Below are 144,179 nucleotides of genomic sequence, written 5' to 3'. Positions count from 1 at the left end.
GGATGGGTTTGGAGGCTGAAGTTTTGTGTTCAGAGTTTCTCCCAGATCCAGCCAAGGAAGGGAATGGAGGGACATGTTGAACATTTGTTGTCATTGTTTCCCCTGTAAGAAGTTTAACAACACCAGGTTAAAGTCCAACAAGTTTATTTGGTAGCAAAAGCCACACAAGCTTTCGGAGCCTGAAGCCCCTTCTTCAGGTGAGTGGGAATTCCCACTCACCTGAAGAAGGGGCTTGGGGCTCCGAAAGCTTGTGTGGCTTTTGCTACCAAATAAACCTGTTGGACTTTAACCTGGTGTTGTTAAACTTCTTACTGTGTTTACCCCAGTCCAACGCCGGCATCTCCACATCATTGTTTCCCCTGCCAGGGCTTGCCAGATTGAGAGGCTGACAGACTGTCAGGAGGAGGTAGAAGAGGAGATCAGCAGGGTTGGGATGCGGAAGAATGGAGGCCAGTGAGTGGGAGCAGAAATCAGCTTCTGGAGGTGAGGGTGGAGATTGGAAGGGTTGAGAGAAAAAATGGAGGCTGCAGCCAGGCCCAAAGAGGAGGAAGGGAAGTATTGGAAAGGCTGAAGTCTGGGGTGGGCCAGTGATGGGGTGGCAGGGAGCTGATTTGATTTGATTTATTATTGTCACTTGTATTAGTATACAATGAAAAGTATTGTTTCTTGCGCACTATACAGACAAAGCATGTTGTTCATAGAGAAGGAAATGAGAGAGTGCAGAATGTAGCATTACAGTCATAGCTAGGGTAGAGAAAGATCAACTTAACGCGAGGTAGGTCCATTCAAACGTCTGATGGCAGCAGGGAAGAAGCTGTTCTTGAGTCAGTTGGTACATGTCCTCAGGCTTTTGTAACTTTTTCCCGACGGAACGTGGAAGAGAGAATGTCCGGGGTGCATGGGGTCCTTAATTATGCTGGCTGCTTTTCCGAGGCAGCAGGAAGTGTAGACAGAGTCAGTGGATGGGAGGTTGGTTTGAGTGATGGATTGTGCTTTGTTCACGACCCTTTGTAGTTTCTTATGGCCTTGGATAGAGCAGGAGCCATACCAAGCTGTAATACAACAGAAAGAATGCTTTCTATACTGCATCTGTAAAAGTTGGTGAGAGTTGTAGTGGACATACCAAATTTCCTTAATCTTCTGAGAAAGTAGAGGCGTTGGTGGGCTTTCTTAAATATAGTGTCGGCATGGGGGGACCAGGACAGGTTGTTGGTGATTTGGACACCTAAAGATCTTGAAGCTCTCGACCATTTCTACTTCATCCCCATTGATGTAGACAGGGGCATGTCCTCCACTACACTTCCTGAAGTTGATGACTATCTCCTTCATTTTGTTGACATTGAAGGAGAGATTATTGTCAGTTTACCAGATTCTCTATCTCATTCCTGTACTCTGTCTCATCAGTGCTGTTTGAGATCAGAAAGGCTGAGGCTCAGGAAGATTGTGGTTCAAGGCTCATTGTAGCATGAGGGAAGAGATTGGATTAATTCATAAATTGCAGAATTAACTTTAATAATCTCTACCTCTTTATCTCTCTTCCTCCCCCTTGTTTAAGACATTCCTTTGGTTCTAACTGCTTGACCACGCTTTTGATCACTTGTCATAATATCTCATGTGGGTTGGTGTCACGTTTTGCTGCATAAATGCAAACTACTGTATGTTGCCTCACTGTAAAACAATTGGAGGTATCTCAGCTTAACAAAATAAGCAGCACCATTACACAAGGCCGAAAAGGTTGAGTAGCAGTGAAGCAATGCTCTCAATTGTTTAACGCTGTAAACAGGACATCTTCCACCGAAGTGCAAGGCGATGGCACAAGGGTGGGGATGATTTGTGGTGAGGTAAAATCAACCACTAATTCCGTTCCCATGCCTTGTGTAAACTTCTGCAAGTGTTAAAGAGGAACAAGCGTATTGCTGTAACGCGAAAGAAAAGAAAATCAATTTTGTACAGCAGCTCTGCAATCACACATAACATGGATAGATAGGGATTGGAATGAGTAGTAAAAAAAAACTGTTTCCTGACTAGTGACAGAAGACGTGAGTCATAGAGCTTGACAGTACAGAGGAAGCCATCAGTCCTCTGCCAGCTCCTTGCTAATCCGATTGCCCCATGTGTTCCTCTTGCAGCCTTGCATATTATTCTGCTTCAAATATTTATCCAATTTTCCCTTAACGGTAGCATCGGGACTTTGCCTCAAACATTCCAAAGCATCAAACAACCTTTGGTGCAAATAAATTTCTGCCAACCTCTTCCTCATGCTCAATGATAATTTGGTATTGGTGGCTGAGTTTCACTTTCAGCAACCCCACCCCTTCACTCTTCCCTATTCACTCCGATGAGGTGCTTCACAACTTCGAAAAAAAAGGCTTCTATTAAACCTTCCACCGTTCTGGTGAATCAAAGCTCATTCTGAGGGGAAAATCAGGTTGGACAATAATTTCAAGTCTCGTCAGTAATCCTAAAGGAGACATCATGGCCTGGACTTTTGAAATCCCATTTCCGGCATTACTGGTGCCCATAATTTTTGTGGGTGATGAGGGGTACATGTATCATGCCCACACCCTGCACTCCTAACTTGGCTGATTTAATTGTGGGGTAGACATCTCCGAGCACCCGCCACCCCCCCCCGCCCCTCAAATTTGGAGGAGTCAGGCCAGCTTCTCTTAGACACATGGTTTACAGATTCTCAGGGGGATCCATTTGAAAGGTAAATTCAAAGGTTCTTGCCAATTCCCGCTAAGTCCCCCAAGCCCCCACCCTTTCAATTCATTCCGACTCTTGCCCCCCCCATTCGCCCCACGGCCCCTTTTATCCTCCATGCCAACTAATGCCAACTTAAGGTCCCTCCACACCTACTCCCCTCATATACGCTATATACAAAACCAATGATCCATATAGTAATCATGGCGTGTGTGGAACTGCTCAGAAAAAAATACCCATTCATAAATCATTTGGAATAAAAACCTGCTGTTCCTACAGCCCTGTAAAAGTGTCAATCTGACAAAAGATTCAAGTATTAATGATAGAGGCTTCAAACATTTCGCTCATCTTAATCTCTCACAAATAAACTTTGAAACACAGACAAAATAGATCACAGAATAATGTGTTATAACTACTTAAAGAAATGAGTCAAAGCTGACAGTTCTCTCCAGCTATCAAAAAAGAACTGAGAAAATCTTTTTGTGTCTGTGCTCTCAGCCAAACACACATAATAAAAATAATAAAGATATGTGTAAACTCTTCCAGTCGAACTGATGGCCTGATGAAGAGTTGAGGGGTGTGAAGTGGTAGGGCTTGAGACCCTGACAACCTTTTATACAGCTGGGACAAAGTTCCAGAGAACTGCGGCAGGCATCCTAACTAGAACACTGCGGAACTTAGCCATCCCATGCCTGCATATGGTTTGCTTCCGGGTTGGGTGTGACTGACGTCCATCTCACACCCACTTCCCGGAGCAAAATTCATGACATTTGAGGGTTAGTTCCTGCCTCGAACTGCCTGCCTCAGTACCGAAAATCCAGGCCAGAGTCTTCAGAAAACAGATCTTCCGCACTTCACATAAGATAGGAAATAGCATATGTCCATTGTTCAACAAGTATAAAGCCTGGGAGACTATGTGGGTACACTGCCCCATTGAAAACAGGGTGAGCTGTTTGTTAGGATGATTTATACTTTGTCTAGGTCAGATTGCTCTGAAGTCTCGTGTAATTGAAGAATAATCACCAGAACGTTGCTATAGGCAGCCCAGTTGATAAATCACAGAGGCAATTAAAGTATTAGTTTTCATTTTCTATGAACACTTTTGTTTATTGGTTGAAAAAATCTTCCACATGGGAAAAGAGCTATTTGATTGATGGTCAAGAATCATCGAATTGGATAATGAAGGGATTATTTGCTTTCCAATTTGCATGGGAAGATGGTGCACTCTGAATATGAATATTTTTATACATTTTTACAGGGTGTGGGCATTGGTGGTTGGGCCAGCATTCATTGCCCATCCCTAACTGCCCTCTATTTCAAAGGGCATTTGCGAGTCAACCACATTGCTGTGGATCTGGAGTCACATGTAGGCCAGACCAAGTAAGGACAGCAGATTTCCTTCCCCAAAGGGCATTAGTGAATCAGGTGGGTTTTAATGATAATCGACCATCATTAGACTTCTAATTCCAGATTTTTATTGAATCCAAACTTTACCATCTGCTGTGGTGGGATTTGAACCCAGGTCTCCAGAGCATTACTCTGGGTCTTTGGATTGCTAGTCCAGTGACAATTCCACTGTGCCACAGCCTCCCATCAACTGTAGGATTGTGGGGATGGAGTAGTTGGAGTCAGGAGGTCATGTGATGACAGCTCCAGGAATGTGTCCAATGGGAGTTGGCAATCCTACATCTAGATGGCAAGTGATCAGAAGCAGTCTATAGTCCACTCAGGCGCTGTCCCAAGCTACAGTCCAAATCAAAACTGAGGAGGCATTGCCCAATTGCCGGGCCCACTCAGACAGGTTTGGGTCAGTCGACTGGTACAGCCTTGCCTCGTTGCACAATATGTGGAACATCATTGTTGTCAGTGCCCTGGGCTAAAGAATCACATGTTTCTCAGGAAAAGTTCCAGTTGGCAGGCCCCTGGAGTCACCATTCTGCTGCAGAAAAGACTGATGAATTATTTTCAAATGTTAGGTTTTATTACAAAATATGAAATTGACAGCTTTATAAGTGAAGGTTATAAGCTGCATGCAATTGGAGAATGTGTATGAAAACCAGACGTTAATATTTTTGCCCTGGGGAATTGAGAACAATAGGAGGGCTATTAGCTCACCCCTTCCACAGCTTCCAACAAACATTCACACACACCAACGAGGAGCTGGAATTTACCATCATGTTGAACTTTCCATGAAATGGGTTTCAAAGGGTGGGGTTTCATTCGCAGTTATTCTGACCAACTTTTTAAGCGATCATTCCTGAGATATGGAAATTGCTTACAATAGCCGAGTTGACCTTGGGAAGGTGGTGGTGAGTCTTTTTTCTGCAGCACTGCAGCCTATTTGGTGAAGGCACTTCCACAGTGCCATTATGTAGGGCAGTTCCTGTAAATTGAGTCAGCGGCAATGCTGGAACAGCAACATGTAGCCAAGTGGAGATGCTGAGCTGAATTTTATATGGGCTGCAGGGATCCCACTGCTTGGGGCAGTGAGACTTGGAGCCACATTTTGTTGATGGTATCCTTTTAAAGATGGCAGTCTGCCCCAAGGACTGCTGGCCCAATCAGAGAGCCAGCACCTCAGCAGCCTCAATGGTGCCACCATTAGAGGTGGCCACTATTAGAATTGCACCTGCAAGATGAGGGCTCAACCATGGTTGTCAGCCTTCAAAGTCAGACAAGTGCGATCTGTGTGGGGTGCCTGCGCCAGTGAGGAAGGCACCAGTGAGGAGGGGGATGGGTAGTTGTCTGTGAGGGCCTGGGGGCAGCCATTGTGCCAGATGTGCCCTCTGTGGGCCAAAGAGTGTCCAAAGAGGAGGGTGATTTGTGGAACTTGCCAGAAGACCGTCAGCATTTACCTGGGTGTTTCCCCATACGGTAGCAGGCCCCCAGATACTGGTAAAATACCAATGGAGACAGGAAGAGGTACTTAATTGGCCGCTGAAGTGACTCAATTAGGCTGCAGGCAGTTGGGCCATCTAGTACCTTTCCCATTGCTGGCAAGATATCATGGCGGCAGGAAGATGATAGGCAGATCACTCGTCACCTTTCTACATCAGTTTGCCAGCCTGCCTGCCTCCCAGTCTTTCCCAGAGCGCTGGTAAAATTCAGCTCACTTGCACATTCGATGGGAACTTGGAGGTGATGGTGCTCCAATGCATTTGCTACTCTGCCCTTCCGAATAGAGCTCATGGGTTTGGGGGTGGGGCTGAAGAGGTCTAGGTGACTTGACTTACTGCTGTGCACCTATAGAATGCTGCTAGAGGAAGTGGGTATATTTTGCTGGTGAATGAAGTTTCATTCAAGCAGGCTGGTACTGCCATTCCCCCATTCAGAGTACATTTTGTGCCATTGCTATCCTCAATGATTCAAGTCACGTTCAACATGGAGGGAGGGTGGTAGGTGGTACCAGCGAAATGTTTCTGTGTCCATATTCGATTTGAATCAATGAGAAACCATAGGGTCCGTATCAAACTTAAGAATTCTGGGAACCATTCCCAACCAACTGAATACCTCTGTGCCCCCATCTCTGGTGGGTTTGTCCTGCTGGTAGGACAGAACATACTCAGAAATGGCAATGAAAAGTCTGTGTGATGGGTGTGATTCAATTAGCATGACTATATCAAGCTTAACTAGTCTGAGGAACAGCTCTCATGTCTGGCACTGGCTCTCAAAGCTTAGTGAGGAGAGCTTTACAGGGTCAACTGAGCTAGTGGGTGTACATTTATTGCATCTGAAGTTGCTGCCAATGTCACAGCTGAGTGCTCTGTCTGGTTTTATTACTTGTGTTCTTCATGCTTGGTTGCTAGAGAACGAGCTGTATGTAGAATTCAGTTAAAAAGCTTAGAAAGCTGACTTAATGAACAATGTTCAGAATGTTGCAACATTACGGGTGGAATTCTCCCAAAAGTGTCATAAAGACGGGAATAATGGAATGATCCGTGCCAGTTTCTCAGACGCGCTCCGCAATCCTCCCACACTAGGTCACTTTTTGGGAGAATTAGGAGTTTCGCGTCAGTACTGGGGGGGTGGGGGGTCTAAACACGCTGGAGAACTTGGCTTCGGAGAGCTCAGGCGCCGTTTCGCAAGGGCACCCCAATCTCGCAGTGCACTGGGAGACTACCTCCTTTCCTCCATGGATATCAGGACCAACCCTCCTCATCAGTGGCAAGTTCCTCCACCCCCTCTCTGACACAAATCGCCGGCATCAGGGTCCGCCTAATGGGTCCCCCTTGCCTGACCCCCGACGTGCCCCCCCCTTCATGACCACAGACATGAACCACCCCTGCATGACCCCCCCCCCCCCCCCCCCCCAGCACTGCATAGCCCCACTGTCAGCGCTCCCATGCATGGCCCCACCCAGCAGCTCCCCCCCTCGCCAAAGCTTCCACTCGGGCCCCACCAACTTGGCACTGCCCTTGGCACACTGGCACTGCCCAGTTGGGCACCACCAGTGTGTCAGACAGGCACTGCCCAACGGGCACCACCCAGCCATGCCCCCGACCACTCAGGGGCTTCAATGGCCTCTGAGCCCCCCTGGCATGACCATCACACCAGGTCTCCGCTGGTGGAGACTGGCAGTGATTCGTGCCACACCCGAAGGCCGGAGACTTCCATGTGCTGGGATTTGAACGTACATATTTAAATGCTACTTTAAATATGCTAACCGGCCTCGTGCCCATCTGGTTTGTGCCATTAGAAAGGGGCTGGGAGACTCTCAAACTGTCTGGCATTGTGCGTGAAACCGATTTTTCAGCCCAAGCGCTATTCTCTGGGATCGGCGCGATCTGAGCCATGCACAGCGAGGTTGTAGAATCTCCCTTCCCCCATTTGTCTTGCATTTCTTTCTGCACACAGTGTGAAGTAACTGTGCAGCTGATACCTGGTGTTAATTACAATGGTGGCACAATGAGTTTCTCAGTGGGAATTCCCCAATATCCGATGAGGAAGGAAAGAGAGCTAACAGAAGTACACCAGGCAGCTCGGCTGCACGAGAGAGGTTTTTGTAGCCACAACATCTACCCCCAACTCATGTGACTACAGTTAAAGGAGTACTTCCTTCACATTGTCATAGGATTGGTATATTCAGAGGCTCCAATTCATAAAATAGAACCTGATAGCGAATCTGATGACACAAATAGAATATGTGAAGGTCTGATTCAACTTAACGCTGAATGTTTTTTTGGAAGCACTTTAATCACAATGTGTCATTCTTTCAGGAGCACTTTACTTTGAAAGAAGGTGTACCTGAGTGATCAACAGTCAACTGAACCTGATTGGTACACCCATATCTCTAACCCCTGGTATGCCTTCCCTCATAAAACTGCAAGGAATTAGTTTCATATCCTGCCATGAAGACACATGGAGCTGGAATTCTCCGACCTTGCCTGCAGCTGGGATTCTCCAGTCCTGCTGCAGCGGACAGAGATTTGGCTGAGTGCCAAATTCTCTGTTCTCGCTCGCAGAGACAGTGACGGTGGGGCGTGAATGGCCGGAGAATTCACTGAGCTGCTAGGACCAGTGAGAACATAGATCATAGAATCCCTACAGTGCAGAAGGAGGCCATTCGGCCCATCGAGTCTGCACCGACCACAATCCCACCCAGGCCCTACCCCCACATATTTTACCCGCTAATCCCTCTAACCTACGCATCCCAGGACTCTAAGGGGCAATTTTTAACCTGGCCAATCAACCTAACCCGCACATCTTTGGACTGTGGGAGGAAACCGGAGCACCCAGAGGAAACCCACGCAGACACGAGGAGAATGTGCAAACTCCACACAGACAGTGACCCGAGCCGGGAATCGAACCCGGGACCCTGGAGCTGTGAAGCAGCAGTGCTAACCACTGTGCTACCGTGCCGCCCCCACTGTGCTACCGTGCCGCCGTGCCGACAATGGTCAACTCCAGGATAAATGTGTCTCCATCTCTTTGTTGCAATGCGTGGGGATACTGTGATCCAGTAGCTAATGAACCCACCTCTGTGCACCCATCATATACAACACCACCTCTAATTTAGCCAGTGTCAAGCAGTGGGATGGGTGCTGGCATTCACTTTCCTGCTCATCATGGCTCCTACATTCCTTAAACTTCACTTTCGCATTTCCTCTTCAACTTTAGGGAAGGTTGTTACTGGTTAAATTGGCTTTTAAGACTTCCTAAATGTCTGTGGGAAATTTCTACACGTAACCTTGTTGAATTATCTTCAAGCAATTGGGGAGGTAGTGGCACAGTGGAATTATCATTGGACTAGCAATACGAAGACCCAAGGTAATGATCTGAGGACCTGGATTCAAATCCCACCGTGCAGATGGAGAAATTTGAATCCACTAAAAGTCTGGAATTAAGAATCTACTGATGACCATGAAGCCATTGTTGATTGTCATTAAAACCCATCTGGTTCACTAATGTCCTTTAGGGGAAGGAAATCTGCCGTCCTTACCCTGTCTGGTCTACATGTGACTCCAAATCCACAACAATGAGGTTGACTCTCAAATGTCCTTGGTGATGGGCAATAAATGCTGGCCCAGCCAGCGATACCCACAACCCATAAAAATGAATTTTAGGAAGTGTCTACTTCCCTTTCCTTTGGATCTGAATTATAAATTTGCTGGTCCAATACTAAGTTAAGTGCAACACCCAAGTTACGGCCTGAACTAGGAATAATTAAACAGATAAGCTGACCCAGGAGAATGATATTCACGCACTATGGGGGCACTTCTCCATAATTCCACCCAGTATCAGCAGCGAATGTTGGAAGATTCAGACAGTGTGGCCCACTGTCTTCTGTATAATTGGCAGGGGAGGGAACATAGTTGGAGCCTGTTGTCCTGGAGGATTTCCATATCTCTACTACACTTAGCACTGCTCCCTGAGGTTGCGATGTATATGGTGACCTAGGCCCCAGGAGTTGACGGTAGTAAATTTGAATATAGTCCTATAACAGGCCCCTCTCCCCCCAGAAGGCTGGAGATTAACTTGCTGAAGGCCCAAACTTTTAGTAGGAGTTCTCATTCTGACCTTTAGATCTTCTTTTCCTTTAAGTTCATCATTAAATTTTCAGGTTCGGCAGCAATTCCACTGAATTTTCCTTGCTGGCAGATCCTGTCGTAACAGCTTGAATCCCACCTTAATCCCACTCTGCATCGCTAATGAGCACTGACCCAGACAGACACGGCAGGGCAGCGGTAACGTTTCTACATTAACTCTGCCCTGAAGGACAAAATCCAAGCCCATACTTCTGACTAGACTTTCTCCTGTCCTGAACAATTTAAGGCTGCCCTCTGTCAGTGTGCAAAAATAATCTTCATAAAAAGTTGCCACACCATCCTGCCTCTGACCTTGCCCGTGGCTGGGGTTCTCCAGTCCCGCTGTAGTAAATGGAGATTTGGCTGAGCACCAAATTCTCCACTCTCGCTGGCAGCAGGAGTGGGGCATCCAAAATGGGAGAATCCCGGTCACTATTTATGGAGCTGTTTGGTTGAAGATCCATTCAGCTCAAAGCTCAAGGCAATGAAATGGAAAATCAGACTGGATGCATAATAGGCAATTTGATTTGATTTTGATTTGATTTAATTTGATTTGATTGGTCAGATACCATCAGCTTTAACACCCTCAGCAACTTGAAGGTTGGCTTTATTATCTTATAGACATTTAAACATTAAATTGCATTAATAAAATGTTTCATGTATAGAATTAGGGCTGTTTAGCCCCTTGGGACTCCTCTGTCATTCAATTAGATCATAGTTGATCTGAGCCTCAAACCATCTTTCCCTGTCTCTGCTCCAGATCCCATGTTGCCTTTATCCATCTCAGCTTTGAAAGGTCCAGTTGTTGGGGGGCAGTGGCTCAGCGGCATTGTCACTGGGCTAGTAATCTAGACACCCAGAGTAATACTCTGGGGACCCAGGTTCGAATCCTACCACAGCAGATGGTAAAATCTGAATTCAATAAAAATCTGGAATTAAAAGTCAAATGTTGGCCATGAAATCATTGTTGATCGTCATAAAAATCCATCTGGTTCACTAGTGTTCTCTTAAATGCCCTCAGAAGTGGCCTTGTAAGCCATTCAGTTCAGGGCAATTAGGGATGGACAATAAATGCAGACCCAGCCAGAGACACCCACATCCCAAGAGTGAATCATTTAAAAAGGCATGGCTGGGGGTGGGGGTCGGAGGGTGGATTTTCCACCCCTGTTTTCAGGAAGTGGAATCAGCAACAGGAGCAGGAAATCCAATGGGAGTTCCAAAACGCAGCTTCCTGTTCGATTGATACCTATTGTCCCCGCCAATAACATAAGGGATTCTCATTTAGAGTCATAGAGGTTTACAGCATGGAAACAGGCCCTTCGGCCCAACTTGTCCCTGCCGCCCTTATTGTTTTTTTAAAAACCCCTAAACTAATCCCAATTGCCCGCATTTGGCCCATATCCCTCTATACCCATCGTACCCATGTAACTGTCTAAATGCTTTTTAAAAGATAAAATTCTACCCGCCTCTACTACTACCTCTGGCAGCTTGTTCCAGACACTCACCACCCTCTGTATGAAAGAATTGCCCCTCTGGACACTTTTGTATCTCTCCCCTCTCACCTTAAACCTATGCCCTCTAGTTTTAGACTCCCCTACCTTTGAGCAAAGATATTGACTATCTACCTTGTCTATGCCCCTCATTATTTTATAGATCTCTATAAGGTCACCTCTCAGCCTCCTACGCTCCAGAGAACAAAGTCCCAGTCTGTTCAGCCTCTCCTTATAACTCAATCCATCAAGTCCCAGTAGCATCCTAATAAATCTTTTCTGCACTCTTTCTAGTTTAATAATATCCTTTCTATAATAGGGTGACCAGAATTGCACACAGTATTCCAAGTGTGGCCTTACCAATGTCTTGTACAACTTCAACAAGATGTCCCAACTCCTGTATTCAGTGTTCTGACCGATGAAACCAAGCATGCCGAATGCCTTCTTCACCACTCTGTCCACCTGTGACTCCACTTTCAAGGAGCTATGAACATGTACCCCTAGATCTCTTTGTTCTATAACTCTCCCCAATGCCCTACCATTAACTGAGTAGGTCCTGCCCTGGTTCAATCCACCAAAATGCATCACCTCGCATTTGTCTAAATTAAACTTGAAATTATATTTGAATGCATTTAAATATAATTATGAGGCCTTTACACCTGATAGTCCCTCCCACCTGGTCAGTGGCGGATTAACTACCACCCAGACCCCGAGGCTGAGCTTTAGTAAGGCCCCCTGACCTTGCCCCCTGCCCCACCCTTCGTTGAATAGAATTAAGTGACGTTAAGTGACATTAGATAACTTATATCGTTGTACTATGTATAATGTACTACATGTATAATATCATAAAGTTATATGAATCAATTACAACCCTTTTATTCATTTATCTTTCATTTTCTTTACATTTGTACTTTAAAAAGCTTCCGTGTTTTTTGGTTTACGAAAGTGTCGATAACAGCATGTAAATCAACAGATCGAAGCATGTCTGATTCAATGTGCATGAGTGCCAGATGACTAAGTTTCTCATCGCTCATTGTTGAGCACAAATAGATTTTGATCCTCTTCAGTGCCGAAAATGAACGCTCACCTGAACAGTTAGTGATTTATTTTGCTCTCGGGGGCCCCCCTCCCTTCCGGGCCCCTAGGCTTAAGCCTACTCAGCCTAATGGTTAATCCGCCATTGCACCTGGTTAGATTGTCCATTCACGTCGGTGTGAGAGCACACCAACGTGAATCACCACACGTTCCCCATGCACCTGGTGAGCAGAACCCGCCGGAGGTGGGCACAGCCCCCAGGGGGGAGAGGGTCATGCCTGGGCAGTGCCGGAGAGTGTTGCGTGGGTAGGTGTATGGTGGGGGAGGGGGTTCTGTGGAGAGTGGGTGTTCATTGGGGATTTTATTTTTAAATTTTGTATCGGGGCACGTTTCAAATCTTTTAAAAACTAACTGGCTGGTAGCGCGACGTCGTGGAACCCACCCCTTCATTTATTTTCAGCTATGTGTCAAACAATATGGCAGGGCAAGCCAAATTTGGGCTGGCACCTTCCTCGTTCTTTTTCCTGTCTATTGCGCCACTCTAACTGCTTTTGAGAAAATTATACCCATCGTCTTTTGATTGAGGGAGATCCAAATTTCCACTCCCCTTTGCTTGAGAAAATACCTCCTAAATGATGTAAGTCTAAGTTTAAGATTGTTTAAGATTCAGAGAGAAAGCTCAAAATTCGAGTTTTGCTACATGTTGTTATTTATTAGTGTCACAAGTAAGGCTGACAGGCTTACAGTTCGGGGAATTTCACAGTAACTTCATTTTGCAGTGTTAATGTAAGCCTTACTTGTGACTAATAAATAAACTTTAACTTTTAACTTATTCACACTGCGATGAAGTTACTATGAAAATCTCCTAGTCGCCACACTCCAGCACCTGTTCGGGTACACTGAGGGAGAATTGAGCATGGCCAATGCGCCTAACCAGCACATATTTCGGACTGTGGGAGGAAACCTACACAGACACGGGGAGAACATGCAAACTCCACACATTCAGCCACCCAAACCGGGAATCGAATCAGGGTCTCTGGCGCTGTGAGGCTACAGTGCTAACCACTGTGCCACCGTGCTATATGACTTGGGTAAAATCAGTTTATAAATGGCACACTTAGGACATGGGTATTACTGGCAACGCCAACATTTATTATCCATCCCTGGTTGCCTTTGCAAACAGTCTGGTTGGACCTGGGAGAGGATAATGAAGGTGATAGAATTAATGCTGAGGTTGCAGAGTTTCTGGTATGGGCCAGAGACAAAAGCTTCAGTCTCACCAGCATTTAGTTGGAGAAATTTACAACTCATTCAAGACAGATCTTTGGGGTATTCCAGAGACAGGAGGAGAAAGCTTTGCTGGAAATAACCAGGCTATGACTGGATAGGCATGAGTCGAATCAAATAAGGGTAGTTCCAATGAGCTGGATGATGGAGGAGAGTCATTGGAAGAGGATGGCATGATCACGTGTCAAAAATTGCAATGTAGTCAAGGAGATTTGGAAGGATAATGCACTATGAAGACAGTCACAGAGATGACTTAATGACTTTGTGTTTCAGCACTATGTGTGGGGCAGAAAACTGGGACAGATTCAAAGAGGGAGTGTAAGAATATTGGAATTAGGGAGGCAAGAGGGACATTGAGAGGAAAAGAAGATTGGATGTCAGCAAATAATTTGCAAGGATGGGGGAGATACAGTTGTGTATTTTGAGGGACAGGACGGTGTGGCAACTTTGAAAGCGACGGGGACTATACCTGAGGTAAGGGAACCATTTACAGTGCTCTAACAAAGGGTCATCCAAACTCGAAAAGTGTGGTGAACCATCGTTGGTTCCCACTGGATAGTGCTGAGCCAGGGACTGGCCAGGACTACAAGGATGTACATATGTTACTGTTGGATTGTGCTATTGTTGCTGTTGGGTTAGGGTGGGGTTGTTACACCTTTGTATGATAGTGTTGTGGCACATCCCAGTCGGGCTCCGCCTCCTGGGAGAGGTATAAGAGTCCCTGCTCTGGCCGGGACCCCTTCAGTCTGGGATAGTGTACATAAGTTCTGATAGCTTCATTAATAGTAAATAAAAGCCTTCATTTACTGAGCTTCGAGCCTCGTGTCTAAATTGATGTGCATCAAAAAGATAGCTCCATTTCCTCTCCACAGATGCTGTCAGACCTGCTGAGATTTCCCAGCATTTTCTGCTTTTGTTTCAGATTCCAGGGTCTGCAATATTTTGCTTTTAACCATTTACAGTGTTATCCAGATTGAGGGCCAGATTGAGGGCCAGAAACAGAAGTTGGCTGCTCAGCAGTTCAGCCATCAAGGGATATCCTCAAAGCATTTCTGAAGAGGCCAGACATGCCTCCTAACCCATGGGAGACCCTGGCTTGTGACTAGGCAAAATGGAGAAGGCTCGCATGGAAAGGCAGCAAACACATTGAGAGATTTCATCGGGAATGTGCAGAGGTGAAGTCAAAGTGCTGGACGGAGCACTGAAACCTCCAAACAATTCATAGATCCAAAGTCTGCAGATCCCACAGTGGACTCATCAACCATCTCAGAGCCCATTGAACCAGCCTGGAACAAATCATCCTTGATCCTCGGGCATTTCCCAAGAAGAAGAAGAGGAAGGTCTTGGGAGCAGGAAAATAGTCTCATAGGCCAGGATTTTAATGACCCTGCTCGGGCGAGGCTCGTAAAATCCTGCCCGAGGCCAATGGAGAATTCCACAAAATTCCGGCCCGAGTCTTGGAAAATGTGTAAAGGAGAAAAATCAGAAAGAGTATAGGGCTAGAACAGTGGGCTCTAATTGGGAAGTTTGTGAAAAAGCAATGGGGAGGAAAGCAGTTAAAGGATTTTATCAAAATTGGGTACAAATTTATCATTGAGCTCCTCACATCTGTTGTTGGAGTGAGGGAGGATGCAGGGTTTAAGAAGGTGTTTCACAGCAGGGAAAAGAAGGCGAGGATTATTTTCACTCTCTAGTGGTGGGTGGTGTTGGCAGAGGAGAGTGAGCCTTGATGGAGCTTGATGCAGTCCAGCTCGATCTAGTGATGGATGGTTCAACCAGTTGTGCATTAAATGCACTTAAATTTGCAACCTTTGGAGCTGAGAGAGTGAAGGTCGGGATGGGGTTACGGATCATACTGTAGGTATGAACAGAATGAGAGAGTAAGGATTTTGCTGCAAACCAGGACATCAAAACTCAGGGAACGGTTAACTTAATCAGCAGCTGTGAAAGAATGATGATGAGTGGGGGACCAGGTAGTTGGGAGTTGAATAGAAAATCTATTGTGAAAATGAATTGGCAGCCCCTATAGCTTTGAATAGGGCATCAGGCACAATCTGGTGCTCTGAAAGTCACTTTTCTTGAGTGCAACTCTAGCAGAATTGTGTTTCATCAAAGAGGATTTTTTAGGTTCAATGCCATCAGAATATGACAGCGTGAGAAACAGTGGGGTTATTAGAGCAGTTAAAGGAAACAAAAGAATAAAGTTGTGGATATCGAACTGCATTGATTACAATAAAGAGATGAAAAAATGTTTTTCTCAACAACCTACCCAGTCATTAGTTCCATTATGAGCCAACCAATCTCACTGAAACCTTGTTTGTCTCTCGAGTGTATCCAATCTCCACATTTGAAGATCTCACCATCTGGAAATTCTTTCCCAGAGTACTCCCACTCAGTTGGTTTGAACAATGCCCTACCTCGCAGGATGTCCTCTTGCCTTCCAAGATTCCTTTCACCTGTGTTTCCTAACACAAGTGTAATCTTCTCAGCACAATTTCAGATCGTTGGCGGTGCCAAGCAGAATAGTAATTCTTCACAGAGTTCCTTTGACCCTGGAGTACAGAGTCACCAACTTTGGTTGTCTTCTTGGATCTTTAGGGCTTCTCTAAAGCCCACTTCACTTCAGGTCTGTTCACTATAATGCTTTTGTTAACTTGGAGTCTTGTAGCTTAACTTAACAGATCTATTCCTGATCCCCTTACTGGGACTTTCTTCTGGGACCTTTCCTATTCCCCCTTCTTGGTTTGGGGCCTTACCCCTGTCCCCCTCCTGTATCCTGCTCCTTGGGACACCCAATTGGTAATGACTCTCCAGCTCGGGTAATCTGATCTGCTTTTTGTGTCGTTGCCCTACCTAGATTTTACACAGGCATGAGGACTGGTTCCCTGATTGAAGAAGGTAAAGTAAAGAAACTGCATGTGTGGCCATTTCCCAACCAGCGCATGCAAAAAGGCCCAAGACTTGTTGGGAACTGGAGTTCCCCTTCAGATTAAGGTAATTATTTGGGTTTCATCACAAACTAGTAAGCTTTACCAATACTATTAAATTATTACAATTACTAATAAATTACACAAATTTTGAAAGATAAATGATCAAAATACTCACCGACCATTTAATTCCCTCCTGCCCCACTGCACTAAATTCTGTCACTCACCAAATTTCCAAGTTCACACTCTGTGACTAGTTGCACTCAATGATGAGCTGCTGTCTTTGTGCTTGCTTACCCGTCCCAAAATGCTTTACAGTCAGTTAAATATTTTTGAAGCATAGTCACTGATATAACGGAAGAAATATGGAAGCCATTTCTACACAGTGATGTTCTACATAAACAGCAATGAGACAAAGTTTTATTTTGCGATGTTGATTGAGGGTTAACTATTAGTCAGGACACTGGGAAGAATTCCCTTGCTCTTCATTTGAAAAGTGCCATGGGATCCTGTACATTCACACAGAGGGCAGACAGAGACTTGGTTTAATGTCTGACGCTAAAGACAACACTTCCTCGGCACTACCCTGGAGTGTCAGCCTAGATCAGTGCCCAAGTTGCTGGAGTGGGACTTGAACGCACAATCTTCCTGACTCTGGCACCAGAACAGAGGGTAAAGGTTAATCAGATATTGGCCGGAATTCTCCGGTCTCGCACACCCTTGCTGCCACTGCCAGCGAGAACAGAGAATTTGGCGCTCAGCCAAATCTCCATTCACTGCGGTGGGACCGGAAAATCCCAATCGCAGGCTGTTCTTTGTTGATACTTGAGATTGCAGCTTAAGGATAACATGCTGTTCTTCAGCGTACGAAGTCATATAGTTTCTGCAGGAAATCTTTACTAAAGAACTGGAGCTTATAACCTGTTTGGTTTCAGGGCTGGACTGATTGATTGCTGGTGTTTGGAGCAAGCAGAGAAATTCCAACATCTAAACTGGCTTGAAAATTATTATTTCCAACGTACAAATCAAATTGCTCCACTTCATTCTTTTTATCAGATGTGGTAACTTTCATTATTCAGGTTATTGAGGATTTCAGCGGATTTATATCATCAGAGAAAATGCTTGAGCGTAAAGCTCTGATTGCGGAGGTAAATGTGGCAGCAAATAGAGGGCCGCAATGTTGTAAATCTGATTTACAGACAGCAAGGCTCCCTACCACAAATGCAGTCTTATAAAATAATGCCATGGGATATTTTATGTGCTCTATGATAAACTCTGCCCTCTTTGAAGGACATGGAAAATCCCTTTGCTTTATATCAGGGAAGAGCATGAGAGTTCTCCCCAGGACCCCACAATATTTATCACATGGCCAACACCTAAAATAAATTGTTGTGCGCTGCATTTCCTACATTACAGCAATGACCTCACCTCATTGAATGTAAAGTGTACTGGGACATCCTGGTGTTGTGTAAAGGTGCCAAATAAGTGAGAGTTCTTCCTTCCTGCGTGCAGCTGACAGGCCCACTTAATTCTATATCCACATCCAGTTCAGAAGATGTAAGCACACTTCGAAGCTGGTCTCGTTAACACTGATTGCGATTCTTCCCATTATCTCAGCAATATCTCACCCACTCACCCTGTGCTTCCTCCTCATGAGTAACACCTGTAGGTGTAGCTTGGATGGTGAAGGTTGTTCTCAGATGTGAGACCCTATTGACATCCTGCTGGCTTTCCTTTGATATGTGCAGTGTGCCAATGGTATAGGAAAAATAGAGGCAATGCTTGGAATGCTCAGCAGCCCGAGATGCTGCTCTCAGTGCCTGGATCATTTAGAGCTCACAAACAAAATACACACAAACCTTAGTAAATCTCCAGGGATATACAAATGAAGGGACTGCCTCATAATGTAGCTGAAACAACCAAGCCAGAATTGCCTAGAGGTAAGGGAGGGGGGTGGGGGGGGTGCAGTGGTATAGTGGTATTATCACTGGACTAGCAATCCAGAGACTCGGGGTAATGCTCTGGGGACCTGGGTTCGAATCCTACCACAGCAGATGGTAAAATTTGAATTCAATAAAGATATCTGGAATTAAGTGTCTAATGATCATGATTGGTGTAAAACCCATCTGGTTCACTGATGTCCTTTAGGTAAGGAAATCTGCTGTCCTTACCTGGTCTGGCCTCACCTGGTCTGGCCTATAGGTGACTCCGGAGCCACAGCAATGTGGTTGACTCTCAACTGCCCTCTGAAACAGAGGGCAGGTGGAGATGGGCAATAAATGCTGGCCCAGCCAATGACGCCCACATCCTGAAAAATGAATTAAAAAAAACAGAGTTTCAGTTTCTCACTATGTTGAGCATGTTCTAATTAAGAAAGCAATTTTTGAGTAACATTAACCATGCAGTCACACAGCCAAACTCAACAGACTCCCCCCATCTAAGCTGAATGCTCTTTCCTCCTATTGATCAGGTCCTATTGTCAGATCCTTCAGCAAAGACCTGTTCATGATGAACACTGCCTGTCATGGCTTCTTAAATACACTTGGTCGTGAAGCAATCATGCGGCATGGTGGCACAGTGGTTAGCACTGCTGCCTCACAGCACCAGAGACCCGGGTTCGATTCCCAACGTGGGTCACTGTCTGTGTGGGTTTCCTCCCACAGTCCAAAGATGTGTCACTTAGATGGATTGGCCATGCTAAATTGCCTCTTAGTGTCAGCGGAACTAGCTAGGGTAAATGCATGGGGTTATGGGGGTAGGGCCTGGGTGGGATTGTGGTCGGTGCAGACTCGATGGGCTGAATGGCCTCCTTCTGCACTGTAGGATTCTATGAACCCTGATTCTAAATTACTGAGGTTTCTCCTTTCACATTTGATTGATTGAAATCTAACAATATAATAACTTTTCCAAATCTTTTTATCTTCCCAGAGCACTCATTTTCCACCTTTTCACAATGATATGGCGCTCTGTAACACATCCTTGTACCTGCTTAGATTTATGCATGTTTTTCCTTTAATCAGGATTAAGACAGGTTGACCTGACCCACTGAAATTTCTTTCTACAGAACTTTCACTTCCGCATCATGTCTCGGGGGCAGGGAATTCAGATGGTGTTCGTAAAGCAGAAGTGGAAATGAATAGGGTTGGAAAGCATTTTCTGATCAGGGCCAGTGTGATCTCCTGGACTCGTTTCCCCATATTGGCCCTGGGGTTTTCACTCTGGGTTTTCGCCTCTCCCTGGAGATCACATGGTCTGGAATGGGGGGGTGGGGGTGAGTTAATAGGTTGTGATGAACAAAGCATCGTAGCTGTGAGGGACAGCTCGGTGGATAGGATATTAGGATGTAGATAGGCTGGAAAATTGGGCGGGGATCCTGGATTCTTTGTCTGTATAAATCAAATCAAGCCAAATCAAATCAATAGTTAAAATTGCCCCTTACAGGTCCAGGACATTGAAATAAAGCTTTCAAATTGCTACTTTCTGCTATTATCATTTAGAATATGAATTCTGAAATATTTAAAATGTTAACATAGATCAAAGGGTTGCTGCAGAAGCTTGAAGTGATCATTATTGAAGGTATGTTCTGATGGGTATGATGCACCATTGATTACGCAAAGACTCGCTGTTGTGAAATAACAGGCTTTTATTAACAAAGAACAGAAGCACTCCCAAACCGATAGCTAATCTGAACTGAGGCAAAAGGGGTGGAGAGCAGCCACCTTTATACCCCGAGGAGGGCGGAGCCCCGGATTGAGGCAGCAGGGGCGTGTCCAGGCATATCACATGAACTATCACATAAACAGACAACTACAGTGGTTCACCACATTCACCCCCTGTTTAAAAAGAGTTCCGCGGGGGCGAGGTGGTGGAACGACAGTCAGAGTTACAAGTTCAGTCTCTCCGGGGGTTTGATCTGTCGCTGCGACCGCCGCAGTGTCGGCCGTGGTGCCGGTTCAGGAGGCCGCGGTGATGAGCCAGACACCCGTCCATAACCGGTGAAGCCCGTCCGTAGCGCCTTCAGACTGCCGGGTGTGTGGAGGCTGCTCCTGGGGCTCAGACGTGCCGTACACGGGGGCTAAATGAGCATGCTGCGACTCTGGTGCATCATGGCAACGTTGGGAGCTGGGGGTGAGGGGCCGTGGGACGTAGTACCTGCGGGGGCCAGATTGCAAATGGAGACCGTGTCCTCCCGCCCGTTATGATACTCCACATACGCGTATTGGGGGTTGGCGTGGAGGAGCTGGACCGTTTCGACCAGGGGGTCCGATTTATGGGTCCGCACGTGCTTCTGGAGCAGGACAGGGCCTGGGGACGTCAGCCATGACGGTAGTGAGGTCCCCGAGGAGGACTTCCTGGGGAAAACAAGCATTCGTTCATGAGGGGTGGCGTTGGTAGCCGTGCACAGTAGTGACCTAATTGAGTGCAGCACATCAGGGAGGACCTCTTGCCAGCGGGAGACTGGAAGACCCTTAGACCGGACAGCTAATAAAATGGCCTTCCAGACTGTTGCATTCTCCCTCTCCACCTGTCCGTTCCCCCTGGGGTTGTAGCTGGTGGTCCTACTCGAGGCTATGCCTTTGGAGAGTAGGTACTGGCGCAGCTCGTCACTCATAAAAGAGGATCCCCGGTCGCTATGAATATAGCTGGGGAAACCAAACAGGGTGAAGAGGCTGTGCAGGGCCCTGACGACCGTGGCCGAGGTCATATCCGGGCATGGAATAGCAAAGGGGAACCACAAATACTCATCAACGACGTTGAGGAAGTATACGTTGCGGTCAAAGGAGGGGAGGGGGCCTTTGAAGTCAATGCTCAGGCGTTCGAAAGGGCGGGTGGCTTTGATGAGGTGCGCTCTGTCTGGCCGATACAAGTGTGGCTTGCACTCCGCGCAGACTTGGCAGTGCCTGGTTACAGACCTGACTTCCTCGATGGAATATGGCAGGTTCCGGGCCTTGATGAAGTGGAAGAACCTGGTAACCCCCGGGTGGCAGAGGTCATTGTGGAGAGCCTGTAACCGATCTAGGTTCACGCTGGCACAGGTCCCCCGGGATAGGGCGTCTGGGGGCTCATTGAGCTTCCCAGGCCGGTATAAAATGTCGTAATTGAAGGTGGAGAGCTCGATCCTCCACCTCAAAATCTTATCATAGAAATCATAGAAACCCTACAGTGCAGAAGGAGGCCATTCGGCCCATCGAGTCTGCACCGACCACAATCCCACCCAGGCCCTACCCCCGCATATTTACCCGCTAATCCCTCTAACCTACGCATCCCAGGACTCTAAGGGGCAATTTTTAACCTGGCCAATCAACCTAACCCGCACATCTTTGGACTGTGGGAGGAAACCGGAGCACCCGGAGTAAACCCACGCAGACACGAGGAGAATGTGCAAACTCCACACAGACAGTGACCCGAGCCGGGAATCGAACCCGGGACCCTGGAGCTGTGAAGCAGCAGTGCTAACCACTGCGCTACCGTGCCGCCCGTTCTTGATTTTGCCCCGCTGCGCGTTACTGAACATAACGGACCGTTGGTCCGTGAGCAGGGTGAACCGTTTGCCAGCTAAGTAGTGGCGCCAGTGCCGCACCGCCTCCACGATGGCTTGTGGAGTGTCGAATTTCAGGGCCCTGGAGGGTGCGCAAGAAGAAGGCCACGGGTCTGCCCACCTGGTTAAGAGTGGCGGCTAGGGCAAAGTCAGACGCATCGCTCTCCACCTGGAATGGGGTGGATTCGCCTACACTGTGCATCGTGGCCTTCGCGATATCCGCTTTGATGCGGTCAAAGGTCAGCCGAGCCTCTGCCGCTAGGGGAAAAGATGTGGATTTGATGAGCGGACGGGCTTTGTCCGCATAATTGGGGACCCACTGGGCGTAGTATGAGAAGAAGCCTAGGCATCTCCTCAGTGCTTTGAAGGTGGTGGGGAGGGGAAGTTCCAGGAGGGGACGCATGTGGTCGGGATCTGGGCCGATGACCCCGTTCTCCACAACACAACCAAGGATGGCGAGGCGGCACGTGCAGAATACGCACTTCTCCTTATTATAGGTCAGATTGAGGAGTGCCGCAGTGTGGAGGAATTTTTGGAGGTTGGCGTCGTGGTCCTGCTGATCATGGCTGCAGATGGTGATGTTATCCAGGTACGGGAAGGTGGCCCGCAGCCCGTTCTGGTCTACCATTCGGTCCATCTCACGCTGGAAAACCGAGATCCCGTTGGTGACGCCGAAGGGGACCCGAAGGAAGTGGTAGAGATGGCCATCCGCCTCGAAGGCAGTGTATTGGCGGTCTTCCGGGCAGATAGGGAGCTAGTGGTATGCAGACTTCAAATCAACGGAGAAGAACACCCGATATTGTGTAATCTGATTGACCATGTCAGATATGCGGGGAATGGGATACGCGTCCAGCTGCGTGTATCGGTTGATGGTCTGACTGTAGCCAATAACCATGCGAAGCTTCTCCCCAGTCTTAACAATCACCACTTGGGCTCTCCAGGGGCTGGTACTGGCCTCAATGATCCCCTCCCCCAGGAGGCGTCGCACCTCGGACTTGATAAACACTCCATCTCCAGCGCTGTACCGTCTGCTTTTGGTGGCAATGGGCTTGCAGTCGGGGTGAGGTGTTCAAAGAGCGAGGGAGGGGCGACTTTAAGGGTCGAGAGACCACAGGTGGTGCGCGATGGCTGGTCTGATAGCTGTGGATTTTGGACGGAGATTGGGGGAAAAGGCCCATTATACACCATGGTGACGCTCCCAAGGTGACACATGAAATCTAGCCCCAGTAGTACGGCAGCGCAGAGCTGTGGCAGCACGAGAAGCCTGCACTTGTCGTACACCGTGCCCTGTACAGTCAGAGTTGCTACACAGTAGCCGAGGACATTCACCGACCGGGACGTCGAAGCCATGGAAATTGATTGCTGCATTGGCAGTACTGGCAGTGCGTAGCGCCTCACCGTGTTAGGGTGGATAAAACGCTCCGTACTCCCACTGTCAAATAAGCAGTCAGTAGTGTGGCCGTTTAGCTTGATGTCCATCAGCGACCAGGTGAGTTGGTGAGGCCTGGACTGGTCCAACGCGACCGAGGCCACTGTCGGAGTAGGCGATGCGGTGGACGGTTCCCAAAATGGCAACCCCTGTGACTTGGCTGACGTCACCCAAGATGGCGGCTCCTCTGGGTCGCACATGGCTGATGGCGTCCAAGATGGCGGCCTCCGTGGGTCACACGCAGCCGATGGCGTCCAAAATGGCGGCTCCCGTGGATCGCACATGGCCAATAGCGTCGAAGACGGTGCCTCCCGCAGATCACACGTGGCGCTGCTGGGCCTGGGGGCCGATTTTGCCCTGCAAACTTTCAGGTAATGACCCTTCTTACCGCAGCCAGAGCAGATCGCGCCTTTCGCCGGACACGTCGTCATGGCTGCTTCTCCAGGCCGCAGAAGTAGCACCTCGGGCCTCCGGAGACTGCCGCAGTGGTCAGTTCAGCGTCGGGACGGGGCGTGGCGTAGGTTTGCGGCCCTCCCGGGTACAGAGATGGCTGCGGTCGCGGTGTCCACGGCGCGCCCTCGTGGTCGGGGGTGTAGGCCTCGAGGTTCCGGAAAGCCACCTCCAGCGAGCCGGCAAGCTCCACAATTTTTTTCAGGTCCAGCCCACCTTGTTTCAGCAGGCGCTGCTGGATATAGGTCGACCTGATGCCCGCGACAAAGGCATCTCTGATCAGGTCGTCGGCGTTGTGGGCAGCTGAAACGGCCTTGCAGTTGCAGGCTCTGCCGAGTGCACGCAGTTCGCGCAGGAATTGCTCAGTCGATTCCCCGGGCTGCTGTCTGCGAGTAGCCAGCAGAAGACTGGCGTAGACCTCATTCGGCTGCCGGTTGTACTGGCTCTTGAGGAGATCGATTGCCTCCTGGTGAAATCGTTGGGCCTCTGACGCAAATCTTTGTCTCGTCACTGGACACAGGTGAGGTCCCAGAGGATTGGAGGATAGCCAATGTGGTCCCGTTATTTAAGAAGGGTAGGAAGGATAACCCGGGTAATTATAGGCCGGTGAGCTTGACGTCCGTGGTGGGGAAGTTGTTGGAGAAGATTCTTAAAGATAGGATGTATGCGCATTTAGAAAGGAATAAACTCATTAACGATAGTCAACATGGTTTTGTGAGAGGGAGGTCATGCCTCACGAACCTGGTGGTGTTTTTTGAAGAAGTGACCAAAATGGTTGACGAAGGAAGGGCCGTGGATGTTGTCTATATGGACTTTAGTAAAGCATTTGACAAAGTCCCTCAAGGTAGGCTAGTGAAAAAGGTTGGATCCCATGGGATAAAGGGGGAGGTGGCTAGATGGGTGGAGAACTGGCTTGGTCATAGAAGACAGAGGGTGGTAGTGGAAGGGTCTTTTTCCGGCTGGAGGCCTGTGACTAGTGGTGTACCGCAGGGCTCTGTATTGGGACCTCTGCTGTTTGTGATTTATATAAATGATCTGGAAGAAGGAGTAACTGGGGTGATCAGTAAGTTTGCGGACGACACAAAACTGGCAGGACTTGCAGATAGTGAGGAACATTGTCAGAGGCTACAGAAGGATATAGATAGGCTGGAAATTTGGGCAAGGAAATGGCAGATGGAGTTCAATCCTGATAAATGCGAAGTGATGCATTTTGGTGGGAATAATGTAGGGAGGAGCTACACGATAAATGGAAGAACCATAAAGGGTGTAGAGACGCAGAGGGACCTGGGTGTGCAAGTCCACAGATCTTTGAAGGTGACGTCACAGGTGGAGAAGGTGGTGAAGAAGGCATATGGCATGCTTGCCTTTATAGGATGGGGCATAGAGTATAAAAGTTGGGGTCTGATGTTGCAGATGTATAGAACGTTGGTTCGGCCGCATTTGGAATACTGCGTCCAGTTCTGGTCGCCACACTACCAGAAGGACGTGGAGGCTTTGGAGAGAGTACAGAGGAGGTTTACCAGGATGTTGCCTGGTATGGAGGGGCTTGGTTATGAGGAGAGATTGGGGAAACTGGGGTTGTTCTCCTTGGAAAGATGGAGGATGAGGGGAGACTTAATAGAGGTGTATAAAATTATGAAAGTCATAGATAGGGTGAACGGTGGGAAGCTTTTCCCCGGGTCGGTGGTGACGTTCACGAGGGGTCATAGGTTCAAGGTGAAGGGGGGGAGGTTTAACACAGATATCAGAAGGACATATTTCACACAGAGGGTCGTGGGGGCCTGGAATGTGTTGCCGGGCAAGGTGGTGGAGGCGGACACACTGGGAACGTTTAAGACTTATCTAGACAGCTATATGAACAGAGTGGGAATGGAGGGATACAAAAGAGTGGTCTAGTTTGGACCAGGGAGCAGCGCGGGCTAATTGTTCCTGGTTTCTCGTTTCAAGGCTTCATTCTATGATCATCTTGCTGGTGCCAGTACAGAGTGAGACTGCGGATAGTTGGGAACCTGTCTCGGGGGCAGGGAATTCATATGGTGTTCGTGGAAGTGGAAATGACTAGGGTTGGGAAGCATTTTCCGATCGGGGCCATTGTGATCTCCTGGACTCGTTTCGATCGCCTCAGGGGGTCAGAGAGGAATTTCCCAGATTTTTTTTCCCCATATTGGCCCTGGGGTTTTTCACTCTGGGTTTTCGCCTCTCCCTGGAGATCACATGGTCTGGAATGGGGGGGTGGGGGTAAGTTAATAGGTTGTAATGAACAAAGCATCGTAGCTGTGAGGGACAGCTCGGTGGATAGGATATTGGTATGTAGATAGGCTGGAGAATTGGGCGGGGATCCTGGATTCAGGATTCAATCCTGGACCGGGGAGCGGCGCGGGCTTGGAGGGCCGAAGGGCCTGTTCCTGTGCTGTATTGTTCTTTGTTCTTTGTTCTTTGTTTGTAAGTTTCCGCGTCTTGGATCAGTGCGAAGACGTGAGCGCTGACACGGGTGTGGAGCACGTGTAGTTTGTCAATGTCGGTTACGACGACGGAGGAGGAGGCGATGAAGGTCTCAAAACAGCGCAGCCAGCGATCAAAAGAATTTGAGGCCCCAACAGCCTGCGGATCCAAGTCCAATTTGTCAGGTTTCAGGAGCTGCTCCATCCCCAAATTTTTGTTAATAAAATTGATGCACCATTGATTACACAAAGACTCGTTGTTGCGAAACAACAGGCTTTTATTAACAAAGAACAGAAGCACTCCCAAACCGATAGCTAATCCGAACTGAGGCAAAAGGGGCGGAGAGCAGCCACCTTTATACCCCGAGGAGGGCGGAGCCCCGGATTGAGGCAGCAGGGGCGTGCCCAGGCATATCACATGAACTATCACAGAAACAGACAACTGCAGTGGTTCACCACAGGGTACACACCTTTCCGCAGTTAATAGCAAAAATCACACCTTCATGGGCTACACGGTGAAAAGCTGCAACTGTCCATTGATTGTGGTATTACAACATGAAAAGTTTCAGAAAGCAGGATTTGTGTTTGAAAATATAATAGTCCACGAACCTTTAATTAGAACGATAGTTGATGTCAAACCTGACAGCACGTGAGAAAAATAAGAAGTTAGTTGTTGATATCAGTAAGCAAATGCTTACATCTATATTTTTCCATGTGCTATTTTAACTGGTTGCATTAGCTCATTTTAATATCAAGGGATGATATGTGTGCCACCAGCAGAAGAACATGGTATTCACTTCACTTAGAAACCAGCACTTTAATATCTTCTGGAACTTTTCTACAAATATGTGGAACCTGGATAATAATTTTTTGTTATCTTTGCAATTTATAATTGCACTATAATCCACTTAGGTGGATACAAATTATTGCATTTTTTAATATTCTTACATGGGATGTGAGTGTTGCTGGCTGGGCATTTCAGAGGGCAGTTCAGAGTCAACCACATGGCTGTGGGTCTGGAGTCACGTGTAGGCCAGACCAGATAAGGACGGCAGACTACCTTACCGAAAGGACATCAGTGAACGAGATGGGTTTTTTCGACAATGGTTTCATGGTCATCAGTAGATTCTTAATTCCAGATATTTTTTATTGAATTCAAATTCCACCATCTGCCGCGATGGGATTCGAACCTGGGTCCCCAGAACATTAGCTGAGTTTCTGGATTACTGGTCTAGCAATAATCCCACCAGGCCATCGGCATGGTACTAACTGAAGAAGAGCAGGGGAGTTTTCTCCAGTATCTAGGGCAATATTTATCCCTCAAACCAACACCTGAAATGGATAATGTGGTCATTAATGAAATTGCTGTTTGTGGCATCTTGCTGTGTGCAAATTGGCTTCTGCATTTCTTACAACACTTTAAGAGCAGCTTATTGCACTTAAAGTCATGAAAAGCAGTACAGAAACACACATTCCTTTCATAAATATTTGCCCATTAATATTGGCGGTTACTTCTAGCCCAAGAAATGCGTGGAAAATTAAACAAAGAGGGGCAACTTTCTACCGTTGCAGTCCCAGTACAGAGAAGCAGAGTGCGCATGTTGGGAATAAGGGGTGCAGGGTCTGCTGTGCCTGGTCTGCAGTTTGCTCAATATTCTCTGTCAGTGAATGGGTTTAATAATGGACAAGGTGACCTCTGGGCCCAGAATTGCTGGGGCTCTTGGGGGTAGCCTTTCACTGTGTGTGCTCGTCTAAACCAGCTGATAGCGAGTCAGCAAGCTGTTTTACATCCCTCCTATATTTCTGTTTCTATTGATTCTGATGAAAATCGGGCTGGGGAGGGGAATGTCAAATAGACGGCTGTCTCACTGTCAGCCACTTCACACTTGCACACTCAATCAGGTTTACCCCCTGGTATGTGAAGCCCTGCAGGAGTGAAACAAAAAGGGTGAAAAATTGTCTCTTTAATTCCAGTCGCTTTGACCGAAGCAGTTCGATGGGCCACCAGCTGGGAGAAAACAAACATTTTGTTTTCATATCCAGTCTTCGCATTATACGACAAGTCAAAAACAGAAGCCCCAGTTATCTTTCATCTGCTGAAATTGTGAGAAGGAAATGACGAGGAATGGATAATTTTAGCACTATAAATAACTCAAGAGTCTCAGCTCGCAGGGCAGCTGCAGACTGTTGCAGCAGCTCAAGTGCAGACGTGTTTATGAAGACATAGATGCCACTTCGGGTAATGTAGCACGGACACCTTGTATTGGTCAGCTATCACATTATATGGCCCTTTGCTTTATATTCATGTTTAAAAACCTTTGATATATTAGTGAAGTCTTGATGATAAAATAGAGGGGGAAAGCAACTTTGACTTCTAAACTAGCTTGCATCAATTGTTATTGCTTCCATGTGAGACCTCTGTAGGACCTGTTTTTAACCCTTGGTGTAGTGATAGTGGTTTGGTAACATTAAAATTAACAGCATACTAACAGGGTAGTTGTGTTTACTCCATGTGATGCAAAGAAGATTGTTCTGAGGTTTAGCTTGTTTCTCTACTATTGCCATCATGTGAGCAATATAGATTTTTTTCTGTAACATGGGTTACAAGATTCGATACTCCGATTTGTAAAGAAGCATTGTACAAGAATACGCTGCACATTGTGTTCTTCTGAGCACTGTTTGATACACTTATCAGTATTTTACTAAGAATTAGTTCAGCAGTTTATTTATTTGTTGCAATGTGGCTGGCCAGAATATAGTGATCTAATTTCAATTTTATTAAAGATGTGGTGAGCCTTCACCTTATTATAAGCAAGCTTTGCAAAGAAGTCTGTCTGTGCATGTCTGTTAGTGTATGTGTTGGACTCTCGTGTGTACATACATACGTACATCTTTGTGCATTGACAGTGAAAGGAGTGTGTGGTAACCTGGTCACCCCACCCACCCATTCCTCCTACCACCGTCTGCCCACCTGTGACAGAGACTGCAGGCCGCGCATTGGACTCCTCAGTCAGCTGAGAACTCCTTCTTAGTGCGGAAGAAATTCACCCCTGACTCCGAGAGACTGCCTTAAAAAGGAGAAGGATTTGTGCATGGACAGATATGTGTGCATGTTTAAACCATAATTTGTTCCCAGGATACAAGTGCTCCTGATAAGACCACATTTATTCTATGCACCTTGTGGTCCTGGGAAGATAGTGATGGGCCTTCTCCCTGCTCCACTGAACCACTTGTGATGACGGTGGTCCCATGGTAGTGTCCAGTCGAAAATTCAAGGATTGTGACCGAGTGAATGTTTGCAGCTGTACATTGTGTGAACATATGTATGTGCGTGTGCATTTGTATGGACATGCAAATAGGACTATTCTGTGATTCTGGTCCTGATGGTGTCCCAGCAGACTGATGTGATCATTCCTAATTTCTTGGGTAGAGAGCGGATTCATTCGATTTCCAGCTGCAGCTCTGTTGAGCAATTGGTCAAATACTTGAAGAAATGGGAAGAATGCTGTCATTTCTCTGGGGTTCGGCCAATTAACCTGCAGTTATGGCAGCTGATTGTGAGAACTCAGGTAAAGGTCAGGGCCTTTTTTTTAGATTTTAAATCATCATGGCACCGAAGGAAATCTCAAGGAGGTGTCTTTGTCATCTTATGAAATATCTCATGGAGCCCCAATAATACACTGAGACATAGATGGATCCCATAGGGAATATTGGATGTCAATGGCTCTGGGGTACCCTGGAGGATGTAAAGCTGAACCTTTTAGAGCAGACTGCTCTCAGTTTGACGCCCATAGTGTGGTCACACAATTCTCAATCAAGGGTGCAATGTGGGCACCATAATTGAAATCAGTGTTCCTAGGCTAGGGAATGGAAAAACCAACTATGTTCTCTTCCTGACCCATTCCCCACAGTTACGTGGCTATGGGACGTCAGAACAGTGCAAAACTGGACTTGAAGACTCCAGTGGTTAAATTATTCACTGGCACTTACTGTCCTGAACTCCAACACGAAGAGTCGCTTGTACAGTGAGGTGCAAACATGGGCTGCTGTGATCAATAGGACTGTACCCTGAGATCAGTGCACATGAGGAGGGAGGAGGGAGAATTCTAGAGTAAAAAAAGAAACAGCATAACATTTTGGGAAGAATCTTATGAAATAAAACAGATTTGAATTATAAATGTTTTTAATGTGTGCGTTTGTCCAATAATGATGTACCAGCTGCACTGGGTGTGCCGCACATGTCACTCTCTCTACAGAGGAAGCTGTTATCTTATAGACTATCAGGCGTAAACTGAATTAGTAGCCAAGTGGTAGCTATTTTTCACGCTGTCCCATCTTCTTTCCACTGAAGTTCATAGAATGACAATTCAAGCTATTTTTGCAGATTAATTTCCTTGTCTCGGTCATGTTTAGTTGATTTGAAATTGAAAATAATGGCAAAAGTTTCCAAATTGATGGAAATTAATAATTGGGAAACATCGGCTGCTCACTCGTTATGAATATGCTGCTGGTTTTAACTAACTTCACTTTGCCATTGTCAGTTAATCATAAACATTGGAATAGTTAGGAGGTTGTACTAGTTAATAGCTGTGTCAGTTCGATAGGGACTAAAGCAATGGTCGTGGTCAGTTTTCTTCACCATTGTTGAGGAATAGCTGACATTTTCTCGGAAGAAGTGGTTCTGCAAATTGATGAAGGAGGGTGCAACTACATCTCTGCCTGGTGTTATCCCCTTGCTCAATAATGATGGAGCCCCAGCAAGTCACACTAAAGACAAGGCTGAAGTTTTCATTACCATCTTCAGCCAGAAGTGCTGCACTTTGAGATGGATGATCCATCTCAACTTTTTCTTGAGGAGCCAGTCTTCAGCCAATTTAATTCATTCTACACAATCTCAAGATTGCACAGAGTGTACTGGACACAGAAAAGGCAATGAAGCCCTGAAAATATCTTGGCTGTAATGCTGAAGAATTACTCCAAAACTAGTCGTGCCTATAGCACCAAGTTGTTCCAGTATAGCTTCTACAGATACATCTACCTTAAAGTGCCTCAATATGTGCTGACCACAAATAGATAGGGCAAATCGAATATGGCTAATTACTGCCACATCAGCTAGCTCTCAATCATCAACAAGGTGATGGAAGGTGTAGTCAGCAGTGCAATCAAGCAGCACTTACTCACTGAAGCACAGTTTTGGTTCTGGCAGCACCATTCTACTCCAGACATCATCACAGCCTTGGTACAAATGCGGACAAAAGACCCAAAAACCAGATGTGAGGTAAGAGTGATTACCCTTGACATCAAGGCAGCATTTGACAAAATGTGGCAGTGAGGAGCCTGAGCTGCAGGAGGGTTGTACAACTGGAGGAGGGTTGATGAACCGGAGAAGGGTTAGAGAAGTAGATGAGGGTTAGAGAAATGGAGGAAGTTTCAGAGATAGTGAAGAGGTTTGGAGAACAGGAGGAGGTTACAGTGATGGTGAGCAGGGTCGGAGAAGTGGAGGAGGTTACAGTGATGGTGAGGAGGATTGGAGAATGGGAGAAGGTTTGGAGAATGGGAGGAGGGTTGGAGAACTGGAAGAGGTTTGGAGAATGAGATCAGGTCACAGAGATGGTGAGGAGGTTTGGAGAACGGAAGGAGGTTACAGAGATGGTAAGGAGGCTGGCGAGGGGCTGAAGTGCCAGTAAGGTGTAGAGTCGGAAGCAGTAATGATTTTCATCCAGAATACAAAGCAGCACATGTCCACGTGTCGACAATTAACATGAAAGCCTCTTTTACTGTTGAGCAGGATTAGTGTGCCCTGAAGATCCCTTCCTTGCTGTGATATTGATTTTTTAATTAGTACAGTGTAAATAAGGTAGAGATCATTACTATTATGGGTAAGTCTTTGATCTTACTGTATAACCTCGCTGCATTCTAACCTTATTTGCCATGTGAGGAATAGATTTATCTGTGGTTGATAATTGAGTTCAGATGTCAGTGATTAGATCAGCTGACTCATATCAGGAGAGGATGAAAATTCATGAAAGGCTTTTCCTATCCGGTAACTAAAGTTTGTCTCATAGGACTTTAGACTTTCATTAACACCAACTGATGTAATGGATGTCAATTTGTCGACCTCACAATTACACCTCAACCTGTTCCCGTTATAAGTGTGCTGTCACTCCTTTCTCCTTAACAAGTACCATTTGGTATTCCACATACTGAGTTGTTTTTCTTGCTCACAACACCCTCAGCACATATACATCCATATAATTATCATCTAATAGATGAATAGATCCCCTTTCCCTCCAACACAGCCTTTGTTTCCTCTTGTTGTCTTATCAATACTGATTATATCTCTGCTTGAACCTGCAAAATAAATTGATCAATACACACTTCCTCCTCACTGTGTTGAAATAAGATTCATCACACCAGCATTACCAGCACTGAATCCCTCATTATCAACATCCTGGGGGTTATCATTGACAAGAAACTGAACTAGGCTGGCCATATTAATACTGTGGCTACAAGAGCAGGTCAAAGGCTGGAAATCCAGTGGTGATTCCCAAAAGCTTGTCCACCAAACACAAAGCACAAGTCAGGAATGTGATGGAATACTTGTCTGGATGAGTGCAGCTCCAACCACACTCGAGGAGCTCCACGCCATCCAGGACAAAGCAGACTGCTTGATTGACACCACGCCCTCCCCCCCCCCCCCGCCCCCACAAACATTCATTCTCTTTACCATTGACACACAGTGGCAACAGTGTGTACCATCTACAAGATGCACTGCAGGAACTCACCAAGCCTCCTCAAACAGCGTCTTCCAAACTTACGACCGTTACCATCTTGAAGGACAAGGGCAGAAGACACATGGGAACACCACCACATAGAGGTTCCCCTTCAAGCTATTCACCATCCTGACTTGGAAATATATTGCTGTTACTTCACTGTTGCTGGATCAAAATCCTGGAACTTCCACCCTAACAGCACTGTGGATGTACCTACACCACATGGACTGTAGCGGTTCAAGAAGGCAGCTCATCACCATGTTCTCAAGGGCAATTAGGGGTGGGCAATAAATGTTGGTTTAGCCACCGATGTCAACATCCTGTAAATGAATTTTAAAAACCCATCACATCTAATATCATTGGCTCCAAGTTAATAAATTCCTCGACTATAAATTTCTCATCCTCCATGGTCTCTCTTCTCCAGCCTTACAAGCCTCAAAGATATCTGCGCTTATCTAATTCTGGTTTCTTGAGCATCCTTGTCATTGGTGGCAATGCCTTCAACAGCCAAAGCCATGAGTCCTGTAACCTTGCCACCTCTCTCCTTTAAGATGGTCCTTAAAATCTACCTCATTGGCCAAGTATCGATCCTAATATCTCCTAATGTGACTTTGTGTCAGATTTTGTTTGATAACTGTCCTGTGAAGTGCTTTGGGACATTTTATTTTGTTAATGATGTTATATATACAAGTTGTCGTTGACAAAGTCAGAATCTTGGCATTTATTGCTAAAGGAATAGAATATAAAAATAGTAAAGTGTCGCTGCTACTGTATAAAGCACTAGTGGAACCGCACTTAAACCATTGTGTACAGTTTTGGTCCCCTTACTTGAGGAGGGATGTAGTTGCATTGAAGGCAGTTCAGAGGAGGTTCACTAGATTGATTCCAGAGATGAGGAGTTTGACTTACGAAGAGAGATTGGGCAGTTTATGGATGTGGAGAGGATGTTTTCTCTTGTAGGGTAATGTAGAACAAGAGGTCTTAGTTTTAGGATAAGGGGTAGCAGATTTAAAACAGAGGTGAGGAGAAATTACTTCTCTCAAAGGGTCGTGAGTCTGTGGAATTCACTACACCAGAGTGTGGTGGATGCTGGGACTTTGAGTAAATTTAAGGAAGAGGTGGACAGATGTTTAATCAGTAAGGGTTTGAAGGGCTATGGTGAATAGGGACGGAAGTGGAGTTGAGGCCAAGATGAGGTCAGCCATGTTCGTATTGAATGGTGGAGCAGGCTCGAGGGCTGGATTGCTTACACCTGCTTCTAATTGTTATGATTCTTATGAGAATGAGTGGGCACTCTGATTCTCAATCTGTAGCCGTCTTCCAATTGGTGCAGGGTGCCATTGACTACATACACATGTCAATCCAAACCCCTGGATCAATCAGTGATATTGGTCAACTGTAAAGGATTTCATTTCATCGGTGGTCAGCTGGTGGTCAGCTGGTGTGCGACCACACGGAAGGGTTGACGCTGGTCATGATAGATTCCCTGGAAGCTGCCATGATGCTTTCATATTGGTGACAGTTCAACATCTCCAACCTGTTTGTTTGTTTGCATTTTGAATCACCCCTAAGGAGTAGTTGCTTGGCAACAAAGAAGATTCCTTTTGAACTTGGCTGATGTCAACTCTGAGGAACCCAACTGATAAACATGGGGAGTCATATGACCATCAGTTGTGTCAACAAGCATCCGGACAGATCTGAAGGCAGCCTTCAATATTCACAGTGAGGATCTCTCGGTTAATTGTGATGTGCCACACTCTGAATAACAGAGTGAAGCAGTGAAGACTGGAGGCAGAGGAGGAAAATGTCACATGGCACTCTTCATTTGAGGAAGTTAATGGAGGGGATGAGGAGGAGGAAGAGCAAGGAGATGAAGATACATGGCAGAGTTTTCCCGTCCTGCCCACCATGGGAATTGTAGCGGGCGGGACATGGACCATACAAAGGTCCATTCACCTCAGGCGGGATTTTCCGACCTTGGGGCAAGCCCAGCCGAAATGAGAAACCAAATGAGAATTTAAACAAGAAAATTGTGTGGCTTTTATTTTCATTTTCTTTAATTACGTATTTATTATAGAAATATTGGAGATGGGGAATAATGGTTGTTTGAATGGGTGGATGTGGTTGGAAGCAGAAGGTCAAATGGTGAAACGTAGAGAAATGATTCCAACTAGGGTTAGCAACCCTGTATGGATCATGGAGTAAATTTTAGTCTTGAACTGTGCATAATACAACACCCCCCCCCCCCCCCTCTGCTGCCCCCACAGCCTATCTCTGCATCTCAAGGCATTGTTTAGTTGAAGGTGCAGAGCACCATATTATGGAATGTTTTGTGTAGCCTGAAACAAAATAATGTCACATGGCATGACACAATTTCCGAGTATATTTCTTTCTCATCACAAAACAATGCAAAAGGAGGTTTTTTGTTTCTCTTTTTGCTAACAGGACAATCACCAAAGCCATTTTTGGGTAGCTGACACATCCCTACATAGAGTGCCGGCCATGAATCAGTGGTGGAATTCTCGCCTCTCAGTCAGAAGGTAGATGATATATAACCCTACTCCAAGGACCTGAGCACATAACCTAGGCTGGGCATTTCAGTACTGTACTCAGGGAGTGCTGCACTGTTCCAGGTGCCATCTTTCAGATCCCATCTGCCTCTTGGGTGGGCATAAAAGATCCATGGCTATATTTGAAGAAGAACAGGGCTCGTCGTCAACCAATACCTAAAATAGGTAATCTGGCCTTTTTATTTAATTGCTGCCTGTGGAAGCTGTGCAAATTAGTGCCACATTTCCCACATTAACATAGCGACGATACTTCGAACGTACTTCATTGGCTGTCATCCTGATCGACTAATCCTAAATTTCTGAGAGATACAATATAGACATATTTAATTTGCTTTTCTGAAATTGAGAAAAAAATGTATTCTTGAAATAAAACCTGGCACAACTATTCCGTTCTCTGTGGGATGTTGTCTTACAGATCGGTATGAAGAATGAAATGGTTTTTAGCTCATACTGAGAAATACAGTGAAGAGTTAAATCATCTGTTCTGTGTTATCTATAGGAACAGAGACTGGTTACCAGGGACACTGCCAGGAATAACTCAGCCGTCTGTCTACAACTTCACTAAGATTAACACTAAACCTGTTTAATGTAACTAATCTGAAGAGAGACCTTATTTCTTTGTTCGTAGTACATCCCATTGAAGAACTGATCTATTAAAAGTTGATTTGAACTTAGAATGTTTAGACTGCCAGAGCAAAATAGTTATAGTACCAACTGGCTGCTAAAATATCTCGGTAAGGCACAACGGCAAATAAAGTTTGAACAAAATGTCACTCCGCTTTCCCCATCGATGGAGTGACAAATTATGTTACAAATTGTCACAGACTTTCCTGCTTTCTGTCTTTTAAGGAAGAATTAGAAGGACAGTATGCAAACAATTAACAAACTAAGCGACACTTTTCAAATACGTGTGTGGGTTTGTGCATGTACATGGCTACGGCTGATAACAAAAGATTTACAGTGCAATGGATCCTGGCAGTGCTGTTATAAACCTGTCATTCAAACATGGGGTCCTGATGAGGATCTGAAGCTTTAGCAAAAAAACACCATTTAGTTCAAAAAGGTAACAGATAAACTAAGAGAAACGGCCTGATCTTGCCTTACACTCTCAGCATAGGGGCGGGCCTCCCTGTTGAACATTTGCTCTGACGAAAATAGTTCACCCAAGATTGTTGGACATGGTGATCAGTTTGAAGCAGGGCAGGACAGAAAGAAGGAATTTTAACAGACTCCATCTGATGAGAATGGAGCAGATGCACAGTTAAAATGACATGGACGCCACCCCGGTGGGATTCCCCATGGCTGCGATTAAACATTCACTATTCTTAGGCAAGGCAAAAATTCCCTTTGGTGCAGCCAGGTGTTCTCCTCCAGGATTCGAAAAGCAAAACTGGGAGGCTGCTACTCAGGGCTTCCCCACTTCTCCTTCCGACTTAAATAGCCCTGATCATCCCCTCTCATGTCTGATCTTGATGCTGCAGAGTGGTCTCCAGCTTGTTGCCTGTCTGCCAACCACCAGGATATAAATGAGACATACAAACTTATTCATAGAATCATAGAATCCCTACAGTGCAGAAGGAGGCCATTCGGCCCATCAAGTCTGCACCGACCACAATCCCACCCAGGCCCTATCCCCACATATTTTACCCGCTAATCCCTCTAACCTACGCATCTCAGGACACTAAGGGGCAATTTTTAACCTGGCCAATCAACCTAACCCGCACATCTTTGGACTGTGGGAGGAAACCGGAGCACCCGGAGGAAACCCACGCAGACACGAGGAGAATGTGCAAACTCCACACAGACAGTGACCCGAGCCGGGAATCGAACCCGGGACCCTGGAGCTGTGAAGCAGCAGTGCTAATTATTGTTCAATGAGACTCATGAATGTGCCTCCCTCAGGCATTCTCAAATGGAAAGGACCTAGGAAACATACCCTCCCTAACCAATCTGCTTAGCCAAGAGTTCAAATCTACCCTAGACTATCTAAGTGTTGAGTAGAATGCTCGAGATCACAGATGGAGCATTTCCCAAGTCATTCTGAACCTTCCACAGACTTGCAGCTCATCCACAACTCTGCTCTCTGGAATCTAACTTGCACCAAGTCCTCTTCACCCTCTACCCTGTACTCGGTGACCTATCTTGGCCCCCAGTCTGGCACCTCAATTTTAAAATTTCCTACTCACTTTCAAATCCCACTACACTTCCAGTCCTACATGCCTTTGAGATCTCTGCTCTCCTCCAATTCTGGCCAGTTATGCATCCCTAATTCTCATCGCTCCACCACTGCGGGCTCTGGCTTCAGCTAACTGGGTTCTCACTCTGGAATTCCATGCTCAGAACCTCTCCACCTCTCTGTCCCCCCTTTCTCCCCTCTTAAGTTGCTCTTTAAAACTTACATCTTTGAACAAACAAAAACAGAAAAATGCTGAAAAATCTCAGCAGGTCTGACAACATCTGTAGAGAGAGAGCTGACGAAGGGTCATCTAGACTCGAAACGTTGGCTTTATTCTCTCTCCACAGACGCTGTCAGACTTGCTGAGATTTTCCAGCATTCTTCTGTTTTTGTTTCAGATTCCAGCATCCACAGTACTTTGCGTTTAGCTTTGAACAAACGTTTGGTCAGATGTCCTAATATCTCCCAATGTGGCTCAATGTCAAATTTTCTTACCCAAGCACCTTGTGAAATATTACAATGTAATAGGGATATACAGATACAAGTAGTTGTTGCCAATAGCTTAACAGCAAGTGAGTTATCAGCAGGCCGTCAGTGTTGTTGAACTGAACGCCAATGCCAGCAACAAGGAATAAGGTCCTTAAGTTTCTGACAGGAACTGTGAGCCAGGAAATAAATTGCTTGGTTTATGATAAGGATATTCTTCCGTTGGTGCCAAGAAAACTTCGTTGGTGCTCTGCTTAACTTGTTTGGCTTATAGCCTAACATCCCAGGTGAGGCAACCTTCTTATATTTTTCAAATGTTTAAATACACAGCGAGAATACATCAGGGACGTGTAGTTTATGGAAAGTAAACCACCAGGTGCACTTCAGCCTATAACCCCTGTGCAAAACATCTTGATAGAATTTTCCGTCAATGATCCTGACAGTTGTTTGCAAAGTAAACTAAATTCGTAGTGCGTTGGCATTTTTCACCAATTTCAGCTAGATGTACCCTCTCAGGTTTCAGTGAGAAACCGCAGAGACACCAGCCTGGTCAAAGTTGTGTGAAATTAGCATGGAAATGGAAAACATTTATTTAAACTCCCTTGTTTTCAGGCAAAAGCATTGAATGAAAGAGCACAGAATGAGTATTTATATGACTCTTGCCTTGCCAGATGTTTTTTGCGGCTGTTGCATGAGGGGGCGGGGGGCGGGGGTATAAATGGCAGAGCCTAAACAGCAGTTTGCACTGAAGTCATGCTATGTAACAAGACACAAAGGGACTCCTGTACCTTTAAGGAATACAGTACAAGATTACATAAGTTCACAGCTATTCATTTCAAACAATGGGGTTTAAGCCCTCAGTAAATGTTTCAAAATGATTGGTTTTGTTATCCCAAATTTGCATAAATCAAACCAAAAATAGAATGATTATATAGGCAACTATAAGCGTCACACATTCCACAAACCCCTCCAGTTTTGCTGATGAACTCTGGAAGAATCTTCGGTGTGCCATTGCAGCTTTAGTCAGCATCTTTGGTGAAATAATATCAGGCTGCTATAAATGATAGACAATCCGTTAACCTTGCATGGCAGTCTGCGGTAGTTTCTATCCGCGTATTTATTTTAACTCAGCAATAAGGAGGCCATGAATCTTCATTTTATAACCTCACCATACAAAATAATGACAGATTAATATCCAAGACAAGTGAATAATTCACAAGTGGACATTGAAATGCAGTTGCAATCTGGTCAATAATAGATGGTCAGTGGCAGTTTCCACGCTTGTGGCAAAGAAAGAGATAAAGTTTGCAAGTATTTTTGTTTACCTGATTGATGCTGAATATAGGTCTTGTACAACAACGTGTGCAGGATGGGCTATTTGTGATTTATGAAACTATTTAACCAGTTGGGACTGTCTAAATAAACAGCTGTGGAAAGCTGAAGCTTACTATACTGTGAGGCAGAAGCCAATTGCTTGCTTTGTGTAACAGATGACGCAGAATCTCAGGCTACACCCAGCTCCCTCTCTCCCTCCCTATCTATCTCCCTACATTATCCCTTGAGACGGAGCCACTTTTAGCATCAGTCATTTCACAGCGAGCAACTGGATGAAGAAGACAAAAAAAAAATCTTCACTGGCCTTTATGTTGGAGTGGGAGAGCAAGGCTCTCCCTGTGCCTACCCGTGGGGTAGCAGTGTCTCTGTCTGGATGAGAACAGGTTTCACTGGAAGGAAGCTCAGCTGAATGCTATGCCAGCCAAAGAAATGTCCACACTGTGAAGATATCTATTCAGCTACACTCACCATTCTGTTAATGGGAACCCAGAATTTCTGCTCTATGAGAATACTGAAGGTAAGCATGTCTCTGATCTGCAGCTAATTGATACAATCTGTGCTAATACCTTACATTAACTTCACAGTGAAGCTGAGAGTTAACTGTGGTGATTCTGTACTAGAGTTGATCACAAGTTGCAGTAAACAATGGAAACAGCAAAATAAAATGGAATAGCGAGCACCCCCCCCCCCCCCCCCCACCTCCACCACCCACCACCACCTCCGCCACCTCACTAAAACTTGTTTTCTATAGAACGTTTAGAGAGCCTCCAGGCTTTTAGTCATCCTTTTATTTCAGACCCTTTGTTATGTCCTTTCAGCACTGGACAGTTTGCACTGACAGGATCCACATTGTACGAGCTTTTAAAATACACCACCCTACAGTTTAGTTCGCATAACCAACAAGATGTTTTTGTTGCTTTCTTACTGAAACATTTGGGGAACTGCATTTCAGCGCTGTGCATTTACTTGTAATTTTGTAGAATGCAAATTGAAATCATCTACTGTATCCAGTGATAGCTTTATTGAATAAATTGAAACACTTCTGATGGTGTCAGCACCAAGACTCGCTATGTCAGTTGGAATGTTGGACTGTGGCAGGGTGATAGTCACGGTGACTTTGACAAAAGTCAAGAGTTGACCCTCCTGCTTTATTCTGAGATGTGACATTGATTCATAAAAGCCAATAATTCTTGCTGTTTCACAGCATGAGAATGTGCAAAGACGTAGGAGGGTGAGGAGTGGGGGAGGAGGATAGGAATGTTCTGGATTCTGTACCCTTGTAATGTCAATCCAAAGAGGCAGTTAACCCTGCAATTTAATTTGCAAAGATTATTTTTAATGGGGATACTGTTCTGATATACCAGCTCCTTCCGTTTTGAGGATCGGTACTATTTCAATACTGCACTTGAGGAACTAGCCTGGATGACGTGTTGAAGACTTGTATACATCGTCTTCTGACTCAGTCTTGGGAACTCCATCCTATTGAACCCCAAGGCTGATATATATCAGACATCATTACATCTCCGACCTCCATTTAGCTCCAGGTAGTCAGTTGGATACAGATAAAAGATAATTGGGAAAAAATCTAGATGAGAAATCAGGAGAACTTGTTTTACTCAGCATGTTATGATCTGGGATACACTTTCTGAAAATGTGGTGTGTGGATTTAGAGTCAATAGTAATTTTCAAAAGGGAATTGGACATCTATCTGAACAGGAGACATGTGTAGGGCTATGGGAAAGGGCAAAGAGCAGATTGGCATAATTAGGTGGCTCTTTTATTCATTTGGTTGATTAAATATCACATTCATGATGGGCTGAGTGGCCTCTTTCTGTGCTGTTTGAATGTATGGGTGCCTGAACACAGGTGCCCTGAAGAAGTTGCTATTCTATTTTGTGCCCAGCCACACACAGGCTGAAAGATTTGAAAGGGGGCAGGAAGAAAAGCAACAGGGAATCTAATAAAGCAGGTCAGTTTTTTGTGCACAATAATAAGAAGGCATCAATCCAGAAGCCATTAACATTGCTGTAAGGGCAGCATGGTGGCACAGTGGTTAGCACTGCTACTTCACAGCTCCAGGGACCCAGGTTCGATTTCAGCCTTGGGGAATTAGCAGGGTAAATACATGGGATTACAGAGATAGAGCCTGGGTCTGGGTCTGTCAGAGGGTTGGTGCAGACTCGATGGGCCAAACGGCCTCCTCCTGCACTGTAGGGATTCTATGATTGTTCGACCTAAAGCGTCCAAATTTGCATCCTAATTTTCGGGCAAGTTTCGGCCAATAGGAATACATTAGGGTGCACTGGGCTCAGGCCAATAACTGAACTGCCTACACAGTGAGGTTCAGTTCAGGTTAGACAGAGCAAACTCCCTGGGGAGCAATATCTCAGGTGTGTTCTGCACCTGAACAACACCACGGTTTTCACCGGAGCCTGCAGTGTCAAACATTCGCAACACCCCATTCTAGAGTTTTTTTTGATTACCCTTTACAATCATAGAATCCCTACAGTGCAGAATAGGTCATTCAGCCCATCAAGTCTGCATCGACTCTCTGACAGAGCATTTTACCCATGCACTCTCCCCTGCCCTATTCCTGTGACCCCACACATTTATCCTGCTAAGCTATCTTTGGACAATAAGGGGCAATTCACCATGGTCAATCCATGGACTGAGGGAGAAAACCGGAGCACTCGGAAGAAACCCACGCAGACACAGGGAGAACGTGCAGATTCTGCACAGACAGTGACCCAAACCGGGAATCGAACCTAGGTCCCTGGCGCTGTGAGGCAGCAGTGCTAACCACTGTGCCACCGTGTACAAATAGCATCTGCTTAAAGGTTTGTGTTCTGTTCATTACCATTCTCAAGACAGCAAAGGATAAGCAAGATCTCCACCACTACTGCACAAGTCAGACAGCTCAGGATTAGTGGACTGACTAGGCAGTGTTTAAAGAGGGGATAATGACAGGTCATCAATCTGAAATGTGAACTCTTTTTCCCTCTCCATAGAGACAGCTGCCAGACCTGCTGAGTATTTCCAGCATTCTATCTTTTTAAATCAAAACTAGGATGGATATTAGCATTACAGCATATCTGGTCAGACTGACACGTAGGACAAAGCAGGGCTGGACCCTGTAATAATAACAACAACCTGCATTTATGTGGCACCTTTAGTGTATTAAATAGTCCTAGGTCACTCACAGGATGAATTATCAAACAAAATTTGACACCAGGTCACAAAAGGAGATATTAAGACACAAAAGGATTTAAGGAATGTCTTAAAGGATGAGCGAGAGAGAGAGCTAAAGTGTAATAATTATGCTATCTGGTCATGTCTTTGACCATAGAAAAGTGAAGTTAAAACTGGCTCTAGTAACTATTTAGCCTGCATGGACATTAGAAACATGATGGATTTCCTCACTCCTTCTCACACTCCATCACCACTATGTCAACAGAAGTTTGTTCAGTTTCACTCATGCGATTCAGGTTTCCATTGAATTTCTACTTAAGTTACAGTGGCAAAGTGGGGAAGCTTGAGAAATCTCAGACCCCCATGACAATGTAGGATTCTGTACCAGTAAAGACAAAGTTCTGGTAAACCATTTTATTTGATGTGAAGAGCAATGTGTTGTTTCTTTTGGGCTGATTGCCTGCCCACAAATAGTTTGACAAAACTTCCAGTTACTTGTTCTCATAGGGAAATTAAATAGGAAGGTGTGTTTCCTTTTGTGTACAGGTTGCCCTTTTGGGTTACATGTCAGAAGCTGACTAGATTTTGTGTCTGAACCTCTGCAGGACAAGGTTGTGAAAAAAGGAGATAGGTTTGTGAATGAAAGAATGAAGTGTTGGATTAACATCGGAACAACAGAGCAGCACTACACAACTTCTTAGCAGTTTCAGCCAGCAGTTTTCTCTGTTATCTACAACATGCTTGCTTTTTGAAAGGTTGCTTTTGTAGGAATCGATATTTGTTGTCAGTCAGTCATTAAGTGAAGACTGTTCTGTGTCTCAGAATAGATCCTCTGATACTCATTGGGATACGTGATTAATGGAATTGATTCCCCACAGATGAGCACCAGTTCTTTCTAGTCTAATAAAGATAGTGGGCGGGATTCTCCGATCTTGTCCATTCCCACCTTTGTTGTCAGTATTTGGTACACAGCCAGAACTCCATTCACTGCAATGGCATTGGAGAATCCCAGCTGTGGACGAAGTCAGAGGTTGTCGGAGAGTAACTTATTTCCTCTGGTGGGCAAGTCCACATTAAGAAGGCAGAACCTTAAAATGAGAGCGTGGCTCTTTGGGGATGCTGTCAGGATACATTTCTTTGCACTAGAGGAAATCTGGAACTCTCAACGAAAAAATCTATTGAGTTTAGGCTGGTCGAAGATTCCACAACTGAGATTTTTAGGTTTGTGTGAGGTAAGGGTATTAAGCATTATGGAACCTGGCTGGGTAGCAAGAATTAAGATACAGATCAGCCATGATCTAACTGATTGGAGAACAAGCTCGAGGTGCTAGATGGCCCCCTGTTATTCCTGCTTTTAATGGTCAGCTTTTCACCATTTTTAGACCGAAGGAGCAGACTGGTGTGGAGCCATTTTCTTTCTCCCACAGCTTTCAATGTTTCACTCTGGTCCCCTGTAGGGAGCACACCATCCTGGCTTGGAAATATATCACTGTCACTGGGTCAAAATTCTGGAATTCCCTCCCAAGATGTGTAGGTTAGGGGGATAAGCGCGATAAATGTGTGGGTTTATGAGGATTGGGCAGGAGATGGGCCTGGGTGAGATGTTCTGTCGGAGAGTCGGTGCAGACTCAGTGGGCCGAATAACCTCGTTCTGCCCTGTAGGGATTCTTTTAACTATTAATTAAGTGTATCTATGGATTGCGGCAGTCCAAGAAGGTGCTCACCACCACCTTCTCAAGGATAATTAGGGATGGGCAATAAATTCATGCCTAACCAGTGACACTCTAAAGAAATAAATTTTCAAAAAACACATTTCAATCCCTTCTGACATGAATGTAAACAAGAGACAGAAGGAGGTACAGCTGTCATCCGTGGTTCAGTTGGTAACACTCATCTAACTCGGAAGACTGTATATTCAAATTGTGCTCCATTAACTTGAGCATATGATCCAAGATGACTCACTAATGCAGTACTGCGACAGTGCTACATTGTCAGAGGTGTTGTATTTCAGTTGAGATGTTTATTTATTTTTCAGTGGATGTATTGGATCTCGTTGGCATTATTTTAAAGGGGAGCAGGAGAATTCTCCCTGGAGTCTTGCCCAATATTTATCCTTCAAATAAGATCATTGAAACAGATTCTCTGGTCATTTTCCTCCTTGCAATCTGTGTGCAATTTGGCTGCTGCATTTTGTACATTACAGGAGTGGCAACATTTCAAAATGACTGCATTTTGTGTGAGTGTTTTGGGATGCTCTGAAGTTGTGAATTGAGCTTAATAAATGCAAGCCACTTTCTTTCTTCTCCTGCCCAAGCCTGTGACCAGTCAAGCAGTTTCAGCCCCAATATCTAAACATCATTCTTAAATCTTGTTTCAAATGGGGATTTCCCTCCCCCAAAGCCCTTACCTTCTGTCATTATTTTTGGTCATACTTCCATGTAGGAGTTTACCGCAGCAAAATTGATTGGAAGGTCAGCATTTTCCATTGAATTGACTGTCTTAGTGTAATGGCAGTCTCAGACCATTAGCTGCTGTGTATGCAGTGTCTGTCCCGTTAAGACAGTACAGCAGAAGTGGGTTACCTGACTTGAGGGACTGAAGGGAACTGAGAGTGAGCGATCACCCCAGAGGTGATTCAAGTCCCTGTCAATAAGTATGACTTCAGCACAGACTGTCAATCTCCAGGTCTCACAAGAACTTTAATTGTATGGTATTTTCTTGTCATTGGGCTGATTCCCTTCCTCAGATGAATGGTTTAGTGCACCTTTTGCTGAAAAAAGATGCACAACAGTCTGACCTTCTCTTTGTATCACTTTCAGCTCTTTCATCATTTGAGGCCTCAAGGTGACACAAGAAATGATTACATGCTGTCATGAAGCAATTAATGAGGTCAAATCAATCCCATTGAATTCTATTAAGGTTCCTATTAAACTAAGGCACCTCATATTGAAGTATGAATGCTCAAGAGAGGTTAATTCAGTTCCTCTTATAGATCGGTTAATGCGGAGTGTTCCACTTCACTTTTTATGCAAGCACATGCAATTTTAATTATTCATTTCAGGTAAATTAGTACTAGTTATGATTAGAAAAAAAAGTGTTAAGATTGGTGCCAGTTTTATTCTGTGACCTATGCTGAACGAGTTGTTTTTGATTGGGGACAACAGTTTGGGATGTGTGGGGTCTGACCCAGCTTTGGTAATTTCTTCTGGGTTTCCCTCACTCCAGCACTGTAGCTCTGGTGAAAGTTCAATAGAAACCGGTTTACACGGCAATGATTCAGTTGGTAAACTTTTGCGTCTGAGTTCAAAGATTGTGGATTCAAGACCCACTCCACAGACATTTGGGCGGCACGGTGGCACAGTGGTTAGCGCTGCTGCCTCACAGCTCTAGGGACCTGGGTTCAATTCCAGCCTTGGCTCCCTCCTCTGTGTGGAGTTTGCTCATTCTCCCCTTGTCTGCATGGGTTTCCTCCGAGTGCTCCGGTTTCCTCTCGCACTCCAAAGATGTGCGGGTTAGGTTGATTGGTCAAGCTAAATCTTCCCTTAGTGTCAGGGGATTAGAATGGTGCATACATTGGATTACAGGGACAGGGCCTGGGTGTTATTGTTGTCGCTGCAGACTCGATGGGTCAAATGGCCTCCTTCTGCACTGTAGGGATTCTATGTCGTAATCCAGGCTGGCAACTCAGTGCAAGACTGAGGGAGCACTGCACAACATGAACCGTAGGTCACACGCCTGACTGTTTTGTGCTGACATCTGAAAGTGAGTGTGTATGGGTTTGCCTGGGTGAGGGGGCAGAGATGGGACACATGGTCCTATCGACTGCCAACATTCGGCAACCTAGGTTCTAACACGGGGACTGATCTTCCGGGTCTGCAGCTGTCAGCCTCAACTGCAGTCTGGGAATATCAGGATATCTCCTGAACCCATCCCACGTCTGCTCCGCCCATTAAAAGGAAGGGAGAGTAAACGTGGCCAGATTTTGCTGATGCGGATAGCCTACTGAGTGAGGCTTCCCGCTGGCAGATCAACCCATGGAGAATGGCAATTTCAACAAGGTGGAAGTAGATATCCACCCTAGCCCTACAACCTTCTGAGATCTGGATGATATTGGAATAGTGTAGTTTAGATGGGCTTTAGATTGGTTTCACTGGTCGGCGCAACATCGAGGGCCGAAGGGCCTGTACTGCGCTGTAATGTTCTATGTTCTATCTCTCCAACTCTGGCCTCTTGAGCATCCTAATTTTAATCACTCCACCATTGGTGGCCAGGCCTTCAGCAATCTAGGCCCTAATCTCTGTAATTCCCTAATTTAACCTCTCCACCCTTCGACCTCTATCTCCTCCTTCAAGCTATTTCTTTGACCGAGCTATTGGTTAATTTTCCTAATAACTGCTTATGTAGCTTTGTGTCAGATTTTGGGCTGCTGGGATGTTTTACTCTGTCCAAGGCGCTATATAAATGGATGTTGTTGCTGGCTACATCGGGAGAGGACAGGGCATAGAGACTGAGTGAAATTGTTGTATCACACTGTCCCAACATTATCTCTTCTGTAGCATTGGTCTGGCATTCTCTGCAGCTTGCTTGACCTTGTCACAAGATATACGATTGAAAACGATAACTGCCTTGAATGTTGTGATCCTGATCTTGTGACTGGTATTGACTCTTGTGAATTATTTATGGTATGATTCAAAGAGACCCTTCTTAAATAATTGATAAAACAAAATAAATTGTAAAGTCGGCCCATGCCAGAAATGGGAGGAAAGCAGTGGTGTCAACCTGAGCGGATAGGGGAGATGGAGATACGAGAGGTGGAAGGAAATAAGCTCATATTTGGAGGAAGACTTGCTCCTGTATTGCAAAATGGAGAAGTGTTTGGGCTAGAAATTTGTCTTGGTGAGACAAAATGGGCGGTGTTGGTTAGCTGCTGCTATACACAGTGCCTGATTGCAGTTAATGGGATTATATATCAGGCACTGCATAGTACAGGCAGCCAAAGCAGTGATGCCCATTCTGCATCAGCACCTCTGTAGCCCCTTGTGTTGCACGTCTTAGGTCGTTAGTTACGGTAGAATGGTAAGTCTCCATTTCATAGAAATCATAGAAACCCTACAGCACAGAAAGAGGCCATTCGGCCCATCGAGAATGGCTGGAGAATTCTGGCCCAAATCTGCTACTCTTGGCTCACGGTAGATTTTTTAAAATTCAAGTCTTACCTGGAATTGGCAGTCAAGGAAAGTGCTAAAGCACCTCGAGCACCTTCATGCCCCCTCCCCCACTCATCAGGAACAAATTTTGTCAAGGGTAGGGGGGGGCCTTCAACAGGCATTAGGCCCCTCATTAACATATTTAAGACATCTACTGCCTCTTTTAGGCATCTGCTAAGGATGTCGAGAAAATCATTCTCATGACTTAGCAGTATGGGACTAATGACCAATGACTATTGGACAGTCTGTCTAAACTAGCCTGCTTTGCATCCGTAAGCCTGAAAAGGTGCAAAACCTACTAATACTCTTTAGTGTCAGCATCAAGGGAAAGTCTGAAGGCACTCACATCCCATTGCATTGTTTTATGTAGGCGCATGCACGACATTAGGATATAGTGCAGATTTAAGTAATGTTGGCACAAAGCATACTTTGTGAGATTGTGAGATGGATGTTAGCGAATGCATTGTGCAACTGACAACAAGAAGAATTGCCCAGTTCCACAAACAAACTTAAGTGAGATTACTGTACTGGGCTAGCCTTGACCTCTTCCTGACCTCAAAATACAGTTCAGGAAATGCCAAGTGTTAAAATATTATTGTGATGCTTTACCATTCAATTATAATTCTTGAGGTAAGCAGTTCTCTGGTGATGCCAGGGTCTTGAACAGATCCAGCTTTCCATTGCTGAATTTCAAACTATCTTTAATACTGTTACAAGGGAAAAATACACAAATTACAAATTTAAGGCTTAGCATTCATATGTTTGAGCTGCATTTTTTTCTGCGAATCTCTGAATTACTTTTCTCCACAGAGTAGCTAAAACAATGGGTGGCACCATGGTTAGCACTGCTGCCTTGCAGCGCCAGAGACCCGGGTTCAATCCCGGCTTGGGTCACTGTCTGTGCGGAATCTGCACATTCTCCCCGTATCTGCGTGAGTTTTCCCCGGGTGCTCCAGTTTCCTTCCATAGCCCAAAGACGTGCTGCTTAGGTGCATTGGCCGTGCTAAATTCTCCCTCAGTGTGCCCGAACAGGCGCCGGAGTGTGGCGACTAGAGGATTTTCACAGTGATTTCATTGCAGTGTTAATGTAAGCCTAGGTGTGACACTAATAAGTAATAAAAAACAAGCTGTATTAATGAAGAATGAAGTAAACACTTGTTATGTACAACACTGAAGGTTGTAAGGAACCTGTTTTACAAATGCCTGCTGCTGATGATTCTACATATTGGCAGATCACTTGCACACTGCTTGTGGTTAACAGTCCATTCCATTTTTATGGATGAAAGTTGTGTATCTGTTCACATTCACCCAGTATGCATGGCTGCTGGACGAGATTCCCCATTGATAGCACAGGTTTATAAAATTGTCTTGAAGTTTGGACAAGGGTGATCCCATAACACCGCACTCTCTGCATGTACTGTTACTTTGCTTTTGTGACTTTGGGCCAATTATAATGTGTGTTTTGCATATACGCAGTTCCCCTTTGTTGTCTGATTTCATGCAAGTGCAGTGCTTCTGAATCCGACACACTGCTTTATTGCTTCCACACCTGTCACCTGCGCTGCATTGTTGCTGAATCGAACACATTTGTACTGCTGCACTGTTTGGAACCTTGCATATGTGTAATGTTGTCTGCCTTCTGGCACAGCAGTGCTGCATCGTTGCTGAATCAGGCACATGTATAAGACTTCAGATGCCTGGATTAATGACCCAGAAATCCCACCACAGAAACTAGGGAATTTAAATGCAATTAATAAAATAAATCTAGAATAAGAAGCTATTATGAGTAATGGTGACCATAAAATAACAGATTGTCACAGCTGCTTTATAATGTCCCTTAGGGAATGAAATCTGCGTTTCGTCCCCACTCGGGCCTATCTATGATTTCAGACCCACAGCAAAGTGGTTGACCCTGAACTGTCCTCTAGTCTGACCTTGCAAGCCATTCAGTGGGAATCAAGGTGGAGAATCACCACCACCTTTTCAAAGGCAATTAGGGATGGGCAATAAATGATGGTTTTGCCAGTGGTGCCCCCATCCCGTGAATGAATTAAAACAAATGTACCATGCTGCATTGTTACAGAATCTGGCACATATGGGAACTGAGCCATATTACAAAACCATTAGAAGCGATCCCATATAAGTGGAGGTCCAAAGAAAGGGTGCCAGTTTTTAACGTGAAAGTTAAAAGGTCTGGGGTGAAATTGTGTGATGTTTCCTTCACACAATACTTTACAAGAACATTACATCGAGTTATCAAGACATTTGTGTATGTCATCAATGTGTAATGTCAGCAGCGATTGACAACAATATTTCTTGAAGCTGGGCGTGTGCACAGTAATCTGCAACATACCACGCGAGGAGGAAGAAGTCGCATATCGTGTGGCAAGCTTAGAGGAATGGGGAAGTGCAACGAGTCAGCTTTGCTCAGTTAGGAGAAATTAAAGTGAACCTTGGTCATCAGTCAAGCAACCCAACTTGCTCCAATTCCAAACTCAAGGTCAGGCTTGGGTACAAGGGTGAAAAGTAAATACTGTTGAAAGAAATATTGGTCTCTCTGCAGGTCAGTCTTTAAGTTCATGTATTTGCCTTCATCAAAAGAGTTTCTGTGTACTCAATGTGAGGTTTATTGAACATGAGATGTGAAATCTATAAAAAGAGCTATGTATCAAGTACAGTATCTCCAAGCGCGAAACAAGGCTTCAATTGAAAGAGATAACAGGCGGTATTGTGCTACGTTCTTGCTTTAAAGGACCAACTTTCCACACTCAAGTAAATAGGGCAATAAACACAGGCATTATTCTTAGCATCGTAAGTCGCAATTGTAAAGCTTGCGGTTATATAATGTCTTTGCAGTTTAAAGCATTGTAAATCTATTCTCAGAGATGCAATCAAAATATGGACATGGAGAGGTGGCCAAAAGCTTGGTCAAGGAGGTGGGATTTCTGGGAAATTCTGGATAGAGGCGAGGAAGGTGGAGAAGCTTGAGGAGTTTAGGGAAGATATTCCAGAGCCTGAATCCTGGGCTGCTGAAACCAAAGGTGACAATAACAAGAAGAAAGATGTTCCACAACAATAGCCCAGATCCAGAGCAATGGAGAATGTAGAGCTGCCCTTTTAGTGCTTGAAGAGATCGTAAAGATGGGGGACAGTGAAACCAGAAAGGAATTGAAACACAAATAGAATGACAATTTGAAATTCGAGTCGTTAGGAAACTAGGACTTGAATTTTACACTGGGTGAGTGAGGGGAATGTGAAATTGAGGGGAGGGATTTCCAATTAATGGCCACTTAAGGGCAGTTTCCCACCAAGCCTCAATTTTTATGTGGCGGGCAAATTGAAGCTCTGTGGAGGAAACCCGAAAGACAACATCTTGGGCCGGGGTGGGGTGGGGGGAGGGGAAGGGGCAGGGGGGTTCCACATGCCTCCCCAGTTCTTTCCCACCTTCCCTGCCCTGGATCCCTTGAATTTATCTGGGCCTCTGGTTCCTGGACTTTGGGCAGGATTTTTCCACACCCCCGGCAGCATGTTTTCCAGATGCGGAGATGGCTTGTCATTGACAACCAGCTAGATCTTCCAGTCCCACCGTTGTCTACGGCATTTTGCATGTTTCACCTGTCCCGCTGCTGAGGATTCCACCGTTGTGGGAGGCGGGGTTGCCTTTGGAAGGACCGGAAGATCCCACCAGCAGGAAGGGTTGGAAAATCCTATTCTTAATCTCCGACGTTTTCTTCAACTTCCTGTCGCATTTTAAGGTAGAAAATCCTGCCCTTGGTGTGGGATAGGAGAGAGATGGAAGAGATTGCATTAGGTGAAGTTAACAGGGAACCACGAGGGAAGGGGAGGGGTGAAAATGTGATACTGACCAGAAGAGCATTGGAATAGTCAAATCTGGAGGTGACAGATCTTCAGCAATTAGCGCTGTCTATCCCAGCCTCATCAAAAGAAACCATACAGTTACACAGTGATGTGTAAAGTTACTTGTCAAATTAGCATTTCAAATTTAATTCTTTTTATCGAACTTTTATGGAACTTGAAGATTTTAATCCTCTTTTAACAGTAACCGTCATGCCACAGTTTTCTTTCACGTTTTGTCAATGGTGGCACAGTGGTTAGCATTGCTGCCTCTCAGCGTCAGGGACGCGGTTCGATTCCTGCCTCGGGTGACTGTGTGGAGTTTGCACATTCTCCCCCTGTCTATGTGGGTTTCCTCCGGGTCCTCCGGTGTCCTCCCCCAGTCCAAAGATGTGCAGGTTAGGTTGCTTGGTCGTGCTAAATTGATCTTGGTGTCAGGGGATTGGCAGGGTAAATATGTAGGGTTTCGGGAAAAGGACCTGGGTGGGATTGTGGTTGGTGAAGATTTGATGGGCCGAATGTCCTCCTTCAGCACTGTAGGGATTCTAGGATTATCTTATTTTCTTCATTTATTTCAAAATTCAAACATTAATTTGAAAGCATGCCAAATATTTGTACTTCCTCGAATCAGCTGGTCTAGCGCCAAGCTGGAGCTTATCTCTTGCTGGGTGATATTATAATACAGGATCTCGCCAGCCTTGCACTCAATCTCTCGAACTCTTTCATTCACACATGTATCTCATTTTTCATTCACATGCTCCATCGTACTCACTCTCACTTGTTCTCTTGCTCGTGCCTTCCCTTATCCTGTATAACTCACACAATTCCCTCATTCTCATAACCATGCTCATGCATTTACTATCTCAGCTGTCGAGATTTTATTAGACAAATGTTATCCCGCTGTTCTCCGAAAGCTTTCAAGCAAAAGATTTGCTTGAAAGTACTGTGCCTTTAAGGTTTCTTTTTTTGTTATCTAAACAGAAATCTCCTCCGGGTTACCGAACGTCATGTCAGTAGGATCACCATCTTCGCCAGGCGGGCCCAATGGTATCATTAGAAGCCAATCTTTTGCCGGCTTCAGCACGCAGCTGGAAAGGAGATCTAGGTAGGTACATGAACATGGTCTAATTGTTGTTTTTTTAATAAGCGAATGTGTCTCCACATTTAAGCCCATATACAGAGTTCTGTGTCTTCACACTTCACAACAGGTCCTGTGGCACTGTGGTAGTATTGCACCCTCTAGCCCAGAAGCTCTGGGTTCGAATGCAATGGCAGGACTTGTTGGCCACGGAAGGAGCGTTTATAACACGGTTCAACTGGCTGATAATCAGCTCGAGAATCCTTCCACTACATCCCTCACTATTCACCAAAAGGAAAAATGTGTGCGTGTGAAGAGATGCTAAAATCGAAACACTTAAACTCATACACAGAACTCTGTTCACTGATCCTTGCTGCTGATTACATTGCTGATGTTAAAACAGAGGTGGAAAATTAGCAGCCAATAGGCAGTCCAGGCCAAGCCTACAAAGCTTCACACCCATTGCATTTATGCTAAAACAAGTGTGAAACAAAAATGATGTGAACTGAGCAGGTTCACTGTATTCTGGTTTACAGTCGTTTATATTTTTTAACATTGCCCTGATGGACAGCGAGCTGTAAGCATAAGCTTATTGAGATCATAGAATCATAGGCCTGACAAGCCGGTACTGGCTGTTTAAGGCAGTGGTTGTGCTTAGTCTCACACCTCAGCTTTTCATCCATACTGCTGCAAGCTCCTCATCCTCAGGTACCTGCACAATTCCATAGGACCAGAGAATCCCTACAGACTGAGGCCATTTGGCCCATCGAGTCTGCACCGACCCTCTGACAGAGCATCTTACCCAGGCACAACCCCCCCCCCGCCCCGGCCCTACTCCCACGTATTTACCATGACTAATTCCCCCTAACCTACACGTCTTGGGTCACTAAGGGGCAATTTAGCCTGGCCAATCCATCTAACCCGCACATCTTTGTACTGTGGGAGGAAACCGGAGCACCCAGAAGAAACCCATGCAGACGCGGGGGGAACGGACAAACTCCACACAGTCACCCAAGGCTGGACTTGAACCTGGGCCCTTGGTGCTGTGAGGCAGCAGTGCTAACCACTGTGCCGCCCCTTTTAAAACATTTTATGGAATCAGTTTGTGTTTCAGATCCCAGCCGGTACTTTGAGTGAAAAACATTCTCCTCATCTCTCCGCTGTATCTTTTGGCAATTATTTTGAATCTATGACCTCCAGTTATTGACTCACTCGCCAGAAGGAATCATTTTTTTCTTTCTAATTGATCAAAATGTATCATCCTGAAAAGTGTTGGTTTGGTCACCTCTTAGCTATCGCTAGTCCAAGGAGAACAAAGGAGAACGTTTCCAATCTCTCCTCATCCCTGATAGCTTCCTGGTTAAACTTCCTCTTCACCCTTTCTAAGGTCCCTACATCCTTCCTGAATTGTGGTGCCTAGAACTATCCTCAATACTCCAGTTGAGGCCTAACCAGTCATTCATGAAGTTCTGACATGACCTCTTTGCTTTTATATTCCATTCCTCTATTTAGGAATCTGAATAACACAAATAATATGCTCTGTTGATCACCTAGTTATCTTACCCTGCCATCTTAAAGATTTGTGAATATGGACATCAAGGTCTCTTTGTTCATCTACACTTTTGAAAATTGTGACATTTCCAGTATATTCGCCAGGATTTTCCCAAAATATTCCAAGTCCCCAGTGTAAGGGAAAATGGGAGTAAATCCCATTGGTTGTTTTGGCATGATTTCCAGAATGAATCTCCGGCACTTTGTGCATCACAGGGTGCCCAAGTGTGATTCGCTCTGGAAATCTGGGGGCGGAGCCAATTCCTGCCCCAGAGTCCGGCACCATAGCGCTGAGTGGGCCACTGTGCATGCACCGATCTGTCAGTGTAGAGATTGGTGCATGCGAAGTGGCAGCACATTGTCAACCTCCCAATCACTAGCCAGCCTGATCGCTCGCCAGCCACGCGACCCCCCATCGCTGGCCTTCAGAACCCCCCTCCCCCCGATCGCTAGCCTCCAGGATTGCCCCGGGTAGCCCCGATGTCCCCCCCTCCCCCCCCGCCAGCCCCGATCTCACCTACCACCCCCCCTCCCCATGGACAGTCCCGACCTCCCCCAATCCCGATAACCAGCCCTGACCGCCCCCTCCCCAATCCAAATGGCCAGACCTGATCACCTCCTCCCTCTCTTCCCCCACCGATCCTCTTACAGAGTGGCAGCGGGACTCCCCACCTCCAAATAGGACTCTGGCCCCACCCCCTTGACACCGCCCGATGCCCTTGGGCAGTGCCAGTTTGCTCTTTGGGCAGTGCCAGGGGGACAGGCTGGCACTGCCAAGCTGGCACTGATGTGGAGATGCCGGCGTTGGACTGGGGTAAACACAGTAAGAAGTCTTACAACACCAGGTTAAAGTCGAACAGGTTTATTTTAATAAACCTATTGGACTTTAACCTGGTGTTGTGAGACCTCTTACTGGGCTGGCACTGCCCAAGGAGCACCCTCCCTTTAGCCCCAACCTCCTGAGGGGGCCTCAATAGCCTCGCTTCCCTCCAACAGGTTAGGGGCACCTGTGAGTAAATCCGGCTGGAGAGAACCACTCCCAGCGATGGGGGGAGATGCTAATGGGCCCGGAGACTTCAGTCCCGGGCCGGTTAATCAAATGCAAATAGCGATTTCCATATTGTAATCAGCTCTGCGTGGATTTCCACCGTGGAGCTGATGATGCTCAAAATCTTAGTGCCGGAGACTCGTGGAGGCCGTGACACCCAACAGGGAGCCCGGGAAACAGCCCCCGCTGATGTCTCCGGGCCGCTCGAGTAGCGCAGCGGGTGAGAAGAGTCGCTCCCATTGTCTTTCCACATGATTCCTTCCAAACTGCATCACTTCACATTTCTCCTTGCTGAACATCATCTGTTCAGTTTCTGCCCATTTCACCATCCTGTTTGGATCACATTACCAACACCACTGTCTCACGATCTCTGAGAGCCAGTGGAACACAGGAGACTGCGACTCTCCAGGCAAATGACTGCAGAGATCTGTGCCATCAGAGTGAAGATCTCACACCTTGCGCTACCACTCACCATGCTCTGCCAGTAGCCGTCATCGTGATCTTGGCTTCTTCACTTCTGCTCCTTACAAAGGTCAACTGGGAACCTTGGTTGCTTCTTGCAAACAACTGCATACCATTGCATCTCGCTGCTCACTAGTGCACTAGATGTCAGATCTGATCATTACATTCAACTCCAGACTTTACTGGTACAAAGGGCAGTGGGATTTGCTGCCCTTATTGGATTCCTTTGGATGCAGGGCATCATTGATTGCATCCATGTGATTAACCAGTGCGATTGATCTGCAGGAAGGGCTCTGCTCCCTCAAAGCTCCACCAACCTGAAACCAGAATAAGAGCTTCCCCCACATGTGGGTTTGATTTAGAAACATAGAAAAACTACAGCACAAAACAGGCCCTTCGGCCCCACAGGTTGTGCCGAACATATCCCTACCTTTTAGGCCTACCTATAACCCTCCATCCCCTTAAGTCCCATGTACTCATCCAGGAGTCTCTTTAAAGACCCTATTGAGTTTGCCTCCACCACCACTGACAGCAGCCGATTCCACTTTGTGCCAAATGGTTTCCGTAAGTAGTACAAAATTTTATAAATCTTAGGTGCAGAGCAAACAGTGACTCAATATAAGTAACTAGCATGACGGCGAGTAACCAAAATGAAACAATACTATTACAGTATTCTTCAATATAGATCTATGATTCCGTAGCCAATTCTCAAAATATGAACAAATGACAATCAAGGCTAATATTTTAAAACGTTGCTTAGTATAAGCCCTCTTGTGGACTGTTGAGATCTTTTGAGATTCTATTTATACACCATTTCTTCCGCTAAACCCTTGATGTCTCCTCCATTCTAACATGGAACAATACTTCAGATGTCTAATGTGCAGAGATGGTTTATGCAACTGTGGTAGGTACCAAAACTCAAGTCCAACATCCACACCCACGTTCACTTTTCAACAGGAGGTAGGGAACCTCTCCCTAATCTAGGAGGTGCACTCACCAACTTTACTGTCCTCTACACTGTTCTACCAAAATTTACACCGAGGATATTGTTACTGTGTACAGCTCAGCTCCATTCAGGACAGGGAGAAGTGGCAGAATCTTTCACACACCCTTATTTTTGTTAAGGGCAGAAACTTGTCGTTATTTTACGTCAGCTGTAGTCTTCAAAGTCAAAATTATTTTCTCCCCTCCTCTGAAAAACACAGTTTTCCTACAGAAATGTTAGTAGCGACAAACAGCCATAAATAATGAATGCCTACTTGTGATCAGTATGCTTGTGCAGGCAATGCACTGAACGAGGCAAGTCATCTAATCTGTCATAGTGACAAGGGCATAACAATTAAATAATTTGGATGTGGGCAACAATTGGGCCACTACATGATATAGTGTAGGATTCACACAGCTTTCATAGGAAAAAAGATCAGTTCTTTCAACAATTTTTTCCTTCAATGTGTAGCAAGAGAGGGGAGGGAGCATACGACAAGAATTGGAGTGGGGGGGGGGATGGGTGGGGGGGGAGACAGGGGGGGAGAGGGGGGTGGGGGGGGTGGAGAGGGGGGGGTGGAGAGGGGGGGTGGAGAGAGGGGGGTGGAGGGAGGGGGTGAAGGGGGGGAGAGACCGGGGGGGAGATGGGTGGAGGGGTGGAGACGGGTGGACGGGGGGTAGACGGGTGGAGGGGGGGGGAGACGGGTGGCGGGGGGGAGACGGGTGGCGGGGGGGGAGACGGGTGGAGGGGGGGAGACGGGTGGCCGGGGGGGGAGACGGGTGGAGGGGGGGGAGACGGGTGGAGGGGGGGGAGACGGGTGGAGGGGGGGAGACGGGTGGCGGGGGGGGAGACGGGTGGCGGGGGGGGGGAGACGGGTGGCGGGGGGGGGAGACGGGTGGCGGGGGGGGAGACGGGTGGCGGGGGGGGGGAGACGGGTGGCGGGGGGGGGAGACGGGTGGCGGGGGGGGGAGACGGGTGGCGGGGGGGAGACGAGTGGAGGGGGGGGAGACGGGTGGAGGGGGGAGACAGATGGAGGGAAATTTAAATTTAAATTTCCTGTTGCTGCCATGACTCCTTCATCCTCTTCCAGTCCAGCCTGAGGCAACCTTTCACGCCTTCCCTCAAACACTGTGCATGGATATAAGGGACAAAGGATATTTCTTGAAAATGCAGCTACTCAGGCCCCCTTCTGTTTTTGTGCCTTACCTTATGTTCTGCAAAACCTGACCTCCTCCCACTTCCATCCCTGAGGTGCCAGATCCTTCCCCAACCAGAATCCCTGGATTCCCAAGTCCATTCTCCTTCATCTCTTCATTCTGGGATGGCCTGCAGTCCCAGTAATGTCCACTACAGAGCACTAATGCTGCTGGGACTGTTAGAGATGCCAGCCAATCAAATTTGCCAAGACCTCCAAAGGAAAAGACTTCCTCCCAGCGATGGAGCGGAATGGTTAAACCACCGGCAGTGTATTATTTAGGTGTAATAGTCACCGGCAGTGTATTATTTAGGTATGATAGTCACTGGCAGTGCGTTATCACAGTGGGATAGTTACCGACAGTGTGTTATTGCAGTGTGATAGTCACCGGCAGTGTGGGATTGTTGTTGGTTCAGGCTCGATGGGCTGAGTGGCCTCCTGCACTGTCGAGATTCTATGATTCTATGCCCTCTGTAAAATCCACCTCGCCCTATTTCTTCCACCCATCCAAATTGTCGCTCTGTGTCTCTTCCTAGTCTGACTTCGATGTGCCCTAAAAAATTATTTTTATTAAGGAACATTTCCTACATTGCAAACAGTGACAATGCTTTCAAAAATACTTCAATGACTATAAATCACTTTCTGAAGTTTTAGTCGTGAAAGGAACTAGATAAATACAAGTCACTCTTTATGTTCCCAGCTTGGCGACACAACATTGTTGAACCAAAAAATGTAATTCTATCATTCCCTTCCCAAGCTCAGTCATCCCCTGCTTCACCTCCCCTGAAAACACCCCCGAAAACACCCCCCAAAATCTGGCAGCACATTAGGATTTCACTCAATGTGCCACTTGTGCTAACTCCTTTCGATCCATTTCACTGATGTGATCTCCCCACAGATCTCAATCCTTCATTGGAAATAACGGAGCCCTCAAAAAACCACAAGGAAAACTCAAGAAAATGAATGCTTCGTCCTACAAGAACAATTGTACCCCTAAAGATGTGCAGCCAAAGCGAATGGAAGAAGTGTACGAGGCCCTGAAGAAGGGATTAACGTAAGAATTTGAGATTGTTCAAAATCCCCAAACTGATCAATTAAAGGTTGACCGCTGCCAATTATAGATTCTGTTTGTCGTCAGGTCCAAACTAATAAGTAATAGTTCTGAGTCACACAGGCTCTAGAGAGATTACAGTCATTTTCTGCTGGATATCCTGTTTTTGGATGAGAGCCAGTAATTCAGAAATACCTGCCATCCACCGAGAATCAATTAACCCCTAAGTGACTGCAGAAATACCACAATGCAATTATCGTTTAAATTGACCTTACAAAGTTGATAGCCAGTAGCCCTTGGGATCAGATTACACACCTTGTGAGCAGCATATTGTCTGCTCCAGGACTTAACACGGATATTCGGAAAGAAATGTGACATTGCACGTAAGTCATGTTCTGTTCCAACCCTTTCTCTTTTGTTATTAAACAGTGAGTACCTGGAGGTGCACCAAACGGAGTTAGACAAGCTCACCACCCAGCTGAAAGATATGAAACGCAATTCCAGGCTGGTAAGTGGGAGCCCAACCTATCAAAATGGAAATAAAACCAGAAAGTGGTGGAAATACACACCATAGGTCAGTCAGCATCTGTGGAGAGAAAAGAAAGATTAGTACCTTTTTGGCTGTGGTCTCTTCATCAGAACCAAATGCCACACCTGTTAGAAAAGTTAAAAATGACAGGAAAGATCGCAAATCTGAAAAGTTAACCCTCCACAGATGCTGCCAGACCTGCTGAATATTTACAGCATTTCCTATTTTCATGTCATTATCTGTTATTTCTCTTTACAGCTATTAATGGGCTTGCTGTACTTTTCCACCACTTTCTGGTTTTATTTTATATTTCCAGTTCTTCCCCTTTATTTTATCACTCAATGTGAAACCTGATTCTGTAAATGTGAAGTCAGCCCTTTATCTCCTTCCCTCACTTCCTCCTCTCCTGAAATGGTTGTTTCCGGCAGAACCTTACAGTTCAGCATGTTTGAATCTAGATAATGAATATTTGGCAGAGTATTCATCCAAGGGGACTTCACTGTCAAATCCTAACTTGTCCTCTTGCAATATCAGACAAACACATATATACACACACACACACACACACACACACACACACACACACACACACACACACACACGTCCCTGGGACAAGAATTGGAAGCAGAATCTGGTTGATTTTTCTCCTCCTCCCCAGACAAAGGATGTTGTCCACTTAGAATCATAGAATCATAGAAACCCTACAGTGCAGAAGGAGGCCATTCGGCCCATCGAGTCTGCACCGACCACAATCCCACCCAGGCCCTATCCCTACCCCCACATATTTACCCGCTAATCCCTCTAACCTACGCATCTCAGGACTCTAAGGGGCAATTTTGAACCTGGCCAATCAACCTAACCCGCACATCTTTGGACTGTGGGAGGAAACCGGAGCACCCGGAGGAAACCCACGCAGACACGAGGAGAATGTGCAAACTCCACACAGACAGTGACCCGAGCCGGGAATCGAACCCGGGACCCTGGAGCTGTGAAGCAGCAGTGCTAACCATGTGCTACCGTGCCGTGCCTACTTGTAGCTCAGTATTGAACCAGCTAAGATCAGTATGGACCAGGGATTAAACTGGAGACCATTTCATTTCAGAACTCTCGAGCCAGCTAAAGAGCTTCTCTTTTAGTTCATAGGCTGACAAATTCATGTCCATTGTGACATAAAAATGCATTTGGACACCACAAAGTGATGAAAGGTTCAAGTTCCTGTGAACACTTTTATCTCTTTGACACATTGTGTGGAAATTCCTGCCCTTGTCATTGAACATTCATATTACTCATTGCCCATTACTAGAGAAAATTGCTGAAATAAAGTGACAATATAAAATATTTTAAGTCAGTCATTGTACAAGAAAGATGCTGCATTTTTGTGCTGTCTCAGGAAAAACAAACAGACGTTTGAGTTTATTGTCTGAGTGTGCCCCCCTCTGCTATTAACTAAAAGATAAAAGCATGAAATTATGCTAATCTGTATCTTGCATTTATTTTCATTTAAGTTGTTGTAGCTGACATTCATTCCCTACTTGTCAATAACTTCATGGATTGTCACTGGTGTGTTAGGGGAAATTCTGTGATCTCAGTGAGGAACTGTATGTACTGAGAGCATGTGTTGGAGAAACAGGGCTACAGTGTTCCAGCTTGATCTCATTCCTCTGAGTTGGGAACATGGGATTACAGAATTTACCTTATTAATAACTTAGAAAATATTAGCAACTAGGTTAATGGGTATGTTCAGCACCCGCTGAGCTGTGAAATTAATTTTCCACATTATTATCCTACCTTAGTCATTGAATAAGGCGCAAGAATTGTAAAAATCACAACAGATAGAAGGAAATTACAACAGAGATCATAGGCCCCATTCCAGAAGTTGTAAATGTAACTGATGTAACACTGGCTGTTTACATTCCCTTTGTCTTTTTGTCGATGACATCTTTGTCAATTACACCCCCCACCTCACCTTACCCATTCACCCTAACAGTATAACTCCCTTTGTTTTCAGCTCTGACCAAGGGCCATCCAGACTTGAAATGTTGGCTCTATTCTCTCTCCACAGACACTGTCAGACCTGCTGAGGTTTTCCAGCATTTTCTGTTTTTGTTTCTGATTCCAGCATCCACAGTATTTTGCTTTGATCTGGCTGTTTACTGTTTGCTATGCTTTTACTCAGTGCTAACTGGCAGTGGTATCCTCTAGGTTAAATAGTTTTTGGATTGTGCTCACACCAGCAACATTGGTTTACCATTAGTATGCATGGTAAAGGAAAAGGCAATCAAGAAGACCCAGGAAAAACACTCCCAAAATTCCAACTTCGTGTTTTTCCAAAACTGTACAGGAGTGAGAAATCCAAATAAAGGCTTTTTTTAACTTAAAATAAATCTCTCCTTGTCCGAAAACTATGTACTGGGAAGAGTTCACAAGCTCCATATCAGGCATCCAGTACTTTTTTTCAAAATGACTATTACTCAGATACAAATCTAGAAAAAGTGTCCACAGGTCATTCAACTATTGAAGGCATCACAACCATAAATGGGCGGCACGGTGGCATAGTGGTTAGCACTGCTGCCTCACAGTGCCGGGGACCTCGGTTCAATTCCGGCCTCGGATCACTGTTGTGTGAAGTTTGCACATTCTCCCCGTGTCTGCTTAGGTTTCCTCCAGGTGCTCCGGTTTTCTCCCACAGTCCAAAGATGTGTGGGTTAGGTAGATTGGCCATGATAAATTGCCCTTAGTGTCAGGGGGATTAGCAGGGTAAATACATGGGATTATGGGGATAGGGCTTGGGTGGGATTGTAGTTGGTGCAAACTCGATGGACCGAATGGCCTCCTTCCGCACTATAGGGATTCTATGAACCAAGCTCAACACTGCAGTCAGGGTCACTGGAGTAATCAGGAATGGGAACTTTGCCCAATCTACCTTTCCACTAACAATTGTAGCACATCTGTGACCCTAGCAAGGTTAGCAGACTCTGCACAGACCAGGTATGATACACTCTAATGTATTTACACATACAACCACTGATGTATCCTTTCTCAATTTTGATAAGAGTGCTGCCTTTCTTGAAGTAAGCATTTTTGGGAACCTTTGGTGTGTTTATGGATAGACAATAAAAAAAGCCATGTTAATCCATATTATCACAGCATTTATGTGTGGTGCCACTCTGATAAGATTGCCAAGTCTCTAGCAGTCAGGATATTTTTTTCTACTTGCTGCCAGTTGTTGGATTTTCAGTCTTGTGTTTTACTGGAAACATTACTTACCACTGCTGTTAAAATAGTAGAATGCCACTGGTGATGGTGCATTTAAATGTGCAAACTTTGCAATAATAAACCTGTTGCAGGAGTAATCTCAATCAATTTGGAGTGAACCCTCATTCATTTATCTGCTGCACTGCTCTGGCCCTCAAACCTGGGAAATATCTTAAACATGTTATAGAAAATGAAAATTGAATTTAACATATCATCATGTAATATTTATATGTTTTATTCACAGGGAGTTTTGTATGATCTGGATAAGGTGAGTGATTATTATACCTATTCAACATTCTCCTGTCTCGTGAGACTTTATCTATATGGATTAGGTCTATAATAATCTCTATTGTATGCTACTCCCATTGGGAATTTTCTGGGATTGGGGCAAGGTTGTCCTAATCAGACCCATATCTGAAAGGGAAATCTTTGAAATATATGAATGGGACTTGTCCTAAAGTGATAGCAGCCAATTGAGAGAACCTCATTTTGAATTTCCAGTGGCGATTTTTATTGTCCAGTTATTCCTCCAGTTTGGCACAGTGGAAACTGAGTCGTATTGAAGATCCAGGCCGTATTTGATAAGGTTCTGCAGTATGAGTTGGTTCCCATATTAAATTCTTTAGATGCACTCAACAACATCAGAACAACTGCATGAAGAATTGTAATGACATAACTAGCCAAAGAAACCTGCCAAGGGCATTCCTGGTGGGAAGTAGAGCCAGCAGGAATTGTGGTAGGAGGGTGGAGTGATGAGTATTGCCATCCTTGTTGGGAATTTCCTCAGTGGTCATCTCAGTTAGTCAACTTGACTTTGACAGAAGATCAACTGCTCTGCCAAAGTTGCAGTTGGCAATCATGAGGACCCCCTCCCTCATCCCTCCCATCCCACCCAGTCCTGCAAGGAAATTCCTGGCACCCATTTCCTACTTGTGCTCAGTATGAATGTGTATTTCCTGCTGGAAATGCATAATCATCACTATGATATAATTTACTTACGTGGCAGATAGTAATGGGGAATATTGTGGAGTCTGTAACTTACAGTGACACAACTAGTCAAATGTTTTGCTTTAAAACCCAGAATATGTACTTTGGTTTTGTGATTTGAGTTCTGCATACACATTCGCTACAGAATTTTGTTAAAGAAGTAAAAGTGAATTTACACACCTGAATAAGTTTAATGGTGAAATACTTTACATGAACAATTGAGATATGGAAGCAACATTCTGATGGCCATTACTCCTTTGTTCTCCAGCTTCCTGCTCTTACTCTGATTTTGTGGATGTTTAGATTATTAGCCCGCTGCTCAGTGCATTGCTATTAGTTGCTAAATCTAATGACACATTTAATTCTCATTACAGCAAATCAAAGCAATAGAGCGATATGTCAGAAGGTTGGAGTTCCACATCAGTAAGGTAGATGTAAATAATATTACAATTCAACTTAAATTGACCCAGAGATAAAACTCAATATAGTCAAAGCCAGTGAACTTACGGGTAGATGTTTTGGGAGAATAAGATCATTGCCACTTGGCTTTTTTCACTAATATTTGGCTCATACTTTGGATGTTAGTTACGGCTCAGTGGTAACACTCTCACCTCTTGAGTTGGAAAGTTGTGTGTTCAAGTCCTACTTCACGCTGTAGGGTACACAATCTAAGCTGGCACTCCAGAGGAGCAATGAGGAAGAGATGCTAAGTGGAGGCCCCAACTGTGCTCTGAGCTAGAGGTACAAATCCTGAGGCACTATTAAAAAAGTGTGAGGCATTCCAGCCGATTAGGCTGTAGCTATGTCTGACTGATAAGTTTGGTAAGTTTCACTTACACCCTATCCAACAGGAAATTGTTTTCTATTTTTGTCAGTTAGACCCAATGGAAGTGGTTCTGTAATAGAACAAAGTTCCTTTCCTGTCAAATGTGGTCCAGTTATACTGTGGGCCACATTTAGCGGCAGCAACAGACAGCTTTTTGCATGTAAAATCTCAATATCGGCAGTCTGATTGGGACCTCCCTAATATGGGAGACAAGGACTGTGTGAGACCAAATTACTGGACCTACAGATAGCTTGAAGGGTCTGCCTGGCAGTATCCCAGAAGCAAGATGGCAAAGTAACCAATGTGATAACAAAAGTTGTGTAGATTTGACACTGCCTTTGACAGCACCTGTGTTACTTTGCATATTTTACAGGGTAGACCCCAGGGGAACTCTTATCACCAGATCTAATCTTGTATAATAAACAGGATATGCGAAACAGAGTAATTCACAAGTAGAATAAATCTGCTGCTTCCTGCCTGTTCTTCCTGTATCTCCCCCATGTGACTTGTTGCAACATGTCTTCAGTCACCAGCTTCTTCTTTAATCCCCGGCACGATCGAATTCCTTTTTCGCACTTACTTCCTCTGGTTAAAAACATTTTACTCATTTTTTAAAAATGTATTATGACACTCATCAATATCCTGAAGTTGGAATTGTCATGATCACAATGAACCTTCCCTGATGCCTTGAACTGGGCATAACATCGAGGGCGTGGGTTGATTTATGATACCAAGAAGGCCTCAAAGTACAAAAGTGTTTCATCAGCATGTGTTGCACAAGACTTGTATTAATCATATCTGTACTGAACATACCCAACTAAAGTGACAAGTGTCCAAGTACAATTAGTAGCAGGAAGTGGCTGAGGGGAAATGGTGCAACAGGTGGCAGATATTACCAATGATCGCCAGTGGTTACAAAGGCCCCAGCAGGGTCAGTCCTCCAAATTAACCAGTTCCTGACAAAGCTATTAATATCATTTCTATTAAATGACACTAGCTCACCATGGACAGTAATAATCCTCTCTTGGGAATAAAGTTCAAAGTTTTAACGTTTATTAGTATCACAAGTAGGCTTACATTAACATTGCAATTAAGTTACTGTGAAAATCCCCTAGTTGCCACACTCCAGTGCCTGTTTGGGTACACTAAGGGAGAATTTAGCATGGCCAATGTACCAAACCAGCATATCTTTCAGACTGTGGGAGGAAACCAGAGTACCTGGAGGAAACCCACGTAGACACGGGGAGAACGTGCAGACTCCACACAGACAGTGACCCAAGCCCGAATCGAACCCAGTCCCTGGCGCTGTGAGGAAGCAGTGCAAACCACTGTGCCACCGTGCTACGAATAAGAGTAAACTTTACCATATTGACTGAGAAGGAAGCTACACATTTGGGTTTTATAATTTCAGGAATTTTGTTTTACTCTTTCATGGGATGTGAGTGTCACTGGCTAGGCCCATCCCTAATTGAGAAGGTGATGGTGGTCCATCTTCCTGAACTGCTGCACACGCACAGTGGAGGGAGTTCCAGGATTTTGCCTCAGCGACATTTTCTTATTATAAAGCACAGCTAAAACACATGGCAACATGAAAAGCTGTTAAAGTGCTTCAAGCAAGTGTGCAATATGAAGATTGTTGTGATAAATGCAGTGGAATTACTCCAATTCTCCAGGTTTCTGCTGACATTGTGGCAGAAGATCGGGAGAACCCCATGTGCCACACGTCCTAGATAACATGACCACTCCACACATATAAATAATGTGATACATTTTCATGATGAGGTAGTTGTCATTTTATTGATGTGATATTAATAGCTTTGATACATTTTCACATAATAGATCAAATCAGCCATTCAACTTTGCTGCAGAACACATGAAGATGGAAATTTCAAGGCAGAGTCACAGGGATTGCTCTTCTTAAGTTAGAGTTAGCTATGACTGTAACATTACATTCTGCACCCTTTCCTATCTTTCTCTATGTGTACGGTATGCTTTGTCTGTATAGTGCACAAGAAACAATACTTTTTCCAAAGATGTGCAGGTTAGGTTGATTGGCCATGCTAAAATTGCCCCTTAGTGTCCTGGGATGCATAGATTAGAGGGATTAGCGGGTAAAATATGTAGGGGTGTGGGGGTAGGGCCTGGGTGGGATTGTGGTCGGTGCAGACTCGATGGGCCGAATGGCCTCTTTCTGTACTGTAGGGTTTCTATGATTTCTATGATACTGTATACTAATACATGTGACAATAAATCAAATCAAATCAAAAAGTTAAGAGACAGAATAGGGCACCTTTACTCTAGCGTTTTCTCTGTACCTAGGAATGCGAGATGCTGAAAGTCTGACAAAGTGTCCATTCAATACCATTAACCATTGTCAGTGTAGTGAGAAGAAAAGAAAATCCGTGCATCTATTGCTAAAAATCATGAATAGAGTGCACAACCAGAATCTTACTGCCACGCCCACCCCAGAATCGGGGCAGGCGCAGCTCACAGAACAGCATCTCTGTCGGCTTCAGGCGGGACCTTACCCACCTTGGGCGGGCGAGGCGGTAAGATTCTGGCACATGTTTCCCACTCACAAACTTTATTTGCTCGGGTTGTGATTTCATTCGAATTATCATTCTAATATCGCCACCATTTTCCATTCAAACTGTCACAGTGTAATGTTTGATGACTGCATTGTGCTGTTGAGTAAAGCTCCTCTTCCAACTCCATTGCCATGATGTTCGTGAGAAAAGAAAACTTATCTTAATCAATTGACAATAAACAATATTAATAACAATAGTAAAATGTGAAAAAATATTTTTGTGTCTTTGCAATAGTTATTTACAATAATGTAATCCATGTCAAAATTCTAAGCAGCCATTTCAGAAATAGAACTAGTTTGTTATTTATTTCCCCTTTTCCATTATTAATGTTCGGTGCCCACTCTCCTCAGACAAACGGGCAGGCTGGAGACATGATTCTAGGCTTTGTTCAACACTAGCTACTAGGAGGTGTATAAAACCCTGGTGGACTATGCTTCTACTGTCCACCTTGTCTGTGAGGAAATGCATAGCTCCTGCTCAGCACCTTCACACCGGGCAATGATGCGGTCTAATGCACTTTCACCCTGCAGTTTATGTATGCCTGTATCATTCTCATGTTACTAGAAGCGATGTAAACTGTGAAATCATGGAATTATAGCTCACTGTACAGAAGGAAGCCATTTGGCCCATCATGCTTGCACTGGTCTTCAAAAGTGCAATCATGCTCAGTCCCACACCCTCACTTTTTATCTGTGCCTCTAAGTTCCTCATCCTGAAATACTTGTCCAGCTCCCTTTGAAAAAAATCTACGGAATCAACTTCCAACGTCTTTTCAGGTAAAGCTTCAGATCCTGACAACTCCTTGAGTGAAAAAAAATTTTGGTGGTGATTTTCTGGCCTTGCCACACCTGGCGCAGATTGTGCCGATCCCGGAAAATAGTGCGTGGGCCTAAAAATGAGGTTCGCGCCCGCCGCTGAATGGATTGCAATCGTCCCAGTCCCTTTCTACAGGTGCAAGCCGGATTGAACCCAGAAAGGGCGTGAGGCCGATTAGCATATTTGAAGTAGCATTTAAAGGTGCTTAGCCTGTTCGATGCCAGATTCTCCCAGTCCCGAGATCTTCTGCCCCTTGGGTGTGGTGCAAGCCCAGCGAGAATCACTATTGGTCTCCACTAGCGGAGACCAGGTGTGATGGCCACGCCTGGGGACTCGGAGGCCATTGAGGCCCTGGGTAGTTAGGGATATGGCTGGACAGTGCCCATCTGGCAATGCCCACCTGGCACCCTGGCAGTGCCCACCTGGCACCCTGGCAGTGAAGCTTTTTTAGGTCAGTATGTAGTATGATAAATCAAACTGATTAAGGCAAGATTCACCTGGTAATCTGAAAACAACTGACAGTTCATGAAACATGCAGTTGATTAACGCTGCTTTTTTTTTGCTGTTGCCCTGGCAGGTAGATGAGCTGTATGAGACATTTTGCATCCAGAAAAGGCTTCGAGATGGAGCTTCCAAAATGAAACAGGCCTTTGCAATGTCTCCTTCCACTAAAGGTGCCCGGGAAAGCCTAGTGGAAATAAACAGAAGCTACAAAGAAAACACAGAGGTACAGTGTTAACTTTAATGGTATCAGCTCATGGAACAGTACTGAAGGAAATATTTCATTTTGCCAGAAACGGTTGGCAAAGAATGCAAACCAGATTGAACAAGAGTAATTCTCTTTAATGCTGCACAAAGCAGAGATATGTTTTGCTTTTAAGTCAGGAAGGGAGTCTAGCATTGAGAGTGGCATAAAGTCAAATCACGATTGTGGATTCCAGTGTTCAATTCGTTTTTATTCATTCATGGGATGTGGGGATCGCTGGCTGGGCCAGCATTTATTGCCCTTCCCTAATTGCCCTTGAACTGAGTGGCTTGCTTAGACCATTTCAGAGGGCAGTTAAGAGTCAACCACATTGCTATGGATCTGGAGTCACATGTAGGCCAGGCTGGGTAAGGACAACAGATTTCCTTCTCTGAAGGACATTAGTGAACCCAGATGGAGTATCTTGTATGACGATCGACAATGGTTTCATAGTCATCGTTAGTCTTTTAATTCCATATTTTTATTGAATTCAAATTTCTGCCGTGGTGGGATTCGAACCCAGGTCCCCGAGCATTACCCTGAGTCTCTGGATTAGTAGTCCAGTAACAATACCAATACGCCACTGCCTCCCCTCAAGATGGTGCTGGTACAATCTGAGTAGTTACTAGAAACTGTCAGATCCTTTCCTCCCTTAACATTCTCCTCAAAACCCATTTCTCAAGCTGAGCTTTTGATCATCTCTCCTTTAATGGCCTCGCCATTTGTTTTTCCTGAAGTTTCTCTGAAAGGTCTTGGGAGTATTTTCTATGCTAAAAGTGCTATATAAACATAAGTTGGTCTCAAGTTGATAATGTAAGTATATTTTTAACAGAGCGAAATGGTCACACTGGTCTGTGTACAGAAACACTGCCGTCGTCAGAAACTCAGCGCCATGAACTCTGATTGATCAAACATTTCTCAATACCTTCTAATGAGGAGGGATGTATTTCCTGAGAAATAAGCACAAGGTTTATTGTGAAGGACCCAAGCAGGATTGAGAGGCTATGAATAAAGAGGAACTAATGCTTACTGAGTATAACCAGAAAACAATTTACCAAGAACTTGCATAGGAAAATTTAAAAATACATAGAAGTATATTCCAGGCCAGTTTGCAGCCTGATAAAATCAACTCTTTGTGATAAGATAGATTTCAGAGAAATTCATAGATCATGGTGCTCATTGTTACAACTTCATGCATTGTAAGCAGCCCCTTGACATGGTGAGATGGGATATAGCAGGTCTTCAAGAGAAATTTGCCCAATTGATAGAAAATACATAGAACAAATCCCTCAGTGCTGTTGCTGTGAAACTGACAGGATAGCTTAGATCAACAGTTGAGGTTATACAACAATGAGTTGTAAAGTTCAGAACTGAATTTGTTACTTTTTTTTATTAGGCAAAACTATTAAGAGTAATGGAACCAAGGAACGTAGATAGAGTTAAAATATAAGCCAGCCATGGTTAATTTGAACGGCAGACCGGGCTCCATTGGCTGACTGGCCTACTCCTGTTGCTATGTAAACATGCATTACATAAGAACCATAGAATCTCTACAGTGCAGAAAGAGGCGACCCGGCGCATTGAGCCTGCACCGACAACATTTCCACCCAGGCCCCATCCCCACATATTTACCCTGCTAATCCCCCTGACACTAAGGCAATTTACTATGGCCAATCCACCTAACCCGCACATCTTTGGAGTGTAAGAAGAAACCGGAGCACCCGGAGGAAACCCACACAGACACAGGGAGAATGTGCAAACTCCACACAGACAGTTATCCGAGGCTGGAATTGAACCCAGGTCCCTGGCGCTGTGAGGCAGCAGCGCTAACCACTGTGCCACCGTGCTGCCCCTCATGAGAACTCACGAGAAAATACTAATAGCAGAGGTGAGTTCATTGAGAGGAATACTGGGAGCACCAAGCAATTAAAAAAATCAAGAATTATATAAAAAGAACATGGTCTGGACAAGAATCAACGTTTATTAAAAAGATCCTAAAGGTTGAGTGCAGTGATGTGGGCACATTTCAAAAATGGAACAGCTAGAGTATATTTCTTGCCCTTGTGTACATGGAACATAGAAGCCAATGAAGACCAAGGCAGTGCTGGATAGACATTGCCAAAAGTGACTCTACGCAGAATGGATACAGATGATTAAAGTGGACAGGCTGGTTCAGAACTGGCAATAGTGGAGTTAATTCATTTGGCCTCATTGATGCTTCTGAACAGATGGATGGGGCTTTCATAGTTAGTAGTTGTAACGATTAGTCTGAGTTTAATAAAAAAAACTTGCTAGGAAGAAATGGAGATTGAGGAAATAAGTTTTGAGGACCGAGGAGAGAATAAACTAAATTAGGGGATGATGAGATGAGTCTTGATTTTTAACACCATAACATTGAAGGGAGGGAAAATAATTTGCACTGCAGAATATCTGCATACAGGAAAGTTAAGAGTTGCAAACGATAGAGGCAGGAGTCACTTAAGGGCTATAAATTTGCGAGCCAAATGGAAGTGTGCTCAGAATGTACTGTAGCACCTTCCAAAGGCATCTTGCAAGGATAACTTTGCATGATTGACCTCTCCTTCATCATCCCACTGCAGTGCGAGAAACACTTACACTTTGTACTTCAGAGACTGTTCTGTGCAAAAACGAGGCTTCTGCAAAATCAACATTTTCCAGAAATATATTCCATCTCTTATAGCAGCCATCAAGAGGCCAGTTTGTATTAGCACAGTGAACACCATAGCAGAAAATGAATGCAGATTATCCCTCGAGAAACTTAACGCACCCACTCAAATTTGACTTTCATACTTAAGAAGCAGACATTTCTTTTCTTTATTTTTTTGTAATTATTTGCATTGAAAGAATCATTTATGTTACAAATGAATCTCTTAGCTCATTGTCAAGATGTTATCGTTCAAAGGTTACATCAAAAGATCTGCCATTGAGTTGGGAATAAATTCCAGGTCTAAGGTTCAATTTCCAAATGCATCACAGTCGCAAGGATCAACAGCCATATACCTTTGGGGTGCCTGGCCTAACACCTAAACGCCTGAAGTTGTGTTCTGAAGAAGTCAAATTGGAGTCAAAGCATTAACTCTGTTTCTCTCTTCATAGATGTTGCCGGACCTGCTGAGTATTTCTGTTCCAATCTCAATTCTGGACCCAGACAGGCTTGCCCACTTAAATTCTGATTGGAAATAGTCCACAATTTATTCTGCACAGCACGATAACATATACTTTTCACACATCATTAGAAATGGAAATTGTAAACAAGCACTCCTTGCTACAGTATTTTTCACCCAACCGGAAAATCAATCGCATATTTGATGATTTACTCATTCTTTGATGTGAGGCAAGAATGAGCTTATCCGGATAGGAGAATGAGCAGCTCATTTTCCAGTGAATATCCAGGCAAAAGCATTTCATTAAACAATATGAGCATGCTGCTGCCGGATCTCCTACATTGTTCAAGCTACGCTGTTCCCCTTGATATTGGTGGAACTAATGTGCGTGTGTGTCTTGTACTGACAGTAACTCCTTTCATTCTCAGGCACTGTGCTCACTGGAGGCAGAGATTGGAAGCCTGCTGGGAGAATTTCATATCAGGATGAAAGGTAAGTATTAACAGAATAAAAGTACCATTCTTTTAATACATTGCCTGAGGGATGAGGGTATAGTTTTATGAGTTGGCATGATTCATCAGAGAGGTGACAGGGGTGGTTTCTGTCTAATGGGAGCTACAGTCTATGACAAATTTGAGAATAAGTTTCCAGTGGGATGTTCCACTGGCGCCTGCCATGGAGGGCCGGAAAACCTGCCGGAGGTTGTCGTGAACCACATTTGCATCCCATGAAGGATGCCAATGAAGGCCTGATAACCGCCACCACCCCCCCTTCAGACAATGTCAGATTCTCTACAATGTCGCTGGGAAACCCGCTTAGCGTGTAAATGTCGGGACTGGCCTGAAATGGTAGCCGATCCTTCTGGATAGATTACCCTTTTCCTTTTCAACATTGTGTCCCTTCATAGCCCCACAGGGAACATGTACCTGCCTATAGCAGACCTAGGTTCTGCTGAGTCTAACTAGGTGCTTCTGGTTGAATTCCTGTGAAAAGCTAAAGATTACCGGGCAGTAAGGTAGCACAGTGGTTAGCACTGCTGCTTCACAGCGCCAGGTACCCGGGTTCAATTCCAGCCTTGGGTGACTGTCTATGCGGACTCTGCACGTTCTCCCTGTGTGTGCGTGGCTTTCCTTGGGTACTCCAGTTTCCTCCCACGGTCCAAAGATGTGCAGGTTAGGTAGATTGGCCGTGCTAAATTGCCCCTTAGTGTTAAAAGATGTGTAGGTTTGGAAGAAAGACATGCATTTATGTCACATTTTTCTGGACCTCAGGACATCTAAAAGGGTTTTACAGCCAATAAAGTATTTTGAAGTGTGGTCACTTTTGTAATGTAGCTGTTATTCATGCTTTGGCTATTATTGTCAGGAAATAGTTCAGCTTCATGATTCATTACCCAAACACCTTTATCTTCCAGCAGAAGCCATTGGATAGTAATAAGTTAACAGCATTCTATCATTTTGTGCCAATTAACTGGATGTTTAGCTACCCCAAAAATGTTTACGGCATCATTTTTTATAACATTGCATGAACAGGTTCATCTTGGAGAGAAGTTGTCTGTTTCGGGAACATACACATGTCATTTCCTTGCCAGCTTGCAAACGTCTGCTAAATTTTCAGTAACATTTACTTTCTAACAAAGAGAAAAATATGACTCTAGAATAGGAATCACCTCTGAGTCACAAGATTGTGGGTTCTAGTTGTATCCCAAAGTGATATTTTGGTGCCTTACTATTGGATGGAAAAAATTCTTTTTATTCATTCATGAAATATAGGCATTTATTGCCCATCCCTAATTGCCTTCAATTGAGTGACTTGCTCGGCCATTTCAGAGGGCGTTATAAATATTTTACGATCTGGAGTTACATATAGGGCCAGACCAGATGAGGATGGCAGCTTTCCTTCCCTAAAGAACATTAGTGAACCAAATGGGTTTTTGTGACAATCATGGTCACCAGCACACTTTTAATTCCAGATTTTTCTTGAATTCAAATTTCACCATCTGCTGTGATGAGATTCAAACCGAGGTCACCAGAGCATTGCTCTTGATCTTTGGACTATTAGGCCAGTGACAATACCACGACACCACCATGTAAAAGATCATGTGGCATTATTCAAAGAAGAGCAGTTGTTCTCCGAGTGTACTGGTTGGGCATCATGGTGGCACAGTGGTTAGCACTGCTGTCTCACAGCGTCAGGGACCCGGGTTCGATTCCCAGCTTGGGTCACTGTCTGTGCGGAGTCTGCACGTTCTCCCCGTGTGTCTGCATGGGTTTTCTCTGGGTGCTCCGGTTTCCTCCCATGGTCCCAAAGATGTGCTGGTTAGGTGCATTGGCCATACTAAATTCGCCCTCAGTGTAGCCGAACAGGTGCCGGAGTGCGGCGACTAGGGGATTTTCACAGTAACTTCATTGCAGTGTTAATGTAAGCCTACTTGTGATACTAAAAAACAAACTTAAACTCAACCAACATCAATAAATAGATTTCTGGCCACCATCTTATTGCTAATTGTGGTCACTTGTTAAGTGTAAACTGATTGCATGTTTTTTTATGTGAAATTAGTGGCTACACTTTTGCAAAGTCTTTTATTAGCTGGAAAGTACTTTGGAACATCCTTAAGTCATGAAAATAAATATAAATTTGTTGGTTCTTTTAAATGAGGGAATTATAATATGCAACACGATAACAAGATAGAATATTGCTGGTGGATACTGCAAGTACATATTATCCAGCGTGAGCAATTGCTCTATAACACTGATCATTACTAATTATAGAGTGGACCTGGACAAGATGTTTTCATTAGTAGGAGAGACTAGGATGCAAGGGCACAACCTCAGAGTAAAGGGACTATCCTTTAGAATCGAGATGAGGAGGAATTTCTTCAGCCAGAGGGTGGTGAATCTATGGAATTCATTGTCACAGAAGGCTGTGGAGGCCTGTTCATTGAGTGCATTTAAGACAAAGATAGATAGGTTCTTGATTGGTAAGGGGCTCAAAGATTGCGGGGAAAAAGCGGAAGAATGGGGTTGAGAAATTTATCAGCCATGATTGAATGGTGGAGCAGACTTGATGGGCTGAATGGCCTAATTCTGCTTCTATATCTTATGGTCTATTACAGCTCAAATGTGAAATATTCCAGAGATTAATTGGGGTGATCTTTTCCTCTTTCACGCTGGAGCATTTGATGATGTCCCTAGTGGAACTCATGGAGGGATGGGCACCATTATGAAGATGCAATCCTATGTCTGCCTAATTTTCCCCTTCTGTGTTCCACCTCAGTGGTTATTTAATGCCAAAGTGCAAAAGAGGAAAATCTGCTGTTATCGTTATGCTGTCAGCGCTGGATGTAACCGTGTTCAGAGATGACATGATAAAGAGAATATCAACACATACTTTTACCAAGACTCAATTGTTTAAAGCTTACAACCAACAAATGGACTCTGATATTTCCTTTCAGTAAAAAAAAAATCAAACTCAAGGTTTACTCTTCCCCAGTTAGCTTGCCTTGCTGAGGGCTTGTCTCAGATTTTCAGGCACACCCATCTAAAATTTCCAGTATGTATTTTTGGTGAGCAGGGGGATAGCAGGAATCTAAGAAATTTCCCCTCAACTGTTTATACAATAGAATTTATGTGCAAATTGAAAGCTTGCAAGCCTTACACCCAGCAGCTAAGAATGTAATAAGTCTTTTTGGTAAACTCTATTCAACTTGAAACTCTAACTGTGATCTTGATATAACTTTCACTCGACAGGCTTAGCGGGTTTTGCACGCCTTTGTCCAGGAGATCAATATGAGGTAAGTGGTTTATACTTTAACCTATTTAGGTGAGACAGGGCATTGCACTGTAAGGACAAATAGATCCTCAGCAAGGTGCTAATAGGCTGACTGAATGCAACGAGGCTTTTTAAAAAAATGTTTATTTCCCCTTTTCTCTTTGCTATGTGTCCTCCGATTTCTGTGCGAGTTGTAGCTCAGGAAATCTGAGTGAGCAAGTCACAGTGGCCATTCCAGCTAATGTAGGGGGCAACTGCAAAGTTTGAACAGAATGAGAAGTGGTTGTGGGTTTTGAGATGTTCATATGTAAAATATACACTAACATTTTTTTTTGTGTCTTCCAACAAGATCTTTATGCGGTATGGCCGTCAAAGGTGGAAACTAAAGGGCAAAATAGAAGTAAATGACCGACAAAGCTGGGATGGAGAAGAGATGGTTTTCCTGCCTCTGATTAATGAACTATTCTCAATCAAGGTACCTGATTTATAGTTATAGGGATGACTCTTGCAAATTAGTGCTTTGTTCGATCAGATTGCCTGTTGGGAACTACATTCAAGGATGGCCACCTCTGATTGGATGGAATTCCTGAAGTTTGATCTATTGCCATTTGATCACTTGATAATTGATCATATGAGATCTGATTAGATATTAAGGGTGGAATTTTCTCGTCCCGCCCTCCATGGGAATCATAGCTGGCGAGACAGGACCATGCAAACGTCTGTTGACCTCGGGTAAGATTTTCCACTCTTGGAGCGAGCGTGGCCAGAAAATCCAGCTCTTTAAAAGTTAAATCTGCTGCAAACAGACCTCCTCCTCCTATCTTTGATGTTTCTATGTAATTTAACCAACAGATTTGTGCCACCTGTCCAGTCGTGTACACAGTGGTGGTCACATCTTTTTCAACTCATCTAAAATAAATTCATTAAAGTTGAGATACTCAGAAAATCCAATAGCATTTGTTAAAAAAAGAAAGTGGTTATGTTTCAGCTATTGCCTGATATTAACCAGAATGCTCCATGGGTTGGGAATGGGGTTGCCCTCACTGATACACGGTAGACCCTTGGTGTTCACCTAAGTTGTTCTTCCATCAGTCTACTAGCCCTCTGGGTCTGCCCTGTTTTGTCAGGTTTTCATGCCCCTCTCTCCCTTTTCACTAATCTGCCTCAAGAATTCACACTGGGATATGGCTTTTACTTCTCTCATTTCTATCATCATACCTCTTTTGTGTTTTGCCTTTATTAGTCCCAGCTGTTTGTCATTCAATCCCAATGCGTGTAATTGAGACTAGCTTAGTGGTTAAAAAGAGGGGCAGCATGGGAAAGTTGGGCCAAAGGGCCTTTTTCCATGTTGTGAACCTCTATGACCCTCTATGACAATCGATTTAACAGCTCATTATTTTTCCCTTGGGAATGTGGTCCTCTTTTCCTGCACCACTGTCCTTTGCCTTACTCTGTTCCTTCTAAGTTGTTCATTGTAATATCTTAATTTTTGATGTGAAGACTTCACTATGTTCAAAACATTCGCATTTTTTTCACAGATGTCACCTAACTTACCGAGTGCTTCCAGCATTCTTTTATTTGAGCTTTTAGATGATGTTAAAAAAAATGTAGATGAGCTTTTTCTTACAAAGCTACTATAGACAAGCAATATGACCCCACCAGAACAGAGAAATGCCAGAATGTTTTAGTTTCTGGGCTTTGTAACCGGTGTGTGGAGTGTAGTTTGATGGAACTTCCTGACCATGCTGGTAGTTTAAAATCTTCCTGTTCATTTTATTCACTAGCTCATTATCTGCTCCAAAGTTCAATAAACATCCTGTTGCTTTCCTCCTCTTTCAAGCCAATATTTCCCCACAAGCTTCCCTTGATTTGAAGCAATGCTGGGGATAGACCGAGAGATGGATGAATATCCTACTGCCACTCCCTACCAGCTAATGGAAGCAGAATCCATATTTCTTCTTAAAACGAAAAGTGGATATTTGACAACAGATTTCAAAAGGGAAAATGATGGAAACGGGACTAAGTGAGAGAGAAAGGGCTTCTGCAGAGTCACCATCAGCTCCTTCTGCACCGTAAAAATTCTGTCATTCTGAAAGAAAAACGTACTGCTGACATTGGGCAAAGTCCAGCAGCTAAATTATTACCATCCACAGGCTGTTTGGTCTTATCAACCCGCTGCAAACATTCAGCAGTCAATTCGATAGTTGAAGTAATTGGCTTTTAAGCTCTCAAATTTATGTGATGTCAGTGCAGAATTCCTTAATAGACATCTCTGTTTCATGTCAGGTTGTTTTCAGTCAATTAAACGGCAGCTCTTTTCGCTTCCCAGTATCCAGTGTCTTTTCATTGCTTATGCATTCAGCAGGTATTCCCTGGGCTCAAGAGGCTGCGGGTTTGGGCACTCAATCAGGTCTCATGTTGCATCGAACAGTTGCATTCTTGGTGTTGTCGCCCTTCACAGGAATCATTAAGCTGAGACTTGGTCTACCGGCTTAGTTGGACATTAAGGATCTTGTGGCCCTTACTCTCCTCGAGAAAGGGCAGAGAGTTTAACTGGTGACCTAATCAAGTTATTCTCTCTAGCATGACTCACCCAAAGCAGATTTACTGGTTAGTTCTCTCACTGATATCTGTGGGATGTTAATGTTGCAAATGGTTGTTCTCTTTACCTAACTAGCACTTCAAAAGTAGCTTTGCTGTGTCAAAAACCATGTGATAAATTGTCCAATAAAAATAAACATGATATTGTGTAGTGTTAGAATTCATCAAATATTTCAGTTTCTCTGGAAAACCTTCATTAAATACTTAAACTGCTGAAGGTGACATGGTGATATTTCCCATTGAAACACCGACTAATGATGCCAATCAGTGGAAAATCTGAGTTTGACCTCCCTTCACCAAGAGGTCTGCAATGTAAACTGTGCCCCACGAACAAATGGCTGATAAGAGTTGATGTTGCCTAGCAGGTGAAAGCGTAAATTTAGATTAAGTATTCTTTCTTGGTGGAAATAGAGCAGAAAATGTTGAGTACATGACTATTGAAGAAAAATACATTACAGAGAAAACAGGTTATTGCGGTACCAGCTAAGATAGTATAGCTGTTAGCCAACATTGTGATAGAAATCTTTTAACTGTAAGTAATAACATGCGCTCTCATCATTTCTCTCTCTCTAATTTTCAGGTGTCAGAGTTGAAGGGACTGGCTACTCATCTCCTAGTTGGCAGTGTCACGTGTGAAACTAAAGACTTGTTCACAGCCAGACCTCAAATGGTTGCCGTTGACATCAATGACCTTGGAACTGTTAAACTCAACCTTGAGGTCATCTGGTAGTAAGTGTTAGTTATTGACTGCTGCAATGCTCTTAATGTCCCATTGATGGCAGTAGTGTTGCTGATGGCATTGCCTTGATTCAGTGACAGTTTTTGTTTATTGGTATAAAGAAATATTTTGAAGTAATTTTTAAATTATTTAAAATAGCTAACAAGCTGGGATATTTACGCTGAATGGTAATATAAAAGGTGAGAGGTTTGAAATGTTAATTATTATTTTCATGTTTTACCTATAGTCCATTTGACAAGGAAGACCTGACTCCATCTACAGGCAATCTGAACAAAGCTTCCTGTGTACAAAGACGATGTTCCATATACAGCCAAGGCACCCCAGAAACACCCACCTTTGAAGACTTCTCATTCTTTGTAAGTGATGTGCTCCATACTGTAGCCTGTACAAGATTAGTTAAAATATTATATATGCATAAGCAATAGGTGAGTTCAAAGTTTCAATAGAGCAAGTTGCTTATTTGTAGATTTAAGCTTCCTTATTTTCCGTTTCTTTGTACTTAATGGTGGCACAGTGGTTAGCACTGCTGCCTCACAGCGCCAGGGATCTGGGTTCAATTCCAGTTTGGGTCACTGTCTGTGCAGAGTCTGCACGTTCTCCCCGTGTCTGCTTGGGTTTCCGCCCATAGTTGACGGTAGGTTAGGTGCATTGGCCATGCTAAATTCTCCCTCAGTGTACCCAAACAGGTGCCAGAGAGTGGCGACTAGGGGATTTTCACTGTAACTTCATTGCAACGTTAATGTAAGCCTACTTGTGACACTAATAAATAAACTTAAACTTAATGCAATTATATTGTAAAATTAAGCAGGGATACAAGAATGTGGCATGTGATATTACTGATTTTCTATTATTGTGATACTACAATTGTCCCAATAAAGATGGAGTAGTCAAGTGGATTAGGACACTGTCTTTTGAGGACCCAAGTTAAAATCGGTGCTCTATCTGCTCACTGACTGTTCAATTTAACGTTATAGGTCACGAATCAGTTTATAGAATAACACTGGGCACAACTTGGCTTTATTTGTCTCACCAGAAAGGCACGACTGGTGTTGGGTGTAGAACTGGTTAAGTAAAGGAAGGTTTCCAGTGGATCTGAACAGTTAACTATGATGTAGGCAACTTAAAGGTGACACAAAACAGGAAGTATTTTGCTTCCTAACATTGACATTCCTCCCCATGACCGATACAATTTATCTTGCTGAATTATCTGATTAAAGTTGAAGTCCAAAGTAGATTTTCTGTGCGCTGATGATAAAGGATAGAATATTGTGTGGTTAAATGCATGACCTCGGTTCCCATATTCCCAATGTGAGTTCCCACTGTATCACGACCACTAACCTGTGGAATCTGCTTCTGATTTCCAGAACAAATGCTTCTGAATTTGGTGCTTAAAAAAATCAATGATTAATGTTAAAATGCTCACATTTAGAGCTCGATTGGTCGGAGGTTATTTTTCAGAAGGAAACAGCCAAGTTATGTATATAAGTTACAAATAGTGTCAGCATAATAAAAATAGAAGATGGAGAAACAATGGAACAAAAGGGGAGGCAGGTCAAACAGAATTGTTTAATTTTTAAATTTGACTTTTGCTGTTCATTTTGTATGATTAAATCGATAACTAATATCTAAATAATGAATATTAAAATGTTACGGTTTCTTTCAGCAGTGTAAGCTGAAGGCTTCTTTAAAAGGTTTCAACCAGGGAGCGTTGAACTGCCTGAGTCTACAGGGATCCTGACTATTACAGTTCAGAAACCGAGTGAGCAGTTCTGTATAATTCTAGCAAGGTAGCTTTTGGGTGAAATCAAAATCTGCTGATTGTTCACCTTTTACAAGCTATCTAGCAAATGGCTCTCGGGGTAGGCTGGACAGCAGGATTTTTGAAAGGGGTAGAATCATAGAATCACTACAGTGCAGAAGGAAGCCATTCGGCCCATCGAGTCTGCACTGACTCTCCGATGGATTATCTTACTCAGGCCCTATCCCTGTAACCCCACAAATTTACCCAATAATCCCCCTAACCTACACATCTTGGGACACTAAGATTCAATTTAGCAAACTAATCCACCTAACCTGCACATCTTTGGACTGTGGGAGGAAATCGGAGCACCCGGAAGAAACACACGCAGACACGAAGAATGTGCAAACTCCACACAGACAGTCATCCAAGGCAGGAATCGAACCCAGGTCCCTGGCACTGTGAGGCAGCAGTGCTAACCATTGTGCCACCGTGCTGCCCGGTTATCTGAGTTAGACTCAGCAGAGCCTAGGTCTGTTGAACCTAGGCACAACCTCAGACTAATCCTTTAAAACCGAGATAAGGAGGAATTTCTTCAGCCAGAGAGTGGTGAATCTGTGGAACTCTTTGCCGCAGAAGGCTGTGGAGGCCAGGTTATTGAGTATCTTTAAGACAGAGATAGATAGGTTCTTGATTAATAAGGGGAGCAGGGGTTATGAGGAAAAGGCAGGAGAATGGGGATGAGAAAAATATCAGCCATGATTGAATGGCGGAGCAGACTCAATGGGCCAAGTCTGTTCCTATGTCTTATGGTCTGATACTGGCAGGTACATGTTCCCTGTGGAGCTATGGTGGGGCACAACGTTGAAAAGGCAAAAGGTGATCGATCCAGAAGGATCGGCTACCATTGCCACACAAGCCAGATAACATGAAGGTAAAGGGAAAAAAACTCACATTGCATAACGTTTCTAATACCTGAGAGGCGTTTTACTCTCTTTTACGGAGATACTCCAAGATTTTGTTCCAACCAACTTGTCTTCATGCCAAATGCCCCTGTGTTGTTCTAGTAATGGGCAGCTACCCCCATTATTAACTGGTTAGGTCACTGGAATTTGAGGTGGGGTCACTGACAGGCTGAACTTTGGTGGCGAATCGGTACCATTGGATATTAGGCTTTTACATCTGTGAGAATCCTTAGCGAAGACACATCCGCATAGAGATTCTTCTTGGGCAGAAACAAAAGCAAAACAGGCAGTATCGATTTGGCTACCTGTTATACTGCTGATTAAATATTCAGTAACATTGACTTCAATCAGCTGGGGTGTGTAGCAGGAATCCACCTATTCAGCAGGTGGAATCCTGTGGAGGCTATGAGGATCTCATGTGCTGGCTGCAGGACCAACGAGAGATCTGTGTTGCCTCCTTTGGAGAAAGCCTGCTGAATCACAGGCCATTTGGGCAGTTCAGAGGCCGCCAGAATCCCTGGAATCAGGTCCCCAGTGATTGAGATGGTGCCAACCGAGAGCTTCTGGCTAACCAGAGTCCAGCAGCTCCCTCAGCAGTGCCATGGGAGAGGTGGTGGCTGCTGAAGGAATCAACAGCAGCCACCACCAGAGGCCCAGGATCATGGAGGAACCCCGACCACAAGTATCATGGTGTGAGGGGTTTCACAGGTTGGGTGTCATGGGGTCAGGGTGAGTGATGTATAGGATTTTGGTGAGGGAGGGGTGGTTAGCAACATGGGCAGGGAGTTGGCTCTCAGCGGTGGAAGGATGAGGTTCTTAAATGGTCATTAATTGTCCACTTAAATGCCGTGATCAGGGTGGCAATGGGGTGCTCTTGACTAATTAAATGTCCTCCTTGTCTCCAAACACACCCCTAGAGAGGACAGAAGATTCCAGCTAGCACTACCACCCAAGACAATTTTTTAATATTTTGATGAGATATTTTGTCAAAATATTTTAATATTTTGATGAGATATCGTGTCTTGGTCAGTGGCTCATGACCAAGACACGAGTCCAACTTTGATCTGTTCCTCACCCCACCGAATGAAAGGAGTGAAAGAATTGAGCACCCAATTCATTTTCTTTTGTCTTCTGATTTTTCATTTTTGACAGCAAGAGGTTTCAATTGAGGCTAATTGGGTAGAATGCCCTCTGTACCTCCCATTGAATGAGTGTGGAGCAGATTCTCGCAGTTTTGTGGCAAAGGTTTCTGAGGCCTCTTTTGAAATGACTTTATACAAATCTGAATCGCTGGGTGCATAAAGTGTGTTGAATTTATAGATTTTGGAGAAGAAAAATGTAGTGACTTCAATCAGACCATTGAGGTTGGCTTATTGGGAAAGGAACGCCCTAATTAAGGAGTCAATTGATGGGCCAATCAGGGAGTCTTTTCCTTGTATTTAAAGGTAGGCTGCTGACTGATAGCTCTCTGTGTACTGCTGGTGAAATTGTAAATAAAGGGATCTTGGTGAAGGGACTTCTGCTCTGAAGATTTATTACGAAAACAAATCTAGATTTGGGCTGTTTTCAGAGCAGGTATCCCAAATTATGATATAATAATTTAGTGAGATTTTGTTTACCTATTTAAGGTTAAAGGAAGTGAAAGGTTAAATTTAAACATCATTTGTAAAGTGCTTTGGGATGAGCCAAAACACTTCACAGTCAATAAAGTACTTTTGAAAAGCATTGTTGTTGTATTATGGCCTTTGTGTCAATAAATCTCATTAAATTACATCTCAAAGTTTTAAAGAAGTGAATTGTACTCCTTTAATTCCTGCCTTCTGCAATTTCCTTCCTGCAATGAGCATTCCCCCAGTAAACTGGATATAGTTTTTGTTCAAAACATTCAGTTCCTTCCATTGATGATTTTACCACATTAACCCTTTGAATTTTGATGTGCCAAGAAATGCCTGCAGCCGTCACCAGACAGACTACGGCTGTCATTCATAGATGCTCTTCGGGACACGTTCTTTGACAAACTGCGACGGAGTCGCTCATTCAGTGACCTGCCATCTCTGAGGCTGCGGCCTAGGGAAAGGCTGGAGCTCTATGTGAGTCCCCTTTGTGGGAGTGATCTGTTTCTGTGATTGGGATTTTGCCAGTCGCATGTGTGCGCGTGTGTGTGCCTGTTACAGCAGCTGCTGATCTTACAGATCTGTGTGCGTCATTCCATTGCCTTGTGTTGGTTGTGAAGAAGCAAAAAGTCTCCCAGATAACCAGCTTCCTTTATGAATAAACCAGTGGAGAGCAATTGGAGCTAATGGGAAGCCTAATTGTTTTCAGATATGAATTTTAGATTTTCCTCATTTGCCAATTGTGACAATATATTGGAATATACCTGGCTTTTGGATTCCAAGTAAGCTGTAACAGTCTTCTCCCATTTGATGCTCCTCAGTTGTCCCACCGAATATCAGCTGAACCTATTTCAGAGATCAGGGTCTGATATGCCCTGCTAGACACTTGCATCCTGAATGCAGGAATGGAAATCCAGCTGCTGGGATTGGTCTGAGACGTTGAAGCCGAAAAGCACTTGAAAGACCCTCAGATTCTCAAAGGTGCCATTTAGATTTTTTGCCATCTGTGAACTTGGTGTCTGCCCGCCTCGGATCTTCCAGTCCGATGGGGTTAGGCACAAGAGCCACTCTTTGCTTCCTCAGCACACCCTTTCTAATGGCCTGATGAACCTGCAAGAAAGTGAGATGGGATGGGTCTGTTAAAGCTCATCCCACCTCATTTATGTCAACAGCCCAGATTTGCTCTGGGAGCAAGCTCTCCATCCTCCTTGGAGGATTCTCAGGAAATCCCAGACACACAAAAAAGAGATGGAAATCTCAGATTATGGATCTGTGGCCTTTTTCCTCTGCTTTGCAAAAACAAACTGGGATTTCTCAGGTGCAAAACAGATGAAAATCTGATGTATAATTTGCTGTTTTCCAATTTTGGCTGAAATTCCCTTTAATTGATCTCTGGTTATAAAAAATGGATCTCTCCATTGCCTGGACACTGAGACCGAAGGATAAATCCCTCACCCCCCTCTATCTGCCCAGTCTTGTGAAACCCCCTCCTTTGTTGTAACAATGACTCTATCTAAGCTTGTTGCATCCTACCTGTCCACATTTGAGTTGACAAGTATTGTGAAGAGCCTACAAGTTAGCTCGGTCCACTTACTACTGCTATTAGCCTACTCCTGCCATAAATGAATGCAAGCTTCAGGTATATTCCTTGAGGGATTGGTGTGTACATCTACATGGTTTGATTTGAGAAGTATAAAAGAAGTTTGTTTATGTCATTATTTATGCTGCATAATGTACTCATAAATAATGACAGAATGCATACTTCTAAGTTCAATACTTTTAGGAAATGGAACAATATTCCTTTTCCAGTAGCAGTGGCATCAGGCAACTGGCGTTTCAATATCAGATTCCATTCTTGAGACCATGCATGGTAACATCACGTGTGTATTGTTTGACCTGAACTACCCTTTACCGTTCAAACACCAACACTACCAGCAACAGCAGTCAGCCACACATTGGCTTCTGAACATTGCAGAGTTAAACTTGAAAAGCTCCTGAACAGAAGCTCCAATCTTTGAGATGACTATTCCACCTACAAAAGAGTAGATGGTGATTTCTTTTTTTTAACACTTATCAAACTACTCTTCATATTTTTGAAAGGAAAATGCTGCAGGCATGGATATTTTTCACTAAAATGTAATGAATTAGACATTAAAGTCCAGCTGAATTCTTTCAATTTGTTTGAGGAAAAAAATGAAATGAAGGATGCTGCACTATTTTACTTAAAAGACAAATTAAAAATTTATTTTTTAATGCAGCTACATTTTGTTTATATATTAGCTACTAAATAAAACTCTACAGATTTGTTTTCAACATCTTGGTATGAAAATTGATTGTGGGGTAGTGTTGGTGTTTTCCGGTACTGGATTGCTAGTCATGTCACAAAAAAACATTGTGGCATCATTGTACCCTGTTTGTTGAGTTTCTAGACTCATTGCATGCTGAATTTTGCAATGTCTGCTGTCAATTGCATCTTGGTTTCATCCTGATTCTAAATTGGAAAGTAAATACTGACAGTGCTTACCTGTAAGAGCAGCTCGATACTGTAACATATTGAAATGGACCTCAGTCTTCTTAGTATTTGTCATATTCTTTACTCGAAGCCCCTTAAAAGTCCGAGGAAGTAAATTTCCTTTACCTTGGGCAATAGTATAAAACAGGTCTTATCAACTCAACTGCCTGCAGGGGCCATTTAATGCAGGGAGTGTTTATTAGAAAGACTATGGTCTTGACTTTGATCCTAGTGTTTATTTTGCAGAATAGAGTGGCAGCAGCCAATCGCTCTGGTATTAAAGGTGATGGTGACACAAAGGACAACTCACTATGATTTGATTACTTTGCAGTAACGGTTTAAAATAGTTGACTTCAAATAATAGCTTTTCCCATAAGATCGAGCACTCCAGAGGTTATTATTAAAACAAAAGCAGACCTGAATCTCCACTACTCCAAATTATTTGTCATGTAACTTCCCACTGCTAGTACCACCAATTATTGAGGTGAGATCTTGCCATTTCCCTGTGATTGATTCTTTTAACGACACTGCTATGTGCTACTTCTTGATCTCTTTTGGTCCATTTTGATCAATTGTTTCCCAAAGCTGCAACGATGTTTGTAAAGGTGGTCCTTTTCTATAAACCGCTTCAGTCCGCCTATTTTTTAAAGCAGACCTTTTCTATTCCAGTCTTCACAGCTTGAGGATGACATCTTTGATAATGAGAACTTAACCAGTGAGAAGTCCCTTTCACTTAGCCATGGTTACCTTGCAAACGGTACATGTGTTACCCAGCCCAGTTTGACACCTGCCAGCCGAGTCTACTCCAATCCTGAAATCACTGTGACTCCACCAGATACTCAAGATGAAGACTCTGAATCTCAGATCTCAGTTACTGAGGCGAATGATGACTCAGCGGTAGCAAGCAAAACAGAGAGAACTGCTGGTCCAAATTCACTTGAATCTGACCAAGGAGAAGAGGTAACAGACATTGGAGACCTGCCATCTATGCAAATGGAATGCCACCAACAGGGATCAAGCCAAGATAACGATATATTTTCAGAATCCAATGATACAGTGGGAATCCTCCAAGATTCAGATGAGATGTCTGACCTAAAACCTGTTGAATTGGATGCGTTTGAAGGCAATCTAACCAAGCAACTGGTGAAGAGATTGACCTCAGCTGAAAGGTTGCTGGCACACGATGGACAGGAATTTGATACCTTCATATCCAATGATTATGAAGGAACCAGGTCGATTTCAGAGATGAGCCTGGAGGAAGCTCTTCAGGGTCTTCTTCTATCATTAGAGCCGCACAAAGAGCAATATAAAGAACTTCAGGATTTGGACCAAGAAGTTATGCGACTTGAGGACTTGTTAAAGGTCAGTATTTTCAAATGCAACTGATTAATAATATGTTTTATAAGCACACAATTATTGTTTTAGGAGAACGGTTATGTGGTAAAAAAATCTCCATGAAAGGCAAGACTCCCTACATAGAATCCTACAGTGCAGAAGGAGGCCATTCAGCCCATTGAATCTGCACGATTCTCCAAGAGAGCACCTCACCCAGGCCCAGTCCCCCGCTCTATCCCCTTACACCCACGCGTTTACCATGGCTTATCCACCTAACCTACACATCTTTGGAGTGTGGGAGGAAACCAGAGCACCCAGAGGAAACCCACGCAGACACAAGGAGAACGTACAAACTCCACACAGTCACTCATGGCTGGAATCAAATCCCGGTCCCTGGCACTGTGAGGCAGGAGTGCTAACCATTGTGTCACCGTGCTGCCCATACATGGAATCTCAGTCCACACAAGTGTTGATCAGGCGAGAATGGCAGTCCTGGTTCGAAGCGATTGGAAAATTGGAAGTGCCATTACTCTGATGTGGACTGTTCAAGTCACTTCCAATTTGACATGATATCAGCAATCCTGATCTTCCAGCATTGATTTTAATGAATGGAAAAACCCGTATTAATGTAAATTGGGCCCACTGACCTCACGCCCAATTCTCCTATCAGCAGTCACAATTCGCCAACTTAAGGTCAGAAGTTGAAACTAATGTGAAAGGCAATGGCAAACATATTAATCTGGCATAGTGATGTCAGCAAAAAGCAATTTATGCCAAACCTCAAAGTTTTCTTCATTTGTAATAAATTAAAACTATTGTCAATATAAACCATGAAGAGTTTTTCCATCAAAAGAATTGAAAACCTATTAAAAAGCATTGCTCTATATAATCACCTAATCAAATGTATAGAATCATAGAATCCTCACAGTGCAGAAGGAGGTCATTCAGCCCATCAAGCCTGTACCGACAACGATCCCACCCAGACCCTATCCCGGTAACCCCACATATTTATCCTGCTAGTTCCCCTGACCCTAAGGGGCAATTTAGCACAGCCAATCAACCTAACCTGCAAATCTTTGGGCTGTGGGAGGAAATCGGAGCACCCGAAGGAAACCCACACAGACACGGGGAGAATATGCAAACTCCACACAGACAGTCACCCGAGTATGGAACTGATCCCGGGTCCTTGGCGCTGTGAGGCAGCAGTGCTAACCACTGTGCTGCCCCTATTAGGAGAAATGCAGACTTCATTTTCCCAGCCTTTCCTGATTCCCTTGAACCATGCACCAATTATAGCTGAGAGAGAATACAGGTGATCAGAAGTCTCTACTTTGAACCAGCAAGAATACATCAGAAACACGGGCGGCACGGTGGCTTACACTGCTGCCTCACAGTGCCAGCGACCTGGTTTAGATTCCTGCCTTGGGTGACTGACTGTGTGGAGATGGACAGTCTCCCGTGTCTGAATGGGTTTCCTCCAGGTGCTCTGGTTTCCTCCCATCGTCCAAAGATGTGCAGGTTAGTTTGTTTGGCCATGGTAAGTGTGTAGGGGGAGAGGGATGCTGTTTTGAAGAGTCAGTCAGATTCAATGGACTGAATGGCCTCCTTCTGCACTGTCGAGATTCTATGGTTCTAAGACTCTCCCTTCAACTTTCCCACCCTTTTCCAGTGCTTCTCCATGACAGCATTGGCGAGATTCCGTCAAGTTCAGTTCCTTGGACGGTCACATTCACATTCCCCATGTCAACCCCTGTACCATCCTTTGCTGTTTTACATCAAATCCAATTGTTTAACCTTGATTTCCCTTTGCTGGGAGATTTATAATAATGTGCTGCCCTTGGGAATTAAGTTTGTCTCAATTTTCATTACTTGTGTTTTTGGTAAGCAAAATATGTTAATCTCTTTGGCTTCTATCTTAGCCAACCTGGTCATACTTTTATTCCATGATTTTCATTGATTTATTCTGCTTTACAGTGCAAACCAAACACTAGCAGAAGCAGATCGTCCAGTTTAAGTCTTGCTGTTGAAAGTGCTTTAGAAAGCTTTGATTTCCTAAACACTTCAGACCTTGATGAGGACGATGGTGGTGATGATGATGATGCCAACTCGGAATGTTCCGACGTCGAGGCTCAGAAAAACAGCTGGTATGTTTGTTGAGATAACATTCAGGTGATGATTATACTAATCTCCTTCACAACCAACATAAGGAAGAGAGTTTGATTCTTAGTTATCACAGTGTGTTGGAATAATTGTGAGAAAATAGCCTAGCAAGTGGAAGGCCCAATTAACACGTTTCTGGCCAACTTCCTGAGTGAAAGCCATGGGGAGGTCAGTAGGAAATAGAACAAACAACAACACGGCAGACGAACAGGCTCTCCAGCCCACCAAGCCTGCGCCGATATGCAGTTTCTATCCCTCTGTTCGCCTCCTGTTCATGTGTCTATCATGGTACACCTTGAGCATTGCTAACGTGCCTGCTTCACCCACCTCCTCTGGTAGTGCGTTCCACGCACCCACCATCCTCCATGTGAAAAACTTTCCCCGCACATTTCCCCTAAACTTTCCCTCTGTCACCTTGAACCTGTGTCCCTTGGTTGAAATCAGACATCTTGAAGGCCTCAAGATTACACACAACCTAAGTATAGAGACAGAATCGGAAGTAGTCAGCAAACATTTGATGGGTGTGTTGGGAGGGGGGTTAGGGTGGGGGGATGGGCACAGGGGAAATCCAAGCAGGAGAGGCCTGTTTTTCCCCTGTGACAACACTCCTGCTCCTCCTAGCCCACCAAGGGAAAGAAATAAACACCTGTCGGGGCATTTTCTTCCACTGATCCTCCCCTTGCTAGTTTCAGGCGAGTGAGAAAACCACCATTGCTGCCCAGTCTAATGTTAAAATGGCAGTCAGATCCTGATCTGCACATTGAAAGGAAACTGCCTCTGGTTTTGCACGGGTGGGCTTGGTGCCTGGGATTTAAAATTGCTGTTGAGGAAATTGGGGAAGGAAACCAGCAGGTAAACCTCCCTCTCCATTTAAAAGTTCTACATCCAGTTTCCACACAGGTTCTTGGCAGTAGAGATTCACTGGAGGAGGACAAAAGAGCCCCTTCTCAGTGATGTGGCTTTAACATCACCAAACGCATTCTGCCCAACAAACCACTGAATGGAGGAAGATTCAGTTATTCACAATTTTATCTCTGGCATAATCATTTAAATAATAGGGTAGATTTTGAGGTGAAACTCAAGGGGTGGGAGTTTCCGGCCTCACTCGCCCTGCAATCGGAAAATCCCGCCCGAGGTCACCCAACCTTTAAATGGTCTACCCCTCACCCACTCCCATTCCCGTGGTGGGTGGGATGGTAAAATTCACCCCAAACTTTTGTAGTAGGAGTAATAATGTAGGAATGTAAATCACAACATCTGGTGGGAATGTTATTGTGCTCTAATTCATGTTGCTCCAGGCTCCACAATGCGATACAATGGTCTTTGTGCTCAGTTCTCCAATTCCCCCTCCCATTCAGCAATGCATCGCTCATGGAGCCCAAACTTGCAAAATTTAATGTAACATATTGAAGTTTTTTTATAGAATCCCTACAGTGCAGAAGAAGGCCATTCAGCCCATTGAGTCTGCACCGACTTACCGACAGAGCATCTTACTCAGGCTCTACCCCCCGAACCCTATGCATTTACTCCCCAGGCCCCCTAACCTGGTACATTAGGGGGCAATGTAGCATGGCCAATCCACCTAACCTGCACATTTTTGGACTGTGGGAGAAAACTGGAGCACCCGGAGGAAACCCATGCAGGCACAGGGGGAGAATGTGCAAACTCCACACTTACTGTCACCCAAGGGTGGAATTGAACCTGGGTCCCTGGCGTTGTGAGGCGGCAGTGCTAACCACTGTGCCACCATTCTTAGTTATTATTTGCTTTAAATTAGTGTCTTATTCTAACCAATTCGACCTTAGATTACTTCTTTTCTGATTAGTCTCGTTGGTAGAGCCACTTAATATCTAATTATGTTTAAGTATTCATCGAGGGACCGAGTGAATAATTAGTGGGTCTGGTTGGTCTGTTTCTCTAAAGCCCACATGGTATCATGTAATTTGTAGCCTGAATTGTTCAACTGATTAATTGGTAGCTACCCAAAGGAACAGTATTTGAATGATGGGAAAGCTGGAGGTGACTTGAAGGTTGGAAATAACCTAAATAAGATGGAAACAGTGACTTTCAGGATGTCCTGGAGTCCTTTGCAGTCATTGAATTGATTTTGAAGTACAGTCACAGAGTCAGGTCCCACAAAAGTAATTGAGGTGAAGGATCAGTTAATCTGTCCTGATGCTGCTGATTGAAGGGTGGCTGCTGGCAAAGATACAGAAAGAGCTCGCTTGCTCTTCAAATAGCGTCATGGGACATTTTATTTCCATACAAATAGGCAGATTGGGCCTCAATTTAACTGCTCATTGCCTCTGTTTTTGCAGCAGCGTTATTAATGTAGCAAGTTAGAATCTTCATAACAAACGCTCTGAATACTTGGATAATGTTCATAGCTAGACACTTTACTGGTCCCATTAATGATGAAGCTCAACTGCCAGTCAGTTTTAGCATTCATTAACAGAAAAGCTACAATCCCCCTGTATTTATAAAACGGTGGGCTGACTGTCCTTAATGTACTTCTGATGAAATGGTATAGATTTAATTTTATTTTGTTTTCCCATTTCACGCCCAAAGTACAGGTCGTTCCAATTTAGTATTTTAGAATATATAATCAACACTTGCCGTGTGATGGGAATGTTGCTCTCTCTCCTCCATTCTGAACAAACCACGTGGGACAAGGGCTCCATCTAGGGTGAAAACTAGGAACAGATGAAATCAGTCCCAGCTCTATTCGTCATATTCAATTGATGGGCAACCCCCCAACTATAATCATCTATTTAAAAACCCCTCATGATAAGGGGCATAATAGAATACATTTTATCTACCTTTGCACTTAAACAATTGGCATACTCAATGAAACCCTCTCCCAAAACAATTCAAATCTGTATTCAGCAGATTGAGTGCACGGTTCTTTTTATTTTTTTAAATGGTGGATCAGGTCCCTGCACAGGGTCTTATTTTTATGTATTTATTCATTTTTAATGCTTGTTTCCAGAATATCCTGACAAATCCAATCTTGTCTCCATCCAAATCAGCAGCAGTGACAGACACAATTGCAGAGTAATAATCAATGTCGCGAGATCCATAGTGAAAGACTATTAGCAATAAACTGAGTAAAATAAGGTACAAGGTTCAAGAAGTAGTGATTGAGATTTAAAAATTGAAGGTTTGATTTGATTTATTATTGCCAAATGTATTAGTATAGTGAAAAGTATTGTTTCTTGCGCGCTATACAAAGCATGCCATTCATAGAGAAGGAACGGAGAGAGTGCAGAATGTAGTGTTGCAGTCATAGCTAGGGTGTAGAGAAAGATCAACTTCATGAGAGGTAGATCCATTCAAAGGTCTGACAGCAGCAGGGAAGAAGCTGTTCTTGAGTCAGTTGGTATGTGACCTTAGACTTTTGTATCTTTTTCCTGACGGAAGAAGGTGGAAGAGAGAATGTCTGGGGTGCATGGGGTCCTTAGTTATGCTTTTCCGAGGCAGCAGGAAGTGTAGACAGAGTAAATGGGTGGGAGGCTGGTTTAAGTGATGGACTGGGCTCCATTCACGACCCTTTGTTGTTCTTGTTCTTTGTAGTTTCTTGCGGTTGTGGACAGAGCAGAAGCCATAACAAGCTCTGATACAACCAGAAAGAATGCTTTATATGGTGCATTGATAAAAGTTGGTGAGAGTCACAGTGGACATGCCATATTTCCATAGAAAGTTGAGGCGTTGGTGGGCTTTCTTAACATAAGCATTGGCATGAAGGGACCAGGACAGGTTGTTGGTGATTTGGATACCTAAAAACTTGAAGCTCTCGACCATTTATATTTCATCCCCATTGAAGTAGACAGGAGCATGTTCTCCATTACGCTTCCTGAAGTCGATGACTATCTCCTTCGTTTTGTTGACATTGAGGGAGAGATTATTGTTGCTGCACCAGTTCACCAGATTCTCTATCTCATTCCTGTACTCGGTCTCATCATTGTTTGAGATCCGACCCACTACAGTGGTATCATCAGCAAATTTGAAAATTGAGTTGGAGGGGAATTTGGCCACACAGTCATAGGTGAATAAGGAGTATAGTAAGGAGCTGAGGACACAGCCTTGTGGGGCATTGGTGTTGAGGATGATCGTGGATGTGTTGTTGCCCATCCTTACTGATTGCGGTCTGTGGGTTAGGAAATTCAAGATTCAGTCGCAGAGGGAGGAGCCGAACCCCAGGCCATGGAGTTTGGAAATGAGTTTCGTAGGAATAATGGTGTTGAAAGTGTGCAAGAGGAAGGAGAGACTAAGGGAGTTGAAGAGATTTATAGGTTTATGACCCTTTCATAACACAAGTTGTTGTAGGAAACTACATTGATTTCAATCAAATACTGCTAAAGGCAGCAAGGTGAGACTGAGGGCAGCACATTTCAAACTCTGGAACAAAAAGACTGGCAAAACCAAAACAATGTGTGCCAATCCTGAACGACTTAGTGATATGATAAAATGGAGAAAGACAAGAGAGGAAGTGCAGAGTTCCAAATTGCAAAATAGTTGAAGGGTTGGCCTTTGAAAACTTGGCATTTGATTGGCAGGTTGCATGCAAAGAAGGCCAGAACTGAGAAAAGAGGACAAATGATGCCACAAAGGGCTGGAGATTGTTGTAGAGGTAGAGAGAGATGTGACTGTGAAGGGATTTGTAAATGAGGATGAAGATTATGAATTTAGCACAATGGGATCTGGAGAACCATTAAAGATTGGCAAGGACAAAAGTCAACTCAAAGTGAGACTTGGTGAAATATGGGAATCCTGATGGTCAGATTTTGTTTTAATCAGAATTCAAATAGGTCAGGATATGAGGTCATTGGAGACGTTGATCTTGAAAGTGATGAAAACACAAGTGAGGATTTCAATGGTTTTGAGATGATCTGAGATTGGAGACATCATAAACCTGGAAACAGTTGATCTTGGAAATGGACAGAATATGGAAGATAGAAACTCAATTCTGCGTTAGATAGGTTGTTCGGTACAGGTTGTGTGCTATGGGTGTCACTAGAAGTCACCGAAGTTTTTAGTCGTAGCTGAACAGAACAGCTTTTGTCTTGTTGACATTAAGGTGGAGGAAGTTCAGGCCATTCCTGAGGACAGTCCAGGACACTCCTGAGGGCTAATGCATGTGAATTGTTAGAGATATTGGGGGATAAAGGTTGCCGATGCTGAGGCTGATAGTTCAGTGAGCAAGTGAGGAGGGTGTCAGAGAGATGGACAATGGGAGACTGATGGTAGAGGAAAATATAGTTGTCAACTATGTTGCATGCTGTGGTACAATCAAACCACTGCTGCAGTCAGGACATAAACAAGAATTAGTAGCGTTTCCTCACTGTGTGGGACCAATACAGCGCCATGAGTAGAACTAAATTCTACAGAAAGTGAGAGTTGATTGTGGAAAAGAAGCGTTTAGCACAAAGGAGAGAACTGACCTTCTTGGAGGCAACTTCAGAAATTAAGTTGCGGACATTCTTTTTGAGGTCAGAGGACCTGGTGAGGTCACCAATTTTAAAAAATTGAATTTATGGATTCTGGGTATTGCTGGCTTGGCCAGCATTTATTGCCCAATCCATGTTGCCCTTGAGAAGGTGGTGATGTGCTGCCTTCTTGGACCTCTGCAGTTCCTGATGTGTAGGTATATCCATAGTACTGTTAGGGAGGGATTTCCAGGATTTTGACCCAGCGACAGTGAAAGAATGGAGACATATATTGAAGTCAGGATGGTGAGTGGCTTGAGGAGAACCTCCAGGCGAAGGTGCTCCCAAGTATCTGCTGCTCTTGTCCTTCTAGGTGGTAATGGTCATGGGTTTGGAAAGTGCTGCCTAAGGAACCTTGGTGAGTTCCTGAAGTGCATCTTGTAGATGGTATATGTTTCTGCCACTGTTGATAGATAAAGAGGAACTAAAAGCAGAGTAATCGAAATGGAGGATGGTAGCTGCTGATTGGACCAACTTCCAAGGAGAATGAAATGTGGATAGGGCATGAAACATGAAATAACAAAGCAGAGGAAAGTTCAAAGGTCTATTCAGGACATTTGGAGGGACCAAGGTTTACTGCAGTCCAAAGTATGGAGGAGTCAGCAGGTAAAACATTTTTTAAAATTATTTAAAATTTGGCCTTGGCAATGGGAAAAATGGAAGATGCTTCTTCACCAAAGTCACCAAAAATTAGAGTAAGCAGTAAATAAACAGCTTTTTCTTTTGGAGAGTTCATAACTGCACCATCAGAATGTTAGAATGGAAAGGAGGATTCATGGAAATCATAGCAGATGTTTTTGGAAGGGGTCAAAGCAACAAATGCTGGGGGATTCCAAGGACTGCAATATACGACTGGAACCCATCTGGAATCCTATACAAAACTGTAGCATTTTTGGATAGTTACGTCCTACATCTGAATCTCTAAACCATATTTTAGAGTGCATTATTTTGTTATAGTTTTCTGTTCGATGTGGTGGTTTTACATTACATCAAGCATCATTCAGCTTCTAAGATTTGTGTAACAGAGTAATTTGTTTTCAATATCAATAGTTCAGAACATCCAGATGTCAGAGGTCATCTCAGTGAAGCATTGACAGAAGACACGGGGGTTGGCACTAGTGTTGCTGGGAGTCCTCTTCCTCTCACCACTGGAAATGAAAATCTTGATCTTGCCATTGTCAAACACTTACAGCACTCTGAACAACTCTTCCAGGTAATGAGTCTGAGTGTATATGACAACTCAACATATTAACCAGTCTATTCAGGGTGTTGTGATGTTTATTACTGCGCAGCTTCCAGACCATAATCAATATCTTCTAGTCAATTCAGATTTTCCATAAACGTCCTTGATTATGTTTGTGCAAGTTTTTCATTGTGAACCCAAGTGACAATGCATTAAGTGTACCGACAACATATTCCTGGCATCCCAAATACTTCTGCAACCCATGATGACATTTGACAGGGACACACAACTTGTTTTGCATCTCAAAATACAAGGCAGTCACTAAAGTGTCAGGTGGAAAGTAACTGGAGCCACCAGGTTGAGATTTGACAGGGAGATATATTTCCAGATATTCTTGAAGCCATGCTGTGATAAGCTTGATGATCAGGATGTGGCATAACTCTACACAGGAAATTAGGAGCAGTAATAGACCATTAAGCCTGCTCCATCATTCCAATAGATCATGACCATTTTCCCCACTATCCCCATAACCCTGATGTCATTAGTATCCAGAAATCTATCAATTGTTCTCTTGAACATGTTCAATGATTGAGCTCCCACAGCCCTCAGAGGCGGAGAAATCCTAAGATTCACCAACCTTGGAGTGAAGAAATTCCTCCCTGCAGTGGGGATATTGATGCCTGAGGGCTACCCTTGACCAGAAACTGGACCAGCCATATAAATCCTGTGGTTATAAGAGCAGGTCAGAGACTAGAAATTCTGAGGTGACTAACTCACCACCTGATGACCCAAAGCCTGTCCACCATCAACAAGGCACAAGTCAGGAGTGTCATGGAATACTCTCCACTTGGCTGGATGAGTGTAGCTCCAACATCACTCAAGAAGCTCAATGCCATCTAAGACAAAGCAGCCCACTTGATTGGCATGCCATCCACCACCTTCAACATTCACTCCCTCCACCACCAATCACAGTGGCAGTATTGTGTACCATCTACAAGATGCACTGCAGGAAGTCACCAAGGCTATTTTGGCAGCAGTTTCCAAATCTGAACTTCTACCACCTGAAAGGACAAGGGCAATAGATGCATGGGAACACCATTTCCTGCAAGTTCACCTCGAATCCACACACTATACTGATTTCTTCACTATCGCTGTGTCAAAACTGTGGATTCCCCTTTCTAATAGCATTGTCTGTTTACCAGCCCCACATGGACTACAACGGTTCAAGAAGGCAGCTCATCACCACCTTCTTAAGGGTAATTAAAGATGAGCAACAAATGCTAGCCCTGCCAGTGGTAACCATATCCTGTGAAATAATTTTTTAAAAAACTGATTGGGACTCTGGGACTTTGAATCTGTGGAATGCTTGTAGCCCTAGTCGTGCAGAGGAAAAAGCAATAAAACTCGGAAATGATTGGCACTGGTCCAAACTAGCATTCCAGACCAGTTGTGACCAGTGCAGTCACCTTCACTGGTTTTTCCTTCAGGGCTAGCCGGCCATTCACACTGCTGGCACTCCGGAGATGTCGGCCAATCAGATTGGCCAGTAGCTCTGTGAGGTGAGGCTTCTGCCTCCAGACAAGTAATACAAGTGCTAGGGAAGCTGCCAGGGAATCCGCCGGGCATGGGGGTGGAGAGGGGGGGTGAGAGCAGGTGGGTGGAGGGGTGGGGTGGCGGGGGGACAGTGTCACCATTGGCAGGGTCAGATGATCCCTGGGCGTGAAGACCTAGAAAATCCCACCTTTCAAGTGACAGGGCCGGAAACCCCACCATCCACCACCAAACAAGAACTCCTGTCCTATGCATAGTTGCGAGAAGCACAAATTGCACAGTCCAACCCACACTTGTTATAGTGCATTATGATATTGTGCATTATGATATTGTGCATTATGGCCAGAATTCTCTGGCTGTTCACGCCAGCAGGATTCTCCAGTCCTGCCGGCAGCGCAACCCCGTGGGTTTCCCGCCAGCGTGGGGTGACGTCAATGGGAATTCCCATTGACAATGGCAGGACCAGAGAATCCCACCGCGAGCAAGCAATGCACCACCTCCCATCAGTGGGAAATTGGTGGCTGGAAGGCTGGAAAATCTCGCCCTATATGTCTCATTTACTTCCACTTTATTCAAGAAAACCATTTATTTTTGGAGAAATGTTAAGATACTGCAGTGGAGTGTACACTTCATTTAAAAACATAGCTAAAGAAATATTAATGCTTTCTGTTTTCATTTTAACAGCAACTTTTGTCATTTGAAGAGTGGCCGGTCATTCGGGACAACCTCCTGGATAGGATTTCCCAGCAAACCGGTGTGCTGGAAAATCTGGCTGAGCTCAGCATAGAGAAACCAGGAAATATTAACCATCTGCTAGAGGGTGAGTGACAGATTTAAACCCAGAACCGTCAGAACAAAAACTCACCTTTGTTTTTGTCAAAAGCTCTTCATCCATTATTCCCTCCAGGCTCTGTTAGAAAATGGTCACTTCCCCGGTCCTTCCTGGAGTCAAATATCACTCTCCAGTGTTCCAAACTTAGCTCATTGGAGCCAATGCCAGATGTTTGAGGCTTGTTACATTACTCTTGTTGCCACCCCAATCTATAGCCCTGCCAGGGAATGAGCTCGAGTTGTGCCCAGCATACCCTCTAATTCTATCTTTTACTCTTGTTCTATGCTTTTAACGACATTCTGCACCCTCTCCTTTCCTTCTCTATGAACGGTATGCTTTGTCTGTATAGCACACGAGAAACAATACTTTTCACTCTATACCAATATATGTGACAATAATACATCAAATCGAATCAACCTGTATGAGGAATGCACTCATTTTGTATACATTTCCTGAATCAGATTTGCAGCACCTGTCAAACACTCAGTGGGGTTTAAGGGGGAAACATCATCCACCTCCATCCCAAGGATTACAGAGGCTTAGAGTTATGATGTGTGTCGCGAACATTTTCTGCTTTAATTTGGAATTCCGTCATTCTGTTTTCCTTTTCATCACATTGATATCCTGAAAATTCTGAAGGAGAGAGTCTATCTCCACTTGGAGAGGCATGGTTTGATCAGGAATAGTCAGCATGGCTTCGTCAGACGGAGATCATGCCTAACCAATTTGATTGGATTTTTTGAGAAGGTGACCAGGTGTGTAAATGAGGGCAGTACAGTTAATGTAGTTTAAATGGATTTGAGAAGGTCCCACATGGGAGACTTATAAAGAAAACTAATGCTCATGGGAGGCAGGGTAATTTGATCAGGTGGATTCAAAATTGGCTTAGTTATAGGAGACAGAGGACAATGACAGAAGGCCACTTTTGCTGTTTGCCTTTCAGTTATCAAAGTTACTAGTGAGGGAACAATTTTGTGAGAAGTAATATTAGACTGGAAAAATTTGATGAAAAGTGATAAAATTGTTCACTATTCACTCAAGGATGCAACCCTCTCACAAAAGCTTTGCATTGTTTCTTTTGGTTAATATTCAGTTTGTATACTGATCTGTGTTATTCAAACATATATTTACAGTGGTTCCACAGCTACGGGGAAACCAGGCTTTGCTCTCCAGCTGGCTAGAGAGTTCCCGCTCAGGAAGTAGATTTTATGCTCCGGTGGACAGATTGATAAAACAAATGAGTCTCCGTTTCGGCAAAAGTGTGAATGAGAAAAGTCCAGGTCACTCCGAAGCAGGTAAAGGCAAAAGCTGTTCCAGGTAGACACTCCTCACCCATTAAGGGCACCCTCAAGTTTAACTGATGTGGCCAAAGTAATGAATGATTTTGGGCTCCTTAGAGCTGCAAATTGTCTCAAAGTGACTAATTAATTATAGAGTAGTTGCACCCCCAATTACTCTTTGGGCAGGACTTTACGGCCTTGCTCATCCCAAAAGCGAAAAATCCCGCCCGAGGTCAACAGAACTTTCCATGTTCCGTTCCTCGCCCGCTCCGCTTCCTGTGGCAGGCGGGGTGGTAAAATTCCAGCCATTGGGTAGATACACCTACCGTGTGATGTTGCTCCCACTCAGCTATGTAAAGTCTTGAATTGATATCACAAATTGCACGATCTCAGCCTGGCCTGAAATGGAGCCTTGGGCCTCACTTACCATGTTTTGGTGATCTAACAATCGGCAGAGGCAGTTCGCTCATTTTAAGTACCTGGCTGGCCAAAGCCCTCCGTTAAGTTCAAAGTGGGGAAATGGAGCAGCAATATTGGAGGATAGGGTAGCGGAATTCGTGAGCAGTGGGAGTGGAATGATGAGGAGAACCCTGACTCCAGGGCAACTTTTTAAAAAAAAATCAACTTAGCTCTTTGTTACCGTACACTGCTTAGTGACCACAGAAAAACTCTTTAAATTCATAAGCTTTGAGCCCGTTGATGTCATTGAGTTTTAACTTACCAGGAGAGGCCTAAAACAGGATCTGGGATCCTCATGCCTTTTTTTTTGGTTGAGCTCTAGAACTATTTGAAAAATGCCCCCCTCCGATGTTGGAAGACTTTGAGCGTGGAATGAATTTTTAAACAAAATTCGTTTAGTCATTTGTGGGATGTGAGTGCTGCTGGCAAAGCAGTAGAGTGGCACAGTGGTTAGCACCGCTGCCTCACAGTGCCAGGGACCTGGGTTCAATTCTGGCCTCGGGTCACTGTCTATGTGCAGTTTGCACATTCTCCCCGTGTCTGCGTGGGTTTCCTCCGAGTGTTCTGGTTTCCTCCCACATGTACAGGTTAAGCGAATTGACCATGTTAAATTTCCCCTTTGTGTCCAAAGATGTGTAGGTTAGGTGGATTAGCCATGGTAAATGCGCTGGGTTAGAGGGATAGGATGGGGAGCTGAGGCTGGGTAAGATGCTCTTTCAGAGAATCGATACGGATCGATGGGCCAAATGGCCTCCTCCTGCACTGTATGGATTCTATGGATTTAATGCCCATCTCTATTTGCCCTTGGAAATGTGATGGTAAAATGCCTTCTTGAGCTGCTGCAAATGCTTGTGGTGTAGGTACACCCACAGTGCTGGTCAGGAGAGTTCCAGGGTTTTGACCCAGTGACACTGTAGGAATATTTTTCCAATTCAGGGTGGTGTAGGATTGGAGGGAAACCTTTAGGTGGTGCTTCTTTGGGCAGAATTTCCTCTTTTTCTTTGAAATGCTGTAAAAGTCAAATAAAGACTTGCTTTTGAGTCTAATTGTTTGTACACCTCTTTTAGGTTTTTAATGTTTTAACACATTGTTCTGATCACCAGTCTTTCGAATCCTCATGAATCAGATGCTCGATAAATCAGAGTTGTTTGCTGCCCCTGACACACAGGAAGTGATAACTGTCTGCCAGTTTGCTAACTATCTGACTCGTCGCAACATATCCAACTTTGGAGATCACCTGACACAGTTGGCAAATGAAGGTACAAAACAATGGTCTTAGCTGCTGGTTTTGCAGTGTGCACACTCAAGGAACAAAAGCACGCAGCTTCCTGTGTGCAACGCAAAGTGATTTTAACCTTTGACAAGGTAGCGCATGGTAGGTTGTTGCATAAGGTTAAATCTCACAGGATCCAGGGTGAAGTAGCCAAATGGATACAAAATTGGCTTGATGACAGAAGGTGGTTGTAGAGGGCTGTTTGTCAAACTGAAGGCCTGTGATCGGTGGTGTGCCTCAGGGATTGGTGCTGGGTCCACAGTTATTTGTCATTTATATTAATGATTTGGATGAGAATGTAGGAGGCATGGTTAGTAGGTTTGCAGATGACACCAAGATTGGTGGCATAGTGGACAGTGAAGAGGATTATCTACGATTGCAACGGGATCTTGATCAATTGGGCCAGTGGGCTGACGAATGGCAGATGGAATTTAATTTAGATAAATGCGAGGTGATGCATTTTGGTAGATCAAACCAGGGCAGGACTTACTCAGTTAATGGTAGAGCATTGGGGAGAGTTACAGAACAAGGAGATCTAGGGGTACAGGTTCATAGCTCCTTGAAAGTGGAGTCACAGGTGGACAGAATGGTGAAGAAGGCATTCGGCATGCTTGGTTTCATTGGTCAGAACATTGAATACAGGAGTTGGGACGTCTTATTGAAGTTGTACAAGACATTAGTAAAGCCACACTTGGAATACTGTGTACAGTTCTGGTCACCCTATTATCGAAAGGATATTACTAAACGAGAAAGAGTGCAGGAAAGATTTACTAGGATGCTACCGGGACTTGATGGTTTGAGTTAAAAGGAGAGGCTGGATAGAATGGTACTTTTTTCTCTGGAGCGTAGGAGGCTTAGGGGTGATCTTATAAAGGTCTATAAAATAATGAGGGGCACAGATCAGCTAGATAGTCAATATCTTTTCCCAAAGGTAGGGGAGTCTAAAACTAGAGGGCATAGGTTTAAGGTGAGAGGGGAGAGATACAAAAGAGTCCAGAGGGGCAATTTTTTCACACAGAGGGTGGTGAGTGTCTGGAACAAGTTGCCAGAGATAGTAGTGGAGGCAGGTCCAATTTTGTCTTTTAAAAAGTGTTTAGAGGGTTACTTGGGTAAGATGGCTATAGAGGGATATGTCAAATGCGGGCAATTGGAACTAGCTTAGTGATTTTTTAAAAAAGGGCTCCATGGACAAGTTAGGCCGAAGGGCCTGTTTCCATGCTGTAAACCTCTATGATTCTATGACCTTGATTTCATCAAACTTTAGACCATTGTTGTTTCTGCTCTTTATTTTACTGATTCTCCCAATACCCTAATAAATAAATTTTATTCTTCATGTTCCATTATTTTTCCTTTTACTTTGATCCATTCCTCTATTGTCTGATGTCTTCAAATACTTGCATATCTAGCCCCTATCTGAGATACATTTTTGTCTATTATGCAGCACATTAAAGGGAATTGGCAATGACAATGCACGATTTTGTGAACGTACAGAGCTTTAGCAGCTAGTAAATCATTTAGGATGAACTGTGCTTTTGTTCTGAAATCTGAGCTGTGCTCATGTTGCATGAATCTGCCCCAGGAATGTTAAATCAGTAAATCTGCCTGGGAGAGGTAATTTTAACTTAACCCATACAAGCCAGTTTCTTGTTTTATACCCGACACAGTTTTATCTGGCTCGAACCCCCTCCGTTCTTTCCAGCATATTCAAGACTACTAGTGTACCATCAAATCCATTAGGAATGTTACATTGCCAATGCGCAGTCTGAACTAACAGAGGGAAGAGAGAATTGGACTTCATGTAGAACCTTTCACAGTCAATTAACTACTTTCGAAGTGTGGTCACTGTGTGGTAACATGGCAATCACTTTGGATAAAGCAGGGTCCCACAAACAGCAGTGGGCTGAATGATTGGTTAATTTTGTTGGCACTGGACAGGTAACCAGGAGAACTCTCCTGTTATTCTTTAAAGGAGCGCAACAGGACCTTTTACGTCCAACCAATAGGCAAACATGGCCTTGGTTTAACACCCGAGGAGCATATCATGTGAGCAGCAAGCAACAATTGCTGCTATTGTTGTGTACGCCTCTCATTAAACTCAGCAACTTGAGAGGCACGGTATACATGCTTTTGCCCAGGTTGCAAAATGTTATTTATGCTCTATTCCCTTGGGGAATCAGTGCAAGGCTGCGTAGCACCACTAAAAGCATTGCTTTGTGAATTAACTTCTCCCCAAAGGCATCCTTGGACGGCATGGTGGCACATTGGTTAGCACTGCTGCCTCATAGCTCCAGGAACCTGGGTTCGATTCCCAGTTTGGGTCACTGTCTGTGCAGAGTCTGCACATTCTCTCCATGTCTGCGTGGGTCTCCCCTGAGTGCTCTGGTTTCCTCCCACAGTCTGAAAGATGTGCTGGTTAGGTGCATTGGCCATGCTAAATTCTCCCTCGGTGTACCCGAACTGGCGCTGGAGTGTGGCAACTAGAAGATTTTCACAGTAATTTCATTGCAGTGTTAATGTCAGCCTAATTGTGACACTAATAAATATACTTTAAACCCTCTATGTGATTTTCTTCATACTTGTACACTCCTGCTCAGCAATGCTACAGGGCATGAGCATGCTGTCATAAAAATTAATTATAATCGATGAAGTTAATATTTAGATAATTAAAGATGGTTCAATAATAACAATTTCAGCTCTGAGTCAGAAGGTGATGGTTTCAACCCCAGTCCAGAGACCTGAGCAGAAAATCTTAGACAACAACCACAATGCAACACTCAAATAAAAATAAAATACTGCAGTTGCTGAAACTCTGAAATAAAAACTGGAAATCTGGAGAGTCGGCAGGTTTGGCAGCATCTGTGGAGAGAAAAACAGAGTTAACATTTTGAGTCCTTCATTCCAGTGACTTGTTCGGAACTCTGAAGGAGAGTCATACGGACTCGAAATATTAAGTCAGTTCCTCTCTCCACAGATATTGCTGAACCTGCTGAGTCTTTCCAGCACTTTATTTTATTACATCACAATGCTGAGTGAGTTCTGCACCAGTGAAGGTACTGTTATGAGCCATTTGGCCCATTGAGTCTGCACCAACCACAATCCCACACAGGCGCTATCCCCATAACCCCACTTATTTACCCTGCTAACCCCCAACACCAAGGGGCAATTCAGCATGGCCAGTCAACCTAACCTGCACATCTTTGGAGTGTGGGAGGAAATCCACGCATCTGCAAACTCCATGCAGACAGTGACCTGAGACCCTAATTGAACCTGGGACCCTGGTGCTGTGAGGCAGCAATGCTAACCATTATGCCACCGTGCCGTCCACATAGTGTCAATAAATCGAGTGGGCATCAAAGATCCTCTAGAATTATTTGAAAAAGAACATAATAATCCTCAGTGTACTGCCCAACAATTAGCGAACATTTCTGAAACAGATTAACTGGTATTTATAGCATTGATGTTTGTCAAGTGCAAATTGTCTGAAAAATTTCCCACATAACAGGAAAAAAAAGTACTTAATTGGCTGTGTCACACTTTGTGATAGCTTTCTTTGTTCCATCTAGTTTTTCTTTATCTAAACTTTGAAATAAAATGAGAACGAGTGATTATAAACCATCTCCTTGTTTTTAAATGTAGTTATACTGCTGCAAACTCTTCAGTCCTCGCAGCTGGAAAAGACATTAGAAACACTGGAACAGCAGCCAGCCCAGAATCTTCAACCTTTCGAGGAGACTCTAAAAGCAATAGCTTTCCTTCTATTGGAAACGAACAGCGATGTAGTGCATGCTACAACTTCCTTCCTTGCTACAGCTTCAACAAACAACAATTTCCGAGAAAAGGTAACAACTCTAATATAATATTGAAAGATATTTTGATTTTATTGTGCTTAGTTCGACTGCTAATTACTATAATGTCTAACAATATACGTATTATCTCCATATGGTTCTATTTGATATGTAATGTATTAACTAGCCATTGCTTCAAGTGGAGGCTTTTTACATGAATACTGAAATAGTTCTAATGAGTTAGAGGTAGTATCAGGAAACAATGAGTAAGTCTCTGCATTTACAGCAAGTTGATTCAAATAGTCATCAAGTTAATTTTCATAGTTGGCTTTTTCTTTAATATAGTTGGCAAAATAGTTCAGAAGTGAGGATAGCCAGTGTGCTGTCCATGATTTTCTATCCGTTAAGTTTACTCTAGTAACTGAGGCTTCCAGCTAAAACTGCCTGGAAAACAACCTCATTATTTTGTGGCTTATCTCAGCATCTTAGAATCTAAGAGTATAGAAGATTTTGTGGGATCTTACGAGAATTTGGTAGTGTGTCAGTTCTGTTGGGAAATCTGGCGCGGAATGCTCCAGCTCCACTGACCAACCTCCAGACCTGGTCACTTCAATGCCAAAATAAAGAGTGGGTGTGGTTTGCACTATCACTGTGGCAAGACGGGGATGCCTGGGGCCGGGAATCGGCTCCATTGAGATTGGGCTGCTGCTTTTAGAGGGTGCCCCAATAACTGAAAAAAATTAATCTCCTCCACCACGGAGGTATCTATGGCCTTCCACTCCCCCCCCCACCCCCCACCCCACTCCACCTCCGATCATCCCCAGCATCGACCCCTTCCACCCCCCCCCCCCCACCCACTCCACCTCCAATCATCCCCAGCATCGGCCCCCTTCCTCTCCGCACCCCCACCACCAATCACTGCAGGCATCCTCATCACTGTGTCTGTTCGCCTCTCATTGCCCCCCCAACCAGTTGTCAGGGGGCATTGCCGGGGGCTTGGCCATGTCCCTCTCCCCCAGGGGCTCTGGTGATCTTTGTGCCCCCCCGAGGTGATCCCCTCGACAGGTTCACGTCTGGGTCACGTGAGCAAGGTATGAAAATCTAGTGGGGTGGGGGGGGAGATCTGATGAGGGCGGTCTTTAATTATATTTAAATTTATTGAAATAAATGCAAATCAGATTCATACCCAATATGGACACTAACCTGATTACGTCGTCAATGAGGAGCGGCAAAAATCGGAGATCGTGATCTCGCCAGGGAGATTCGCAATTTCCGAGTTTCGCCGAAGCTTGAGCCCCTGCTGGCAATCTCGTAGACGGAGAGCACAGGCTTAAGATCCTGCCAATTGACTGTGTATTGTGCCTGTACCATCTCTTTGACAGAGCCAAGTAATTAGTCCCTGCTCTTTTTTCATAGTCCTGCAAATGTTGTCCAAATATCCAAATCCCTTTTGAAAGTTACTATTGAATCTATTTCTATCCCCCTTTCAACTAATGCATTCCGGATCACAACAACACTTCACCTCAAACATTACTTCACATTTGTTTGCAGTTATTTTAATTCTGTGTCCTTTGACTCTTGACCCTTGTTCTATTGAAAATGCCTTCTCCCTATTCATTCTATGAAAACCCTGCACAATCTCTTTTAAATCCTCCTGTAAACTTCTTCACTCTTAAGGAGAACAATCCCAGCTTCTCCACATGAAACCAGTATTTTTCTGAGTGGATTTTTTTGGCAACAATGGATGATTCAATGAGTCATTCAGCTATTTAGAGACAACATCAGCAAAATAGGAAATAGTTTTTACTTTGCATCTGCATCATATCACGCCTGATCTGAGTGCTCGATGCTTTCATTAGAAAGTGGGAACATGTCCCTGTTCTCTGCATGAATACCTGAGAATTCACCAGAGAAAGTATCAATTGGAAAGAAAGAATTTACATTCATACACTGATTGGCAGAGCTAACAACGTCTGAAAATGCTTCACAGCCAGAAGTGTAGTTATTGTTCTAATGTAGAAAATACAGAAGCTAAATGGAGCACAAACAGCAGTGAGATAAACGATCAGATAATCTGTTTTAGTGATGTTGATTGAGAAATAATAATTGGCCAGGACACTGTAGATCTAACTGTATAGGTTGCACTGTACGTGGTCTGAGAAAGAGTCATACAGACTAGAAACATTAACTCTATTTCTATCTCCATGGGTGCTGCCAGATCTGCTGACTCTTTCCAGCACTTTCTGTTGTTATCACAGTGCCGAGTGTCAGCTTGAATTGTGCCCTCAGGTTACAGACATGGAACTTGAATCCACAACCTTCTGAACCAGAAGTGAAAGTACTGCCCACTGAGCTACAGCTGACATAACAATCAGTAAATATTTTACAAAGCTGTTAGCTTATGGAACAAAAGACCATCTACTGCTGTGAATGCAGGTTTTATTAAAGGAGTTGATAGATTTTTGGCTCAACAGGGGAATATATCACACAGATTTGATAATAAGACACTAGAGGCTGAGTGTTAGGGGCAGGAAATGAAGTCAGGAAAAGGCAGGAATGAAGAGAAGGCGCATCCCTTGGGTGGGTGTCTTCTGCTTATATGGGGAACCCCTCCAAGATGTCACCACTTTGTTCCTCCTCACTTGCTTTCCAAACACTTCCCACACACTCCTCTTTACCTTCCACCCTATGCTTTCCAATCAATTCCTGCCTTAAGTGCCTGGGACTAATCTGTCTCCAGATGCCGTGATCTTCTTTCTACCTTTGCCTCTTTGCGGCCCAACCGTGTCCACTACAGAGTTCTGGTGCTCCTGGGGCTGCAAGAGCTGTCGTGAGTGGGACATCCTTTCAACTGAGGTGGCGGAGATCGGACACAGCCAGATTGTTCACGGAGTGTTGTTGCTGCAGGTCAGGAGTTGGACCATTGGGAACCAACTTTTCATCCAGAATGAGGGGCAAGCTGACCTCCCCCTGCCCCCACACCACCCCTCCCCCCACAACCCCTGTAAAATCCAGCATTATTTTCTCTTGGTCTGATGTAAAATTGCATTTGTACTTCCTTCAGAAGAAAACTGTTAATAGTACATTTGAAAGAATGCTTTCCTTTCTTTCACAGGCTTTGCTTTACTACACCAAGGCATTGACCCAACCCAATGTAAAGATCCAGAGGGCAGCTTGCACAGCACTGAAATGCATCAAAGTAAGTACAACTTTTATTAAATCCAGAGTACAATAATAATGATAGGACTTTGATCATTATAGCTATGCCAGATGCTCAGTTGGAATTATATAACTTCACCTTCCTGGCCATTCCCTGCATCCTTTACATGTTCTTGCCTTCCATATGTTTATCCAATTCCCTTTGGAATGATGACACTATTTCTGCTGGAGGAAAGAAGATGATGAGGAGATTTAAGAAGTTTTTAGAAGCTTTTTTGATAGAGTCCATCGTAAAAGGGTATTTTTCATCAATTGGCCACAGACCAACTTTAGCTGCAGGCTGAATGTAAGGATGGGCTTTGGTTTAATCTGCTTATCAATATGATATTACTGAGTACAGACCATTGGAATATCATTGTAATGATAATTTGTCCAGATTATCATCCCCATGCAAGGTAGCGCCAACAGGGGAGATATATTTTTCTTTTGACTCATAGATGAGATGCCAGTCACAGCAGTTGTCTTGTTTAGAAGAAATCGTAGTGGCGAGAGTATATAACTATATCACAAACAGATGACCAGCACAGACACTGGATTTAGAAATCGGGCCATTTTTTAAAAATGTCTAGCAATGAGTTGTCTGTTGATAAAGATTTTGTTGTGTGGAGATCCAGGCTTGTAATTCCTGAAAGGTACAGATTACAAGTTGTTATGTATTCTTCATGATCAACAGTTAGGGATGAGCTTGACAAATGCTAGAATTTTACCACCTCGCCCGCCCTGGAATTTAGAGGGCGAGGCTCGTAGAACAGAATTCTCCGTTGGCGTCAGCGGGATTTTACGAGCCTTGCCCGAACGAGATTGTAAAATCCCGGCCAAAGAGTCTAAGGAGAAGCTGTCTTTGGTGGCCAGGGTTTGATAAGGATATGAAAGGCTCCATGAAACAGTGCAAAGCATGTGAAGCAGTAGAAAAGAAGCTGCCATCAGTACTTTTGCAAACGTGGTAATGACCAGTTCAGTGCATAGAGAGTTTGCAGAATTTGAAGGGGAACAGCTCTTCATCCTGATCGACGGCCATTCAAAATAGGCTGAGGGGTTTCCAAGGAATCGAAGAACAACTAACTAGATATTTTGTCTAGTTCGCTGTTTATGCATTCCCTGAGGAAATTTTGTCTGACAATTTACCTTAGCTTTCTTCAGAAGAGATTGTAGAATTAATTGGAATGAAAGAGGTAAAAGAGACTAGCGTTCCACCACAGCATCCTGTTTCAATTGGAGGAGCAGAGTGCAAATATCAATTGTTAACTGTGATCTTCTCTAGATATAAACTGGAAAAAGCATTGGCTACCACTGAATCACAAACTGGCAATTGTATTGTTTATTTATCGTAACAAACCTCGCACTACTCCCGGCAGTATGCTAGTCAAATTGTTCCTGAGAAGTCACTCTAGATTTAGGTTTTATTGCTGAAACCACATTTAGTACAGTCAGTCGAAGCGAAACAATCCAGGCAGAAAGAGAGTCATCATAAGTGATTGTGGTTGGAGTGGTTACTGGGAAGAGTTGTTAAAATATGTGGTCGCTGCACACATTTGGTCAGGATGTTTGGCAGTGAAAAGGTTAGTCTTGTACATGTAGATCATGTTTTACTTTCAGAGGTTCCTGAAGGAGGAGACCCCACTTGGAGTACTGCGCGCAGTTCTGGTCACCTCATTACAGGAAAGATGTTGAAGCCATTGAAAGGGTGCAGAGGAGATTTACAAGGATGTTGCCTGGATTGGGGGGCATGCCTTATGAGGCTAGGTTGAGGGAGCTTGGTCTCTTCTTCCTGGAGAGACGAAGGATGAGAGGTGACCTGATAGAGGTTTACAAGATGTTGAGAGGTCTGGATAGGGTAGACTCTCAGAGGCTATTTCCAAGGGCTGAAATGGTTGCTACGAGAGGACACAGGTTTAAGGTGCTGGGGTGTAGGTACAGAGGAGATGTCAGGGGTAAGTTTTTCACTCAGAGGGTGGTGGGTGAGTGGAATCGGCTGACATTTATTTTAGAAGGATGAGGGGGGATCTTATGGAGACTTATAAGATAATGCGGGGGCTGGATAGGGTGGAGGCGGAGAGATTCTTTCCACTTAGTAAGGAAGTTAAAACTAGAGGACACAGCCTCAAAATAAAGGGGGGTCGGTTTAAGACAGAGTTGAGGAGAAACTTCTTCTCCCAGAGGGTGGTGAATCTCTGGAATTCTCTGCCCACTGAGGTGGTGGAGGCTACCTCGCTGAATATGTTTAAAGCGCGGATGGATGGATTCCTGATCGGTAAGGGAATTAAGGGTTATGGGGATCAGGCGGGTAAGTGGTACTGATCCACGTCAGATCAGCCATGATCTTATTGAATGGCGGGGCAGGCTCGAGGGGCTAGATGGCCTACTCCTGCTCCTATTTCTTATGTTCTTATGTTCTTATGACATCGGTGGTGGTGGAGGCAAACTCGTTGGGGTCTTTTAAGAGACTTCTGGATGAGTACATGGGATTTAATGGGATTGAGGGCTATAGATAGGCCTAGAGGTAGGGATATGATCAGCGCAACTTGTGGGCCGAAGGGCCTGTTTGTGCTGTGGCTTTCTATGTTCTAATTGGGACTAATGAGTCCGATGAATTGGATAGTTGGGATACAAATAGAGAACCAGCAGTTACTCCAACACAAGTAGTGCCTGAAACTAGTTCCAACCGAGTCAGAGTCAGACAGATATATGTGATCAAAGAATCCCTACGGTGCAGAAGGAGGCCATTTGGCCCATCAAGTCTGTACTGACCACAATCCCATCCAGGCCCTATCCCCATGACTCCATGTATTTATCCTGCTAATCCCCCTAACACTAAGGCCTATCAACCTAACCCGCACATCTTTGAAGTGTGGAGGAAACCGGAGCAGCCGAGGAAACCCACGCGACATGGGGAGAACATGCAAACTCCACACAGACAGTGACCCAAGCCAGAAATTGAACCCGGGTCCCTGGCTCTGTGAGGCAGGGGTGCTAACCATTGTGCCGCCCAAAGTGATGAAGTGGAAAAGTAAACAGAAAGTCAAGGACAAAATCAGTCCTTGTTGGAGAAAGCTTCACCTCAGACTCAGCGTCAAGTGGGTGGAGGTCAAGAATTTGAGTTTGGGTCAAGAAAGGAGGTATCCTCTTAGAAATAAGAAACTAGTGGTTAAGTTAGATTTATAAATAAATGAAACGCGCAAAATCTAAAGATGTGGTTCCTATAGCATCTGAGGGCATAGCTATCACATGTATGTTCCTTCATGATTACTAGACTCTGATTGAATATTATTGTGTTACATTCGGAATGATAATTTCTTCAATAAAGAGCTATTTATTTGCCAATACTGAGTTAACCAATTCCAAATATTCAATCTTTTTCCTGGCAGGCTAGTGAAAGTATTGACATGTTGGTGAGTCTGTGCCAATCTGAGAGAGAACTTCTTCGGCAAGCTGCTGCTGAATCACTCCTCTCACTCGGTGAGTGTTCTTCCATGTGGGTCAGCCACACAGCACGTAGATCAGTGCTTTGTTCAACCTCCAGCAACAGTTTGGGCCGGATTTGTACAATCAGTGCTCAGGCTGTCAGCTGACAACAACTGGAAGGCTGGCCACAGCAATCAGTGCAATGGGTTAACAGTTTGGCTGATTATTTGGCCATGGAAATTATTGGATGGAAATCAGGCAGATAGGCTAGGAGTCAGGTGTGGTAATCCCTGATATGATGTCTGATGCTCTTGTCACGCAGGGGCTGGGGCCAAGAGAATTAAACTATAAAACCTACCCATTTTTTTTGAAGACTGCGTGACATTAATGCAAATCTTCTCACAATGGGAAGAGGCAGATTGAGAGCAGGCAGAAAGTGGCTGATGTTTCATTGTGATGTGAATCCAGCACAGAGGATCACTTTGCCTAACTCTTCCATTGTCTTCTCCATGCAGACATGAGCCACATAAAAACTGTATCCAAGTGAAGTAGTGTGGTCAGTGCTGCAAAATGTCCCTTCTTCTATTGGCAGTAAGTTCAAATGACCAGGACTCCTTTCCCTCCAATTTATTTTTAAACTTTGGGTGGAATTTTCCCGTCCCACCCGCCACGGGAATCATAGCGGGCGGGACATAAAATTTGGCAGACCATGCAAAGGTCCGTTGATTTCTGGTGGGAATTTCCGATCTTGGAGCATGTGCGTCCAGAAAATCCCACCCTTTCTTTCCATTTAGTGAAATTAAAAGCAAATTAAGATTGTACCTTGGGGAATTGTGGAATTGCTTCTATACCCTTTGAATTGGAACTATTCTGCCACAGAATGTACATTTGTTAATAGGTATAGCATGGTTACCACATCTTCCATCAGGATTGTCAGCAATTTTGAACTTCCTTTTTATATCCTCTTTCCCATACACCAATGAATCAAATAGATCCTTGAGACTGGTCTATGGAAATGATTGCAGACAGGCTCCAATGAGCTATATTAAAAGAGGGGTGAGCGTTGACACTACCTTGTCATTTATTGAGTTGGGACCAGGGGCGGGATCAGTGGTCTTTAAGCTTGTGCCCAAAACTACCACAGACAGACAAACATGAATCAGAAGGAGTGGACCATTTAGCAGATGATGACTGGAGGCAGAGGTGTTGAAAGATCAACAGAAAATGCTGCAAAATCTCCAGTGTCCAATTATAGCCCCCCCTTCCCCCACCACCACCCTCATAGTATAAATCTCTTCTGATTTTGTGTGTTCATAGCTCTGATGAAGGGTCATCTAGATTCAAAATGTAGGCTCTATTCTCTCTCAACAGATGCTGTCAGACCTGCTGAGACTTTCCAGCATTTTTTGTTTCTGTTTCGGTTTGCAGCATCCGCAGTATTTTGATTTTATATTATTGTAAGGTCAAATCTGGTTATATACCTTCCCTGAGGCACCACACTGCTTATTCAGCTCCAGGGCACTGTCAGTAGTCAAGTAGAACCCAGCTCTTTATTTGTGTTTCTTCAACGTAAATTGTGTTTTTTTAAAAATTGTTGCAATTGAGCGGAACTAGCGCAACCTTTAACAGACTGAGCAAAAACAGCCTGGGGGATTGTTCGACTGACATTCACATATTTTAAAAATCAGCCAAGCCACATTTGTACATCTTACTTTCACAGCAGTAAAGGAACAGAGAGGTACACAAATCTTTGGGAGCAGATGGAGAAGATGACAGAGCAGAGGGGATCAATGCTGAAGATGTACAAGTTATTGCTTAAGCTTCAGTTAGAATATTGGGATAGTAATTGAACCTCATTATATCTGTTTTGTGGATGTAAAAAGGGGAAACAAGGTTCAATGTCAGAGCATGTCCAAATGCGCCACATCATACACTTGAAACATGTCTGACTTGTTTCGAGTCACATTTCAGGATTCCAAGGTGGCCATCTTTTAACAGGCATTAAACTCTAATGCCCGCACTTCCAGTCATCTTCTGCTAAACAGGGAAACTCCAAACTGGGGCATCGAGCCAGCAATGCTTACCCCAACATACAATAGAGCTCTCGTAATGTTACCTGGAGAGGCAATTAAGAAACCTTGCAAGGTTGTAAGAATCAGTCAGCACTCAGTGGAAAATTCATCTACCATGCCAGCAACAGTCCTGCTTTCTAAGAGTGCATTGCCTACTTAAGGCCCTCTGGAAAATGAATTAGTGAGAATCAGAGCAGGAGTTGGGCCTATTCGACTCAATGCAGCCTCTCGCAACCACCACCAAATGGTAAATATTTTAAAATAAAACATTACTATGGTTTCAGGGGAAGCAGGACAGCTGCTCCCTATTCCTGACGCTATGATACTCCAAACCAGCCTCCACCTTTTCTCCGGGTCCTACCTTTGAGAAACTGCTGATGAATCAAGCAGCTGATATTCATCTTAAAATGGGTGGACTGCTTGCGGGAGGAGCAACAGGCACCATGGGTTTGCCGAGATGATATTGTTGTAGCCCAAGGCCAATTTTTGACTGGTTTCAAATTTCCGAGTTGCCCCAATGCACAGCACCCACTTCAGGCCTGAAAATGGGCCTGAAGAAATTTTCACCCTATTATGTTTACTTGTGGTTCGCCACTTTAGGAAGGATGTCAAAGCCATGGAGTAAGTCAAGAAGGGAAGGAAGGCCTTAGTTATGAGGAAAGACTAGAGAAAGTAGGGTTTTTTTTCACAAGAACAAGAAAGGTTAAGAGGAGATCTGATAGGGGTGTTCAAAAGGTTTTGATTAAAGTCCAGAAACAACTATTTTCACTAGCTGGTCAGGGAATGAATTTAAAATAATCACCAGGAGAATGAGGGGAGCGGTGAGGAAATGTTCTTTTGTGCAGGTGGTTGTTAGGATGTGGAATGCTCTAACATCAATAATAAGGGAATTAGAATCCATAACAGCAGCTAAAAGGGAAGTGGATAAATATTAGAAATGGAAAAAATCAACAGCATGGCGAATGGATCTACTTGTGCAGCACTTTAGAACTCAAGGGCCAAATGTGGGCCCCACACCTCAGGAAGGACATACTGGCACTGGAGCGGGTCCAGCGGAGATTCACACGGATGATCCCAGGAATGGTAGGCCTGACATACGATGAACGTCTGAGGATCGTGGGATTATATTCATTGGAGTTTAGGAGGTTGAGGGGAGCTCTAATAGAAACTTACAAGATAATGAACGGCTTAGATAGGATGGACGTAGGGAAGTTGTTTCCATTAGCAGGGGAGACTAGGACGCGGGGGCACAGCCTTAGAATAAAAGGGAGTCACTTTAGAACAGAGATGAGGAGAAATTTCTTCAGCCAGAGAGTGGTAGGTCTGTGGAATTCATTGCCACAGAGGGCTGTGGAGGCCGAGACGTTGAGCGTCTTCAAGACAGAAATTGATAAATTCTTGATTTCTCGAGGAATTAAGGGCTATGGGGAGAGAGCGGGTAAATGGAGTTGAAATCAACCATGATTGAATGGTGGAGTGGACTTGATGGGCCGAATGGCCTTACTTCCGCTCCTATGTCTTATGGTCTTATGGTCTTATGTCCTCCTTCCAAGGTGCAGAATCCAATGATACTCTGGTCCATCACATGAACCCACCACATGTAAATTGGGGTCAGTGAAATGTTTAATGCATTGAAAGTATATGTGCACATCACAACCCAATCACAAAATCATCATTTTCATATCCCTCAATTCTTCCTTGCCTAGGAGAAGAAGGTTGCTTGGCCTATGAGCAGCTAGACAAGGTCCCTCAGGAGATGGTACAACTCACAGGAAGACGAGCAAATGCGGTCAGTACTGCTTTCTGAAAGGGAACTCTGCAGCACACCTCAGTATTACAGTCTGCCCACATGGATGGAAGCTGCACAGATTCTGCGCTGTGGGTGAAAGATATGGCGTGGCGGCAGATCAAAGAGAACCAGGACTGCTCACCCAGAACAAAACGCCTTTCACCCGGCAAAAACTGCCTTCCCCCAACAATAGTCAAACCACAACATGCTTTATGACACCATCCAAAGAGGAAGCGAATGAATCAATGAGTTATTTCATTCAAACATTTTACCAAAGTTATTCAAACTCCACGGAGATCACTTTATTTTGTGTTAATTTATTTAGAATTCATTGAAATGTTTAACTACTGAATTTACCATTTCTTTCTTTTTTTTTTGAGATCACACTGGCATTACCTTTTTTTAATTTGCACACTTTTTGATTTGGGTTATCAGGGTACACAATGTATATATTGCAAATCCAGTTAACGTATTCTTACTTTCTCTTAGCTTTCTGGGGTCCCATGGCCTTGATTTGGCCGTATGGATGTAACAAAAGCCAAATGGACTAGGGCCTACATGAAAGGCAGAGTGCAGTTCAATTGGGATTGGTCCTTTGAAGTTTGCAACCATGTCAGATGCAGTGTTTCAGCACTAGGATTTAGCAGCAAAAAAAAGAATCCACAGATGATGGCAATTGTCGTGTGAATAATGCAGGACCTGTGGATATTGTATGTGTAACATGCTTAAAATGCCCCTCCTACCAGGCATGACCTTGCCTCCAAATATGTTGCACATGGAGCTGGGAGGTTGATCTCGGCATGTGTCAGAGATGACATGTTTAGGAGTGTGAGACTGGGGTACTAATTTATAAAATATTATGATGCAGGGTTTACCTGTGGAATGTCAGAGTGAACATAAACTGAGGACGACAATGCCTACATATGAATAGTGTCATTGTTAAAGGGGGGGTTGCCCTGGCTCAGATACTTTATTGTATAATTAGGTAATTTGATTCAAACTTCATTTCTTTGTCCTGTCTTTCAAAGGAAAATGCAGCAAATTCTTTGTTTATCTAAATGGCATTTTTAAAATAAAATTTCAAGAATGCATTTTGTCCTGATTTTGTCCTGATTCTTACATCGTAATAAAAATTAAACATGCGTGTCAGATGCTAACTCGAGGTAAAAACAATGAATTTTAGCAAATGAACTTGGATTCCTTTCATGATTTCTGTGGCACAGAGAAGGGCAATCTCAAAGTCAGGGAAGCACTCATGGCCCCATAGGAAGAGTTTATTTTTAAACATTGTTTTCAATTTACCTTTTATCAGTTGCCAATTGGTGTCGCTAAAGAATTATGTTTAATGGGACGTAACTTTGAAAAAGTGTCCTTCAACATCCCTTACTGGCATCTTCAAGGGACTGAAAACTTGTTGAAATGAGGCCCATGTATTTAGCAATTGGGTCAGCACCGCAACATTGGGATGATTTGCACCTATTAAACTGGGAACGTTAAGGTCCAGACCGGAAATTCCAAGGTATATTATGCAGTTAGTCTAGACCTTAACTTTTGCATTTGATTTTAGCATTAGGGTGAGCAGAAGGTGTTTCATTCCAGGTACAATACAAGTTATCCACTAGGAAACTTTCATCAAACAAACATTATTTAAAAACACGGTTAGAATATAACAAAAAGAATTTACCAATTAAAACACTTAGACATGGCAAAGTATAATCCTTAACAACTAGCTATCTCTATTGTTCCAATTTAAAGCAATACCCCATAGACATACACCCTTCTTCAGAATTCGTTAGCACAAAACCAAGTATGCTCACTTGATGTTGGATTTTCCGCTTTTTAACACTTCTGGACAGAAATCCTGACGCAGTTTTCAGAGAAGGATATATCCTCAAAACAGCAAAACCTCAGCGAAGTAAACTTAGTCTCTGGCAGTTTCCAGGCTCCAGATTTTAGATAGGGGAAAAGAGAGACACTTTTCTCTCTCAACTCAAAAGCAACTTCTAAGTTTGAATACTCTGTGTAAGCCCAGCTTCCCCATCACATGACTGTACCTGCCAATCATTCCAATCACGCCCTACTCTGCAAAATCCCAGGGGAAAACAGCAGAAAAGTATTAGTTCAGATTAAAATCAACATTCTAGTCATTAGAAACAATTGTGTTGCTGCAGCAACAATACAGGATATCGATTGTATACAGAGCAGCACAGATAATATGGAAGAGGCTGCTAGAAACATCCTGCACAACAACATGGCTCAAATATATTTTTTAAAGGCACAGTTTCATCACAGGGAACAACACATTTCATCTTCTACCAAAATTAAAACCTTGGTCTCTGTCGAGTCTAATTATCTCAACCAGGATGTGGTATGGGCTACAACTGTTGTTCCTGGTTTAATGAAAGGAATTTCAATGAAAGTTCATATTTCCTATTACTGTTCAGGGGCTGCTGTTATAAATATGCACATTCAAGTCCACGGCGAGAGGAGTAAGCTCAACTGCAGCTAACAATTGGACCTCTTTCCAAAGACACAGCGATGGATTTCCGTCTTCAGTTCAGAAACTGAGAGTCAAGCCATTTCCTGACATCAGTTTCTGACTTGTAAATGTCAGGCCACTCACCCAGTATTCTAGTCTCTGGATGCCAGCTGTGGCTGGAGTTGAAACCACTGCCATCTGAACAACCAACTAAGCGGGCGGTAGGCCAGCAGTAAGAAGACTGGGACATTGGCCCTATTCAATTCATGATTGATTAACCCTCTAGCTCTCACATCACCCCACTCCTCACCCACACCCACACCCCATTGTTGCCTCTATGCCCCCTCGTATCTCCCATGCTTTCTCCATCCCACCCGTGCCCTCTTCTTTCCCATTATCCCTCTGTGGTATTTTTAAGGGATAGGTTTGCAGAGCACAAAGCTACAAACAAACAGCTTTACTGGAAAGAGTTTTTAAGTTTTAAATTTATTTATTAGTGTCACAAGTAGGTTTACATTAACACCGCAATGAAGATACAGTGAAAATCCCCTAGTCACCACACTCCAGCGTCTGTTCCGGTATACTGAGGGAGAATTTAGCATGGCCAATGCACCTAACCAGCACGTCTTTTGGACTGTGGGAGCAAACCGGAGCACCCGGAAGAAACCCACGCAGAAACAGGGAGAATGTATGGACTCCGCACAGATAGTGACCCAAGCCAGAATCGAACCCGGGTCCTTGGTGCCACTGTGCCACCGAGGAGTTTACTCGACAGGGTGGTAGGATAGACTGCTTGTTTGCCCATGCAAATTGCCAATAACGTCATCAATACACCACATGATTGGACTGTTAAAGTGACCTTGTTCCAACTGGGAACAAACATGAATACACAGCACCCTCCATGTCCCCATACATCCTCCATATCTCTCACCCAGTATCTACTAGGTAAAAAATTAATCAGCCATTTAATAACACTGTAATTTTAACATGTTCATAAAAAATTTTTAAATGCAATCACGCATGCGTCATTTCCTTTGAAGAAAAGACCCCCTTATCTTCTCATTAAACTGTCAATCAAACAAAGCCAATTAAATTCCTATTGAAGAAACCTTTAATCTTGTCCAAATAAACACAAGGCATTGAAAAACTATTTCAAACAAAGATCAAATTATTATAAGGTAATAAAGTTGTCAATCAAATAAAGCCAACAGCCCTCTTTGCAACTGTTAATAAAACTCTCGCAGAACTGAGTCCATTCATCATTCTTAGGCATTCATAATGAGCATCTTGCAACTGCATCAACTACACCAGACTGAACAGATGTTCAGGCATCTGTTTTGCCAGATGTCCTCATGATGAATGCTTGGTTGAGCTCCAAGATATTGAAGGAATTAAAGGGTATGAAGCTAATGCCAGAAGGTAGAGATAAGCTAGATGATTAGCTACGATCTTGAGGATTAAGCTGGTTCAAAGGGCCGTATAGCCTACTCCAACTCCCATTGTTAGAAAGGAATGAGAAATAAAATCCAGTATTTTGCATTGATCTCAAATTTTTATTTCTTTCTGGGCAGCCTTGGAGAATGATTAAGATAAAGGCTCAGGGGCCATAGATTCCTGTCTTTTAAATGCATGAGAGGTTAAGTGAGCAGGAACTTGGAGCAAAGGAAAAGCCAGTGGGTGTGCATTAAAAGTCAAGGCAATTCTGTTCCCTCCAAAAACTCTAAACACAGTCTAGCTGAGCCCTTGACTGGGTAACTCCTATCAACAAATCTTCACAACCATGATAAATATTTCAAAATGAATTTGGGACCCGCGTGGTTTATTTTCCGTACAATCAGAGCACAATAGAATGTGGAAGAGAATATCCATAACATCAATCAATTTAACTCCTTCTGCTGTAACTTGCATACAAGTAATAATGTTTCACAGTTTTGTTTTTATAAAGCAATCAGACTCCAAAGTCATATACATCGATCAACTGAAGTATATAAAACAGTCAAATTGAGAGTTAGCAAGATCCTAAAGTTCAGTGAAGTGTCTGAGTTTGATCTCTCTGTTGAGTTAGCCATTCCCTCCCAGGGTCAGTACAATTCACCTCTCAACACTGCCAGAATACAGAAGGCAAACTAACACATGCTCCATAGGGAAACACAGGGCCCTATTTTACCATTTTGGTTATAAGTGCTGGAAATCTGGGCATCATTCAGATCCGACTTGTAAACCTGTTCTCAGGCGCTCCCATACGCACTTCCACAATAAAAGATATGTCCCGAACTATCCTATAACCATCAAAGTGTGCTAACGTTGTGGTGTGCCAGTATATTTCGCTCTCTGCTAAGCTAACCTCAAAAAGTCACACGTGAAATCAATGTAATGTGAAATATTTACAAGTGAAAACTAAATTCGGAGAACAACATCTCAATAAATCTGATGTTAATGGAAATGGAGTTGGGCAGGAAATTGTAGCTTTGATGCAGAACCCCTTTGTTTGACCAGGAGGCTCTTTTACAGCCCACTCATAGCTGCTGCACTGTCAGCTGACATTGGTTCCACCACTGAAATGCATCCCCCAGCACATGAACACACATGTCTCCCGTGTGCTTCCAGAAACTATTTAACCTAGAATCGTGTGGTAACCAGCAAAAATCAAGAGAGCGTAAGTGGCAAAGACTTTCAGTCCGCCATTGGGATTGCTGTACCACAGTTAAAATTCCATCCAACCAGCCTGCATTGCTGCTTGCGAACAATGCCCTTCTCAGAGGCCGGTTTCCCTCCTCCACCTCAATTAAGGCCATGGCCAGAAGGCCTGTGGATGGCCTTTCTACCTTATTGCCTACTAAGGCAGTTAAGCGATTGATTGATGCCCACTTAACGGCCTCATCCCACTGCCGCTGATATTACCCAGTGACCTGGCAGGAGCACAGCTTGGCATGTTTGCTTAGGGTGGGGGGAGGGGGGGGGAGGTGGTTCCCAGGCACAGGAAAGGGCACCATTGAAAGGCACTCAGTGCCTGTTTGAAGGACCTGGCAACAGGAAAGGTGGTGTCTTCTGAAAGCCTCGCCTCTGTTCTTGCTGTTGACTATCCTCAACACTCTTCTCCACAACAGCCACGTCATTCCCCATCCCCTGCTATCATTCACCTGTGACCTGGATCCCTACTCGATCCTCAGCCTCAGGTGGGTGTAGTACCGGTAGCATCCACCATCAGTTCAATGGCAATATCACTCAATATAGTGGCAGGCTGCTGATTGGCTGGCAGTTCTCAGTGGTCAGGACATCCGGCCCTGGGGTCCTTAATCAGGGAGGGGAGAGCCACCACTGGCTACATCAGTTCCTGATCGGTAACTAATTCAGCAGGCATTCCCTAAAATATGGAGAGGTGATGGCCTAGTGGTATTATCACTAGACTATTAATCTAGAAACTCATCTAATGTTTCGGGGATCCGGGTTCAAATCTCACCACGGCAGATGGTGGAATTTGAACTCAATTAAAAATATATGGAATTAAGAATCTACTGATGACCATGAAACCATTGTCAACTGTTGTAAAAACCCATCTGGTTCACTAATGTCCTTCAGGGGAGGAAATCTGCCATCTTTCATGATCTGGCCTACATGTGACACCAGAGCCACAGCAATGTTGTTGACTATCAACTGCCTCAGGCAACTACAAACGGGCAACAAATGCTGGCCAGCCAGCGACGCCCAGGTCCCATGAACGAATTGATGCACTGGGTTGTAGCTGGTGGTCCTACTCGAGGCTATGCCTTTGGAGAGCAGGTACTGTCGCAGCTCATCACTCATAAAGGGAAACCGAACAGGGTGAAGAGCCTGTGCAGGGCCCTGACGACTGTGGCCGAGGTCATATCCGGGCAGGGAATAGCGAAGGGGAAACGTGAATATTCGTCAATGATGTTGAGGAAGTATATGTTGCGGTCAGAAGAGGGGAGGGGGCCTTTGAAGTCGACGCTTAGATGTTCGAAAGGGCGGGTGGCCTTTATGAGGTGTGCTCTGTCTGGCTGATAGAAGTGCGGCTTGCACTCTGCGCAGACCTGGCAGTGTCTGGTTACAGACCTGACTTCCTTAATGGAGTAGGGCAGGTTACGGGCTTTAATGAAGTGAAAAAACCTGGTGACCCCCGGGTGGCAGAGGTAGTTGTGGAGAGTCTGCAATTGGTCTATTTGTGCGCTGGCACATATTCCCCGGGACAGGGCGTCTGGGGGCTCATTGAGCTTCCCGGGCTGGTATAAGATGTCGTAATTGTAGGTGGAAAGCTCGATTCTCCACCTCAATATTTTATCATTTTTGATCTTGCCCCGCTACGTGTTGTTAAACATGAATGCAACTGACCGTTGGTCTGTGAGTAGCGTGAATCGTTTACCAGCTAAGTAGTGGCGCCAGTGCCGTACAGCTTCCACTATGGCTTGGGCCTCCTTTTCGGTGTGCATCGTGGCCTTCGCGATGTCTGCTTTGATGTGGTCGAAGCCCAGGAAGGCCTCTGCCATCAGAGGAAAAGAGGTGGATTTGATGAGTGGACGGGATTTATCCGCATAATTGGGGACCCACTGGGCGTAATACGAGAAGAAGCCCAGGCATCTCCTCAGTGCTTTGAGGCTGGTGGGGAGGGGGAGTTCCAGGAGGGGACGCATGCAGTCGGGATCGGGACCAATTACCCCGTTTTCCACAACACAACCAAGGATGGCGAGGCGGCGTGTGCGGAATACGCACTTCTCCTTATTATAGGTCAGATTTAGGAGTGTGGCGGTGTGGAGGAATTTGTGGAGGTTGGCGTCGTGGTCCTGCTGATCATGGCCGCAGATGGTGACGTTATCCAGGTACGGGAAGGTGGCCCGCAGCCCGTTCTGGTCTACGATTCGGTCCATCTCACGCTGGAAAACCGAGACCCCGTTGGTGACACCGAAGGGGACCCTAAGGAAGTGATAGAGGCGGCTATCCGCCTCGAAGGCAGTATATTGGCGGTCTTCCGGGCAGATAGGTAGCTGGTGGTATGCAGATTTTAAGTTGATGGTGGAGAACACCCGATATTGCGCAATCTGATTAACCATGTCAGATATGCGGGGAAGGGGGTACGCGTCCAGCTGCATGTAGCGGTTAATGGTCTGACTGTAGTCAATGACCGTGCGATGTTTCTTCCCAGTCTTAACAACTACTACTTGGGCTCTCCAGGGGCTGGTACTGGCCTCAATGATCCCTTCCCCCAGGAGCCGTTGTACTTCGGACCTGATAAAAAGTCTGTCTCCAGCACTGTACCGTCTGCTCTTGGTGGCGATGGGCTTGCAGTCGGGGGTGAGATTTTCAAACAGTGAGGGAGGGGCAACTTTAAGGGTCGAGAGGCTGCAGGTGGTGCGCGGTGGGCGATCAAAGAACTGCTGACTGCAAACGGAGAGCGGGGGAAAAGGCCCATTGTACTCCATGGTGACGCTCTTAAGGTGACACAGGAAATCTAGCCCCAGGAGTACGGCAGCGCAGAGTTGTGGCAGCACGAGGAGCCTGAACTTTTTGTACACTGTGCCCCGTACAGTCAGGGTCATCACGCAGTACCCGAGGACATCCACCGAGTGGGACTTTGAAGTCATGGAGATTATTTGCTTCACTGGCAGTACTGAAAGGGTGTAGCGACTCACTGTGTTAGAGTGAATAAAGCTCTCCGTACTCCCACAGTCAAATAAACAGTTTGTAATGCAACCGTTTACCTCGATGTCCATCATGGACCTGGCGAGTTGGTGAGGCCTGGATTGGTGCAGCGTAATCGAAGCCACCGTTGGATTTTGCGATGTAGCTGACGGCGTCCAAAATGGCGGCCCGCATGGCTCACACGCGGCTGAAGGCATCCAAGATGGCGGCCCACACGGCTCACACGCGACTGAAGGCGTCCACGAGGGCGACCCGCACAGCTCACACACAGCTACCGGCGCCCAAGATGGCGGCCCCCACGGGTCGCACGAGGCGCTACTGGGCTTGGAGGTCGATTTCGCCCTGCATAGCTTCACGTAATGGCCCTTCTTTCCACACCTGGAGCAGATCACATCCTTCGCCGGGCAGCGTTGTCGGAGGTGCTCCCTCAGGCCGCAGAAGTAGCACTTTGGGCCTCCGGAGACTGCTGCAGCGGTCGGGTCATTGGTGGGACGTGGCGTGACGTAGGCCTGCGGCCCTCGCTAGTACAGAGGTGGCGGTGACTGCGGTGTCCACGATGCGCCCCCGTGGTCGGGGGTGTAGGTCTCGAGATTACGGAAGGCCACCTCTAACGAGTCGGCAAGGGCTACAGTCTTTTGTAGGTCCAGCCCACCCTGTTCCAGCAGACGTTGTCGGATATAGTTTGACCTGATACCCGTGACATAGGCATCTCTGATTAAGTCCTCAGTGTTTTGGGCGGCTGTTACGGCCTTGCAGTTGCAGGCCCTGCCAAGTGCTCGCAACGCAAGCAGGAATTGATCGCCCGATTCTCCTAGCTGTTGTCTGCGAGTAGCCAGAAGATGTCTGGCATAGATTTCATTAGACGGTTTGTTGTACTGGCCTTTTAAAAGTTCGATCGCGTCCTTGTAAGTTTCAGCGTCTCTAATCATCGAGAATACTTGATCGCTTACCTGGGCATGGAGCACGTGTAGCTTGTCGGTTTCAGTCCGGACGACGGAGGCGGTGAGGAAAGTTTTGAAACATCGCAGCCAGTGATCGAAGCTGTTAGAGGCTCCTACAGCTCGAGGATCCAATTCGAGTCTATCGGGTTTTAGTATCTGCTCCATCCCAAAACTGTTGCTAATAAAATTGATGCACTATCAATCAAGCAAAGACTAGTTTGTATGCAAGAACAAATAGGCTTTTATTAGCAAAAGACTTGGAGCACACCCATGCCGATGAACTGGTCCAGAGACTGAGGCAGGGGGTGGGGAGCATTCACCTTTATACCTGGGCCAGGGGGGAGGAGTCCCAGGCCGGGCCGGCAGGGGTGTGTCCAGGCATGTCACACACACACACAGGCAATAAGCTAACAGTGGTTTACCACATGAATAAAAAAAGAGGTGACACATGGCTCCTGCCAACTCTCCAGCTGGTGGGTGAGACAGATCTCCATATCCTCCATTAAGTCCAGACCCACATACCCTCACATTCCACCTACCCCAATAAGACTTTGAACAATCCTTTAGCACTTTTTCTACTACTTGTCTAGTTTCCTTTTGAAAGCACATGAGCAATTTTCAAGTTTCACATTCTAACCACTCTTTGAATAAATAAAAGTATCTTTATTTCCCTACAAAGCAAGCTTCCCATCCCACCTCCGACAATAAGATTAAGAAAATGTTTGTGTGAAGTAATAAGCTGAGAAATTCGCACTGCAGGAATATGGACTAAATATCAGATTTCCTTTAACAATTCACTTAATTACCTTCTTTCACACAATTATTTTAAATAACAATTTTTATTCCACATATTCTAAACACAGACACCTTAATTCACACAAAATGATTATACTCAAAAACATTATTTCACAATTTTTTTTGCCATGGATTTATTTTCATTTGCCTTACTTTTCTTGGCTTTACTTTAGTTTAATTAGATTTACGATTTTGCTATATGATTTACACTAATCATTCTCTACATCCAAAGATGTGCAGGTTAAGTGGATTGGTCATGCTACATTGCCCCTGAGTGTCCCAAGATATATAGGTTAGAGGGATTAGTGGGGTAAATACATGGGGTTATGAGGTATGTTTGGGTCAGCGCAGACTTGATTGGCAGATGTCCTCCTTCTACACTGTAAGGATTCTAGGATTCTATACACTTCCAGTGTCACTTTCAAATCCTCAAGATCTAAATCTATATCTTCATCCATTTTCTCGATGTGTGTCAATACTCTGAATCATTCAAAGGCAATATCAATAGTATCACCCTCTGCATCTTCCCTTGTGGTAGCTAAAAACAGTGTACATTTTGTGCACATTTTCTAGTCTTACTCTGTGTGTCACATGTTCTTAATTACTACTGCAATCGTTCAAAACACCATGGGACAGGATTATACTGCCTCGCTCGAGCAAGACCAGAAATTCCCGCCCGACGTCAACGGACATTTCTGTTGTCCGCCCTTCGCCTGCTCCGATTCCGTGGCGGGGTGGTAGAATTCCGACGCATGAGTATCTGAAATTTAGTAGTGACTTTTTCATGAACTATTAGAACTCAACAGACTTACAACTATGAAGGAAACTATTTATTTGAATATTATGATCTGCCTGTCTAAATCTTCTGCTTTCTTGTCCATATTCAAATTTCCAGTGTGTATGTGAGAATCGAAAGGCAATCATTGTGCATAGAGACTGCCACCTTGTGGAACTAAGAGATAGAGAATCTGCTGAAATGATGCAATGATAATAATCTCTCCCTCAATGTAAAACAAAGTAGATTGTCATTGACTTCAGGAAGTGTAGTGGAGGACATACCCCAGTAAACATCAATGGAGATGAAGTGGAAATGGTTGAGACCTTTTCTAGGTGTCCAGATCACCAACAACCTGGCCTGGTCCCTCAAGGCCCACCAACGCCTCTACTTTCTCAGAAGGCTAAGGAAATTCAGCATGTCCACTATGACTGTCCAGTCCATGACGCAAACCAGCCTCCCATCCATTGACTCTGTCTAAACTTCCTGCTGTCTCAGTAAAGCAGCCAGCATAATCAAGGACCCATGCACCCCTACACAGAAGGTGTATCAGCACCTTATTCCATTGGGAAAAAGATACAAAAGTTTGAGGTCACGTACCAACCGGCTCAAGAACAGCTTCTTCCCTGCTGCCATCAGACTTTTAAATGGACCTACCTTATATTGAGCTGATCTTTCTCTACATCCTAGCTATGACTGTAAGACCATACTCTGCAGCCTCTCCTTTCCTTCTTCTTCTCTATGTACTCTATGAATGGTATGTTTTGTCTGTATAGTTTGCAAAAAGCAATACTTTTCACTATATACTAATACATGTGCCAATAATGAATCAAATCAAGTGACTTTCCAATATTTCAGCAAGTGCACTGAACAGTAATATTTGGCTGCAATGTACAATTGAATTGTGAGCCCTTGCACAAGAACAGCAATAAATATGTCAACATGTTTTCACCCTGTACTATGACTGAGTGATTCCCATGGGGAGCTACATGTGGTAGGGTTGCCAACTGTGATGAAATGTATTCCTGAGGTTTTATCAGATGATCTGCACTTGTGCTCCAACCATAGGTCGGCCAACACAGAGCCAGGGTCTGGCCAGTACTACAAGTATGTATATATGTTGCTATTGGGGTTAGGGATGGGTTGTTCTACTTGTTGCTGTTGGGGTTAGGGTTGGGCTGTTACACCTTGTATTATAGTTATTGTGGTACATCCCAGTCGGGCTCCGCCTCCTGGGAGAGGTATAAAGGTCTCTGCTCTGTCTGGGAACCCCTCAGTCTGGGATCGTGTATATAATTAGTAGCTTCATTGTTACAGCAAATAAAAGCCTTTATTTCCTGAGCATCTCAAGCCTCGTGTGTGATAACGCGCATCACTGTGTCAATTGGAAAGTAAAAAGACATTATCCAATTGGATGATGCCTGATTGTCAGCGAATCAGCCTTTTCCCCACCATTTTCAATATTTTTATATCTGCCTGATGCGCTATCAATAAGGCGAGAGACGACCGGTGAGCCAATACAAGTGTAGGCTTTTATTCACAACAGAATCAGGAGCAGATCCCAACAAATAACCAACCTGGACTGAACAAGGGGGAGGAGACAGCCACCTTTATACTAGGTGCCATGGGGAGGAACCAAACTGGAAGGGGATGTGTCCAGGTATGACAAGCACACGCAACGGTGGTCCATATAGGACAAAGGCACAACTGAGGTCCACCACATTCACCCCTCCTTTAAAAAAACAACACGGGGGTGAAGCGGAAACAATATTACAAGTCCAGACGAACCGGTGGCTTGATCCACCGTCGCGATCGTCGTAGTGCAGGTCGCAAAGTCGTCCGAGCAGGGAGCGATGTCGGCCCAGGCTCCGTACAGTGAGCGTCGAGAGAAGGCGCCAGGTGGTGTGAAGTGGACCGATCCGTCGTCACGTCCAGTCGTCGAGTACTGCGCGGCGACGTCTCCGGCGACTCTTTGGGAGGCAAGGGATTAGATTGCAGAGCCTTTGGCTTTGATCTTTGGGTCCTCGCTGTCCACGGGGATGGTGCCAGAGGACTGGAGAATGGCGAATGTTGTTCCTCTGTTTAAGAAAGGGAATAGAAATGACCCTGGTAATTATAGACCGGTTAGTCTTACTTCGGTGGTTGGTAAATTGATGGAAAAGGTCCTTAGAGATGGGATTTACGACCATTTAGAAAGATGCGGATTAATCTGGGATAATCAGCACGGATTTGTGAAGGGCAAGTCGTGCCTCACAAATTTGATTGAATTTTTTGAGGAGGTAACTAAGTGTGTTGATGAAGGTAGGGCAGTTGATGTCATATACATGGATTTTAGTAAGGCATTTGATAAGGTCCCCCATGGTCGGCTTATGATGAAAGTGAGGAGGTGTGGGATAGAGGGAAAGCTGGCCGATTGGATAGGTAACTGGCTGTCTGATCGAAGACAGAGGGTGGTGGTTGATGGAAAATTTTCGGATTGGAGGCAGGTTGCTAACGGAGTGCCACAGGGATCAGTGCTTGGTCCTCTGCTATTTGTGATTTTTATTAATGACTTAGAGGAGGGGGCTGAAGGGTGGATCAGTAAATTTGCTGATGACACCAAGATTGGTGGAGTAGTGGATGAGGTGGAGGGCTGTTGTAGGCTGCAAAGAGACATAGATAGGATGCAAAGCTGGGCTGAAAAATGGCAAATGGAGTTTAACCCTGATAAATGTGAGGTGATTCATTTTGGTAGGACTAATTCAAATGTGGATTACAGGGTCAAAGGTAGGGTTCTGAAGACTGTGGAGGAACAGAGAGATCTTGGGGTTCATATCCACAGATCTCTAAAGGTTGCCACTCAAGTGGATAGAGCTGTGAAGAAGGCCTATAGTGTGTTAGCTTTTATTAACAGGGGGTTGGAGTTTAAGAGCCGTGGGGTTATGCTGCAACTGTACAGGACCTTGGTGAGACCACATTTGGAATATTGTGTGCAGTTCTGGTCACCTCACTATAAGAAGGATGTGGAAGCGCTGGAAAGAGTGCAGAGGAGATTTACCAGGATGCTGCCTGGTTTGGAGGGTAGGTCTTATGAGGAAAGGTTGAGGGAGCTAGGGCTGTTCTCTCTGGAGCGGAGGAGGCTGAGGGGAGACTTAATAGAGGTTTATAAAATGATGAAGGGGATAGATAGAGTGAACGTTCAAAGACTATTTCCTCGGGTGGATGGAGCTATTACAAGGGGGCATAACTATAGGGTTCGTGGTGGGAGATACAGGAAAGATATCAGAGGTAGGTTCTTTACGCAGAGAGTGGTTGGGGTGTGGAATGGACTGCCTGCAGTGATAGTGGAGTCAGACACTTTAGGAATATTTAAGCGGTTATTGGATAGGCACATGGAGCACACCAGGATGATAGGGAGTGGGATAGCTTGATCTTGGTTTCAGATAAAGCTCGGCACAACATCGTGGGCCGAAGGGCCTATTCTGTGCTGTACTGTTCTATGTTCTATGTTCAAGCGAGCTGTACACAGGGGCGAGAGGAGTGAGCAGTGGCCCTGGTGGCGTATGGGGAACAGTGGGAACCGGAGCTGGGAGGTGGGGGGCCGCAACAGGCTCTGGGCGCACTACATTGGGGACAGGGACTGAGGGAGGAAGAGGCGTAGCAGTCTCCGAGTGGACAACACCAGGGACCGTGGGGCGGAAGGACGTGGTGACCTCAGGGGCACCCGCGGGTGCCAGTCACGGACAGAAACCGTGTCCTCCCGCCCATCAGGGTACGCTACGTAAGCATATTGAGGATTAGCGTGGAGCAATTGGACCTCCTCGACCAAGGGATCTGCCTTATAGGTCCGGACATGCTTCCGAAGCAGGACGGGTCCCGGGGACATCAGCCAATCCGGGAGCGAAGTGCCCGAGGAAGACTTCCTGGGAAACGAAAACATCCGCTCATGAGGGGTCGTATTGGTCGCTGTGCACAAGAGTGACCTAATGGAATGTAATGCGTCCGGAAGGATGTCTTGCCAACGGCTGACTGGAAGGCCCCGAGACCGTAACGCTAATAGAACGGCCTTCCAGACGGTTGCGTTCTCCCGCTCTACTTGACCATTGCCCCTGGGGTTATAGCTAGTGGTGTGGCTGGAGGCAACGCCTTTGGCGAGCAGGTACTGCCTCAGCTCGTCACTCATGAAAGAGGACCCACGATCGCTATGAACATAGGCTGGGAAGCCGAACAGGGTGAAGAGCTTGTTCAGGGTCCGAATCACTGTAGCCGTGGTCAGGTCCGAGCAGGGGAAGGCAAAAGGGAAACGTGAGTATTCATCAATGATATTCAGGAAATAAACATTGCAGTTAGAGGAGGGGAGGGGGCCTTTAAAATCAATGCTAAGGCGCTCAAACGCGCGAGTGGCCTTTACAAAGTGCGCCCTACCTGGCCGGTAGAACTGCGGTTTGCACTCAGCACAGACCCCGCATTGCCTGGTAATCAAAGAACAAAGAACAAAGAACAATACAGCACAGGAACAGGCCCTTCGGCCCTCCAAGCCCGTGCCGCTCCCTGGTCCAAACTAGACCATTCTTTTATATCCCTCCATTCCCACTCCGTTCATATGGCTGTCTAGATAAGTCTTAAACGTTCCCAGTGTGTCCGCCTCCACCACCTTGCCTGGCAGCGCATTCCAGGCCCCCGCCACCCTCTGTGTAAAATATGTCCTTCTGATATCTGTGTTAAACCTCCCCCCCTTCACCTTGAACCTATGACCCCTCGTGAACGTCACCACTGACCTGGGGAAAAGCTTCCCACTGTTCACCCTATCTATGCCTTTCATAATTTTATACACCTTAAGTCTCCCCTCATCCTCCGTCTTTCCAGGGAGAACAGCCCCAGTTTACCCAATCTCTCCTCATAACTAAGCCCCTCCATACCAGGCAACATCCTGGTAAACCTCCTCTGTACTCTCGCCAAAGCCTCCACGTCTTTCTGGTAGTGTGGCGACCAGAACTGGACGCAGTATTCCAAATGCGGCCGAACCAACGTTCTTATACATCTGCAACATCAGACCCCAACTTTTATACTCTATGCCCCGTCCTATAAAGGCAAGCATGCCATATGCCTTCTTCACCACATTCTCCACCTGTGACGTCACCTTCAAGGATCTGTGGACTTGCACACCCAGGTCCCTCTGCGTATCTACACCCTTTATGTTTCTGCCATTTATCGTATAGCTCCTCCCTACATTATTTCTACCAAAATGCATCACTGCGCATTTATCAGGATTGAACTCCATCTGCCATTTCTTTGCCCAAATTCCCAGCCTATCTATATCCTTCTGCAGCTTCTGACAATGCTCCTCACTATCTGCAAGTCCTGCCAATTTTGTATCGTCCGCAAACTTACTGATCACCCCAGTTACACCTTCTCCCAGATCGTTTATATAAATCACAAACAGCAGAGGTCCCAATACAGAGCCCTGCGGAACGCCACTAGTCACAGGCCTCCAGCCGGAAAAAGACCCATCCACTGCCACCCTCTGTCTTCTGTGACCAAGCCAGTTCTCCACCCATCTAGCCACCTCCCCCTTTATCCCATGAGATCCAACCTTTTTCACCAGCCTACCATGAGGGACTTTGTCAAACGCTTTACTAAAGTCCATATAGACGACATCCACGGCCCTTCCCTCGTCAACCATTCTGGTCACTTCTTCAAAAAACTCCACCAGGTTAGTGAGGCATGACCTCCCTCTCACAAAACCATACTGACTATCGTTAATGAGTTTATTCCTTTCTAATAGTGGACGGCACGGTAGCACAGTAGTTAGCACTGCTGCTTCACAGCTCCAGGGTCCCGGGTTCGATTCCCGGCTCGGGTCACTGTCTGTGTGGAGTTTGCACATTCTCCTCGTGTCTGCGTGGGTTTCCTCCGGGTGCTCCGGTTTCCTCCCACAGTCCAAAGATGTGTGGGTTAGGTTGATTGGCCAGGTTAAAAATTGCCCCTTAGAGTCCTGGGATGTGTAGGTTAGAGGGATTAGCGGGTAAATATGTGGGGGTAGGGCCTGGGTGGGATTGTGGTCGGTGCAGACTCGATGGGCCGAATGGCCTCCTTCTGCACTGTAGGGTTTCTATGATTTCTATGATTTCTAAATGCGCATACATCCTATCTCTAAGTATCTTCTCCAACAACTTCCCCACCACGGACGTCAAGCTCACTGGCCTATAATTACCCGGGTTATCCTTCCTACCCTTCTTAAATAACGGGACCACATTAGCTATCCTCCAATCCTCTGGGACCTCACCTGCGTCCAGTGATGAGACAAAGATTTGCGTCAGAGGCCCAGCGATTTCATTTTTCGTCTCCCTGAGCAGCCTTGGATAGATTCCATCAGGCCCTGGGGATTTGTCAGTCTTTATATTCTCTAACAAACCTAACACTTCCTCCCTTGTAATGGAGATTTTCTCCAACGGTTCAACACTCCCCTCCGAGACACTCCCAGTCAACACATCCCTCTCCTTTGTGAATACCGACGCAAAGTATTCATTTAGGATCTCCCCTACTTCTTTGGACTCCAAGCATAATTCCCCAATTTTGTCCCTGAGAGGTCCGATTTTTTCCCTGACAACCCTTTTGTTCCTAACGTATGAATAAAATGCCTTGGGATTCTCCTTAATCCTGTCTGCCAAGGACATTTCATGATCCCTTTTTGCCCTTCTAATTCCCCGTTTGAGTTCTTTCCTACTTTCTTTGTACTCCTCCAGAGCTCCCTCGATTTTTAGCTGCCTGGACCTAACATATGCCTCTCTTTTTTTTTGACCAGTCCCTCAATTTCCCTGGTTATCCACGGTTCTCGAATCCTACCCTTCCTATCCTTCGTCCGGACTTCCTCGAGGGAGTAGGGCAGGTTACGGGACTTGACAAAATGGAAAAACCTGGTGACACCCGGGTGACAGAGGTCGTTATGGAGGGACTGTAGCTGGTCTAGTTGGGCGCTGGCACATGATCCACGGGACAGGGCATCTGGGGGCTCATTGAGCTTCCCAGGCCGGTACATGATGTCATATCTGTAGGTGGAGAGCTCAATCCTCCACCGCAAGATCTTGTCATTCTTAATCTTGCCCTTTTGCCTGGTGTTAAACAGGAAGGCAACTGACTGCTGGTCCGTAATTAAGGTGAATCGTTGGCCCGCAAGATAATGGCGCCAGTGCCGGACGGCTTCCACGATGGCGTGGGCCTCCTTCTCGACCGAGGAGTGTCGAATCTCAGGGCCTTGTAAGGTCCGGGAAAAGAAGGCCACCGGACGGCCCCTCTGGTTAAGGGTGGCGGCTAGGGCAAAGTCAGACGCATCACTTTCCACTTGGAATGGGATGGATTCGTCCACAGCGTGCATCGCGGCCTTCGCGATGTCCGCTTTGATGTCGTCGAAGACCCGACGGGCCTCCTCCGCCAGGGGAAAAGAGGTCGATTTTAGGAGTGGACGGGCTTTATCCCCGTAACGGGGAACCCACTGGGCATAATAGGAGAAGAAGCCCAGGCATCTCCTCAGTGCTTTGAGGGTAGTAGGAAGGGGAAGCTGCATAAGGGGACGCATACGGGCTGGGTCGGGGCCAAGGACACCATTTTCTATCACGTACCCAAGGTTGGCGAGGCGGCGTGTCCGGAAAACACACTTCGCCTCATTATATGTGAGGTTCAGGAGAGTGGCCGTACGAAGGAATTTTTGTAGGTTGGCATCATGGTCCTGCAGGTCATGGCCGCAGATGGTGACGTTATCCAGATATGGGAAAGTGGCTCGTAGCCCGTGCTGGTCTACCATTTGATCCATAGCCCGCTGGAAGACTGAGACCCCATTGGTGACACCAAAGAGGACTCGGAGGAACTGGTAGAGGCGGCCATCCGCCTCAAAGGCAGTATATGGGCGATCCTCCGAGCGGATAGGGAGCTGGTGGTAAGCCGATTTCAAATCGATCGTCGAGAAAACCCTATAGTGCGCGATGCGGTTGACTATGTCCGCGATACGGGGAAGAGGATACGCATCTAGTTGGGTATACCTGTTTATGGTCTGGCGATAGTCAATCACCATGCGGTGTTTCTCCCCCGATTTAACTACGACCACTTGCTCCCTCCAGGGGCTGGTGCTGGCCTGAATAATCCCTTCCCGGAGCAGACGTTGTACCTCGGACCGAATGAAGGCCCGTCATCCGCACTATAGCGCCTACTCTTGGTGGCTATGGGCCTACAATCCGGGGTGAGGTTTTCAAATAAGGGGGGGGGGGGGTGATCTTGAGGGTCGAGAGACTGCAGGTGGTGCGCGAGGGGCGCTGCCGTGACGGCGCCTTGCAGACGGAGAGCGGGGGATAAGGGCCATCATACTGCAGGGTGACGCTCCTATGATGGCTATGGAAATCTAACCCCAGCAGTACAGCTGCGCAGAGTCGCGGCAGCACGAGGAGCCGAAAACGCTCGTAGACTGTGCCCTGTACCGTCAGCGTCACCAAGCAGCACCCGAGGACCTCCACTGAGTGGAAATTCGAGGCCATGGAGATGGTCTGGCTCCAGGGTCGCACGGGAAGGGCATATTGACGCACTGTGCGAGGGTGTATAAAACTTTCTGTGCTCCCACAGTCGAACAGGCAGTTTTCTGCATGACCATTTACCATGATCTCCATTATTGACTTGGAGAGTTGATGAGGCTGCGACTGGTCCAGGCAAATCGATGCCACTGTCGAATCAAAGAAGAATCCGTCTTCGTCGCCGTCTGATGACGTCACGGATAAAGCTTCCTGCTCAGCGGGTCTTGATGCCAGTCTCAAAGATGGCGATTCCCGCGCTTCCGGTGACCGCATCAAAGATGGCTATTCCCGCGCTTCCGGTGACCACATCAAAGATGGCGATTCGCGCGCAGCCGCCGCCTGCATTAAAGATGGCTGCGGCCACGGAACACACATGGCGCCACGAGGCTTCGGAAGCGGCTTTGCCTGGCAGACTTTTGCGAAGTGGCCTAGCTTACCCATCCGGAGCAAATCGCGTCCTTCACCGGGCAGCAACGCCGAGGGTGCTTGGGTAGGCCGCAAAAGTAACATTTGGGCCCCGCCGGAACAGCCGTCGCGGTGGAGCCATCGGTAGAACGGGATGCAGGGTAAGACCCGAGATTGTGAGAGGCCGCTTCTAACGTTTCAGCCATCGCGGCTGTTCTTCGGAGATCTAGGTCACCTTGTTCCAGCAGGCGCTGTCGGATGTATGTAGACTCAGTGCCCGCAACGTAGGCATCGCGGATCAGGTCCTCCGTGTTCTGAGCTGCTGTAACAGCCTTACAGTCACAAGCTCGAGCTAGGACCCGCAGGGCGCGCAGAAATTGGGCGCACGATTCTCCTGGCTGCTGCTTGCGGGTAGTTAGGAGATATCCGGCGTAAACCACGTTAGGACTCTTTCGGAACTGCCCTTTTAGGAGTTCGATAGCGTCCGCGTATGTAGCAGCGTCCCGGAAGATTCCATAGACAGCTTCGCTTACCCGGGCGCGGAGCACGTGGAGTTTAGCAGCGTTGGTGTCGATGGCCGTAGCGGTGCCGACGAATGCTTCGAAGCAGTCCAGCCAATGATCAAATTTATCAGAGGCTTCAACCTCTTGAGGGTCTAATGCTAACTTGTCGGCTTTTAGAAACTGCTCCATGCTGGTAACTGTTGTGAATAAAATTGATGCGCTATCAATAAGGCGAAAGACTACCGATGTGCCAATATAAGTGTAGGCTTTTATTCACAACAGAATCAGGAGCAGATCCCAACATATAACCAACCTGGACTGAACAAGGGGAAGGAGACAGCCATCTTTATACTAGGTGCCGAGGGGAGGAACCAAACTGGAAGGGGATGTGTCCAGGTATGACAAGCACACACAACGGTGGTCCATATAGGACAAAGGCACAACTGAGGTCCACCACACTGCCAAAGAGAAATGTTCAGAGAAAATGACCAAAAATACCAATATCTTTTAATGTCCCAATTACTTTTTCCTGGAATTGCACTCAGCAGTGTTCTGGAGATTGATCTTCAAATGCTGGAGACTCCAGGCCAATCCTGGAGGATTGGCAACTGGATGGTGATGGACTGGAGATTGTGGTCTGAATTTTTGGTTATTTTTGCTTGAGGTCCCTTCCCGGAAGCACAGGGTGCTGAAATCTCCAATTTCCTCTTCTATTATTGGAGTTTGAGAATTGTATCAGCGAATTTACATTGTGAGGGGAAGAAATTTCCAGAAATGATTCTGGCACGTGGGGAAATATCCCCAACACATCTCCAGCCTACACCCTGCCTATGATGATTTCTCTCCTTGCTGCACCACTAAACCCTGATCTTTGACTCTCCCCACTTCCAGACTGCTGGGGAGCATCCCCCAGGCTACCAGGGACAATCCTACCATTAGCTTTTCCCCCAGCGACCAGCTAGTCAGACGGGCAATTTAAGTTCACTGCTAGCAGGAAACAGAAAGAAAAGAATTGCCCAAATTAAACTCAGCAGGATCTCCAAGCCCCTGGCCTCAATGTATATTCCCTAGCCCTTCTGCCTTCCCAGCAACCATAGAATCATAGCACAGAATGAGGCCATTCAGCCCACTGAGTCTGTGCCAATTGCTGCAAGAGAAATTACTCCCATTCTTCCCATAGCCCTGTCACAAATCATATCCCTCCAAGTACTTATTTAATTCTCTTTTCCCAAAGCTATAATTGTTTAAAGTTTATTTATTAGTGTCACACATCACACGTAGGCTTACATTAACACCGCAATGAAGTTACTGTGAAAATCCCCTCGTCATCACACTCCGGCGCCTGTTCGGATACACTGAGAGAGAATTTAGCATCGCTAATGCACCTAACCAGCACGTCTTTCAGACTGTGGGACCCGGACGAAACGCATGGAGACACAGGGAGAACGTGCAAGCTCCACACAGACAATAACCCAAGCTGGGAATTGAACCAGGGTCCCTGGCACTGTGAGGCAGCAGTGCTAACCACTGTGCCACCATGCAGAATGAATCTGCCTTCATCATGCCTTCAGGCAGTACTTTTCAGAACATAATAAGGTTTTTCCTTATGTTGCCCTTAGCTTGCTTGCCAATCACCTTCAACCAATGGTTTCTGGTTCTAGATCCTACTGCCAATGCAAACAGTTCATCTCCATCCACTCCATCTAGATCCCTCATGATCTTGAACATTCTTATTGAGATATTATGGCTCAGAAGGAGGTCACTTGGCCAATCGAGTACATGCTGGCTCTCCGTTGAACAATCCAGTCAGCCTCATTCCGCTGCCACCTTCCCGTAGCCCTGTAAGTTTCTTTCCCTCAAATGCCCATCCAACTTCCTTTTGAAATCATTACCTCCACCATCACCACACTTGTCATAAATGGTGAGTTCCTGGTCATTACTACTAATCGCATAACAGGTTCTTCTTTCCATTCCTCTCCTGTGTTGTTTGTTCAAAACCTTAAATCTGTGAGCCCCATGTCCTTGTACAATCAATTTATGGAAACAACGTTTAATTGCCTATCTTATATAAATCTGTCATAATGCTGTACACCTACAATAATGCAATCATACATACAATCCCTACAGAGCAGAAGGAGGCCATTCGGCCCATCAAGTCTGCACCGACCACAATCCCACCCAGGCCCTATTCCCGTAATCCCTCATATTTACCCTGCTAATGCCCCTGACACTAGGGTCAATTTGGCATGGCCAATCAACCTAACCTGCACATCTTTGGACTGTGGGAGGAAACCGGAGCACCTGGTGAAAACCCACACAGACACAGGGAGAATGTGTAAATTCCACACAGACAATGACCCGAGACCGGAATTGAACCCGGGTCCCTGGCACTGTGAGGCAGCAGTGCTAGCCACCGTGCTGCTCACTGAGCCATCGTAATGCAAACTGTGCCACCGTGCCAGCCACCACTATCAAATTCCCCCTGCAATCTCCTTTTCTCTAAGAGGAACTCCAGCTTCTCCAAACCACCCTTAAAGCCAAACTCCCTCATCCCTGGATCCTTGCATCCTTCTTAAAATGTGGTGACAAGAACTGGGCACAAAATTCCAGTTGCGACCGAACCAGAGCTTCATAATATGTACCATTAACAAATTCAGCAAAATCGATCACAAGCTACGCTACTTTCTTTGACTCAAGACTGAGGGAAGCCCATTACAAATACCTTGGCACCCAGCCAAAAATGCTTTGAATTTCTTTTGCATTTCTTAAATAGTCTTTCTGCTCACAAAACTGAATTTGTTTGGATGAGGAAAAGAAAACAAACACAAAGAGCTTTTTGCACCTGCAAGTAGTGAAAATACAGCAAAACAACCAGTGTTTTAAATAAGCCATGATGAACAGTTTGACTTCACCCCCTTTGGTATGGACTCCATCTAATTCTTAGGACAAGTAAGATTCAACAATTCAGAATTTTTAATGGAAACAGTGAAACCAAATGGAAACAGGCACACTCATTTTAAGCAGCACCTGAAGCAAAACAGCAGTGAAACCTGGACTTATTTTAGAAACCATTTTTTTGTTTAAGTGGCTGATTTTGCAGAAACAGTCACAAAATCAAAATGTGTGACACACAATTAAACTGGCAAGACAAGAACCAACTGTGGGCATCACTGTCTAGGCCAGCATTTAATGTCCATCTCTAGATGCCCTCCAGAAGGTGGTGGTGAGCTGCCTTCTTGAAGCGCTGCCGTCCCTGAAGTGCTGATTAGGGAATTCCAAAATTGAACCCAGCGGCAGTTAAGAAACGGCAATTTATTTCCAATCAGGATGGTGAGAGGCTTGGAGGCGAACTTCCAGGTGATGGTGCTCCCAGGTAACCGCTACTCTTGTCCTTCTAAAAGGTAGTGGTCGTAGGTTTGGAAGATGTTGTCGAAGGAACCTTGATGCATCCAGTAGATGGGGCACATGGCTGCCACTGTTTGTCTGTGATGCGGGGGGGAGGGGGGGATTGATGGGGAGGAACGAAAGGAAAGGTCTGCAATGTGAGAGAAGATGGAAGTGATTTAATGAAAAGCAGAATCATTATCAGCGCATGTCATCTGGCAAAATGGGAGCAGTCGTGATCTGAAACTGTTGAGCCTGATGCTGACTCCAGAGGCTGTAAAGAACATAATCAAATTCAACTTCTAGTGAATGTTATCAGAACAGAACGAAAGCTGAAGATAGATAGGTCAGAGTGGGAATGGGATAGAGAATTAAAATGGTAAGCAGCTGGAAGTTCAGGGTCAGTCTTATGGACTCAACAGCAGTGTTTAGCAAAGTTACACCCAATCTCAGTCCCTCCAAATTAAGAGAGGCTGCATTGAAAAAGAGTAAGCCCACTCAAGGACAATAGAGGGAAATTATGTGCAGAACCACAGGCAGTGGGTAAAATCCTTAATGAGTCTTTGTATCGGTATTCACCAAGGAGAAGGACATGACGGATGTTGAGGTCAGGGATAGGTGTGTGAACGCTATTGAGAAAGTCAATATATCAAAGAAGGAAGTGTTGGGTATCCTAAATTGCATTCAGATAGACAAGTCCCCAGGGCTGGACGGGGTCTACCCCGGGTTACTGCGGGAGGCAAGGGGAGAAATAGCTGGGGACTTAACAGATATCTTCACATCCTCTTTGACCACTGGTGAGGTTCCAGAGGACTGGAGAATAGCCAATATTGTTCCCTTGTTTAAGAAAGGAATTAGGGATAATCCAGGAAATTATAGGTTGGTGAGCCTGACGTCAGTGGTAGGGAAGTTTTTGGAGAAGATACTGAGGGACAGGATATATGCACATTTGGAAGAAAATGGACTAGTTAGTGACAGTTAATATGGTTTTGTATGGGGAAGGTCATGTTTCACCAACTTAATTGAGTGTTTTGAAGAGGTAACAAAGTTAATTGATGAGGGAAGGACTGTGGATGTAGTTTATATGGACTTTAGTAAGGCGTTTGACAAGGTCCCACATGGCAGAGAACTAAAATCACATGGGATTCGGGTGGGCTGGCTAGATAGATACAGAACTGGCTTGGTTATAGAGAGAAGTGGTGGAAGGATGTTTTTCAGAATAGAGATCTATAGCTAGTGGTGTTCCACAGGGATCAGTGCTGGGACCTCTGTTGTTTGTTGTTTGTATAAATGACATGGAGGAAAGTGTGGGGGGTCTGATTAGCAAGTTTGCGGATGACATGATGTTTGGGAGCTGCTGATAGTGCCGGGGATTGTCAGAGGATGCAACAGGATATAGATAAATTGGAGACTAGGGCACAGAAATGGCAGATGGAGTTTAATCCAGATAAATGCGAGGTGATACATTTGGCGGATCAAATTTAGGTGTGAATTATACTGTAAATGGTAGGACCTTTAGGAACATTAACATGTAGAGGGATCTGGGCGTGCAGGTCCACAGTTCCCTAAAAGTGGCAACACAGGTGGCCAAGGTGATTAAAAAGGCAGATGGCATGCTTGCCTTCATCAGCCGGGGCATTGAGTACAAGCGTTGGGAAATCATGTTGCAGCTAAATAAAACCTTGGTTAGGCCGCATTTGGAGTATTGCGTGCAGTTCTTGTCACCACATTATCAGAAGGACGTGGAAGCTTTGGAGAGAGTGCAAAGAAGGTTCACCAGGATGTTGCCTGGTCTCCACGGGTGTTGGCTATGAGGAGGGGTTGAATGAACTAAGATTGTTTTCACTGGAAAGGTGGAGGCTGAGGGGAGACCTGATAGAGGTCGACAAAATTATGAGAGGCATAGACAGGGTGGAGAGTCAGAGGCTTTTTCCAAGGGTGGAAGTGTCAATTACAAGGAGGCACAGGTTCAAGGTGAGAGCAGAAAAGTTTAAGGGAGATGCGCAGGGGAATTTTTTCACGCAGAGAGTGGTGGATGCGTGGAATGCGCTGCCAGAGGAAGCAACATTTAAGAGGCATCTGGATGGGTACATGGATGGGGACGAAATAGAGGAATACAGACCGAGCAAGGGCAGAAGGTTTTTTTTTAGTTAGGGCATCATGATTGTCACAGACTTGGAGGGTCGAAGGGCCTGTCCCTGTGCTGTACTTTTCTTTGTTCTTTGTGAATGATGAATACAGTATATGCATTAAAGGAGTTACAAAAAAAATGCTATTTCACTTGGAAGGAGTGTGTGGGCTTCCAGATGGTGTTTAGTCGAGGAGGTAAATGGGCTGATGCACATCATTTGCATGGAAAGGAAGGTGTTGTTGGACGGGGAGAGGTTGTAGGGTTGTTGAGGACTGAATCAGTGGGAGGAAGTTTCCCATCCTGCATGTGGCAGGTTCCATAGCAGGCAGGAGCGGAGACACTGGATAACATCGCAGGAGCCACCAAATCAGAATCCTAGCAGTGTAAAAACAGTTTGAAATTCCCCTGATGGCGGATTGGGTATCCCACCGACTAGTGGAGTGAACACCATTTGCATTCATTACCACCTTATTTAGCTCAGTTGGTTGGATAGCTGGTTAGTGATGCAGAGCAATGCCAACAGCATGGGTTCAATTCCTGTACCAATTGAGGTTATTCATGAAGGCCCAGCTTCTGAACCTTGTCCCTCGCCTGAGGTGTGGTGGTCCTCAGGTTAAATCACCACCTCAAAAGGAAATGCAGGCAACTGTTGACAGGACATAGGTGTGGCATATATGGCCTCTGATCAATGCAAGACTGTCATGTGCCTTCCAGAATTGGCATTCATATCAGGCCAAAGAACATCCAGTCATTAACCCAATCATTATTGATAATTAGTGTGCCAGATTTGAGATTACAGCACTGAGCAGGCCATGCATGTCATTCATAATTTCTCCAAACTCTGTGGAATTGTGGGTGTTAATTCTCAGGAATGACATCTTGGTCATCGTGATGTGTCTTTTTGTACCTCAGTTAGAAGGCAGCATTAGTGATAGGGCACCCAGTGAAATGCTTGCTCATGTGCATTGGTCACAGAGTGCTTCAGAGGAGAAGCACAATGCAGCTCGTAGCTCCACACGGTTCCCTAACCGAGCAAACCAAAGGCATTCCGAAGATGTGCTTCCGGTGCTACGGCCTGTCAGGTGGGGCTCTGCAGCACACTCCAGATAGGGTATCTTGTGTTATTGTGATGTGTTCACAACCTGGAGCTGCAGAGAGGTGATCCCTTGCCAGAGGGTGAAATGCAGAAGGATGAGAGCTTCTCGGAAGATGATGAGAAGGTAGGCCAGGAACCTGAAGAAGGTGAAGAGGGTCAGCTACCAGGGGGCAAGACCACTGACGAAGCAAGGAGTAGAAGACATGCCCGTGCCACTTTAATTTCCACCAGATTCCAAGAAAAGTAAAGCGAAGGCAAGAGGAGGGGGCCCTGAATTCCATCCCATTGCATTGAAAAGGATGCCTAACCATTGAGAGCAAGTTCAGCGTTCACACTTGCACATTCCAGCCTCATGGTTCACCATGATCTCTAGTAAGATCAGCGATGCAGCCTGTATACACTCACTCTGAGAGTCAAGAGTCAACACAGTGAGGATGTTGTGGTAAATTACATGATGCATCTGTCACCACATTAATGAGGAACTACAGAGGCCAGTGAGATGAGAATGTGGTTGGGGACATTACCCTCCCATCCAGGTCTTGCCCTTTGGCACTATCACTGAGCAGACACAACAACCACTAGTTCCTCAAGGCTGCTGAGTGACCCTTACACAAGAATGAATCGTGAGGGAAAAGGGTTCCAAGTGCTTCAGTCGCACACTTCCAGTAAAGATTGTAACACATCACCACAACATCACACAGTGTGAGGAAACTAACATCAAATGACTGAGAATCTCACAGAGGGAGACTATTACTGATTGGGTGAAGGCTAAACCTCAAAATAACACATTATCACAACGCCTTCAGCGAACCAAGGCATTCACATAAACATCAAATAAAGTACAATATTTTTACTGTGGTTGCACACTTGTGACCCAAAAGTGATTCCAATACAGGCAGTCCCCGGGTTACGAACGCCCGACTTACGAATGCCCGTACTTACGTACCGACCTCCGTAAAGCCTATTATTTATAAAAATGGAGTTACATATGGTTTGTACTAACGAACGGGCGGACTACATTGCGCAACGCTCGAAACACTGCGCGTTTTCAGCGGTTCATTTCCATTTATTTTTATTATTACTGTATTATTATATTTAAGGTGTTTTAGGTCAAATATATACTATATACTAAGACAAACATTTGACTAATTGACGCTAGATGTGAACCGTACGTAACTGTTCCGACTTACATACAAATTCGACTTACAGACAGACTTAAAAACGGAACTCGTTCATAACCCGGGGACTGCCTGTATTTAACTTACCTAACCCTATCTGAGTGCTGCACCCATCCGCAGCAGGGATGGAAGCAGGCTGCTGACTGTTACATCCTGATGCCTGTGATAACCTGGCATTGTCTTGTGGGGCCCGAGGCCTGGAGGGCCCCGGTCTGATGAGGATCTCCTGCTCAGAGGCAGATGCACCAACCTCAGCCTGAGCAGCTGGAGCGATGGGGTCACAGGCAGAGGAGATTCGGAGTGGCTGGAGTGCCTTAGAGTTTCCTGACTGGAGGCCCCTTGAGGTGCCAGGTTGATGCTCATCCTTCCTATGGGTT

At 44.9% G+C, this 144,179-nt stretch overlaps 1 protein-coding gene across 5 annotated transcripts; it reads left to right on the top strand.

The window, feature by feature from the left end:
- The first annotated feature begins 28,503 nt into the window (after positions 1-28,503).
- Positions 28,504-117,012, top strand: ripor2 (RHO family interacting cell polarization regulator 2). Of its 5 annotated transcripts, XM_078241498.1 has the most exons (23): positions 28,504-28,565; positions 52,899-53,022; positions 59,135-59,290; positions 59,717-59,795; positions 63,316-63,339; positions 64,433-64,486; positions 68,866-69,015; positions 72,587-72,650; positions 75,908-75,951; positions 76,279-76,404; positions 79,111-79,259; positions 79,496-79,625; positions 83,916-84,062; positions 86,767-87,459; positions 89,407-89,576; positions 96,129-96,291; positions 98,497-98,632; positions 99,778-99,939; positions 101,487-101,642; positions 105,293-105,495; positions 108,557-108,640; positions 112,026-112,116; positions 115,841-117,012. In XM_078241498.1, exons 2-23 carry the CDS (start codon positions 52,925-52,927, stop codon positions 115,939-115,941), a joined length of 3,180 nt encoding a protein of 1,059 aa, XP_078097624.1. In that variant the 5' UTR covers positions 28,504-28,565; positions 52,899-52,924; the 3' UTR covers positions 115,942-117,012. The 5 variants fall into 5 exon arrangements, with proteins under 5 accessions (XP_078097624.1, XP_078097634.1, XP_078097660.1 ...); XM_078241508.1 differs by lacking the exon at positions 83,916-84,062; XM_078241514.1 differs by lacking the exon at positions 83,916-84,062 and having other exon boundaries at positions 28,506-28,592.
- The last annotated feature ends 27,167 nt before the right edge of the window (positions 117,013-144,179 follow it).

The sequence above is a fragment of the Mustelus asterias genome, chromosome 2, assembly GCF_964213995.1.
Source record: "Mustelus asterias chromosome 2, sMusAst1.hap1.1, whole genome shotgun sequence".
NCBI lineage: Eukaryota > Metazoa > Chordata > Chondrichthyes > Carcharhiniformes > Triakidae > Mustelus > Mustelus asterias.
This window is presented reverse-complemented; position numbering and strand designations above follow the sequence as displayed.

Bases quoted from the DNA above. Each gene is read 5' to 3' on its own strand.
- ripor2 (XM_078241498.1), top strand. From the start codon at position 52,925: ATGTCAGTAGGATCACCATCTTCGCCAGGCGGGCCCAATGGTATCATT. The intron at 59,291-59,716 runs GTAAGAATTTGA...GTTATTAAACAG, and splicing joins GCCCTGAAGAAGGGATTAAC to TGAGTACCTGGAGGTGCACC. The intron at 89,577-96,128 runs GTATGTTTGTTG...CAATATCAATAG, and splicing joins GAGGCTCAGAAAAACAGCTG to TTCAGAACATCCAGATGTCA.